At 48.4% G+C, this 125,333-nt stretch overlaps 3 protein-coding genes and 3 long non-coding RNA genes across 18 annotated transcripts; 3 read left to right on the forward strand and 3 right to left on the reverse strand.

Moving 5' to 3' along the window:
• Window positions 1–391: 391 nt before the first annotated feature.
• Window positions 392–20,424, reverse strand: LOC140420378 (uncharacterized). Its single transcript, XR_011946331.1, has 2 exons — window positions 20,311–20,424; window positions 392–1,422 (listed from the first exon to the last, which is right to left on the reverse strand). It is a non-coding gene; the product is annotated as an uncharacterized lncRNA (long non-coding RNA).
• A 132-nt stretch (window positions 20,425–20,556) lies between these two features.
• On the forward strand, window positions 20,557–38,353 carry LOC140420377 (uncharacterized). Of its 2 annotated transcripts, none has more exons than XM_072504386.1 (2): window positions 20,557–20,711; window positions 28,566–38,353. In XM_072504386.1, the coding sequence occupies exon 2, from the start codon at window positions 29,055–29,057 to the stop codon at window positions 29,859–29,861; it is 807 nt and encodes a 268-aa protein (XP_072360487.1). In that variant the 5' UTR covers window positions 20,557–20,711; window positions 28,566–29,054; the 3' UTR covers window positions 29,862–38,353. The 2 variants fall into 2 exon arrangements, with proteins under 2 accessions (XP_072360487.1, XP_072360485.1); XM_072504384.1 differs by having other exon boundaries at window positions 20,632–20,739.
• A 13,439-nt stretch (window positions 38,354–51,792) lies between these two features.
• On the reverse strand, window positions 51,793–83,881 carry LOC140420395 (uncharacterized). 8 transcript variants are annotated; one of them, XM_072504409.1, is made up of 4 exons: window positions 83,687–83,881; window positions 82,769–82,936; window positions 78,350–81,275; window positions 51,793–56,440 (listed from the first exon to the last, which is right to left on the reverse strand). In XM_072504409.1, exon 4 carries the CDS (start codon window positions 56,091–56,093, stop codon window positions 55,167–55,169), a length of 927 nt encoding a protein of 308 aa, XP_072360510.1. In that variant the 5' UTR covers window positions 56,094–56,440; window positions 78,350–81,275; window positions 82,769–82,936; window positions 83,687–83,881; the 3' UTR covers window positions 51,793–55,166. The 8 variants fall into 8 exon arrangements, with proteins under 8 accessions (XP_072360510.1, XP_072360507.1, XP_072360509.1 ...); XM_072504406.1 differs by lacking the exon at window positions 82,769–82,936; XM_072504408.1 differs by lacking the exons at window positions 78,350–81,275; window positions 82,769–82,936; window positions 83,687–83,881 and adding an exon at window positions 67,605–68,045.
• On the reverse strand, window positions 68,038–72,513 carry LOC140420401 (uncharacterized). 2 transcript variants are annotated; one of them, XM_072504413.1, is made up of 2 exons: window positions 72,360–72,513; window positions 68,038–70,688 (listed from the first exon to the last, which is right to left on the reverse strand). In XM_072504413.1, exon 2 carries the CDS (start codon window positions 70,327–70,329, stop codon window positions 69,484–69,486), a length of 846 nt encoding a protein of 281 aa, XP_072360514.1. In that variant the 5' UTR covers window positions 70,330–70,688; window positions 72,360–72,513; the 3' UTR covers window positions 68,038–69,483. The 2 variants fall into 2 exon arrangements, with proteins under 2 accessions (XP_072360514.1, XP_072360515.1); XM_072504414.1 differs by lacking the exon at window positions 72,360–72,513 and adding an exon at window positions 72,158–72,348.
• On the forward strand, window positions 83,811–89,945 carry LOC140420414 (uncharacterized). Of its 2 annotated transcripts, none has more exons than XR_011946354.1 (2): window positions 83,811–84,095; window positions 88,929–89,945. It is a non-coding gene; the product is annotated as an uncharacterized lncRNA (long non-coding RNA). The 2 variants fall into 2 exon arrangements; XR_011946353.1 differs by lacking the exon at window positions 83,811–84,095 and adding an exon at window positions 84,150–84,885.
• Window positions 89,946–102,403: 12,458 nt separating this feature from the next.
• On the forward strand, window positions 102,404–113,684 carry LOC140420379 (uncharacterized). Of its 3 annotated transcripts, none has more exons than XR_011946332.1 (2): window positions 102,404–103,679; window positions 103,958–113,684. It is a non-coding gene; the product is annotated as an uncharacterized lncRNA (long non-coding RNA). The 3 variants fall into 3 exon arrangements; XR_011946333.1 differs by having other exon boundaries at window positions 102,404–102,490; XR_011946334.1 differs by lacking the exon at window positions 102,404–103,679 and adding an exon at window positions 103,698–103,868.
• Window positions 113,685–125,333: the final 11,649 nt, after the last annotated feature.

A 125,333-nucleotide genomic window follows, 5' to 3' on the forward strand; every position in this document is an offset into this window, starting at 1 on the left:
CCACTTTCAGTGATATGTTTACTGTAATTTCCCAATCTACCACAGACAACTTGCCCCTCATACCGTGACAGTTTCCTTCTGCGAGAAACACCCAGATAAATTAGACAAAAGAACCCTGTAACCACCATAGCCCATCTTCATGGCAACGTGGCTGCTTTGGGAACTAAATATCTTCCAACGTGCAAACACCTTTTCATTCTGTGCTCCTCGTCAAACTTGGAACCAGGTAATCGCAACGAGGCTCAAAAATGGTCAGCCCACCGGAGGCAGAGGTGTTAGACCGGCCAGTCCAGCAGAAAGAAACCCTCCAATCATCACCATTCACCAGATGTCAGAATGAACAAAATGCAGTCCTGGATGTCAGTGAGAGCAGAAACAATAACAACGGAGCCAACATCTGTAATTTATTGTGAACTTGTTGGAGTCACAACAGGTGTGATGAATCACAAAACCCCTCCCCACATTGAGAGCAGATGAATGGTCTCTCCCCAGAATTAACTCGCTAGTGTCTCCGTAGTTGGGACGGATCATTGAATGTCTCCCCTGCTCAAAGCAGGTGAATGGCCTCTTCCAGGTGTGAACTCGCTAGTGTTCCTGCAGGGTGTATGGATATCGGAATCCCTTCTTTCACTAATAGCAGGTTAACGCTTCTCCCCAGTGTGAACTCGCTGGTGTCTCTGCAGGTGGCATAACTGAGTGAATCCCTTCTCACACTGAGAGCAGGTGAATGGCCTCTCCTCAGTGTGAACTTGCTGATGTCTCCGCAGGTCGGATGATTGAGTGAATCCCTTCTCACACAGAGCAGGTGAACGGCCTCTCCCCAGTGTGAACTCGCTGATGTCTCCACAGGGTGGATGAATCACCGAATCCCTTCTGACATTGAGAGCAGGTGAATGGCCTCTCCCCAGTGTGAACTCGCTGGTGTTTCTGCAGGGCGGATAACCGAATGAATCCCTTCTCACACACAGAGCAGGTGAATGGCCTCTCCCCAGTGTGAATGCGCCGATGAGCTTCCAGCTGAGATGGGGCCCTAAATCCCTTCCCACAATCGGCACATTTCCACGGTTTCTCCACGTTTTGGGTCTCCTCGTGTCTCTCCAGGTTTGTCGATCAGTTGAAGCCTCGTCCACACACAGAACACGTGTAACGTCTCTCCCGCTGTGAATGGTGTGATGTTTTTTCAGGCTGCGTAACTGGTTAAAGCTCTTTCCACAGTCAGTGCTCTGGAACACTCTCACTCGGGTGTGTGTGTCTCGGGGCTTTTCCAGTCACACTGATGATTTGAAGCCGACAGAAAAGACAAACATTTCTCCTTCTCGATTCAAAGTCCGGTGATATTCAGTTCCAAGGAATTGAGAGACTCAGTCAGATTGAGACATGACGTTTGAGATTTCTGTCTGTAATTCCTCCTCTTCTAATATCCTGTAAAAACAATTTACAAAAGTTACTTTTCTTCCCCTCATTTTGGAGAAGGTTTCCTGAGGGTAACGACAGTCTGGCCGTGGGGTTAATCCTCCGGGTCCTCAGTCTTATTGAGGAATGTCCCCTTGGGTCTATTGTGGTCGTGATTCTTTGTATTTTTGTTCTTTTGGGAGGGTTTATGTGTTGTTGACTTTATCCAACTCTGGTACAGACAGGGCTTTTATCCGTGAAAGGAGCAGTTTGGGGAAACTTTGGTAAAGAGAGTTGGAGGAGGGGGTAATGGTGCATGCCCGATTGTGGTGTGAAAATCTGTTCCTGTCTCTCTGTCGCCTAACTAATGGCGGCAGTTAATCTGCAAATTTTCTCAGGGAATATACGGGGCATCCATCACCCTATCAGAAGGAAAAAGATCCTCTCCTTTCTTAAGGAGAAAGTCAATGTAGTTTTATTACTGGAAACCCATCTGGATTATGAGGAACACTTTAAATTGAGGCGGGATTGGATTGGGCAGTTTTTAAATCACCTCTTTTCCATTGAGTCGCAGGGTTGTGGCAATGCTTATTATACACTCTCCAAGCAGTCAGGGTAACTCTGCCGATTACAATGTGCATGTCAATTTCCTTTGTGCCGGTCACCCCATCACCCGTCCCCCCATCTCCCGTCCCTCCCCTCCGCCCCCTTCACTCGTCGTTTCTGGGTCCTTTCCTGGGCCCTTCACTGTACAATGGGAGCTATCTGTTATTTACAAGTGGACGGTGTCCTCCCTTACCCCCCATTGATGGGCCTCCCCCCTTCCACCCCGCGCACTCCCTGTCCTGTTTTAAACCTTCCCTTGGGGGTTCCTCTTCTTGTGTTTTTGTTCTCGGCTCTCTGGTCTCTGTGTCAGTTGGTTTCTGGCCTCTCCCTCCTTTTCCCAGTAGCCTCACCACCCCCCACATCCCTTTTCCTGCCTGCTCCCTGTGATCCCGTTGGCCCCCGTACGCCCACCTCCCTCCCCAGTGTTCCATTGGCCGCTGGCTTCAAACAGGTCCTGGAACGGACTTCCGGGTGCGGCGATGACCAGCTAAGTCGCACGTTTCGGCAGCTCCCGGTGGAACGGACTTTTGGGCTCTTAATAGGAGCCCCATCGGCAATTTTAACGGCAAATAACACTGCGGTAATCCAGAAGGGAATCCCCCCTCGACACGGATGGAAAAAAGAGAGGAAGGTGGCCGGATTGCGGTGGATCCTCTCGAGCAGCGGCCAGGAAGGCAGGCACAAAGCAAGATGGCGTCGGAAGGAGGCAGTTTAATATGGGGTCCTGACCAACAAGAGTTCCTGCGGCGTTGCGTAGATGAACTCAAAAAGGAGATGAAGAAGGAGCTGTTGGCCCCGATATTACAAGCGATTGAGGGGCTAAAGGAGGAGCAAAAGACCCAGGAACAGGAGCTTCGGGTCGTGAAGGCAAAGGCTGCGGAGAATGAGGACGACATACAGGGCCTGGTGGTGAAAACGGAGATCCACGAGGCACAACACAAAAGATGTGTGGAAAGGCTGGAGGTGCTGGAGAATAATGCGAGGAGGAAGAACTTAAGGATTCTTGGTCTTCCCGAAGGTGCAGAAGGGGCGGATGTTGGGCATATGTGAGCACGATGCTGCATTCGTTAATGGGATCGGAGGCCCCGACGGGTCCGCTGGAGGTGGAGGGAGCCTATCGGGTTATGGCGCGAAGACAGAGGGCTGGAGAAATTCCTCGAGCCATAGTTGTGAGATTTCTCCGATACAAGGAGAGAGAGATGGTCCTCAGATGGGCCAAGAAAACTCGGAGCAGTAGGTGGGAGAACGCGGTGATCCGCGTGTATCAAGATTGGAGTGCGGAGGTGGCGAGAAGGAGGGCAAGCTTTAATCGGGCCAAGGCGGTGTTGCGTAAAAGGAAGGTCAAATTCGGAATGTTGCAACCGGCAAGACTGTGGGTCACACATCTAGGGAAACACCACTATTTCGAAATGGCAGACGAGGCGTGGACATTTATTGTCGAGGAGAAGCTGGAGTGAGCGGGCCAGAAAAAGAACGTTTGAGACAAAAGTGGGGGGGTGAATTTGTGGGATGAAGGGGGGAAAAGGGGGAAGAGAGGACTTCCCAGATTATTAAACCTGCGACCCTGTAACTTCTCTCTCTTCACCATGTCATGGGGGAGGGGGTGAGGGAGGATGAGGAGCTGTGGGCGCCGGCCATTGGGGGTGGGGCCAAAAGGGGAAGCGCGGGCTTTGTTCCCGCGCTATGGTAATCATGGCGGGAACAGGGAAGCGGGAAGGAGGGGGCCTCGCACAGTGTGAGCCGAGGTCACGGGGGGAAGCCGAGGTCGGCCAGAGTTTGCTGACTTCTGGGAGCAACATTGGGGGTGCAATTACGCTAGCTTGGGATCTAGCAGGGGGGGGGGGGGGGTGTTAACTGGGTTGCTGCTGTTGGGGAGAAGGGGGAGCTGGTATGGGAGGGGGGGTCGGGGCGGCGGCGCCTGGGGGGGGGGATACAGCTACGTGGGAACCAGGTGAGAAGCTGGATTGAAAAGGGAAATGGCTAGTCATCAGGGGGGGGGGGGGGTAAAGAGCCCCCCAACTCGGTTGATCACGTGGAATGTGAGAGGGCTGAATGGGCCGATTAAGAGGGCACGGGTACTCGCACACCTAAAGAAATTTAAGGCAGATGTGGTTATGCTTCAGGAGACGCATCTGAAGCTGACAGACCAGGTTAGACTTCGCAAAGGATGTGTGGGGCAGGTGTTTCATTCGGGGCTAGATGCAAAAAGCAGGGGGGTGGCCATACTAGTGGGGAAGCGGGTAATGTTTGAGGCAAAGACTATAGTGGCGGATAGTGGGGGCAGATACGTGATGGTGAGTGGCAAACTGCAAGGGGAGGCGGTGGTATTAGTGAACGTGTATGCCCCGAACTGGGATGATGCCAATTTTATGAGGCGTATGTTAGGACGAATCCCGGACCTAAAAGTGGGGAAGTTGGTAATGGGTGGAGACTTTAATACGGTGCTGGACCCAGGGCTGGACAGATCGAGGTCCAGGACCGGAAGGAGGCCGGCTGCAGCTAGGGTACTTAAGGATTTTATGGTGCAGATGGGAGGAGTAGATCCCTGGAGATTTAGTAGACCTAGGAGTAAGGAGTTTTCGTTTTTCTCCTATGTACATAAAGTATTCTCACGAATAGATTTTTTTGTTTTGGGAAGGGCACTGATCCCAAAGGTGACGGGGACGGAGTACACGGCTATAGCCATCTCGGATCATGGTCCACAGTGGGTGGACCTGGAGATAGGGGAATAAAAACAACAGCTTCCACCCTGGAGAATGGACATGGGATTATTGGCAGATGAGGGGGTGTGTTTAAGGGTGAGGGTGTGTGTTGAAAGGTACTTGGAAATTAATGATAATGGGGAGGTACAGGTGGGAGTGATCTGGGAGGCACTGAAGGCAGTGGTTGGAGGGGAGCTGATATCTATTAGGGCACATAAAGGAAAGCAGGAGGGTAGGGAAAGGGAGCGGTTGTTGAATGAACTGCTGAGGGTGGACAGACAATACGCGGAGGCACCGGAGGAGGGACGAGACAGGGAAAGGCAAAGGCTACATGTAGAATTTGACTTGTTGACTACGGGTAAGGCAGAGGCACAATGGAGGAAGGCACAGGGTGTACAGTACGAATATGGGGAGAAGGCGAGTAGGTTGTTGGCCCACCAACTGAGGAAAAGGGGAGCAGCGAGGGAGATAGTGGGGGGGGTGAGAGATGAGGAGGGAGAGATGGAGCGGGGAGCGGAGAGAGTGAATGGAGTGTTCAAGGCATTTTATGAAAGATTATATGAAGCGCAGCCCCCGGACGGGAAGGAGAGAATGATGTGCTTTCTGGATCAGCTGGAATTTCCTAAGGTGGAGGAACAGGAGAGAGTGGGGCTGGGAGCACAGATTGAGACGGAGAAAGTAGTGAAAGGGGTTGGAAGCATGCAGGCGGGGAAGGCCCCGGGTCCAGACGGATTCCCAGTTGAATTCTATAAGAAATATTTGGACTTGCTGGCCACGCTACTGATGAGAACCTTTAATGAGGCGAGGGAAAGGGGGCAGCTGCCCCCGACTATGTCAGAGGCAACAATATCGCTCCTCCTAAAGAAGGAAAAAGACCCGCTGCAATGCGGGTCATACAGGCCCATTTCCCTCCTGAATGTGGATGCTAAGATACTGGCCAAGGTGATGGCAACGAGGATAGAGGATTGTGTCCCGGGGGTGGTCCATGAGGACCAAACTGGGTTTGTGAAGGGGAGACAGCTAAATACAAATATACGGAGGCTGCTCGGGGTAATGATGATGCCCCCACCAGAGGGGGAAGCGGAGATAGTAGTGGCGATGGATGCCGAGAAAGCATTTGATAGAGTGGAGTGGGATTATTTGTGGGAGGTGTTGAGGAGATTTGGCTTTGGGGACGGGTATATCAGGTGGGTACAGTTGCTGTATAGGGCCCCGATGGCGAGCGTGGTCACGAATGGACGGGGGTCTGATTATTTTCGGCTCCATAGACGGACGAGGCAGGGATGTCCTCTGTCCCCATTATTGTTTGCATTGGCGATTGAACACCTGGCCATGGCACTGAGGGGTTCCAGGAAGTGGAGGGGAGTACTTAGGGGGGGGAGAAGAACACCGGGTATCTCTGTATGTGGATGATTTGTTGCTATATGTGGCGGACCTGGCGGAGGGGATGCCAGAGATAATGCGGATACTTGGGGAGTTTGGGGATTTTTCAGGGTATAAACTGAACATGGGGAAAAGTGAGCTATTTGTGGTGCATCCGGGGGAACAGAGCAGAGAGAGAGAGGATTTACCTTTGAGGAAGGTAACAAGGGGCTTCCGGTACCTGGGGATCCAGATAGCCAAGAATTGGGGTACATGACATAGGCTTAATTTAACACGGTTGGTGGAACAGATGGAGGAGGATTTCAAGAGATGGGACATGGTGTCCCTGTCATTGGCAGGTAGGGTGCAGGCGGTTAAAATGGTGGTCCTCCCGAGATGCCTTTTTGTGTTCCAGTGCCTCCCAGTGGTGATCACGAAGGCTTTTTTCAAAAGAATTGAGAAGAGCTTTATGAGTTTTGTGTGGGCTGGGAAGACCCCGAGAGTGAGGCGGGGATTCTTGCAGCGTAGTAGGGACAGGGGGGGGGGGGGGGGCTGGCACTACTGAGCCTAAGTGAGTACTACTGGGCCGCCAATGTTTCAATGGTGTGTAAGTGGATGGGAGAAGGGGAGGGAGCGGCGTGGAAGAGATTGGAGAGGGCGTTCTGCAGGGGGACCAGCCTGCAAGCAATGGTGATGGCGCCGCTGCCGTTCTCACCAAAGAAATACACCACAAGCCCGTTGGTGGTGGCTACATTGAAAATTTGGGGGCAGTGGAGACAGCATAGGGGAGGGACGGGAGCTTCGGTGCGGTCCCCGATAAGAAACAATCATAGGTTCGTTCCGGGGAGAATGGATGGGGGATTTGGAGCATGGCAAAGAGCTGGGGTAGTACAATTAAGAGATCTATTTGTAGATGGGACGTTTGCGAGTCTGGGAGCGGATTCTCAGGGATGTTATTGTATATGTATAGGTATTTGGTATATGTAATTGTATATTGGATTGTCGGATTGTATTCTTGGAGAGTATTTATTTAGGACAAGGCAGTTGCCATTTAGTTTTGTTTTCTGTTTTTGTTTATATATTACTTATTTATTTGTTTAAAACTGGCCACGGTTATTTATATTGCTTTATTGTTGTGTGAAAGAAACACTACGTATTGTTATGTTTGGCCAAAAAACTTGAATAAAATATATTTTTTAAAAAAACAGGTCCTGGAACAAGTTGGTGAATGGCCTCCACACTTTGTGGGAACCATCCTCTGACCCTCGGACGGTGAACTTGATCTTCTCCAGGTGGAGAAATTCCAATAGGTCTGCCAGCCAGTCTGAGCTGTGGGTGGTGCAATATTGCCGGAGTGAATCATTCATTAGCATGGATGTTGTATCAAGTGAGATACCTTTGCTTCTGAGCAGACCGTCGATGAAGAAAGCACACATGAAACTGGATATGGAACAGGATAAGGCAACAGTTTTTGGAAAGACGGTGGACTTACAATTTACACAGTCGGGACACTATTGTATTCCATTACTGACAAATAATATTTCAAGTAGAGTGGTTAAGGATGTGTTAATGGCAGTTGAAAATGGGACTTTAGCTGATAAAAAGCTTGTGGTATTAAAACTGCATAGGCAATTTGCACATCCGTCTCCTCGGAGGCTGAAAAATGTATTAAAGGATGCAGGGGTAAGGGATGACGACTATACTAAACTGGTAGAACAGGTTAGTGACCGCTGTGAAGTTTGTAGGAAGTACAGAAGGACACCAGCACGACCGATAGTAACCCTACCTTTGGCCAGGGATTTTAACGCCATTGTGGCCATGGACCTTCAAATCTGGGATAAAGCAAATAATATATGTATTTTGCATTTTGTAGATTTAGCAACCAGATTTAGTCAATCAATGATTGTACGAAGTAAAGAAAAGAGAGTAATTCTGGATCAAATCGTGGAAAAATAGATAGGGACAGGAATGGGTCCATCGGCAAAATTCCTTATGGACAATGGGGGAGAATGATGAGTTTAGGGATGTGTGAGAAAACATGAACATCAGAGTTATGAATACAGCTGCAGAAAGTCCATTTAGTAATGGTGTCTGTGGAAGAAATCATGCTGTCATCGATGACATGCTTCGGAAAATTTTGGCAGATCGATCAAATTGCAGGCTAAATTCAGCTTCAGCATGGGCAGTACATGCAAAGAATTAATTGCAGATGGTTGGGGGCTATAGTCCTTATCAATTAGTGTTTGGTAGAAATCCTAAAATTCCGTCCAATTTGGATGACCAGCCTCCAGCTTGGGAGGGGACTACAATTAGCTCTGGTTTTGCTGAACATTTAAATGCATTACATAGCAGTAGAAAAGCTTTTTTGGAAGCAGAAGTCACTGAAAGAATTCACAGAGCTTTAAGACATAACGTACGACCATCAGATGCCGTTTTTCAGCAAGGAGGCAGAGTATACTATAAGAGAGACTATTCTAATGAATGGAAAAGCCCAGGGAAGATCATAGGCATAGATGGCAAAACAATTATTTTGCAACATGGTAATCAAACTGTTAGGGTACATTCATCAAGGATAATGGGTACAGATTACAAATTTTCAAATTTAGACAGAGCAGACAGACATGACAAGGAACCAGAGTCATCTGGTACGCATGTGTTACAGAACTATGAGGACCAATTAACTGATGTAGACAGGGTTTCTGTGGAGGAATCACAGAGCAGCAATTGGATGCACTTAGGAGCATGCAGGTGGCGGAAAGAGTCATAGATAGCAGTTATATGAATGTGGTCACACCCAAGGTGCAGGCAGAGAAATGGGTGACCACCAGAAAGGGCAGGCAGTCAGTGCAGGAATCCCCTGTGGTTGTTCCCCCCTCAAATAGGTATACCCCTTTGGATACTGTCGGGGGGGGATAGCCTATCAGGGGGAAAACAGCAGCAGCCAGAGCAATGGCACCACGGCTGGCTCTGATGTTCAGAAGGGAGGGTCAAAGCGCAGAAGAGCAATAGTAATAGGTGACTCTATAGTCAGGGGCACAGATAGGCGCTTCTGTGGATGTGAAAGAGACTCCAGGATGGTATGTTGCCTCCCTGGTGCCAGGGTCCAGGATGTCTCCGAACGGGTAGAGGGCACCCTGAAGGGGGAGGGCAAACAGGCAGAGGTCATTGTACATATTGGTACTAACGACATAGGCAGGAAGGGGCATGAGGTCCTGCAGCAGGAGTTCAGGGAGCTAGGCAGAAAGTTAAAAGACAGGACCTCTAGGGTTGTAATCTCAGGATTACACCCTGTGCCACGTGCCAGTGAGGCTAGAAATAGGAAGATAGAGCAGCTAAACATGTGGCTAAACAGCTGGTGTAGGAGGGAGGGTTTCCATTATCTGGACCACAGGGAGCTCTTCCGGGGAAGGTGTGACCTATATAAGAAGGACGGGTTGCATCTAAACTGGAGAGGCATAAATATCCTGGCCGTGAGGTTTGCTAGTGTCACATGGGAGGGTTTAAACTAGTATGGCAGGGGGGTGGGCACGGGAGCAATAGGTCAGAAGGTGAGAGCATTGAGGGAGAACTAGGGAATAGGGACAGTGTGGCTCTGAGGCAGAGCAGACAGGGAGAAGTTGCTGAACACAGCGGGTCTGGTGGCCTGAAGTGCATATGTTTTAATGCAAGGAGCATTACGGGTAAGGCAGATGAACTTAGAGCTTGGATTAGTACTTGGAACTATGATGTTATTGCCATTACAGAGACCTGGATGAGGGAAGAGCAGGATTGGCAGCTAAATGTTTCAGGCGGGATAGAGGGGGATGTAAAAGGGGTGGCGGAGTTGCGCTACTGGTTAGGGAGGATATCACAGCTGTACTACGGGAGGACACCTCAGAGGGCAGTGAGGCTGTATGGGTAGAGATCAGGAATAAGAAGGGTGCAGTCACAATGTTGGGGGTTTACTACAGGCCTCCCAACAGCCAGCGGGAGATAGAGGAGCAGATAGGTAGACAGATTTTGGAAAAGAGTAAAAACAACAGGGTTGTGGTGATGGGAGACTTCAACTTCCCCAATATTGACTGGGACTCACTTAGTGCCAAGGGCTTAGACGGGGCAGAGTTTGTAAGGAGCATCCAGGAGTGCTTCTTAAAACAATATGTAGACAGTCCAACTAGGGAAGGGGCGGTACTGGACCTGGTATTGAGGAATAAACCCGGCCAGGTGGTTGAAGTTTCAGTAGGGGAGCATTTCGGGAACAGTGACCACAATTCAGTAAGTTTTAAAGTGCTGGTGGACCAGGATAAGAGTGGTCCTAGGGTGAATGTGCTAAATTGGGGAAGGCTAATTATAACAATATTAGGCGGGAACTGAAGAACCTAGATTGGGGGCAGGTGTTTGACGGCAAATCAACAACTGACATGTGGGAGGCTTTCAAGTGTCAGTTGAAAGGAATTCAGGACCGGCATGTTCGTGTGAGGAAGAATGATAAATACAGCAATTTTCAGGAACCTTGGATAACGAGAGATATTGTAGGCCTTGCCAAAAAGAAAAAGGAGGCATTTGTCAGGGCTAAAAGGCTGGGAACAGACGAAGCCTGTGTGGAATAGAAGGAAAGTAGGAAGGAATTTAAACAAGGAGTCAGGAGGGCTAGAAGGGGTCATGAAATGTCATTGGCAAATAGGGTTAAGGAAAATCCCAAGGCTTTTTACACGTACATAAAAAGCAAGAGGGTAGCCAGGGAAAGGGTTGGCCCACTGAAGGATAGGCAAGGGAATCTATGTGTGGAGCCAGAGGAAATGGGCTAAGTACTAAATGAACACTTTGCATCAGTATTCACCAAAGAGAAGGAATTGGTAGATGTTGAGTCTGGAGAAGGGTGTGTAGATAGCCTGGGTCACATTGAGATCCAAAAAGACGAGGTGTTGGGCGTCTTAAAAAATATTAAGGCAGATAAGTCCCCAGGGCCTGATGGGATCTACCCCAGAATACTGAAGGAGGCTGGAGAGGAAATTGCTGAGGCCTTGACAGAAATCTTTGGATCCTCACTGTCTTCAGGTGATGTCCCAGAGGACTGGAGAATAGCCAATGTTGTTCCTCTGTTTAAGAAGGGTAGCAAGGATAATCCAGGGAATTACAGGCCGGTGAGCCTTACTTCAGTGGTAGGGAAATTACTGGAGAGAATTCTTTGAGACAGGATCTACTCCCATTTGGAAGCAAATGGACGTATTAGTGAGAGGCAGCATGGATTTGTGAAGGGGAAGTCGTGTCTCACTAACTTGATAGAGTTTTTCGAGGAGGTCACAAAGATGATTGATGCAGTAGGGCAGTGGATGTTGTCTATATGGACTTCAGTAAGGCCTTTGACAAGGTCCCTCATGGTAGACTAGTACAAAAGGTCACACAGGATCAGGGGTGAGCTGGCAAGGTGGATAAAGAACTGGCTAGGTCATAGAAGGCAGAGAGTAGCAATGGAAGGATGCTTTTCTAATTGGAGGGCTGAGACCAGTGGTGTTCCGCAGGGATCACTGCTGGGATCTTTGCTATTTGTAGTATATATAAATGATTTGGAGGAAAATATAACTGGTCTGATTAGTAAGTTTGCAGACGACACAAAGGTTAGTGGAATTGCGGATAGCGATGAGGACTGTCAGAGGATACAGCAGGATTTAGATTATTTGGAGACTTGGGCGGAGAGATGGCAGATTGAGTTTAATCCGGACAAATGTGAGGTAATGCATTTTGGAAGGTCTAATGCAGGTAGGGAATATACAGTGAATGGTAGAACCCTCAAGAGTATTGAAAGTCAGAGAGATCTAGGTGTACAGGTCCACAGGTCACTGAAAGGGGCAACACAGGTGGAGAAGGTAGTCAAGAAGGCATACGGCATGCTTGCCTTCATTGGCCGGGGCACTGAGTATAAGAATTGGCAAGTCATGTTGCAGCTGTATAGAACCTTAGTTAGGCCACACTTGAGAGTATAGTGTTCAATTCTGATTGCCACACTACCAGAAGGATGTGGAGGCTTTAGAGAGGGTGCAGAAGAGATTTACCTGAATGTTGCCTGGTATGGAGGGCATTAGCTATGAGGAACGGTTGAATAAACTCGGTTTGTTCTCACTGGAACGACGGAGGTTGAGGAGCGACCTGATAGAGGTCTACAAAATTATGAGGGGCATAGACAGAGTGGATAGTCAGAGGCTTTTCCCCGGGGTAGAGGGGTCAATTACTAGGGGGCCTAGGTTTAAGGTGAGAGGGGCAAGGTTTAGAGTAGATGCACGAGGCAAGTTTTTTTACACAGAGGGTGGTGGGTGCCTGGAACTCGCTACCGGAGGAGGTGGTGGAAGCAGGGACGATAGTGACATTTAAGGGGCATCTTGATAAATACATGAATAGGATGGGAATAGAGGGATACGGACCCAGGAAGTGTAGAAGATTGTAGTTTAGTCGGGCAGCATGGTCGGCACTGGCTTGGAGGGCCGAAGGGCCTGTTCCTGACCTGTACATTTCTTTGTTCTTTGTACGAATACTAATAGGAGTAGAAGCCCACGTGCATGTGAGATTTTGGTGGCTTCAAATAAATTAGATGAAAAAGTTATCAAAGAAGCTAAACAGCAAGAATTGCATAGTTGGAGTGAATTTGGGGTATACACGGAAGTACCGGATAGGGGACAAAGAGCTCTATCCCACAGATGGATTTGCACAAAAAAGGTTCTTCCGGATGGAACTTATAAGGCAAGGGCCAGGCTTGTGGCAAGGGGATTTGAAGAAAACTTAGAAGATCAGGATTTAAGGGTAGATTCACCTACAGCAGGCAGGTTATTTTAAAGATCTTTTTGGCTCTATTAGCCACAAAGGCATGGGAATGCAAATCTATAGATATAAAAGCTGCCTTTTTGCAGGAGCATCAGCTCCAGAGAGACATTTTTCTCTGTCCTCCTAAAGGAGCAGCTAACACAGAAGGGGTACTGGAAGTTGAACAAATATGTATATGGATTAAATAATGCATCTAAGAGTCTGGTATTTTTCAGTAAGGTGAGTTTTGTTAAAGTTAGGCTATTGCCACTTGAAAGCAGATCCTGCAATGTTTTACTGGCACTATAAAGGAAATCTTTCTGGCATTTTTGTAATGCATGTCGATGATTTTTTGTGGGGTGGGACTAGTGATTTTGAAGCTTTTGTAATCTCTGGTCTGAGGAAAGAATTCAGGGTTGGAAGTCAGGCTTCCGGTACATTTAAATATATTGGACTGGAAATTGGACAAACTAAGTTAGGGGCAACTTTACGTCAGCAATCCTATTTGGAAAGCATCAGCCCAATAGCAATTAGTCGTGGCCGAGTTTCACAAAAGAAGCAATGGTTTCAAAGATAAAAAAAAGAGCAACTGCAAAGTTTAATTGGGCAACTGAACTGGTTAGGTAGACAGACTAGACCGGATGTGAGTTTTGATGTCTTAGAATGGAGTACAAAAATGAATGATCCCAAAGTGGAAGACATAATAAGAGCAAATAAAGCGTTGGCCAAACTAAAAATGCAGGAGTGTGTTTTGAAGTTCCCGGTTTTAGGTGACCGTAGGCACTTGAAACTCAGTTTATAGTGATGCGTCCTACGCAAATTTATGTGATGGGGTTTCAAGCGCAGGAGGTTTTATAATTTTCCTTTTGGGGAACAATGGAAAATGTTGCCCGCTTGTGTAGGAAACAAAGAAAATAAGGAAAGTGGTAAAAAGCACTTTGGCTGCTGAGACGTTAAGCCTTGTAGAGGCGGTGGATATGGCCTTTTATACAAGTATGATATTGACAGAAATTTTGGGATTAGGGGATTTGGGTAATATACCTATTGACTGTCACATTGACAATAAATCCCTGTGGGAAAATGTGCACTCTAGAAAAAGTGTCAATGAAAAGAGGTTACGGATAGACATCGCAAGTTTGAAGCAGATGTTGGACAGAGGGGAAATAACAAATTAAATGGGTCGACAGAAGCTATCAACTGTCAGACTGTTTTACGAAAAGAGGGGTGAGTTCACAGAAACCTTTGGATATTGTTAATGAAGGGCGCTTGTTTCTGTGACTGTTTTGTTTTTCTTTCTCGTCCAAACAAAAAAAAATGGGGGAGAAATCATGTGAGTGTTTTTGAGTTTCTTAATTTTGTTTTCACCTAATTATTTTTTTTCTCCAAGGGGAGACTGTTAAGTAATGGGTTAAGAGACATTGCAATTAGTTGTCTCATTTATGTTAAGTATCCATTAATTTACACTGATATGTAAAGGGGCTTCAGGTGGCCTCTGTCAGGTGATGTATAGTTAGAGTTTTGTGCAAAGGATGATGGAATGAAATAAATGTGTGTTTGTGAAAAAGGGACAGAACTTTAGACTCTTCATATCACAGCAACTAAAACGTCTAACAGTCCGGACAGGTCCCCACAGTTTCCCTTCCCCAGACTGTCTGCGTCCAGTAACTCCTCTTGCATTGTGCTTCTCAGGGTTCCTGGGTGTGCTGGTGTCTCCTTGTGGAGAAAGTTTTTGACCTGGAGCTCATCCCTGTTTGGTAGGTCCAGTCTCTCCGTCAGCTCCTCTAAGGTCGCTAGTCTATTTCCCGTGTAAAAGTCCCTAACCATCAGTGTTCCCCCGTCCTGTCTCCACCTCTTGAAGGTGGTGTCGAGAATGGCTGGTGCAAACCTATGGTTGCCGCAGATGGGGGCCATGATGGACACATCGGTCAGACTGAAATGCTGCCACATCTGGTTCCAGGTTCTCAGGGTAGCTACCACCACTGGACTGGTGCTGGCGGGGATGGGAGTGTTGCCGTGGCGAGGGCAGGGAGGATCATTCCTGTACATGAGGACTCATCCATCATCAACCATTTCATGTCTGGGTCCTTTACCCATCTCCTCACTCTTTCGGCCGTGGCTGCCCAGTGATAGTATTGCAAGTTCGGGAGGGCCAGGCCTCCCATGTTTCTTCTCCATTGTAGTACTGTTTTAGGGATTTTTGAATTCTTGCTCCTCCGCACAAACGCCATAATCACCTTATCTATTGAATGGAAAAAGGCCTTGGGGATGTAGATCGGTAAGGATCTAAACAGGAACCTGGGCAGTACGTTCATCTTGATCGTCTGCATCCTCCCTGTCCAGGGAAAGCAGGAGTCCATCCCATCTCTGTGGGTCGTTTTTGACTTCCTCCGCCAGAGTGGTCAGCTTCCACTTGTGGATCCGTGTCCACTCGTGGGAAACCTGGATCTCCAGGTAGCGGAATTTGTATTGGGCTATTTTAACTGGGAGGCCCTCCAGCTCTGCCTCCCCCCCCCCCCCCCCCTCTCTCTGCCTCACCGGAAAATCTTTGTAATTGCCCAGGTTGAGTTTGTAGCCCAAGAAGATTCCGAACTCTCTCCGGAGAGGGGAGGGAGAGGGGGGGGGGGGTCTCGGAGGTGTAGTCCCCGGTAGACGGCCTCGAATGCTTGGGTGACCATTTTTGGTTGGGCTACGGGACGTCTATGATTGGGCGGCAAGGCAGCACAGTGGTCAGCATTTTTGCTTCACAGCGCCAGGGTCCCAGGTTCGATTCACGGCTTGAGTCGCTGTTTGTTTTTGAGTCTACACGTTCGCCACATGTCTGCGCGGGTTTCCTCCGGGTGCTCCGGTTTCCTCCCACAAGTCCCGAAAGGCATACTGTTAGGTAATTTGGACATTCTGAATTTTCCCTCAGTGTATCCGAACAGGCGCCGGAGTGTGGCGACTGGGGGATTTTCACAATAACTTCATTGCAGTGTTAATGTAAGCCTACATGTGACAATAATAAAGATTATTATTATACCGTCTGCCTCTGTTATCCTTTACCTGGGCTATTTCCCTCGTGGCTGCCTTCTTTCTCAGCTGGTGAACCAGCAGGCGGCGAGCCCTCTCCGTGCTCATAAAAGGTCCCCCGTGCCTGGTGGAGTTGGTGCACTGCCTTCCTGGTGGACAGCAGGTGAAGTTCTTTTGCAGCTTCTTCCCCTACAGGAGAAGCTCTATGGTCAGGGCCTCTGAGTATCGTCTGTCAACCTCCAGAATGGAGTTGATCAGTTGCTGCCTAACCGCTCTCTCTTCCATGTCTCTACGAGCCTTTTGCCGATTATTTATCCCCCTAATCACAGCCTTCAGTGCCTCCCAGAATATGGAAGGTGAGACTTCCCCGTTCTGGTTGTTCGTGATGCACTTGCCGATGATGTTTTCTGGCAGAAGACCTTGTCGGCCAAGAGGGTCGTGTCCAACCTCCATGTGGGGCATTGGGTTTGTCCCGTCTCCAACCTCACATCCATGTAATGTGGAGCGTGGTCTGAGATTACTATCATGGATTATTCCGCTCTGACTATTTCTGGAAGCACCGATTTCCCCACAACAAAGAAGCCGATGCGAGTGTAGACCTTGTGCACTGGTGAGAAGAACGAGAATTCCTTCTCATCCGGGTGCAAGAACCGCCAGGAATCCACTGCCCCCATTGCTCCATGAACCGCCAGGAATCCACTGTCCCGTCTGCTCCATGAACCGCCAGGGATCCACTGCCCCGTCTGCTCCATGAACCACCAGGGATCCACTGCCCCATCTGCTCCATGAACCACCAGGGATCCACTGCCCCCGTCTGCTCCATGAACCGCCAGGGATCCAGTGCCCCCACCTGCTCCATGAACCGCCAGGAATCCACTGCCCCCATTGCTCCATGAACCGCCAGGAATCCACTGCCCCGTCTGCTCCATGAACCGCCAGGAATCCACTGCCCCGCTCTGCTCCATGAACGTTCCCAATTCCCTCGCCTTGCCTGTCATTTTCCCTGTTCTGGGATAGTTTTCATTCCAGCCCTGTAATCATTCACTTCCACAACTTGAAAGACCACCAGTAGGTCCCGGAGACGGGTAAGGTGAGGTGGGACCTGGCTCCATGAGGGAGTGAGGATTTCCTTCTTCCAAGACTTTTCAGCAGCAAAGAAAACAAAGCATCAAGGCTTTGATGAAGTTCGAAGGGAACTCAAGGCTGTGGGTCTGAATTATGTTGCTTTATCCTGTGACCCTGAAAATTGTATCCGACAACTCCGTAAGTTTTTTGATAATCCGACTATTGACCTTGCCGTTCGTTAGATTCAGAATGGCAAGGATTTGGAGCTCGGTTTGCAGCTCGGGCTAAGTCAGGCTCTAATCTGGACTCTTTCCTCATCATGGTGTTGGTGTCTGAATTTGTTATCTTTTATCCCGTTGAAGGGAGTTGTTATTCTGTGAGCGCCGATTGAATGTCTTCTTCTTCTCATAGAATTTACAGTGCAGAAGGAGGCCATTCGGCCCATCGAGTCTGCACCGGCTCTTGGAAAGAGCACCCTACCCAAGGTCAACACCTCCACATAACCCAGTATCCCCACCCAACACTAAGGGCAATTTATCATGGCCAATCCACCTAACCTGCACATCTTTGGACCGTAAGAGGAAACCGGAGCACCCGGAGGAAACCCACGCACACACAGGGAGGATGTGCAGACTCCGCACAGACAGTGACCCAAGCCGGAATCGAACCTGGGACCCTGGAACTGTGAAGCAATTGTGCTATCCACAATGCTACCGTGCTGCCCTTCGAGTGTTACAGGGACTCGTATTATCTTATCTCAGTTATGGTGGATGTGTCGTGTGCTTATTATCTGTCGTCTTTCTTCTATTATCCGAGCGTTAATCGTGGCAGAACCGAATGGTGCCATTGCCGAAGGGTGCGTGGTGGTGGATGCAGGTCTTCACGGGTGGGTCCAAAATGTGTGAGGGACATTCGATCCCGATTCCCTTGTTGGCCCTTCTTTTCATCTCCTTATTTCGGAGAAAGTATCCTGAGGGTAACGACAGTCTGGCCGTGGGGTTAATCCTCCGGGTCCTCAGTCTTATGGAGGAATGTCCCCTTGGATCTATTGTGGTCGTGATTCTTTTGTATTTTTGTTATTATGGGAGGGTTTACGTGTTGTTGACTTTATCCAACTCTGGTACAGACAGGGCTTTTATCCGTGAAAGGAGCAGTTTGGGGAGACTTTGGTGCCTCTGGTGTAAAGAGAGTTGGAGGAGGGGGTAATGGCGCACGCCCGATTGTGGTGTGAAAATCTGTTCCTGTTCTCTCTGTCGCATAACTAATGGCGGCAGTTAATCTGCAAATTTTCTCAGGGAATGTACGGGGCATCCATCACCCTATCAGAACGAAAATGATTGTCTCCTTTCTTAAGGAGAAAGTTGACATAGCTTTATTCCAGGAAATGCATCTAGATTAAACTCAACTGGGGTCGACACGGTGGTTAGCACTGCTGCCTCACAGCTCCAGGGACCCAGGTTCAATTCCAGCCTCAGGTGACTGGCTGTGTGGAGTTTGCACATTCTCCCAGTGTCTTTGTGGATTTCCTCCGGGGTCTCCGGTTTCCTCCCACAGTCCAAAGATGTGCAGATGTGGTGGATTGGCCATGCTAAATTGCCCCTTAGTGTTCAAAAAAGTTGGGTAGGGTTACTAGGTGACTCGGATAGGCTGGAGGCATGGGCTTAAGGAGAATACTCTTTCAAAGGCAGGTGCAGACTTGATGGGCCAAATGGCCTCCTTCTGCACTGTAGGGATTCTGTGATGAAGAATACTTTAAATTGAGGCGGGATTGGGTGAGGCAGGTTTTTTTCACCTCTTTTTCATCACGTAGCAAGGGTGTGGCAATCCCTATTAATAAAAATATCCCTTTTAAAGTTGAAACCTGCACCAAGGACAAAGCAGATAGATATGTGATCATTAGAGGTTCGGTGCATGGAGATGTTGTTTCAATAATGAAGGTTTATGGATCCCCAAATTACTCCCGGAGTTAATTACAAAGGCTTTTGTGGATTTCGCAGTTAGCTTCAACTAACATTTTTGTGGTTGGCGACTTCAACTGCCACTTAAATCCTCTGGTAAATGAGCTCCTGGTTACGAAGAACCCCCCACGCTTCAAGCTAGGGCGTAGCCTCGGCTTGTGAGGAGCTGGGTTGTGTGGATGTTTGGAGAACTTTGCACTCGAGGGGCGGAGATTTAACCTTCTTTCCAGCCCCACATTAATGTCATACTAGAATCGATGATTTTTTTTGTGCCAAGGACGATCCTCCACCTGGTATCCTGCACCATAGGAAACACCGCACCCCCACCCCCCATTTTTCTGGAGCTTCTGCTCGAGGGCTCACCCCCGGTCGAGAAAGTGGAGGTTTGATGACTTCCTGATAAGAGGTACTTCATTTACTCCACATTTTAAGGAAGAGTTTGAGTTCTTCCTTTTCTTTAACTTGGCCCCTGGTATTTCCCCCTCCAGACGTGTGAAGTTCATGACGGGGTGGGATGATCATTTCTTACACTGCTAATAAAAGGTGCAGGTGCTGGAGAACCAGCGGCTTCTGGAGGTTTGTTTGGCGAAGGCCGAGGAGAATTATAAGATTATCCCTAGTAAGCTCTGCTGAGGAGGTTAATGCAGCAGACTCCCTATTTACTCAGCAGGATGCGAAAAGGAGTTTGGGAATAAACTGAGCAAATACAAAGGCTGACTTTGGAGCGGATTTCTCTTTGTGGCTTGCTGGAGGGAAAAGGGTCACAAAGACATACATACATAGAATTTACAGTGCAGAAGGAGGCCATTCGGCCCATCGAGACTGCACCGGCTCTTGGAAAGATCACCCTTCCCAAGGTCAACACCTCCACCCGATCCCCATAACCCAGTAACCCCACCCAACACTAAGGGCAATTTTGGACACTAAGGGCAATTTGTCATGGGTGGCCAATTGACCTAACCTGTACATCTTTGGACTGTGGGAGGAAACCAGAACACCCGGAGGAAACCCACGCAGACACGGGGAGGATGTGCAGACTCCGCACAGTGACCCAAACCGGAATCGAACTTGGGACCCTGGAGCTATGACGCAATTGTGCTATCCGCAATGCTACCGTGCTGCCCCTAAGACGGAGGAAATAAACAGGAATTTCGGGAATTCTATGCAGGATTATACAAGTCTGAGCAGTCTGGTGATGTGTTGGCGGGTGTGGAGCATTATTTCTGTTTCTTGTGACCATCCTTTTAGCCAGACAAATAAATGTGTCAAGCTTAGGGAGCAAAGGAGTCAATGTCTTTCAGAGAGAGACCTGGGCCAAGCTTTGCAGAGTCTGCACACTCCCTGGATTCACTTCCTTTCCATTCAGTTGCTGCAAGTTACCAAATGAAGGTCAGAATGAGAAAATAAATGGAAAGGGGGAGAAAATCAAGTGTTTTACTCACAGATGTTGGAAACAGCAGGAACTTGTGAAGTTCAATCCATCAGTCACACAAAGCCCGCGCTGATTAGCTGGAGGACCAGAGTCCTTCCGGTCCTTCAATTCTTTCCATTGGTCAATAACTCAGGATGCGTGCTATTCTTTGCACATGCGCAGTTTCCCCTCTCCTTTGGACATGCGCAGCCGTGGACGCGTGGAGGGAGGGGGGGAGATCACCGATTGGCTCCCCGCTCTGGCCGGAGCTGGGTTTTTTTCTCCCTTGTTCAGTGGGGGGGCGAAACAACGGGTGGGGGCGGGAAGCGCCGGGCCTGCGCACAGGAACCCGGTGACGGCAGCGCGGAATAGGGTAATTCCTATTGGCTGATTCAGGCAGGGCGCCATTGTGATGTCACAGCGGATGTGAAGGTAAAACCTCCTCCTGTCTCCAACATCTGTGAGTAAAACACTTTCTCTTCTCCCCCTTTCCATTTCTCATTCTGACCTTCAATTGGTCACTTGCAGCAACTGAAGGGAAAGGAAGTGAATCCGGGGAGGGTGCAGATTCTGGGAGGCTTGGCCCAGGTCTCTCTCTCTCTCAAAGACATTGACATCCTTTGCTCCCTCAGCTTGACACATTTATTTGTCTGGCTAAAAGGATGGTCTCTTTCCCAATGTTCACAATTAAAGGGGTGGTTTCCCCAAGAGATGGCTGACATTTAAGGGACAGTAAATTAATATCTCGTATTTTTAAATGGTACAAATTAGATATATTATTTATGGTTCTGTAATAAAATACATTTATTATTTCCAGTTGTGTAATATTGTACTGTCACTATTTATATATTTCCAGTCATCTCTTCCCTCAGAGGGTTGTTCGTCTCTGGATTTCTCTTCCACGGGCAGCACGGTAGCATTGTGGATAGCACAATTGTTTTACAGCTCCAGGGTCCCAGGTTCGATTCCGGCTTGGGTCACTGTCTGTGCGGAGTCTGCACATCCTCCCCGTGTGGGCGTGGGTTTCCTCCGGGTGCTCCGGTTTCCTCCCACAGCCCAAAGATGTGCAGGTTAGGTGGATTGGCCATGCTAAATTGCCCTTAGTGTCCAAAATTGTCCTTAGTGTTGGGTGGGGTTGCTGGGTTGTGGGGATAGGGTGGAGGTGTTGACCTTGGGTGGGGTGGTCTTTCCAGGGGCCGGTGCAGACTCGATGGGCCGAATGGCCTCCTTCTGCACTGTAAATTCTATGAATAAAAGGGGCCAGTGGAGTCTGGGAGTCACTGAATATTGTCAAGGATGAGTTGGACAGATTTTTGATATTTCTTTTGTTATGTTTTTTTTACTATAAATACAGAATAACAGAAATATTGATGGAAAATGGGTATAGTGTAGAACAACTGATACTGCCACATAAATACAAGCAACACATTGAGAATTAGTTTGTAGCAGGATATTTTAGGGACCAGAGCCGCTATTTGAAACACCCGATCAATTGAACAACCAGCTAACAGGTTAACATAGTGAGTGGGGAAAGAGGGTAAGATTATATAAAAACAGAAGGATAACAATGCACACCCCAAAACCTTACAAAACAGACTAACAGCATAGTCAAATTAAAATAACATAAATGACACAGAATCTCTATAGTGCAGAAGGAGGCCATTCGCTTCTTCAAGTCTGCACTGACGCTCAGAAAAAGCACTCGCCGAGGCAGACTCCCCACCCTATCCCCATAATCCGGTACATTGATCATCGTCAACCCACCTAACCTAACACCTTTGGACACTAAGGGGCAATTTAGCATGACCAAGCCACTTAACCGGCACATCTTTGGCCTGTGGGGGGAAACCGGAGCACCCGGAGGAAACCCACACAGACACAGTCCACATAGATAGCCACTCAAGGAATCAAACCTGGGTCCCTGGCTGTTTTGCGGCAACAATGCTAACCACTGTGCCTCACTGTGCCCTACTCTGGGCTCAGTTGAATTGAAAGCCCTGGAGGAGCAAGTCAGTCAAATTGGAGCATATGTATTTGAGATAGGGGTCTCATAATTTAACAACTGCATCAGACTTAGAATGAAGCACAGACATTAAAAATTCCAATGGGATACATTCCGTAATCAGTCTGTGCCAGTTTTGGATAGAGGGAGAACTGACTGGCCTGCTTCCATATCGAGCCTGATGGATGTTGGGTCTGTCCTAACCAAATTCCGTATGAACCTAAGATGAGAGGCCAATTGATAAAGCCTGACATTCGGGAGACCCCCCCCCCCCCCTTAGCTCCTGGTAATTGGAGCTTAAGAAACTTGAGGTAAGGTTTAATTTTGTTCCAGATAAATGTACTTATCATTCCATTAATTTACTTAATGACCATGGTTGACAGCAGTATAGGCAGCATCTGCAGAGGGTACAACAGTCTGGGCAACACATTCATTTTAATGAAGGCAATCCTCCCTCACCATGAAATCAGAAGAGCCGACCACCGGGCAAGGTCCCACCTAATAGTCACCATCAGCTGTGGAAAGTTGGCCCCATGTAGCTGTCTGAAAGAGGTGTCATTGACATTCCCAGATATTTAAATCCTAAGGGGGGAGCATCTGATTGGGAACTTAGCAAGAGGAGGGGGCTTACCCTTCAACACCCCCCTCCTCCCACCAGCATGGCCTCTGACTCAGTAAAATTCATCTTATAACCAGAGAAGGCACTAAATCTGTCCACAATAGGGTGCAGCTGGTTAAGATGAACATTTTGCTGTGGTTTTTATTTTTATCTCGGTGCCTAATGGTCTTTTTGCCAAAATTGGTCTTTATGGGGGTGGATAGGTTGGTTTAATTGTTTGTGTGGGCAGATAAGGTGGCAAGGATTAGGAAGACGGTCATTCAGAGAGGGCGACAGTCAGGGGGCTTGGCCCTGCTGAACCTGTTTATACTATTATTGGGCGGTGAACGCAGAGTAGGCGTGGGGTTGGAGCAGCGCGACGGAGGCTTTGTCGGCTTCCATTAAAGGGTAGGTGGGGTTAATGGGTTACAGGGAGAGGGTGGAGACATGGGCTTATGTAGGGTGCTCTTTGAAAGAGGCGGTGCAGACTCGATGGGCTGAATGGCCTCCTTCTGCACTGTAGGATTCTATGTTCTATAATTTCAAGGAGCTTGTTACCGTCAACTGTTAGGGGCCGGGGAGGGAGGTAGAGAGGTTGGTTAGGGAGTTGGGGTGGGTTCAGGGGTTTTGTGTTGGTTTTACTTGTAATGTTATGTGTTGTAAATGTTAAAATCTGAATCAAAATACTTTAAAAAAATCTATCCACTACTCCAATAATGGCCAGGACTGAAACACTGGGGTTCAACACAAACTGCAGCCCGTCATCTACACACAGCGTGATCTTGTGCTGCCTCACCCCACCCCCCATTCCCGATATCAGAGGATCTGATCTAATAGCCTCTGGCAATGGCTCAGTGGCCAACAGCAAAAGGGACAGAGGGCTGCCCTGTCTAGTCCCTCTCTGAAGCTCAAACTTCGACACCCTTAAACCGCTGCCGGTCGGTGATATAACAATTGGATCCACTCGATATAATCCTCACCCAACCCGAAGACTCACAGCGGATACACCAGATAATTCCACTCAACTCGAGCAAAAGTTTTCTCTGCATCGAAGGAGATCACCAGCCCATCCAATGCTGGGGAATCCAACTCCCGTACCAGCCTCCCCAAACAGGCGCCGGAATGTGGCGACTAGGGACTTTTGACAGTAACTTCATTTGAAGCCTACTTGTGACAATAAGCGATTTTCATTTCATTTCAATGCATATTTCTGAAAAGTCGGAATCACATTCAGCAACCTTCCAACATTGTTACTGGAAAATCTTCCCCGTATAAACCCAGTCTGGTCCTCCCGCACGATTGTCGGAAGGATGTCCTCCAGCCTTATCGCCAAAACATAAGATCGCAGTTTCAAGTCAACATTCAAAAGAGAGGGAACTTGTGACGGGGATGTGCTGAGTAGTCACACATCAGGTGGCTCTCCTCCATACAACAGAAAAATAGGCAGTGTCGGCCGAATTTAGCCGCAAAATCAGAGTTAAACATCCCCTCATCCTCAACAATAGTGCGGACAACAAAATGCCAGGAAGCAACAGCTCGAAAGGGTGCAGAGTCACAGAAACTGCGGCAAGGGAGAGGAGTGGCGAGCAAGTGGGTTGGCGACCCCATGAGGCGAGCGGTCTCCAGTCTTCCCGAGAGAAAGAGACCGGCGACCCAGAAAACAAGCCCCCCCCCCCCAGGCAATGGATGGAGGATGTTCCTAACCAGGGAACTAAATGCAATGAAGGATGACATTAAGGCTGAGTTAAGCGTGACGGTCAAGCTGGCGGAGGTGCTAGCCGCCATGCAGAAGGTGCTCAATGGCATGTGGAGGAAACTGGAAGCCCAGGGGAGCACAGTTCGAGAGCTGGAAAAGATCGAGGACCAGTAGAATCGGTCAAGGAGGCAGAACATTCGGATAGTGAGCCTGCCAGAGGGGATCGAGGGCAGGGACCCAATCGACTACGTGGCCCAAATGCTGGACAACCTGGCTGGGAATGCCAGCTTCCCCAAACCGCCAGAGATCGACAGGGCTCACAGGTCGCTCCGACTGAGTCACCTCGCAATGAACAGGGGAGCCAGCTCATAGGAGGGAGGGGGCGAGGGCAGCAGACCACAGGAGAGGGTGAGGAGGGGGCAGCAGGGACACAAGCAGAGCGGGTGTAGGAGGGGGTCAGATCAATCCTGGGTGGGGGGCCACACACCAGCGGGAAAGCTAGTGCCAGGAAGTACGGGAGAGAGCGGGACCGCGGCACATCTCCCACTGGGAAGAGAGCATCTGGGAGGTGGGGCAGATAGAGGAGGGGGATACGGTGGGATTGGAGGTAAATAGAAGGGGGGATACAGTGGGGTGGGGAAGAGATAGAAGAGGGGAGATACGGTGGGTGGGGGGGGGAGATAGAAGAGGGGGGCTACAGGTGGGGGGGGAGATGGAAGAGGGGGGCTACAGGTGGGGTGGGGAGGAGATAGAAGAGGGGGGATTCAGTGGGGTGGGGGGGGGAGATAGAAGAGGAGGGATAAGGTCTGATCATGAGAGGGGGAACTTCACAACTGTTCACGGGATCCATTGACTGATAGATCAATCCCAAACCAGGGAAAATGACAGGGCTGGCAAGGGAACTGGGAACGTTCATGGAGCAGACAGGGCAGTGGATCCCTGGCGGTTCTTGCACCCAGATGAGAAGGAATTCTCGTTCTTCTCACCAGAACACAAGGTCTACACTCACATCGGCTTCTTTGTTGTGGGGAAATCGGTGCTTCCAGAAATAGTCAGAGTGGAATAATCCATGATTGTAATCTCAGACCACGCTCCACATTACATGGATGTGAGGTTGGAGACGGGACAAACCCAATGCCCCACATGGAGGTTGGACACGACCCTCTTGGCCGACGAGGTCTTCTGCCAGAAAACATCACCGGCCATCGGCAAGTCCATCACTAACAACCAGAACGGGGAAGTCTCACCTTCCACGTTCTGGGAGGCATTGAAGGCTGTGATTAGGTGATAAATAATCGCCAAAAGGCTCATAGAGACAGGGAAGAGAGAGCGGTGAGGCAGCAACTGATCAACTCCAGTCTGGAGGTTGACAGACGATACTCCGAGGCCCTGACCATAGAGCTTCTGCTGGAGAGGAAGAAGCTGCAAAAGAACTTTCACCTGCTCCCCACCAGGAAGGCAGTGACCAACTCCGCCAGGCACGAGGGACCTTTTATGAGCACGGAGAGGGCTCGCCGCCTGCTGGTTCACCAGTTGAGAAAGAAGGCAGCCACGAGGGAAATAGCCCAGGTAAAGGATAACAGAGGCAGACTGGTATAATAATAACCTTTATTATTGTCACATGTAGGCTTACATTAACACTTCAATGAAGTTATTGTGAAAATCCTCAAGTCGCCACACTCCGGCACCTGTTCAGGTACACGGAGGGAGAATTCAGAATGTCCAAATTACCTAACAGTATGCCTTTCGGGACTTGTGAGAGGAAACCGGAGCTCCCGGAGGGAACCCACGCAGACTTGGGGAGAACGTGTAGACTCCACATAGATAGTGACCCAAGCCGGGAATCGAACCTGGGACCCTGGCACTGTGAAGCAAAATTGCTGACCACTGTGTTACCCAACCATAGCCGTCCCGTAGCCCAACCAAAAAAGGTCAACCAAGCATCCGAGGCCTTCTACCGGCGACTGTACACCTCCGAGGAATCCCCGCCAGCACCAGTCCAGTGGTGGGAGCTACCCTGAGAACCTGGAACCAGATGTGGCAGCATTTCAGTCTGACCGATGTGTCCATCATGGCCCCCATCTGCGGCAACCATAGGTTTGCATCAGCCATTCTCGACGCCACCTTCAAGAGTAAGAGACGGGACAGGGGAACACTGATGGTCAGGGACTTTTACACGGGAAATAGACTTGCGATCTTAGAGGAGCTGACGGAGAGACTGGACCTGCCAAACAGGGATGAGCTCCAGGTCAAAAACTTTCTCTGCAAGGAGACACCAGCACACCCAGGAACCCTGAGAAGCACAATGCAAGAGGAATTACGGGACGCAGACAGTGTGGGGAAGGGAAACTGTGGGGACCTGTACGGACAACTCTTAATAAGGATGCGCTCCTTACTTGACGAAACCCAGGAAAAATGGGCGGAAGAGCGAGGGACGGAAATAGGGTGGGGACTCTGGATTGAAGCACTGAAAGGGACCAACTCCACCTTCTCCTACGCAAGGCTAAGATTCATGCAGCTGAATGTTGTGCACAGAGCACACCTGACAAGAACTCGAATGAGCAGGTTCTTCCTGGAGATGGAGGACAAATGTGAATGGTGCCAGCGGGGCCCGGCAAACCATGCCCACCTGTTCTGGGTATGTCCCAGACTTGTCGAATTCTGGACAGACTATTTATAGGCAATGTCCATGGTTATGAGGGTGGAGCCGTGCCCACAAATGGCAGTCTTCGGGGTATCGGACCAGCCAGAACTATTCATGGGGAAGAGGGTGGACGCCCTTGCCTTTGCTTCTCTAATCGGCCGCTGGAGAATCCTGCTCGGCTGGTGATCAGCAGCACCACCCACAGCTGCAGACTGGCTGGCAGACCTATCGGAATTTCTCCACCTGGAGAAGATCAAGTTCACCGTCCGAGGGTCAGAGGATGGTTCCCACAAAGTGTGGAGGCCATTCACCAACTTGTTCCAGGACCTGTTTGAAGCCAGCGGCCAATGGAACACTGGGGAGGGAGGTGGGCGTACGGGAGCCAACGGATCACAGGGAGCAGGCAGGAAAAGGGATGTGGGGAGGGTAGGGTGAGGCTACTGGGAAAAGGAGGGAGAGGCCAGAAACCAACTGACACAGAGACCAGAGAACGAAAACAGAAGAAGAGGAACCCCCCAAGGGAAGGTTTAAAACAGGACAGGGAGTGCGTGGGGCGGAAGGGGGGAGGCCCATCAATGGGGGGTAAGGGAGGACACCGTCCACTTGTAAATAACAGATAACTCCCATTGTACAGTGAAGGGCCCAGGAAAGTACCCAGAAACGACGAGTGAAGGGGCGGAGGGGAGGGACGGGAGATGGGGGGACCGGCACAAAGGAAATTGAACATGCACATTGTAATCGGCAGAGTTACCCTGACTGCTTGGATAGTGTATAATAAGCATTGCCACAACCCTGCGACTCAATGGAAAAGAGGTGAAAAAACTGCCCCAACCAATCCCGCCTCAATTTAAAGTGTTCCTCATAATCCAGATGGATTTCCTGTAATAAAGCTATGTCGACTTTCTCCTTAAGAAAGGGAGAGGATCTTTTTCCTTCTGATAGGGTGATGGATGCCCCGTACATTCCCTGAGAAAATTTGTAGATTAACTGCCGCCATTAGTTAGGCGACAGAGAGACAGGAACAGATTTTCACACCACAATCGGGCGTGCGCCATTACCCCCTCCTCCAACTCACTTTACACCAGAGGCACCAAAGTTTCCCCAAACTGCTCCTTTCACGGATAAAAGCCCCGTCTGTACCAGAGTAGGATAAAGTCAACAACACATAAACCCTCCCATAATAACAAAAATACAAAAGAATCACCACCACAATAGATCCAAGGAGACATTCCTCAATAGGACTGAGGACCCGGAGGATTAACCCCACGGCCAGACTGTCGTTACCCTCAGGATACCTTCTCCAAAATGAGGAGAAGAAAAATAACTTTTGTAAATTGTTTTTACAGGATATTAGAAGAGGAGGAATTACAGACCGAAATCTCAAACGTCACGTCTCAATCTGACTGAGTCCCTCAATTCCTTGTAACTGAATATCACCGGACTTTGAATCTAGAATGTTTGTCTTTTCTGTCTGCTTCAAAACATCAGTGTGACTGGAAAAGCCCCGAGACACACACACCCGAGTGAGAGTGTTCCAGAGCACTGACTGTGGAAAGAGCTTTAACCAGTTACACAGCCTGAAAAAACATCACACCATTCACAGCGGGGAAAGACCGTACACGTGTTGTGTGTGTGGACGAGGCTTCAACTGAGCGACAAACCTGGAGACACACAAGGACATCCCCACCCTGGAGAAACGGTGGAAATGTGGGGACTGTGGGAAGGGATTCAGGGCTCCATCTGTACTGGAAGCTCATCGGCACATTCACACCGGGGAGAGGCCGTTCATCTGCTCGGTGTGTGGGAAGGGATTCGGTCATTCATCCGGCCTGCGGATGCATCAGCAAATTCACACTGGGGAGAAGCCGTTCATCTGCTCGGTGTGTGGGAAGGGATTCAGTGATTCATCCAACCTGCGGATACATCAGCGAGTTCACACTGGGGAGAAGCCTTTCATCTGCTCTCAGTGTGAGAAGGGATTCACTCAGTTATCCAACCTGCGGAGACACCAGCGAGTTCACACTGGGGAGAGGCCGTTCACCTGCTCTGTGTGTGGGAAGGGATTCGGTCATTCAACTGACCTGCGGATACATGAGCGAATTCACACTGGGGAGAGGCCGTTCACCTGCACTCAGTGTGAGAAGGGATTCAGTCGGTTATCCGTCCTGCGGAGACACCAGCGAGTTCACACTGGGGAGAGGCCATTCATTTGCTCTGTGTGTGGGAAGGGATTCGGTGATCCATCCAACCTGTGGGTACACCAGCGAGTTCACACTGGGGAGAAGCCGTTCACCTGCTCTGTGTGTGGGAAGGGATTCGGTCATTCATCTGACCTGCGGATACATCAGCGGATTCACACTGGGGAGAGGCCGTTCACCTGCTCTCAGTGTGAGAAGGGATTCACTCAATCATCCAGCCTGCAGTCACACCAGCGAGTTCACACTGGGGAGAGGCCGTTCACCTGCTCTCAGTGTGAGAAGGGATTCACTACTTCATCGAACCTGCTGGCACACCAGCGAGTTCACACTGGGGAGAGACCGTTCACCTGCTCTCAGTGTGAGAAGGGATTCACTCAATCATCCCACCTGCAGACACACCAGCGAGTTCACACTGGGGAGAAGGCGTTAAGCTGCTCTGAGTGAGAGAAGGGATTCAGATATCCATACACCCTGCAGGAACACTAGCGCGTTCACACCTGGAAGAAGCCATTCACCTGCTCTGAGCAGGGGAGACATTCAATGATCCGTCGCAACGATGGAGACAGTAGCGAGTTAATTCTGGGGAGAGACCATTCATCTGCTCTCAATGTGGGGAGGGGGTTTTGTGATTCATCGCACCTGTTGTTACTCCAACAAGTTCACAAATTACAGATGTTTGCTCCGTTGTATTGTTTCTGCTCTCACTGACATCCAGGACTGCATTCTGTTCATTCTGACATCTGGTGAATGGTGATGATTGGAGGGTTTCTTTCTGCTGGACTGGCCGGTCTAACACCTCTGCCTCCGGTGGGCTGACCATATTTGAGGCTAGTTGCGATTACCTGGTTCCAAGTTTGACGAGGGGCACAGAATGAAAAGGTGTTTGCACGTTGGAAGATATTTAGTTCCCAAAGCAGCCATGTTGCCATGAAGATGGGCTATGGTGGTTACAGGGTTCTTTTGCCTAATTTATCTGGGTGTTTCTCGCAGAAGGAAACTGTCATGGTATGAGGGGCAAGTTGTCTGTGGTAGATTGGGAAATTACAATAAACATATCACTGAAAGTGGCAACGCAGGTGGATAAGGAGCTAAGAAGGCAGACGGCATGCTTGTCTTCATTGATCGGGGCATTGAGTATAAAAATTGGCAAGTTATGCTGCAGCTGTACAGAGCCTTAGTTAGGCCACACGTGGAATATTGCCTACAATTCTGGTCAGCACATTACCAAAAGGATGTGGAGGCTTTGGAGAGAGTACAGACGAGATTTACCAGGATGTTTCCTGGCCTGGAGGGTATTAGCTGTCAGGAGAGGTTGGATAAACTCGGATTGTATTCACGAGAGCGACGGAGTTGAGGGACGACCTGATAAAAGAGTGGATAGTCAGAAGCTTTTTCCCAGGTTGGAAAAGTCAATTACCAGGTGACATAGGTTTAAGGTGCGCGGGGCAAAGTTTAGAGGAGATGTGCGAGGGAAGTTTTTTTACACAGAGGGCGGTGAGTGCCTGGAACTCGCTGCCAGAGGAGGTGGTGGAAGCAGGTACGATAGTGACGTTTAAGAGGCATCTTGACGAATACATGATTCGGTTGGGAATAGACGGATACAGACCCTGGAAGCACAGAAGATTTTAGTTTATTTATTTTTAGATGTTTTTATTCTCCATTTTCACATTTTCCTTCAAAGTTTACACCCCACCCACAAACAGTAAACGGTAACAAATACGAAATCAATCCCTTTAACAATACCAACGATCCATTCCTCCCACCACCCCAAACAACAGCCCACCTGTCAATATATGCATCCAATGAAACAAATCCTCCCACGGTGGCAACAAAAAACAAAGGAGAAAAAGAAAAAGGAGTCCGGGACCGCCCAGGATCACCATTAACCTATAGAGTCGTCCCCCCTTACACTCAACGCCATCCAACCTCTGAAAGAGTACCGTACATGATACCCAAGAGTTGTAAACACCCCCCAGTCTCCAACTCCTCCCCAGTCTCCAACTCCTCCCGTCCACTGCCTCCTGTAAAACTCCTCCCCGCAACCTCGGTTCCTTCCCCCCAACTTTCCACCGCGGCGAGACCACTCGGACCCTGTTCTGCCAGGCTCCGATGGCCGCAGCCCCTCCCCCCACCTCACTCCCGTTCACTGGCCGGCTTAAACTGGCCAGCGTGGAGGCCCCCACCCGGGTCCCTTTCCCCCTTGCCCGGCCCTAGGAAAACCCAGAAATCCCCTTTTAGCACAGAAACCCCGCATATCCACCTACACCCCAAAGAACCCTCATTACGACTGAAAGTCCCATTTCTTCTCTTGTCCAAACATATACAACATTGGTTCCTTTAGCCCATACACCCGCACGCAGTGAAACAAAAAAGAAGAAAATACAGTCCTGAGGTTACATCGTCCCCTGGCCATTTCTCAATTTCTCAGTTCTGCCACAGTCCTTCTGCCTTCGCAAACTCCTCCGCTGCTTCCGCCGTTCCAAAATAAAAGTCCTTGAGCTTGTAAGTCACCCCAGCTTCGCTGGATTATACAATGCCACACTGCACCTTGCTAATGTACAGTGCCCTCTTCACCCGGTTGAAGGCAGCCCGCCTCCTCGCCAGCTCCACCGTAAAGTCCTGGTATACACGTATACCAGCCCACTGCACCACCCGCTTCTGCTTGGCCCAGTTCAGGACCTTCTCCTTCACACTGTACCTACGGAAGCACAGAGTCACTACCCTTGGCAGCTCACTCGCCTTTGGTACAGGCCTCCACGACCGATGAGCCCGATCCAGTTCATATCGGGAGGGATCCTCCCCCTCCCCCAATAGTTTCGCCAGCATCGCGGCAAAATACTCAGTTGGCCTCGGTCCTTCAACTCCTTCGGGCTGCCCCACAATCCTCAAATTCTGTCGCCTGGATCTGTTTTCCAGATCTTCCATTTTTCTTCGCAGATTCTTGTTCGTGTCCAACACCTTCCACATCTCCTTCCCCATCGAGGTAAGTTGATCACCGTGCTGCAATAATGTCTCCTCCACTTCCTTCAGCGCCTCCCCTTGCTCCCGCACCTCCGCCACTGTGCTCGCCATCGCCGTCGTCACCGGGGAAATCGCCTCCTCCACCAGCACACTCAAAACCTCTCTCATCTCCTTCCTCATTGTCTCCATGTATTTTGTAAACTGCCTTTCGAATTCCGCAGCCATCACCTTAGTTATTTCTTCAGCCGTAAGCAGTGCGGCCTCCCCTGGTGCTCCAGCCTCCATTTTCCTTGGTGACCCCGCGGTGACCTTTCCACTCCCTGACGGACCTTCAGCTGTTTTCTTTACGGCCGTTTCTTTGCTCCCCCTCGACATTGTTCTTCACTGTGCCTTCACTACCGCCTCTGTGCCTTCTCGCTGCTTTTGCCGCCTCCGTGGACCCTGGGACCGATCTTAAAGCCCCGAAAATGCTGTTCCCGAATGGGAGCCCTCCATTGTGCGGCTGCCTCCCGCCCGCCGTCACCGGAAGTCCAAGAAGGTTTTAGTTTAGACAGCTATCATGATCCGTGAAGGCTTGGTGGGTCGAAGGGCCTGTTCCTGTGCTGTACTGTCCTTTGTTCTTTGTATGACGACAGACAATAGACAGGCAACCACTCGCATTTTATTTACATAAAATATAGATTCCTTTAAGAAGCAAAAATTAAACAGCAAAAGTGAAGCTATCATAGCTAACAAGAAAAGTTAAAGATTCCATTAGATCAATGGAGGAGACTCAAAGTGGCCCAAATAGTAGTGAGTCTGAGGATTGGGAACTTGTTTTAGAATTCAGCAAAGGAGAACCAAGAAACTGATAAAGAGAAAATAGAATATGAGAGCAAACTGGGGAGAAACATAAAACACGACGTGAAAAGCTCCGAGAGGAATGTGAAAAGGAAAAGATTAGCAAAGACCAACGTGGGTCCATTCCAGGCAGAGACAGGAGAGTTTATAATGGGGAATAAGGAAATGGCAGAGAAACTAAACAATGTTTGTCTGTCTTCACGGAGGAAGACACAGAAATTGTCTCAAAAACACGAGAGAACCAAGGAACTATTGAGCACGAGGGACTGAAAGAGATAGTGGATGCATTGATTGTAATTTTCCAAAAATCCTTGGATTCTGGAGAACTACCAGAGCATTGGAAAACTGCCAATGTGACAACCCCCCGATTCAGAATGGGAGGGAGGCAAAAACGAGACACTATAGGATGATCAGCCTAACATTTATTGTTGCAAAAAGTGTGGGAATCAATTATTCGGAAGTAATAGCAGCACATTGAGAAAATCATAATCTAATCAAGCAGAGTCAGCATGGCTTTGTGAAAGGGAAACCGTGTCTGACTAATTTATCAGAGTGTTTCGAGGAGGTTTCAACCAGTGGATAGAGGGGGACCAGTAGATATAATTTCATAGAATTTACAGTGCAGAAGGAGGCCATTCGGCCCATCGAGTCTGCACCGGCTCTTGGAAAGAGCACCCTATCCAAGGTCCACACCTCCACCCTATCCCCACAACCCAACAACCCTACCGAACACTAAGGGCAATTTTGGACACTAAGGGCAATTTATCATGGCCAATCCACCCAACCTGCACATCTTTGGATTGTGGCCGAAACCAGAGCACCCGGAGGAAACCCACGCATACACGGGGAGGATGTGTAGACTCCGCACAGACAGTGACCCAAGCCGGAATCGAACCTGGGACCCTGAGCTGTGAAGCAATTGTGCTATCCACAATGCTACCATGCTGCCCCGGCTCTTGTGTTTTATTTAAACTTCCAGAAGGCCTTTGACAAGGTACCTCACAAAACGTTGTCATGAGATGAGAACCCATGGAGTTGGAGGTAGGATATTGACATGGATAGAGAATTGGCTAATGAGCAGGAAATAGCGAGTGGGGATAAGGGGTTCTTTTTCAGGTTGGTGACCTGTAACCAGTGGGGTTCCACAGGGGTCAGTCCTGGGACCGCAACTGTGTACAATTTATATTAATGACTTGGAGGAAGGAAGCGAACGTACTGTGCCCAAATTTGCAGGTGACACATAAATAGATGGAAAGGCTAGTTGCGAGGGGGATACAAACAGTTTGCAAATAGATATTGAGAGGTTAAGCAAGTGGACAAAAAGTTGCCACATGGAGCATAATGTGGGAAATTGTGAAGTTCATTTTGGAAGGGAGAACAAAAGAACAGTATTATTTAAATGGAGAAAAACTGCAGAAAGCTGCAACACAAAGGGACTTGGGGAACTTGTGCATGAAACACAGAAAGCTAGCAGACAGGTGCAGCAGGTAATCAGGAAGGCTAATGGAATGTTGGCCCTGATTCCAAGGGGGTTGGAGTATAAGAGTCGGGAAGTCTTGCTGCAGCTGTACAAGGTGCTGGTGAGACCACATCTGGAGAACTGAGAGCAGTTTTGGTCCCCTTATTTAAGGAAAGATATTTTATTGGAGGAGGTTCAGTGAAGGTTCACTAGGATGATCCCCATTATGGGGGGATTGTCTTTGGGGCAAAGGTTAAACAGGTTGGGACGCTACTCATTGGAATTTAGAAGAATGAGAGGTGATCTCATTGAAACATCCAGGATTCTTAAGGAGCTTCACAGGGTAAATGCGGAGAGGATGTTTCCCTCATGGGAGAGTTGACCAGAGGGCATAGTCTCAGAATAAAGAGATGTCAATTTAAGACTGAGATGAGGAGGAGTTTCTTCTGAGAGTCTTTGGAACTGAGAGAGTTGTGGGGACAGAGTCCTTGTGTATATTTAAGGCTGAGATAGATTCTTTTTTTTTTATTAATGTGAATTTAGAGTGCCCAATTCATTTTTTTCCAATTAAGGGGCAATTTAGCGTGGCCAATCCACCTACCCTGCACATCTTTGGGTTGTGGGGGCGAAACTCGTGCAAACAAGGGGAGAATGTGCAAACTCCACACGGACCGTGACCCAGAGCCGGGATTGAACCTGGAACCTTGGCGGCGTGAGGCAGCAGTGCTAACCACTGCACCACCGTGTTGCACAGCTGAGATAGATTCTTGATCAGTGAGGGAACCGAGGATTACGGGGAAAGGACAGGAAAGTGAACGTGAGGAATGTTGGTTTCAGCCATGATCCTATTGAAATGTGGAGCAGGCTGGAAGGGCCGAATGGCCTATTCCTATTCCTTATGGTCTTAGTGTGGTCTTATTCCCACCTACCCCGATAAACTTTCACCCCCTTGATTTTCAAGAATCTATACAGCTTTGCCTTAAAAATATTCAAAGACTCTGCTTCCACTGCCCTTTGAGGAAGAGAGTTCCAAAGACTCCCAACCCTCTGAGAGATAAAGTTCTCCTCTGCCTTAAATGGGCAAGTTATTACTTTTGAAGTGACTCCAATTTCTAGATTCTCCCACAAGAGGAAACATCCTTTCCACATCCGCCCTGTCAAGGTCCCTCAGCATCTTATACGGTTCAATCAAGTCACCTAAACTCCATCGGACACAAGCCCAACCTGTCCAATCATTCCTCATAAGACCAGCCTCCAATTCCAGGTATGAGTCCAGTAAACCTTCTCTGAACTGCTTCCAACACATTTACATCATTCCTTAAATGAGACTAATACTGTACACAGTGCTCCAGATGTGGTCTCGCCAATATAGTACATAGAATATATAGTGCAGAAGGAGGCCATTCAGCCCATCGAGTGCACCGACCCACTTGAGTGCTATCCCCGTAACCCAATAAGCCCTCCTAACCTTTTTGATCACTAAGGTCAATTTATCGTGGCCAATCCACCTGACCTGCACGCCTTTGGACTGAGAGGAAACCGGAGCACCTGGAGGAAACCCACGCAGAAACGGGGAAACGTGCAGACTCCACAGACAGTGATCCAGTGGGGAATCGATTCTCGGACCCTGGAGCTGTGAAGCCACAGTGGTATCCACTTGTGCTACTGTGTATAACTGAAGCATTACCTCCCTACTTTTGTATTCAATTCCCCTCACAATAAACAAGAACATTCTATTAGCTTTCCTAATAACTTGCTGTACCTGTATACTCGCCTTTTGTGATTCATGCTCTTGGACGCCCAGATCCCTCTGAATCTCAGATCTCTGCAACCTCTCACCATTTAGATAATAAGCTTTTTTATTCTTCTGGCCAATATTGACAATTACACATTTTCCCACATTATTCTCCATTTGGCAGATCTTATTTCACTCATTTAACATCTACCTTTTTAACCTCCTTATGTCCTCTTCACAATTTACTTTCCTGCTTATCTTTGTATCATTGGAACATAGGAGCAGGAGTTGGCCATTCAGCCCGTCGAGCCTGCTCCACCATTCAATACGATCATGGCTGATCATCCACTTCAATGCCTTTTCCCCCACACTATCCCCATATCCCTTTGTGTTATTGGTATTTAGAAATCTGGCAGTCTCTGTTTTAAACACAATCAATGACTGAGCTCCCACAGCCCTCATGGGTAGAGAATTCCAAAGATTCACAACTTGTAGATCTCTGTAGATCAAACCATTGCCCCGTCCTATTCCTGTATCCCTGTCAGTTTAATTCTCTTAAAAGCCCATCCAATTTCCTTTGGGAAACATTCCATCATCTCGGCTTCTACCTGCATCGTAGGAAGTGGCTTCCAGATATTTCCCACTTTCTTCAAATGCAAACGAGTCTCAGTGAGCACAGAAAGAGGCCATCCCGCCCATTGTTCCCATGCTAGCTCTTTGAATTAACTAATTAGTCCCATCACCCGGCAAGTTTCTTTTCCTACAGAATCTGTCCAGTTCCCTTGTGAAAGTTATTGTTGAATTTCCTTCCTGCACCTTTATTAGGCAGTGAATCCCAACAACTCGTTCTGTTTTAAATCTAATCATTTCACAATACGCTGTGTTTGGATTTTCACGGGATTTGAAATGGAGAGAAAGACATGGTTGTTGCACAAAATCAAGACTCAGTCTTTATGAATGATCTTAGTGAGTGGGCAGAGTGTGAAATACCCAGGTTTGCGGTGCCATGGCACCAGTCTGGCAGTGCCAAGATGCACACGTCCCAGGGGCTGTGCCGGGGGGCACCCTGCCCTATCCCTGACCATTCGGGGGCCTCCATGGCCCGGGAACCCCTTGGGTACCGTGATGCCTGGCCCATGTCTGTGTGGGCCAATACTCATCGGCGTCCATGTGACCGACTGGGGAGTCGCTTAAATCAAGCTTTGCCTTTAGATAGGGGGTCCTTCCCGTTAACGGGATGGAGATTGGCCTTAATCCGGCCAATGGGAATAGGCCAGTTAGATCGGAAACCGATTGGCGCTTGGTGCCCAATTTCGGACTCTCCTGCGATCTAACTGGCGCACTTGGATTCACGCCATGCGCATCATGGCCATTCGATCGTGCCCTGATTCTCATTTGCTGTAAAAATGGCAACGGTTAATTGCTGTGTATAAAGAAAGTGCAATGAGGATAAATGTACTGACAAGAGAGACCTTCAAACTCTGATTAGCCTCAACATTTGAAACTGTATGAATAAGGGATTGTATAGAATCAGATAAAGGGATAGTATGAAACAGTTCTATTGTATTCCTGTCTAAGATAATGAGAGAAGGTGGTGTCAGTAATTGGGGATCCAATTCAATTAATCTAGTGACCAAATATCATGTGACAACAGACCCAACTCTGACGTGAGATAATGGTCACTTTGGGGATAAAAGTAGAGGTTCTGAAGATCTTCCTTGCTGGCCAAGTACTGAAGACTCCCGAGGCCGGGTTCCAAAGAAATTACTGTGAAAGAAGGAGCCAGACTCCCAAGGCTGAATTCCACAAGAATTACTGTCAAAGAAGGAGCCAGAGAGGGTTACGCTTCTACAGACTGATCACCCACATGAAGTTGGAAAAGTCAATGTCTTAAAGTTGTTCAATAAACATTTTCATTTAATAAACTTATTTTCAAATTTACTATCCAGAGAATTCTGATTTTGTCTTAATTGGTTAAAGTCTTGTCTGAACCAAAGTGAATTTATTAAATCGCAAGTTGGGTGTGGCTCAAATCAATTAAGTTCCAGATAACAAGATCAGATAACATAAACCTTCAATTTAAAAACTTACATGTCTATAGCGCCTTTCACAATCACAGGATGTCCCAAAGTGCTTTACAGCCAATGACGTTCTTTTGAAGTATAGTCACTGTTGTAATGTAGGAAACGCGGCAGCCAATTTACACACAGCAAGATCCCACACACAGTAATGTGATAATGAGCAGATGATGTGTTTTTAGTGATGTTGACTGAGGGATAAATATTGTCCAGGACACCGGGATGACTCCCCTGCTCTTCTTCAAAATAGTGGCTGTGGGAACTTTTACATCCACCTGAGAGGGGCAGACAGGGCCTCTGTTTAACATCTTGTTTGAAAGACAGTGCAGCACTCCCTCCGTGCTGGGACCAGGAATGTTGGAACTGGTTTTTGTCCACAGGTCCCTAACTGGGTCTTAACCTTCTGATCCAGAGGTGATCGTGCTGCCCACTGACCTATGACTGACACTAGCTAGAAAGGAAAAGTTACGCATTAAAACCCTCCACCCTTTGCCTCCGATGCCTAAATCTAATAATTAAAACCCAGTATAAATAACATATATTTCTTTTATAATTCTTTTTTTTTTTAAATATGTTTTATTGAACATTTTTTCCCAAACAACAATTTTTCCCCTCTTACAAAGCAAACGCAACAATAACAATACAGAAATTTTTAACAATACACAAGTAACAAAACCCCATTATCTTTGACCTAAACTAAACTAAGCCCCCCCCCCCCCCTGGGTTGCTGCTGCTGGTCATCTGTCTTCCCTCGAACGTTCCCCTATGTAGTCGAGAAATGGCTGCCACCGCTTGGTGAACCCTTGAGCCGATCCTCTCAGGGCAATCTTTATCTGCTCCAGTTTAATGAACCCCGCCATATCATTTACCCAGGCCTCCAGTCCGGGGGGGTTTCGCCTCCTTCCACATGAGTAGGATCCTGCGCCGGGCTACTAGAGACGCAAAGGCCACAACATCGGGCTCTTTCGCCTCCTGCACTCCCGGCTCTTCCGCAACTCCAAATAGAGCTAACCCCCAGCCTGGTTTGACCCGGGCCTTCACCACCCGCGAAATCACTCCCGTCACTCCCTTCCAATACCCTTCCAGTGCCGGGCACGCCCAAAACATATGTGCGTGGTTTGCCGGGCTCCCGCCACACCTCCCACATTTGTCCTCCACTCCAAAGAACCTGCTCAATCTTGCTCCCGTTATGTGTGCTCTATGTAGCACCTTAAATTGAATCAGGCTAAGCCTGGCGCATGAGGAAGAGGAATTTACCCTGCTTAGGGCATCAGCCCACATACCCTCCTCTATCTCCTCCCCTAGTTCTTCTTCCCACTTTCCTTTTAGTTTGCCCACTGACTCCTCCCCCTCTTCCCTCATCTCTCGGTAAATCTCTGACACCTTGCCCTCTCCGACCCACACCCCTGAAAGCACCCTGTCCTGTATCCCCTGTGTCGGGAGCAACGGAAATTCCCTCACCTGTTGTCTAGTAAACGCCCTCACCTGCATATATCTCAAGAACTTTCCCCGGGGCAACTTATACTTTTCCTCCAATGCTCCCAAGCTCGCAAAAGTCCCATCTATAAATAAATCTCCCACCCTCCTAATTCCCAACTGGTACCAGCTCTGAAATCCTCCATCCATTCTTCCTGGGGTGAACCTATGGTTGTTCCTGATTGGGGACCCCACCAGGGCTCCCCGCACCCCTCTCTGTCACCTCCACTGTCCCCAGATATTCAATGTTGCCGCCACCACTGGGTTCGTGGTAAACCTTTTAGGTGAGATCGGTAGCGGCGCCGTCACCCGCACCCTTTCCCCTCCCCCTCCCCATTCTCCAACTATGTCCCGTCTTTCCCCCCTCACCGGCGCCCACATTTCCCCAATGTCTCCCCCCTTCCCAATTTACTTCTCAATTAACTTCAACCATAACATTAACAATAACATTTCCTGCAGCATCAGTCCCTCAGTTCCGATCCAATTTCTCTTCTTTGATGAAGGTCTTTGCTTCCTCCGCCGTCTCGAAATAATGGTGTCTCTCCTGATACGTGACCCATAGTCTTGCCGGCTGCAGCATCCCAAACTTCACCTTCCTTTTATGCAACACCTCTTTGGCTCGGTTGAAGCTCGCCCTCCTTTTCGCCACCTCCGCACTCCAATCATGGTATACCGTACCACTGCATTCTCCCATCTGCTACTCCGCACCTTTTTAGCCCATCTCAGGACCTCTTCTCTATCCTTAAGGCGGTAAAATCGCACGATTATCGCCCTGGGTGGTTCTCCCGCTTTTGGTCTTCTCGCCGGAATCCGATTTGCCCACTCCACCTCCAAGGGGCCCGTAGGGGCCTCAGCACCCATCAGTGAGCTCAGCATCGTACTTGCATACGCTCCACAGTCCACTCCTTCCACACCCTCAGGGAGACCCAGTATCCGAAGGTTCTTCCTTCACGCTCCGTTTTCTAGGGCCTCGATCCTTTCAGTACACTTTTTATGAAGTGCCTCGTGCGTCTGTGTCTTAACTGCCAGGCCCAGGATCTCGTCCTCGATATCTGTCACCTTCTGCTCCACCACGCGGAGCTCTGTCTCCTGGGTCTTTAGTGTCTCCTTGAGCCCCTAAATTGCCTGCAGCATCGGGGTCAGCACCTCCCTCTTCAGCAGCTCCACGCACCGTCTCACAATTTCATCCTGCTCAGGCCCCCATGTCGCCTGCGCTTTCTCCGCCGCCATCTTGTACTTCTCTCTTTCTGACCCTTTGGTCGACGATTCCTCGCGCTGCAGCCGCCGGTTTTTTCCTCCTTCATTTGGGGGGGGACTCCCTTCTCACACACCCCACACCGGGTTGCGTCGTCGAAAAATTCCCCGTTGGGGCTCTTAAAAGAGCCCGAAGGTCCGTCGGAGCTGGAGCCGCCGAAGCGTGCGGCTAGCTAGGCATCACCGCAGCCGGAAGTCCCTTCAGTGGCCTTGATGAGATCTTTTCACAGTTGTTCCCTCTGCTGCTAGAATTCACCTTTGATACAGGTCCTCAGATCAGCTTGCAGCTTTAAGCTTGCCCTTCCCCCGCCTGCATGCTGGAAGAGGCCCCGTTTATCCTGCAGTTGCAGCCAAATCTTTCACTGTTTCTGCCGTGTCTGGCAACCAAGAGACATACCCTTCCTGGGGGACACTGTCGGGGGAATGTTGCAGCCTTCTTCCCACACCGGGAAATGGCAAACAAATGCCGTGGGGGTCTTGTAACGAGCCCAAAAGTCCGTTCCAAGCAGGAGCTACCGAATATGCGACCTAGCTCTGCATAGCCGCACCCGGAAGTCCAATAACATATATTTCACTGACAAATGTTGAAGTGTTGATTTCGAGCCACAAGTTTTAACTTCTCACTTCCTCCTCTGCACCTTTCTGTCTCTGTCGCTTGTATCAATGACAGCCAGGAGACAGAGCTGAGGGCTGAGAATAACGGGGCCTGTGCCCCATTTGGGTAACTGCCATGGACGTCGCACTAATAGAGAGACAGGAAGGTGCTGGAGGACTGACTGGAAAATGGACCTCCAATCAATTGTTACATTGGTCACTATTCCGATCCCAGACCAGATCCCAACAGTGTCTAGGATACTGGACCAAATCCCCAATATTTCAGTTTATTTGTCAGACTGTGCGGAAAGAATGATTCGCTCCAGGAGTGATCACATGAAGAAATAAAACTTTATTATGATTACAATTTAAACTTTTTAACTTCACACCCAAAAACAACAGCTTACAATTACCCATTTAAACGTCACTACTCAATCTCCCATTAAACAACAGGAAAAGAAAGATACAGCTCTCGATCTGTCTTACTGTGGGAGAATTGTGGACCAAAGATTCAACTCCTCGCTCCAAATCTTTCTCCAAAAACTGCTTTCCAAAGATTTCTAAAATGCCTTTCTGCCTTCCTCGGTTCCACCCAGAAATGACCTCATCTCCCCAAGCTGGAAAACAAATGATATCTGCCGGCTGCAAAGTACAGTAATTCCACAAGTACTTTCCAGTCAAACCACAGTCCATTAGCCCAGACTGAAAAACACATTCCTTTGACAGTTTCACCTTCTGGCTACTAAAAACACCCAGGTCCTGCAATACAGGATCCTTCTTTAAAATAAAAACAGGACCACTGCAGTGAATCACACTTTAACCCCACGCTTTTAACCCTTAAATTGCCCAATACATTTATAATCAAATTTTCTTAAAATCTTCCAATCGTCACACCTCCCCCTTTAAAAAGATGAACCAGCGATGTACGCTGATAGCTTTATTTTCTAAAAACGTTTTGAATTTTAAACATTTCTTATGATTACATGAAATGAAAATTGCTTGTCACAATTAGGCTTCAAATGAAGTTACTGTGAAAAGCCGCTAGTCGCCACATTCCGGCGCCAGTTCGGGGAGGCTGGTACGGGAATTGAACAGTGCTGCTGGCCTGCTTTCAAAGCCATCGATTTAGCTCTGTGCTAAACCATGCTAAGCTCTGTGCTAAACTAAACATGCAACTTATACTCTGTAATATCGTTTTACATTTTTCAACAGGCAAACATACATGCGAGTGTAGTAAGTATAGTCCATTTTAGTCTCACATGTCACCATCGTGAGCATAAATGTATCCACTCCTAGATTTCCAAAGACCGGAGCGGCCTCCAAGATTACACAAGAAAAGCTTCAACAATTCACTGATATGTAGTTGCCTGGCTCTGACAGCAGAATTCTTCTCTTGATGGTAAGACAGGTTGCTATCGATGCTGCAGCATTCATCATCTATTCTTCACATTTATCAGCTGCTTTGTATTCTGTGTCTGTTGAGGATAGCCAAAAATAATTGGCAACAGATGCAGGTGAGATGTTTCCCCTGGTTGGGGATTCTAGAACCAGGGAACAGAATTTCAAAATAAGGGGGAAGTCACTTAGGATCGGTCTCGGAGGAGACATTTCTTTACTCAGAGGGTTGTGAATCTTTGGAATTCTCTACCCCAGAGGGCTGTGGGAGCTCAGTCATTGAGTGTGTTTAAAGCAGAGGCTGACAGATTTCTAAATACCAATAACATGAAATGAAAATCGCTTATTGTCACAAGTAGGCTTCAAATGAAGTTACTGTGAAAAGCCCCTAGTCACCACATTCCGGCGCCTGTTCGGGGAGGCTGGTATGGGAATTGAACCCTCATTGCTGGCCTTGTTCTGCTTTACGAGCCAGCTGTTTTAGCCCACTGTGCGAAACCAGCCCCTACACAAAGGAATATGGGGATAGTGTGGGGGAAAAGGCATTGAAGTGGATGATCAGCCATGATCGTACTGAATGGTGGAGCAGGCTCGACAGGCTTAATGGCCAATTCCTGCTCCTATGTTCCAATTATACAAAGATAGGAAGGAAAGTAAATTGTGAAGGGGACATAAGGAGACTAAAGTGATATAGGTAGGTTAAGTGAGTGGGAAAAAATCTGCCAAATGGAGAATCATGTGGGAAAAGGTGAAATTGTCCATCTGGGTAGAAGGAATAACAAAAGCTTAATATCTAAATGGTGAGAGATTGCAGAGCTCAGATTCAGAGGGATCTGGGTGTCCAAGAGCATGAATCACAGAAGGCGAGTATACAGGTACAGCAAGTAATTAGGAAAGCTAATAGAATGTTATTGTTTATTGTGAGGAGAGTTGAATACAATAATGTATCCACTATCTCTACAGCCGCCTCTTTCAACACTCTGGTATGTAGAGCTCAACCTTTGTGGGATTTATTAACTTTCAACCCACATTAATTTCTCCAGTACTACTTTGTTACTAATACGAATCTCTTTCAGTCCCTATTGCTCACTAGTTCCTTGGTTCCCTTGAGTTTTTGAAAGATTTTCTGTATCTTCCTCCATGAAGACAGACACACATTGTTTAATTTCTCTGCCATTTCCTTATTCCCCATTATAAACTCTCCTGTCTCTGCCTGGAATGGACCCACATTGGTCTTTGCTAATTGTTCCTTTTCACATTCCTATTGGAGCGTTTTTTATGTTTCTCGCCAGTTTGCTCTCATATTCTATTTTTTCTTTATTAGTTTCTTGGTCCTCCTTTGCTGAATTCCAAACAAGTTCCCAATCCTCAGGCTTACTACTGTTTTGGCCACTTCAAGAGCCTCTTCCTTCTAATGGGATCTTTAACTTTGATTTCTGTTCCTTAAAGGAATCTATATTTGTTGTATTCTGTAAAATGAAAGTCACCAAAGTCCCAAAGGACCATACGCTGCTCTCCCCTTTGAGAGAGAGAGAGCTTACTGATGATGGCTTAACTTGAGGGTCACCACACTTCAGGTGAGGGGCAATGTTGAGAAGGCTGGGCCTTCATGAATAACCTCTGTATTGGGAATTGAACCCATGCTGTTGGCGTCGCTCCGCATCATGAACCAGCCAACTGAGCTAACCGACCACCTGGTAAATATGTAATATTTTCTTTAATATTCCCTGTTTCCCATCAGTTTCCCAATCCACTTCAAACAACTGTGGGCAGCACGGTATCACAAGTGGATAGCACCGTGGCTTCACAGCTCCAGGGGCCCAGGTTCGATTCCCCACTGGGTCACTGTCTGTGCGGAGTCTGCATGTTCTCCCCGTGTCTGCGTGGGTTTCCTCCGGGTGCTCCGCTTTCCTCCTACGGTCCAAAGACATGCAGATTAGGTGGATTGGCTACGCTAAATTGCCCTTAGTGACCAAAAAGATTAGGAGGGGTTATTGGGTTGCAGGGATAGGGTGGAAATGAGGGCTTAAGTGGGTCGGTGCAGACTCGATGGGCTGAATGGCCTCCTTCTGCACTGCATGTTCTATATCTATATCTAACTTGCCCCTCATACCCTCAGTTTTCTTCTGAGAGGACCACCCAAACAAATTAAACATAAAAAAACATATAACCACTACAGCAAGGTGGCATGCTTTGGGAGTTCCAAACAGAAATGGGAACTAAATATCTTCAAACTTCAGCTATGCAACGTGAGGGTCCCCCAGCGCTGTATGGAGTGGACCAGGAGTGGGACAATCAAAAAAGCGGCTTTGGAGAAGAGAACGAGCGTGAAAAAGCAAGACGGCGGCTGGCGGGGATCAAGCAGCGTGGACCCTGTGGTCACGGGAGCAGCAGGAGTTTTTGAGAAGCTGTTTTGCGGAGTTAAAGGCGGAGATGCTGGCCCCTATGAAGGCGTTGATTGAGAGGTTGGTGGAGACCCAGAAGATGCAGGGGACGGCGATAAAGGAGGTGCAGCAGAAGGCCTCTGATAACGAGGATGAGATTTTGGGCCTGGCGGTTAGAGTGGAAGCGCACGAGGTGCTGCACAAAAGAAGGCAGGAGAAGCTGGAGGACCTGGAGAATAGGTCGAGGAGGCAGAACCTGCAGATTCTGGGTCTCCCTGAAGGCGTGGAGGGGTCGGATGCTGGGGCGTATGTGACCATGATGCTGGGAACGCTGATGGGCGCGGGGGATTTCCCGAGGCCCCTGCAGCTGGATGGGGCGCACAGAGTCCTGGCAAGGAGGCCTAGGGCGAACGAGCCGCCGAGAGCCAGGGTGGTAAAATTCCACCTCTTCACCGATAAGGAGTGTGTCCTGCGATGGGCGAAGATGGAGCGGAGCAGCAAGTGGGAGAACACCGAGATCCGTATCTATCAGGACTGGGGTGCAGAACTGGCCAAGAAGCGTGCGGGATTCAATGGGCCAAGGCGGTCCTCCACAGCAAAGGGGTGAAGTTCGGGCTGTTACAACAGGCGCCACTATTTCGACACGCCGGACGAGGCGTGGACTTTTATTAAGAATGAGAAGCTGGACTCGAGCAATGGACTGCAGTATGTTGTGGGGGTTGCTGGTGGGTTGCTGGGGGCTGGGGGGGGGGGGGGGGGTGGCAGTCTTATGTTGGGGTTTTCCCCGTGTTCTCTTGTGTTTTTGTTGCCCCCTTTGCCCTGGGCCCTTGAGGCTTTGGGCGAGGTCGCAGTTGGGAAGAGCTGCATCACAGGTGGTGGGGTCAGCCCAGACAGGGAGAGCGGTTTATCCGTGAAATGGTGGGGTCAGTATCCGAAGCTGGGGGTTTGAGAGTATTGTGCCTTGGTTTTTTTCTTCTTTCTCTGTACACACGGGGTGTAGGGGGGGGGGGGGGACGACTCTCTTAACCTCACTTAGGTGGGGGGGTGGAGACTTGTAAGAGGAGCCAACAGTGGGATTGGAGGTGGAGGTGGGAGCGGCCGGGGTCAGCATGAGTCAGCTGACTTGCGGGAGTGCTATTGGGGGTGGGGGGGGTAGGGGGGTTAAGCGGGTAAGAGGCCGGAAGCGGCCAAGGTCCTGAGGGGGTTCATGGACCAGATGAGGGGAGTGGACCCGTGGAGATTTGCCAGGCCAAGGGCGAGGGAGTTTTCTTTCTTCTCCCATGTGCACAAGGCGTACTCACGGATTGATTTTTTCGTGGTGAGTAGGGCGCCAATCCCGAGAATGGAGGGGGTGGAGTATTCGGCCATTGCGATCTTGGACCATGCCGTGCACTGGGTGGAGTTGGGGCTGGGGGAGGAGAGAGGCCAATGCCCTTTGTGGAGACTGGACGTAGGACTACTGGCGGATGAGGAGGTCTGTGGGCGGATTCAGCGGTCTATCCAAAGCTATGTGGAGACCAATGATATGGGGGAAGTTTCAGTGAGTGTGGTCTGGGAGGCGCTGAAGGCAGTTGTCAGAGGGGAGCTAATTTCAGTCAGGGCCCACAGGGAGAAGAGGGACAGGATGGAGAGGGAGATACTTCGGGTGGACAGGAGGTACGCGGAATCCCCCGAGGAGGGGTTGTTCAAGGAGCGCCGGAGTCTGGCCTGCTTACTACGGGGAAGGCTGAGGCTCAGTTGAGGAAGGTACAAGGAGCGGTGTATGACTATGGGGAGAAGGCAAACAGGATGGTGGCGCATCAACTGCGGAAGAGAGAGGCGGCCAGGGAGATTGGGGGAATTAGGGATGGGGGGGGTAACACGGTGCTGAGCACGGCAAGGATCAACGAGGTCTTCAAGGACTTTTATGGCAAATTGTATGAGTCAGAACCCCCGGAGGGTGGGGGGGGGGGGGGGGGGGGGGGGGGGGGTTGGGGGGTTGGGGGGATGAAGCAATTCTTCGACGAACTGAGGTTCCCCAAGGTGGAGGAGGGGCGGGTAGAGGGATTGGGGAACCCGATAGAGATGGAGGAATTGGTTAAGGAGTTGGAGGGTATGCAGTCGGGCAAGGCCCCGGGACCGGTTGGGTATCCCGTAGAATTTTACAGGAAATTCTCAGAGCTGTTGGGTCCGCTATTGTTGAGAACTTTTAACATGGCTAAGGAAAAGGGAACCCTTCCCCCGACGATGTCGCAGGCTCTAATCTCGCTCATCCTTAAGCGAGATAAGGACCCGTTGCAATGTGGCTCCTATAGGCCGATTTCACTCCTTAATGTAGATGCCAATCTGTTGGCCAAGATCTTGGCCACTAGGATTGAGGACTGTGTCCCGGGAGTGATCAATGAGGATCTGACGGGGTTTGTGAAGGGCAGGCAGATGAATACGAATGTGCGGAGGCTCCTGAATGTGATCATGATGCCCTCGGAAGGAGGGGATGCAGAAGTGGTGACGGCAATGGACGTGGAGAAAGCCTTCGATCGGGTGGAGTGGGAGTACCTGTGGGAAGTGTTAGGCAGATTTGGGTTTGGAGAGGAATTTATAGGGTGGGTTAAATTGTTGTATCAGACCCCGGTAGCGAGTGTGTCGACGAACCGGCTGCGGTTGGAGTACTTTAGGTTACATCGAGAGACGAGGCAGGGGTGCCCCCTGTCCCCCCTGCTGTTTGCCCGGGCAATCGAGCCGCTGGCCATGGCGTTGAGGGAGTCCAGAAACTGGATGGGGCTGGTTCGGGGGGGGTGGCATCGTGTTTCACTGTATGCGGATGACCTGCTCCTGTACATTGCGGATCCGGTGGAGGGGATGGGGGAGGTCATGCAGATCCTAGAGATTTCGGGGACCTTTCGGAGTATAAGCTGAATGTTGGGAAAAGCGAGCTTTTCCCGATACATGCAAGGGGCCAGGAAAAGAGACTGGGAGAGCTACCGCTTAAGATGGTGGAGAGGAGCTTTCGCTTCTTGGGCATTCAGGTGGCTAAGAGTTGGGATGCCCTGCACAAGCTCAATTTAGCGCGGCTGGTGGATCAGATGGAGGAGGACTTTAAGAGGTGGGACATACTGCCGCTTTCCCTGGCGGGAAGATGACGGTCCTCCCCAGGTTCTTGTTCGGCTTCCAGTGCCTTCCCATCCTCATCCCCAAGTCCTTTTTCAAGCGGGTAAACAGATTACGGGATTTGTATGGGCAAACAAGTGTTCAGAGATGGTTCTTAGAACGCAGTCAGGGTGGGGGTGGGCTGGCGCTGCTGAACATTTGCAGCTATTATTGGGTAGCGAATATATCCATGATTCGGAATTGGGTAGTAGAGGAAGGGGGGGCGGCATAGAACCAGTTGGAGGTGGCGTCTTGCAGGGATACTAGCCTTGGGGCATTGATAACGGCTCCGCTGTCACTCCCGCCGACACGGTACACCACGAGCCCGGTGGTGGCGACATTGGGGATCTGGGGTCAGTGGAGACGGCACAGGGGGGAGGCAAAGGCTTCAGTCTGGACCCCTATATGAAACAATCACAGGTTCGTTCCAGGTAGAATAGACGGAGGGTTCCAAAGCTGGCATAGAGTGGGTATCAAAAGGATGGGGGACTTGATTATTGATGGGACTGTTGCTAGTCTGAGGGCGCTGGAGGAGAAATTTGGGTTGTCCCCAGGAAATATCTTTAGATACTTGCAGGTTTGGGCGTTCGTGAAAAAGCAGCTGGAGGAATTCCCGCTGCTACCGGCCCGGGGGATACAGGACAGGCTGGTCTCGGCCGTGTGGGTAGGGGACGGCAAGGTATCGGACATATACCAGGAGTTGCAGGAGGCAGAGGAGGCCTCAGTGGAAGAGCTGAAGGGCAAGTGGGAGGAGGAGCTGGATGACGGCCTGTGGGCGGACGCCCTGGGCAGGGTCAATTCCTCCTCATCTTGTGCCCGGCTTAGCCTGATTCAGTTTAAGGTGGTGCACCGGGCACATATGACAGTTGCAATAATGAGCAAGTTCTTTGGGGTGGAGGACAGGTGTGTGAGGTGTCCAGGGAGCCCAGCAAACCATGTCCAGATGTTTTGGGCACGCGCGGCACTAAAAGAATTCTGGTGAGGCTTTGCAAAGGCTATGTCCAAGGTCTTGGACACTCGGGTAAAACCGGGCTGGGGGATAGCGATATTTGGGGTGTCAGACGATCCGGGAGTGCAGGAGTCGAAAGAGGCCGGAGTTCTGGCCTTTGCCTCCTTGGTAGCCCGGAGACGGCTCTTGTTAATGTGGAGGGACGCGAAATCCCCAAGTGTGGAGGCTTGGGACAGCGACATGGCGGGATTTCTCAAGCTGGAGAGGATAAAGTTTGCCTTGCGAGGGTCCTTGCAGGGGTACTCCAGGCGGTGGCAACCGTTCCTTGACTTTCTCGTGGAACGTTAAGTGGAGGTCAGCAGCAGCAGCAAACCAGAGGGGGGGGTGGGGATTGGGTGGTGGATAGATTTCACTTGCAAAGGATAGATATCCCACTTTGTTTTGTTAAATTGTTATCTTTATTATTACTATGCCTTTTGTTTTCTTTTTATAGTGGTTTGTAAAAATTATTGAAAAATTTTGAATAAAAACAAATTTTTTTAAAAAACCAATACAATGAAAGAATAACCCTTAACTGCTATCTTTATCTGCACTCAAAGAAACCCAACTCTGGTCAAAATCCATGTTTAAATAGTTAGCAAACCCAAGCATACTTGCTTAATGTTGGATAGAGATCTTTTGAAGAAAACAGAATAGTCAGAATAATGCTTCAGAAAATGTTTCTCAGCTCACTTTCCAGCCAAAAAACTAAAACTCTGACGGCCTGCTAGATACCCGATACCCTCACAGCTCCATTAGTTACATCACCCTTATGTCACTCGGATTTCAAGACCTGATTATTCAAGTTTAAACACAATTTATCCAATTATTTATTCACCAGAGAACCTTCTTTATATAAAAAAGTACATTTCCAAAGATTTTAATATGCCTTAATTGCACCTCTGTCTCAAACATACCGAGCTGCTTAACAAACCAGGATTTTTATAAACATAGACATAGGCATAGAACATAGTGTAGGAGGCCATTGGGCCCATCGAGTCTGCACTGACCCACTTAAGCCCTCACTTCCACCCTATCCCCGTAAACCAATAATCTCTCCTAACCTTTTATTAGTCACTAAGACCAATTTAACATGACCAATCCACCTAACCTGCACGTCTTTGGACTGTGGGAGGAAACCGGAGCACCCGGAGAAAACCCACGCAGACACGGGGAGGACGTGCAGACTCCGCACAGACAGTGACCCAGCAGGGAAGCGAACCTGGGACCCTGGCGCTGTGAAGCCACAGTACTATCCACTTGTGCTACCGTGCTGCCCCTAAACATAACTACAGCATTCACACACTAACCCAGGCTTTTAACCCTTTGTGCACCAAATATATACAACACAATATATCTGAAATTCCTACATTGATCACACAATTTGGAGCTTTTCTGTGCAGATCCATCGAGGCAATAATGCTAAATGATCCCTTATTTGGGAGCTCTGAACACGCCAAACTCTCTCCAACTGCCTAACTCTTTCTGGTTAGCCTCCCATATAGCTTTAAGCCTTAATTTGTCAGCAGCACCAAAACCCTCTCGGTCACGGGGATTTCAACATCGCCCCCAAACACATCCTTGGTGTAAAACCAACAACTCTCTGTCTGGAATGTTACAGTCATTGAAATTACATCGAATGGACGCCAAAGAAACAAACCAGAAACAGATCCCTGAGGTTCTGAGGAGTCCCCAGTAGTCAGTCAGACTGAACTAATCACGGGTGGTATAAAACAAACAATACTCACCCCGGTGTCTGCTGTCCACGGGGACTTTCCTTTAATCAGAGCCGTCAGTGGATCCTGTTCCTGACACCAGGTTGTTGTGGGACAAATGTCACTCGGAGTCCAGAGTTGGTTAAAGTTTGGGAATCATGGGCAGCACGGTGGCGCAGTGATTAGCACTGCTGCCTCACGGCGTCGAGGTCCCAGGTTCGATCTGGCTCTGGGTCACTGTCCGTGTGAAGTTTGCACATTCTCCCCGTGTTTGCGTGGGTTTCACCCCCACAACCCAAAGATGTGCAGGCTAGGTGGATTAGCCACGCTAAATTGCCCCTTAATTGGAAAACATGAATTGGGTACTCAATTTATTTTAAAGAAGTTTGGAAATCTTTATTACAAGCACGCAGCGGAATGCTTCAGCGAACCAAAATATCTGAAGGAGCAGTTACAATAACCCACATTTATACACAGTACAGTTGCAGCGGGCCAGGCTGTTTTGTCTGCAAGTTAGTGGGAAAGTACAGGACTTCCGGAAAACAAAATATAACTTGATAACAACTCATGCTTATCGGCTATAATGACTTCATCTCTCACAAGACACATCTAGGAAAACAATAGCCAGACTAGTAATCCAGAGACCCAGGGTAATGCAATAGGAATTCAGGTTCAGCAGATGGTGAAATTTGAAGTCACAACAAATCTGGAATTTAAGTCGATGACCATGAAAGCCTTGCCGATTGTTGTAAAAACCCATCTGGTTCACTGATGACCTTTAGAGAAGGAAATCTGCCATGCTGACCTGGTCTGGCCTACTTGAGACTTCAGACCCACAGCAATGTGGTTGACTCTGAGCTGCAGCCCCTCAGTTCAAGGGCAATTAGGGATGGGCAACAAAAGCGGCCCAGCCAGCGATGCCCACATCCCATGAATGGAATAAACAAATAGAAGGCGTGCAGGTCAATGATTCTGGTGGAAAATACAGTGAGATAGAGTCTATGAATATAACTCACTTTCCTTATCTGGATGGAGCGAGGAAGTATGTGGGGTTGATCACACACTTCATGGTCAGTGATGTGGCCAAATACTGCCAACGATGAATATAGTGCACCCTGGTGGAACCAGGCCGTCCCTGCACGATCAAAATGGAAAGTCAGCCCCGGCCCAAACGACCCTGGGAAAACCTGCAACTAGATTTTCCTGGACCCTTGCCTGGAATACAGGGTAAAACATATTGTCTGCTGGTTCTACGTCAATTCACCGGTGGGTGGAAGCATTCCTGTATAAGGACGCCACCGCTAGCATCATGGCTTTGATATTGGCTAACAAAATAATACCAAGGTGGGAGGGTGCCCCTCCAACTGGATTCTGACCAAGGGACCCACTTCACGGGAAAAGCCATGGAGGAGGCCTGTAAAGTTTTGGAAATCCAGCAGAGATTCTACATCCCAGACCATCCTCAGAGTTCGGGAATGGGAGAGCGGATGAACAGAAGCTTAAAAAACAGCCCAGCAAAAGCCATGCTGAAGGAAGGGAATAATTGGGTACCGGCCTTGCCCGCAATATCGTTGTGACAAAGAGCCACCCCAGCCCGGGGAACAGGATTAACCCCTTTTGAGTTAATGACAGGGAGAGCTCCCGGAGAAGGTGATAACCGGAGGGGTGGAACTTGAGATAAACACAGGAACTGTGCTCCAATGTATGAAAGATCTGGTAGACCGCCTGCTGGTCCTGAAAGGTCAGGTAATCACACAGCAACAGCATAGTGACTGGACCAAACTGACTGGAGAGGACACCCCTAAACTACCCATGCCAGGGGACAGGGTAATGGTCAAAAACATGATAGGTAAAAAGGGACTGGGGGTTCGATGGGAGGAAATCTATGAAGTAATAGTCACTGGACAAATGTGGCCTAATAGACGGAAAATCCACTGGACGCAGTTAAAATCATACCCCAATGAGTAGTCCCATAATCACAAACATTGAGAGACCCTCCGGAACTCAGGCTAACTGAGATGTTTGATAAAGCCCCATCTGCAACAACCACAGGGTCATGCTGGCGACCATGGACTCCTCCTTCAAAAGGTGGAGACAGGACGGGGAGACACTGACAGTTAAGGACTTTTACACCAACAACGGGCTAACAACGCTCGAAGAACTGACTGAAAGATTCCAGCTGACAGGTGGTAATGAACTTAGGTACCTCCAACTGAAAAACTTCCTATGAAGGGAAACATGGACGTATCCACGACCACCACGACAGTCACTGCTAGAGGACCTGCTGGACGCAGACAGCCTAGGGAAAGGGAACTGTGGTGACATATACATGCGACTGCTAAGGCGGGCCAACATCCAACTGGAAGAGACAGGGCACAAGTGGAAGGAGGACTTGGGGTTTGAAATAGGGTGGGGGACTCTGGAGCGAAGCACTGCACAGGGTCAACTCTACCTCCACATGCGCAAGACTAAGCCAAATGCAGCTAAAGGTTTTACACAGAGACCACTGAACCAGAACCCAAATGAGCAGCTTCTTCCCGGAGGTGGAGTATAGATGTGAACTGTGCCAAGGAGGTCCGGCCAACCACGGCCACATGTTCTGGTCTTGCCCCAGACTTGCTGGGTATTGGACAGCCTTCTTCGAGGCAATGTCCAAAGTGGTGGGGATGAGGGTGGAGCCATGTCCGAGAGTGGCAGTCTTCGGGGTATCAGACCAGCCAGGTCTATTCCTGGGGAGGAGGGCGGTCGCCCTTTCCTTTGCCTCTCCAATCGCTCGCCGGAGAATCCTGCTCGGCTAGCGGTCAGCAGCACCACCCAAAGCTGCAGACTGGCTGTCCGACCTATCGGAATCTCTCCAAATGTAAAAAATTAAGTTTGCCATCCGAGGTCGGAAGAGGGCTTCCACAAAACGTGGGAGCCATTCACCCGACTGTTCGGAGACCTGTTAGTAGCCAACTGCTCAGAAGACAAAGAACAGGAGAAGGCAGCCATGACACAGTAAGGAAGGGGGGGTTGGGATAGGGAATGAGAGGGGGGCAGGAGACATGGAACCCAACCACGCTCAACAAAAGAAGCATGAGAACAAGGTGGGGGGGGGGGGGGGCAGGAAAAGAGAAAAAGGGAGGGTGGGCCGGGGCAACAGCCGGAACAAAAATAAACAGTGGGGAACGAAAACCAGGAAACCACAACCACCACTGTGAATAATGCGAGAGAAAGAACAACCGTGTCTGTACGTACACACTGATCCTTCTTCTGTATACCACTAAAAACTCAATAGAGAGAGAGTCCCTGGTAAATATGTAATCATTCCTTAAATATTGGCTATTCTATGTCTCCCATCAGTTTCCCAGTCCACCTCAGACAACTTGCCCCTCATACCCTGATGGTGTTCTTCTGTGAGCAACACCCAGATAAATTAACCGAAAAAAAAAACTATGTAACCATCACGGCCCATCTTCATGGCAATGTGGCATTGTTTTGGGGGATCCAAACAGAAATGCAAATTGAATATCTTCTCTCTTCGAAACACCGCTTCACTCCGTGATCCTTGTGAAATTTGAACCAAGGTAGTCGCAACAAGGCTCAAAGAGCGTCAGCCGACGAGAGGAAATGTTGTGATACCGGCCAGTCCAGCAGAATGAAATCCTCCGACCCTCCCCATTGATGAACTGTCAGAATGAACAAAATGCAGTCCTGGGTGTAACTGAGAACAGAAACAATAACAGCAGAATCCAATCCCTGTAATCACTTGTGAACTTGTTGCTGTCTCAGCAGGCACAATGAATCACAAAATCCTTTCCCACACTGAGAACAGGTGAATGGTTTCTCCTCAGTGTGAACTCGCTGGTGGTTCCACAGGGTGGATGAATCACCGAATCCCTTCTCGCACTGAGAGCAGGTGAACGGCTTCTCCCCAGCGTGAAACCGCTGGTGTGTCTTCAGGTCAGACAACTGACTGAATCCTTTCTCACACTGAGAGCAAGTGAATGGCTTCTCCCCAGTGTGAACTCGCTGGTGTCCCCGCAGGTTCGATGGATCTCTGAATCCCCTCCCACACTGAGAGCAGGTGAACGGCCTCTCCCCAGTGTGAACTCGCTGGTGTGACTTCAGGCTGGATAAATGTCTGAATCCCTTCCCACACTGAGAGCAGGTGAATGGCTTCTCCCCAGTGTGAACTCGCTGGTGTCTCCGCAGGTTCGATGGATCTCTGAATCCCTTTCCACACTGAGAGCAGGTGAACGGCCTCTCCCCAGTGTGAACTCGCTGGTGGAACTTCAGACTGGATAAATGTCTAAATCTCTTCCCACACTGTAAGCAGATGAGCAGCTTCTCCCCAGTGTGAAGTTGCTGGTGTGACATCAGGCTGGAGATTTGAGGGAATCCCTTCCCACACTGAGTGCAGGTGAATGGCTTCTCCCCAGTGTGAACTTGGCGGTGTATCCGCAGGCTGGATAACTGACTGAATCCCTTCCCACACTGAGAGCAGGTGAAGGGCCTTTCCCCAGTGTGAACTCTCTGATGTGACTGCAGGTGGGATAACATACTGAATCCCTTCCCACACACAGAGCAGGTGAAGGGCCTCTCCCCAGTGTGACTGCGTCGATGAGTTTCCAGTGCAGATGGGACTCTGAATCCCTTCCCACAGTCTCCACATTTCCACGGTTTCTCCATGTTTTGGGTCTCTCCAGGTTGGATAATCAGTTGAAGCCTCGTCCACACACAGAACACGTGTACGGTTTGTCCCTGATGTGAATGTGTGATGTTTCTTCAGGCTGTGTAACTGGTTAAAGCTCTTTCCACAGCCAGTGCTCTGGAACACTCTCACTCGGGTGTGTGTGTCTCGGTGCTTTTCCAGTCACACTGATGTTTAAATGTTTTGATGGCGGGAAATTGGGTAAACATTAATTATTCTGGAATCAAAGTCCGATGATATTCAGATCGCAACGAATCAAGTGGCTCTTTCAGATCGAGACGTGACGTTTGAGATTTCTATCTGTAATTCCTCCTCTTGTAATATCCTGTAAAAGGGGTTTACAAAGTCAACTCAGTATAGGATAGAAATTCAGAACAAACAATTCTAGTTTCTGTATCACATTCTTTCCTCCCTCATTCCCCAATACCTCGTCTCCAATACCTCTTCCCCATACCTAGTCTCTAGGGAGGGATGGAGTATTGGAGCAGTAATTATGACAACCTTACCTCGGGATTCGCGGCCTAGTCTCCAGGGAACGGACTCGGAGGTGCGGAGTATCTGAACTAAGAGTATGAAACCTTATCTTGGGGATTCACGTCCGAGTCTTCAGGGAGCGGACTCGGAAGGACAGAGTACCGGAACTGTGAGTATAAAAACCTTACCCCGGGGATTTAGTATTGGAGCTGTGAGTATAAGAACCTCATCCCAGGGATTCGCAGCCGAGTCTCCAGGGAGCGGACTCGGAGGGGCAGGGTATAGGAGCAGTGACTGTAGGAAGGATGAGCTAGCTGACCACTGCACCCTGGTACAGGAGGCCATTCAAGCGGGGGGGAGGAAGTGGTAGTTGTCGGGGATTCTATAATTAGGGGAACTAATGACAACCTTTGGAAGCAGGACCGAGAGTCCCACATGGTGTGTTGCCTGCCCGGTGCCAGGGTGAGGGGCATCTCTAACCGGCTTGAAAGGATATTGGAGAGGGAGGGGGAGGATCCAGTTGTTGGGATCCACATTGGGACAAACAACATCAGCAAGACTCGGAAAGAGGACCTGTTTGGGAATATCAGGAACTAGGAACAAAATTAAAGAACAGGTCCTCAAGGGTTATAATCTCTGGATTATTCCCTGAGCCATGTGCAAATTAGCATAGGGATGAGAAAATTAGGGAAGTAAACACGTGGCTAAAGGAGTGGTGCCGGAAAAAGGGGTTCCATTTCATGGGGCACTGGCATCAGTTTTGGGACAGGGGGGATCTGTACCATTGGGACGGTCTCCACCTGAACCGATCTGGAACCAGTGTCCACGTGGAAAGGATAAACAGGGAGGTAGTCAGGAACCTAACGTCAGGAACTGCAGCTAATGACAAAATTACAAGTAGTATACTGGTTAAAGCAAAAGTGAAAAGTAACAAACAAGCAAATAACAAACAAGCAAATAACAAACAAGCAAATAACAAACAAGCAAATAACAAACAAGCAAATAACAAACAAGCAAATAACAAACAAGCAAATAACAAAGAAGCAGTGCTGAGGGAGCGGTCAGGGGGAACAGCCCGATTAAGAGTTCTATAGACAAATGCACAGAATGTAAGGAATAAGCTAGATGAGCTGCAGGCGCAAATGCAAGTTGAAGATTATGATGTTGTCGCTATTACAGAGACTTGGCTGGGACAGGACTGGGAACTAAATATACCGGTTATAAAGTTTACAGGGGGACAGAGAATATGGCAGAGGGGGTGGATCAGCCTTACTGATCAGAAATACTATCACCTCAATGGTGAGGGAGGAAACAGTGAGGGGAAAGCCAGTGGAGACCATAGGAGTGAAACTGAGGAAGAAAACAATCTAAAACTGTAATGGGTGTTGTGTATCGACTCCCCTGGTTGCAGTTCTGAGGCGCTAGATTGTATAAAGGCAGAAATTAAGCAAGTGTGTCGCAAAGGCAGAGTAGTATTAATGAGGGATTACAACTGGCACTAGATTGGGAGAGGCAGACAAGCACCTGTCAGAAAGGGAGTGAATTTCTGGAATTTGTCTGGGATAGTTTCCACCACTGCACCACCCTGCTGCCCCCTCTTCTGCCCATCTATATTGTCCTGTAATCTAAGGCCTTGTTCCTCACCATTTACCACACCACCAATTTTTGTGTCAGCTATGAACTTCCTAATCATACCTCCTACATTCACATCCAAATCATTAACGTGTACTACAAACAAACAACAAGTGACCCAGCACTGTTCCCTGCAGAACACCACTGGATACAGGCTTCTAGGAACAAAAACAACCTTCAAACATCACCCTCTGCCTCCTACCACTAAGATAGTTTTGGATCCAGTTTGCCAAAGTGCCCTGAATCCCCTGGGCTTTAACCTTCTGCATCAGTCTCCCATGAGGGAGTTTGTCAAAAGCCTTACTAAAGTCCATGTAGACTACATCAACCGCACTACCTACATCTACAACCTAGTCACTCCCTCAAAAAATTCTCCCTCATTTAATCCCTGCCTCTCCAAGTGGAGATTAATTCTGTCCCTCAGAATGTTTTCCAGTAGTTTCCCTGGCAGTGAAGTTAGACTCACTGGCTTGTAATTTCCTGGTTTGTCCCTACTTGCCTTCTTGAATAATGGCACCACATTAGCTGTCTTCCAGTCCTCAGGCACCTCTCCGGTGGCCAGAGAAGATTTGAAAATTGTCAGAGCCTCTGCAATCTCCTTCCTTGCCTTCCACAGCAGCCTGGGATACATCTCATCTGGCTCTGGGTAGTTATCCACTTTCAGACCTGGTGAAACTGTTCATACCTTCTCCCTCTCAATGTTAAGTTGTTCAAGCAAATCACAATGTGCCTTCCTGATTTCTATACCTATATCATCCTTCTCCATAGTGAACACAGATGCAAAGTACTCATTTAAAACTCACCTATATTTTCCAGTTCCATGCACACATTGCCACATTGGTCCGTACTCTTACCCTGGTCAACCTCCTGCCCCAAATATACCAATAAAACATTGTTGGATTTTCCTTTATTTTATCCGACAGTGCTTTTCCATGCTCCCTCTTTGCTCTCCTAATTCCTTTCTTAAGTAATCCATTGCACTTTCTATGTTCCTCTAGAACATCCGCTTTGAGCCCTCGGTATCTGTGATAAGACTCACCTTTAATTCTTTATCCAACCCTAGATATCCCTTACATCCAGGGTTCCCTGGACATATTGCTCCCACTCTTTACTATCATGCGAACATAATCATAGAATTTACAGTGTAGGAGGCGGCCATTTGGCCCATCAAATCTGCTCCAGCCTTTGGAAAGAGCACCCCACTGAGGCCCACAACTCCACCCTATCCCCGTAACCCCACCTAACCTTTTTGGATACTAAGGGCAATTTTGCATGGCCAATCCACCTAACCTGCACATCTTTGGACTGTGGGAGGAAACATGAGCACCCAGAGGAAACCCACGATGACACGGAGAGAACATGCAGACTCCGCACAGACAGTGATCCAAGCCGGGAATCAAACCTGGGACCCTGGAACTGTGAAGCAATAGTGCGAACCACTGTGCTACCGTGCCGCCACGTCCCTTTTGAATGAATCCCACTGCCCTGATGTAGATTTTTCTACAAGTGGCTGCTCCCAGTTAACTTTGTACAGATCCTGCCTTATTTTTAAAAATGTCCCCTCCCCATGCAGTAACGTATGAGATCCCAACCTCAAATTCAGATGTTTCAATTTTATTGGCTTGCTTCTCCTGGGCTTCCCATGAGCGAATTCAATTTATCCATTTCAATGTGACTATGTTGTCAGTCAGTTTCCCAACTGGTGGTGTTTCACAGGGATCAGTGCTGGGACCTTTGCTGTTTGAAGTACATATAAATGATTTGGAAGAAAATGTAACTGGTCTGATTAGTACGTTTGCGGACAACACAAAGGTTGGTGGAATTGCGGATAGCGATGAGGACTGTCAGAAGATATAGCAGTATTTAGATCATTTGGAGACTTGGGCGGAGAGATGGCAGATGGAGTTGAATCCGGACAAATGTGAGGTAATGCATTTTGGAAGGTCTAATGCAAGTAGAGAATATACAATTAATAGTAGAACCCTCAAGAATATTGACAGTCAGAGAGATCTAGGTGTACAGGTCCACAGATCACTGAAAGGGGTAACACAGGTGGAGAAGGTAGTCAAGAAGCATACGGAATGCTTGCCTTCATTGGCCGGGGCATTGAGTATAAAAATTGGCAAGTCATGTTGCAGCTGTATAGAACCTTAGTTAGGCCACACTTCGAGTACAGTGTTCAATTCTGGTCGCCACACTACCAGAGGATGTGGAGGCTTCAGAGAAGGTGCAGAAGAGATTTACCAGGATATTGCCTGGTATGGAGGGCATTAGCTATGAGGAGAGGTTGAATAAACTTGGTTTGTTCTCACTGGAACGACGGAGGTTGAAGGGCGAACTGAAAGAGGTCTACAAAATTGCGGGGCATAGACAGAGTGGATAGTCAGAGACTTTTTCCCAGGGTAAAGGCGTCAATTACGAAGAGGCATAGGTTTAAGGTGCGAGGGGCAAGGTTTAAAGGCGATGTACGAGGCAAGTTTTTTTTACACAGAGGGTAGTGGGTGCCTGGAACTCGCTGCCGGAGGAGGTGGTGGAAGCAGGTACGATAGTGACGTTTAAGGGGCATCTTGACAAATACATGAATAGGATGGGAATAGAGGGATATGGACCCCGGAAGTGTAGAAGATTTTAGTTTAGACGGGCAGCATGGGCTTGGAGGGCCTGTTCCTGTGCTGTCCTTCTCTTTGTTCTTTGATTCTAATACTTTGGGGTGTGTGACCTGCATTGTTATCCTCCTGTTTTTATAGAATCTAACCCTCTTTCCCCACTCACTGTGTGAACATGTTGACTGGGTGTTGAATTGCTGACATTTCACCTGGAGGCTGTGCTCCCTCAGATATCCTGTTCTGAATGAATTCCCAATGTCTGGTTGTATTTCTGCGGCAATATCTCTTGTTCTCGGGGCCCATTTCCCGCCAGTTTTTCTGCTGCTTTCATTGTTTGAAAAATGGTGAAAAGAAAAGTAATAAAAATATTGACATTTGCGGGTGTCTGGCGGGAGGTGCGCGGCTTCCCTTCCGACAGGGAGTCAGGGAGCCGCTTCAGCTCTTTCCGTGCAGCCTGGTCAAGCTTCCGAGAGCCTCGGGACTCACTGCTCGGTGTTGGTGTCGCCGGTCGGTGCTGCGGGTCTGACGGGAGGACAACCCAGTCAGTGACCTTCCCCTCCCCCCGGCCCGGGGCTGCGCATGTGCGGGGAAGCTGCGCATGTGCGGCGGAGCGCCCACCCCTGACCTTACTGGTGACGAATGGACCAATGGGAAGAATTGGAGGACCGGAAGGACGCTGGTCCCCCGGCCAATCAGAGCTCCGGCTTTGTGTGAACGAAGTTTGAGCTTCACACAGACTGAAACATCCTCCTGTCTCCAACATCTGTGAGTAAAACACTTTCTTTTCTCATTCTGACCTTCAATTGGTCACTTGCAGCAACTGAAGGGAAAGGAAGTGAATCCAGGGAGGGTGCAGACTCTGGAAAGCTTGGCCCAGGACTTTCTCTCTCTCTCTGAAAGACATTGACATCTTTTGCTCCCTCAGCTTGACACGGGGAGAACGTGCAGCTCCCTCAGCTTGACAAGGGGAGAACGTGCAGACACCGCACAGACAGTGGGACCAGGCTTTTGGACCGAACCCCTGGGTGGTTCCGATGTGCTTGGCCCAGTGGTCACCTGAAGGGTCTCCTGTCCCAACCCACACTTGGGCCGAAGTGTTTTTGTCACAAAGGCCCCTGGGTTAAGGGTGTAGCTGTGCCCGCCTCATCCAGGTAGATTGTACTCGGGTGAGGCCTGAGGGAATCTGAGGTTGCAGATTCCTTGGTCTCCTGTAGAGTTACAACACGGGGAAAATGGTGCTGAGGTAGAGGGGCCAACTATCTCATCGAATGGTTGAGCAGGCTTGATGGGCCGAATGTAGCTCCTATTTATTCTGTGTTGAAACGCATGATAGCACAGTGATTAGCACTGTTGCTTCACAGCACCAGGGTCCCAGGTTTGATCCGGCTTGGGTCACTGTCTGTGCAGAGTCTGCACATTCTCCCAGTGTCTGCGTTGGTTTCCTCTGGGTGCTCCGGTTTCCTCCCACAAGTCTCCAAAGACTTGCTGTTCGGTGAAATGAAAAATGAAATGAAAATCACTTATTGTCACAAGTCGGCTTCAAATGAAGTTACTGTGAAAAGCCCCTAGTCGCCACATTCCAACACCTGTTCGGAGAGGCTGGTACGGGAATTGAACCCGCACTGCTGGCCTTGTTGTTTTACAAGCCAGCTTTTTAGCCCAGTGCTAAACCAGTCCCTCAGTGATTTGGACATTCTGAATTTTCCCTCTGTGTACATGAACAGGCGACGGAATTTGGCGACGCGGGGTTTTTCACAGTAACTTCACTGCAATGTTAATGTAAGCCTACTTGTGACAATAAAGATTATTATTATAAAGCAGTGAGCATGGATCTGTCAAACAGCCTGAATCAGCACCTTCAGGAAAATTGGGAGGTTGATATTAAAAACAGCAGAGTGAGAATGGAGGGAGAGTGTGTGGGATGGAGATTTACAACTTTTCGGAACATAGGAACTGGAGCAGGCCATTCAGCCCCTGGAGCCTGTCCCGCTATTCAATGAAATCATGGCTTATCTGTGACCTAACTCCATATACCTGCATTTGGCCCATATCCCTTAACCTCTTTGATTTACAAAAATCTATCTATCTCATTTAAAATAAACAACTGATCTAACTTCAACTGCAGTTTGTGGGAGAGAGTTCCAAACTTCTACAACTCTTTGAGTGAAGAAGTTCTTCCTAACATCTCTCTTGAACGGTCCAGCCCTAATTTTATTTTTTAATAAACATTTTATTGAGGTATTTTGGATTGGATTGGATTTGTTTATTGTCACGTGTACCGAGGTACAGTGAAAAGTATTTTTCTGCGAGCAGCTCAACAGATCATTAAATACATGGGAAGAAAAGGGAAGAAAAGAAAATACATAATAGGGCAACACAACATATACAATGTAACTACATAAGCACTGGCATCGGATGAAGCATACAGGGTGTAGTGTTAATGAGGTCAGTCCATAAGAGGGTCATTTAGGAGTCTGGTGACAGTGGGGAAGAAGCTGTTTTTGAGTCTGTTCGTGCGCATGTAGAAACAACAACAAAATAGAAAAGATACATGAAACCATAAACATCGTGCAAAAACCGTTTACCTTTGGTACAGGTCTCACCCTTATTGACCCCCGACTCTAACCTAACCTACTCTCGCCCCCACCCCCGTCTGCTGACAATTAATTTTCCGCAAGGAAGTCGACGAACGGTTGCCACCTCCGGGTGAACCCGAACAGTGAACCTCTCAAGGCAAACTAAATTTTCTCCATACAGAGAAAGCTAGCCACGTCCGATAACCAGGTCTCCAACTTTGGGGGCTCTGGGTCCCCCCATGCCAAAAGTATCCGTCTCCGGGCTACCAGGGAAGCAAAAGTCAGAACATCCGCCTCTCTCTCCTCCTGGATTCCCGGAACTTCCGCCACCCCGAGAATCACCACCTCTGGACCTAGCGCCACCCTTGTTTTTAACACCATGGACATGATGTACACAAACCCCTGCCAGAATCCCCGAAGCTTTGGACATGTCTAAAACATGTGGACATGGTGCACCTGTCCTCCACCTAAAAGAATCTGATCATCCAGGCCACTGTCATGTGAGCCCGGTGCACAACCTTAAATTGTATCAGGCTGAGCCTGGCACATGTTGCAGATGTGTTGACTCTAAACGCGTCTGCCCATAAACCATCCTCGATCTCACCTCCCAGCTCCTCCTCCCACTTACGCTTCAGCTCGTCGGTCTGCGTCTCCTCCGACCCCATAAGCTCCTTATAGATGTCTGAGACGCTCCCCTCCCCTACCCACCCTGGAAATTACCCTGTCCTGAATCCCCCTCAGTGGTCGGAGCGGGTAGGTTGACACCTGTTTACGAAGGAAGTCCCACACCTGCAGATACCTGAATTTGTTTCCCCTCGCCAGCCCAAACTTTTCCTCCAGCACCCTCATACTCGGGAAACTTCCCTCTATGAACACATCCCCCATCCTCTCAATCCCCGCTCTCCGCCATACCCGGAACACCCCATCCATACTCCCCGGGGCAAACCGGTGGTTAGCACAAATTGGGGCCCAGACCGATGCTCCCATTGCTCCCACATGCCACGTCCACTGGCCCCAAACTCTCAGGGCCGCCACCACCACTGGACTGGAAGAGTACCGTGCCAGCTGGAATGGCAGAGACGCAGTTACCAACGCCCCCAGACTGGTGCCCTTACAAGAAGTCGCCTCCTTACGCACCCACGCCGACCCCTCCCCCACCACCCACTTCCTGATCATGGCTATGTTAGCTGCCCAGTAATAATTGCTCAAATTTGGCAGCGCCAGCCCGCCCTCTCCCCGGGTCCGCTTGAGCGTTACCTTCCTTAGCCATGGGGTCTTGCCCGCCCAGACGAAGCCCGTGATCACCGTGTTGACCCACTTAAAAAAGGAACGCGGAATAAAAATGGGGAGACATTGAAATACAAATAGGAACCTCGGGAGGACCATCATTTTCACTTATTGCACCCTCCCAGCCAGAGACAACGGGAGCGCGTCCCATCTCCGAAAATCGTCCTTCATTTAGCCGGGCCAGATTCAAGTTATGCAGCCGGTCCCATTCCCGTGCCACTTGGATGCCAGGTACCTAAAACGACTCCCTACCGACCTGATCGGCAGCTCCCCAGTCACCCCTCCTTTCCCCTCGCCTGAACCACAAACATCTCACTCTGATCCATGTTTAGCTTATACCCCGAAAACCGGCCGAATTCCCCAAAAATCTTCATGATTTCCTTCATCCCCTCTACTGGGTCCGAAACGTTCAGAAGCAGATCATCCGCATAGAGCGAAACCCTGTGCTCCACCCCACCCCCAACCAGTCCAGCTCCTTGAAGCTCTCAGAGCAATTGCCAGCGGCTCTATAGCCAGCAAAAACAGCAGTGGGGAGAGGGGGCACCCCTGTCTCGTCCCCCGGTGCAGTCCAAAATAGTCCGAAATTGTCTGTTCGTCCACACACTTGCCACAGGAGCCTGATACAGTAACCTGACCCAGTCAATAAAGCCCCGCCCAAATCCAAACTGTCCCAGTACCTCCCACAGATAATCCCATTCTCCCCCATCAAAAGCCTTTTCTGCATCCATTGCGATCACTACCTCAATCTCCCTACCTTCCGGGGACATCATGATCACATTTAACAGCCTTCTTACATTGGCCATCAACTGCCTATCCTTAACAAACCCTTTCTGGTCCTCCCCAATAACGCCCGGAACACAATCCTCAATCCTGGAGAACAAGATTTTGGCCAGCAACTTGGCATCCACATGCAGCAGGGAGATCAGCCTGTAGGACCCACACAACTCCGGGTTCTTGTCCCGCTTGAGAATCAGCTAAATCATTGCCTGTGACATCGTCGGGCGGAGCACCCCTCTCTCCCTTGCCTCATTGAACATCCGCAACAACACTGGCCCCAATATCCCCGAGAACTTTTTATAGAACTTTACTGGGTACCCGTCCGGACCCGGGGCCTTACCCGCCTGCATGGCCTTCAAGCCGTCCACTATCTCTTCCAGCCCAATTGGGGCCCCCAGCCCTTCTACCCGCTCCACGTCCACCATTGGGAAATTCAGCCCCTCCAAGAAGTGCCTCATCCCCTCCGGCCCCGCACGGGTTTCCGACCTGTACAGCCTGCTGTAAAAATCTCTGAACACCTTATTCACCCCGACCGAATCACCAACCAGGTTCCTATCTCAGTCCTTTACTTTCCCTATCTCCCTAGCTGCCTCCCTCTTCCTAAGCCGCTGTGCGAGCATTCTACTGGCCTTCTCCCCATGTTCATAAATCGCCCCCCTCACCTTTCTCAGCTGCTCCACCTGTGGTCAGCAAACTAAACCCCGCCTGCAACCTCCGTCGTTCCCTTAATAGCCCTGCCTCTGGGGGTCTCCGCATACCTCCTATCGATCTGTAGTATCTCCTTTACCAGTCTGTCCGTCTCTGCCCTGTCAACCTTCTCCCCATGAGCCCGGATCGAGATCGGCTCCCCCCTTACCACCGCCTTCAGTGCTTCCCAAACCACTGCTGCCGAAGTTTCCCCCGTGTCATTGACCTGCAGGTAGTTCTGAATGCATTTCCTCAGCCGCTCGCTCACCCCTTCATCCGCCAAAAGTCCCACATCTAACCTCCAGTGCAGGCGCTGGTTACTGTCTTTGCTAACCTGCAGGTCATCCCAGTACGGTGCATGGTCTGAGATTGTAATCGCCGAATACCCCGTGTCCACTACCCCAGTCAGAAAGACCCTGCTCAAAATAAAGAAATCAATCCGGGAATACACTTTATGCACGTATGAGTAGAAGGAAAACTCCTTCACCCTCGGCTGTCTAAATCTCCATGGATCCACCCCGCCCATCAGCTCCATGAACCCTCTTAGTTCCTTTGCCATTGCTGGAATCCTGCCCGTTTTCGACCTTTAACCTGTCTAAGCAAGGGTCCATAAGTGTATTGAAGTCCCCTCCCATGACCAACCTGTGCGAGTCCAGGTCCGGTATCTTTCCCAGCATCCTCCTAATAAACTCCACATTGTCCCAATTTGGCGCATATACATTAATACCACCTACACCCCCCCTAGCTTCCCACTGACCATCATGTACCGACCTCCCACGTCCGAGACTATTCTACCCGCCTCAAACACCACCCGCTTATTGACCAGGATCGCGACCCCTCTACTCTTTCAATCTAGTCCCGAGTGAAACACCTGGCTGACCCAGCCTTTCCTCAATCTAACCTAGTCCGTTACCTTAAGGTGCGTCTCCTGCAACATTACCACGTCCGCCTTCAATCCCCTCGGATGTGTGAACACACGTGCCCTTTTGACCGGCCCATTTAACCCTCGAACATTCCAGGTGATCAGCCTAGTTGGGGAGCTCAGCCATCCCCTTTTTTAGGCCCGCCTCCAGCCCGTGTTCCGCATCACCACCGGTCCGCCCCAGGCAGCCGCCGACCTCCTCTCTGTCCCTCAGCTCAAGTCCCTCCCTCGTCAGCAGAACATTCACCCCCCACCCAGCAACAACACCCTGTAACCCAACCCCTTTCCTAAACCAAACATATGCACACCCCCCACTGCACTTCCGAGAGCTAGCTCACCCAGCTAGCTTGGCGGCCCCCATCCCCGGCGGCAGATAGTCTTCCACCTATTGTCCCCTGTCCCCCCCCGCTCATACAAACAAACTCCAACATCAAACAATCCCCACACAATTGCCCAACAGAAAAAACACCAAGATCAAAACAAGCACACCTCCATCCCCCAACAGTGCAAATGAAAACCTTAACTCACTCAGCTCTACTCCTGGTTCCAAATCAGTGCAAACGGCACCTCAAACCCATCTTCCGTAAAACGCAAAACGAGAAACTTTTACAAAAACAGAGAAACAAAAACATGAACGTTGCAGCCAAGTTCAAAAGTTCTCAGTCCTTCGCCAGCCCTTTCTTTCGTGGAAAGTCCAACGCGTCCTCAGGCGACTCGAAGTAAAAGTGTTGATCCTCATGCGTGGCCCAGAGACGGGCTGGGTATAACAGTCCAAACTTCACCTTTTTCTTGAAAAGGATCGCCCTGATCTGATTGAAGCCTGCCCTCCTCCACGCTCAGGTCTTGGTAAACCCGCAGGATGCTATTGTCCCATTTACAGCTCCGTATCTGCTTGGCCCACTGCAGAATACGCTCCTTATCTGAGAACCTGTGGAATCTCACCACCATAGCCTTGGGGTGGGGGGGGGGGGGGGGGGGGGGGGGCCTCCCATCCGCGGCTTCCTCGCGAGTGCTCTGTGAGCCCTATCCACCTCCAAGGGCCGGGAGAACGCCCCATCCCCCAGCAGCTTCTCAAACATGCCTGCGACGTATGCCCCTCCGGGACCCCGACAGTTCTTAGGTTCTGCCGGCGGGACCTATTCTCTAGGTCCTCCACCTTCTCCAGAAGCTTCTTTTGCTGGTCCCTCAGCATCCCCACCTCCAGCTCCACCGCAGTCTGATGCTCCTCTTGCTCAGCCAGCGCCTTCTCCACCTTCTGGATCGCCCGATCCTGGGCGTCCAATCTGAGCTCCAACCGCTCAATCAACACTTTTATTGGGTCCAAGCAGTCCCGTTTCTGCGCAGCAAAGCCCTCCTGAATGACTTGCATCAGCTGCTCCACAGACTGCTGGGTCGACAAGCCAGAGGTCCGCCCCTCCGCCATGTTGTCTCCTGTTGTAACTACAGCCCAAGTCTTCTCTGTCTTTTTGTTTCTGCCCTTACGAACACTTCTCGTCCTTTTCTCCATGCACCAAAGTGGGAGTTCAGAAGAGAATTGCCACTAACATCCGTTCGAGAATTCAAGTCCGTTAAAAAATAGGGGGAAAAGATCCAAAAGTCCGACCAGAGCGGGAGCCACCAAATGTGCGACTTACTCCTTCATAGCCGCCACCGGAAGTCCTCCGGGGCTAGAACTGGCCACACACCAGGCCGAGGGTTGCAATATAACTTGGGGGCTCAGGTCCCTGATCTTTGGAATGGCAGACGGCGATGATTGGGTTACAGTATAAATTAAAAAGACACACCAGGTTTGTAGTGGTATAAGGACGGCTCTGGAGGCTGCTGAGAGTTTTTTCAGGCGGATGACCTGTCTTTGGTTTCTTGAAAAGGGTTTCAAAACTGCAAGCTGGCGAATTGGCAGGTGAATGAAAATAGAGATGCCAGCTAAAGCTAGGAAGGCAGAGATATGTGATGTATTGGTTGAATATGTGGGTCTGTTAGAAACACAGGAGAGCCCACATGGTTCTGAGACTCAGAGAGATCTGGGTGTCCAAGAGCATGAATCACAAAAGGCGAGTAGCAGGTACAGCAAGTAATTAGGAAAGCTAATAGAATGTTATTGTTTATTGTGAGGAGAATTGAATACAAAGGTAGGGAGGTTATGCTTCAGTTACACAGGACATTGGCGAGACCACATCTGGAGCACTGTGTACAGTATTGCTCATTTACCGCCAGTCCAGCAGAACAAAACCCTCCGACCCTCCCCATTGATGAACTGTCAGAATGAACGAAATGCCGTCCTGGATGTAATTGAAGCAGAAACAATAACAGCAAAATCCAACCCCTGTAATCACTTGTGAACTTGGTGTCTCAGCAGGCGCCAAGAATCATGGATTCACTTCCCAGACTGAGAGCAGGTGAACGGTTTCTACTTAGTGTGAATCCACTGGTGACTCTGCAGGTTGGATAACCGAGTGAATCCCTTCCCACACTGAGAGCAAGTGAACGGCTTTGCCCCACTGTGACCTCGCTGATGTTTCCGCATGTTGGATAATTGACTGAAACCCTTCCCACACTGAGAGCAGGTGAACGGTCTCTCCCCAGTGTGAACTCGACGGTGTGATTTCAGGTTGGATAACTGAGTGAATCCCTTCCCACATTGAGAGCAGGTGAACGGCCTCTCCCCAGTGTGAACGCGTTGATGTGACTGCAGGTGGATTAACTGAGTGAATTCCTTCCCACACTGAGAACAAATGAACAGCCTCTCCCTGGTGTGTACCCGCTGGTGTCGCCGCAGGCCGGATAACTGAGTAAATCTCTTCCCACACTGAGAGCAGGTGAACAGCCTCTCCCGAGTGTGAACTTGGTGGTGTGTCTGCAGGTTGGATAATTGAGGGAATCCCTTCCCACACTGAGAGCAGGTGAATGGCCTCTCCCCAGTGTGAACTCGCTGGTGTGCCTGCAGGTTGGATAACTGAATGAATCCCTTCCCACAGTCAGAGCAGGTGAATGGCTTTGCCCCAGTGTGAACTTGTTGGTGTGTCTGCAGGTTGGATAACTGAGTGAATTCCTTCTCACACTGAGAGCAGGTGAATGGCCTCTCCCCAGTGTGAACTCGCTGGTGTGTCTGCAGGTTGGATAACTGAGTGAATCCCTTCTCACACTGAGAGCAGGTGAATGGCCTCTCCCCAGTGTGAATGCGCCGATGAGCTTCCAACTGTGATGGGACTCTGAATCCCTTCCCACAGTCCCCACATTTCCACGGTTTCTCCATGTTTTGGGTTTCCTCGTGTCTTTCCAGGTTGGACAATCAGTTGAGGTCTCATCCACACACAGAACACGTGCACGGTCTCTCCCTGCTGTGAATGGTGTGATGTTTTTTCAGGCTGTGTAACTGGTTAAAGCCCTTTCCACAGTCAGTGCTCAGGAACACTCTCACTCGGGTGTGTGTGTCTCGGTGCTTTTCCAGCCACACTGATGGTTTAAATGTTTTGATGCCGACAGATCGGGTAAACATTAATTCTTCTGGATTCAAAGGTCGATGATATTCAGATCGTAACAAATCAAGTGGCTCTTTCAGATCGAGACGTGACGTTTGAGATTTCTGTCTGTAATTCCTCCTCTTGTAATATCCTGCAGAAGGAGTTTACAAAATCAACTCAGTATCGGAAAAAAATTCAGAACAAACAATTCTTGTTTCTGTATAACATTCTTTCCTCTCTCATTCCCCAATACCTCATCTCCAATACCTATTCCCGATACCTAGTCTCCAGGGAGGGATGGAGTATTGGAGCAGTAAGTATAACAACCGTACCACGGGATTCACGGCCTAGTCTCCAGGGACGGGACTCGGAGAGGCGGAGTATCTGAGCTAAGAGTATAAAAACTTTACCACGGGGATTTGCAGCCTTGTCTCCAGGGAGAGGACTCGGAGGGGCAGAGTATCTGAGCTAAGAGTATAAAAACCTTAATTTGGGGATTCTAAAGTCCATGTAGACTAAATCAACCGCACTACCCTCATCTACACACCTAGTCACCTCTTCAAAAAATTCTATCAAATTTGTAAGACATGTTCTCCCTCGTTTAATCCTTGCCTCTCCAGGTGGAGATTAATTCTGTCCCTAAGAATGTTTTCCAGTTGTTTCCCTGGCAGTGAAGTTAGACTCACTGGCTTGTAGTTTCCTAGTTTGTCCCTACTTGCCTTCTTGAATAATGGCACCACATTAGCCGTCTTCCAGTCCTCAGGCACCTCTCCTGTGGCCAGAGAAGATTTGAAAACGTTTGTCAGAGCCTCTGCAATCTCCTTCCTTGCCTCCCACAGCAGCCTGGGATACATTTCATCTGGCTCTGGTTATTTATCCACTTTCAAACCTGGAGAAACTGTTCATACCTTCTCCGTCTCAATGTTAAGTTGTTCAAGCAAATCACAATGTGCCTTCCTGATTTCCATACCTACGTCATCCTTCTCCATAGTGAACACAGATGCAAAGTACTCATTTAAAGCTTCACCTGTATCTTCCAGTTCCATGCACACATTGCCACATTGTTCCGTACTCTTACCCTGGTCAACCACCTGCTCCAAATATACTTATAAAACATTATTGGATTTTCCCTTATTTTACCCGACAGTGCTTTTCCAAGCTCCCTCTTTGCTCTCCTAATTCCTTTCTTAAGTAATCCTTTGCACTTTCTATGTTTCTCTGGGACTTCCGCTTTGAGCCCTCGGTATCTGTGATAAGACTCACCTTTAATTCCTTACCCAACCCTGGATATCTCTCGACATCCAGGGTTCCCTGGACTTATTGCTCCCACTCTTTACTATCATGGGAACATAGAATCATAGAATTTACAGTGCAGGAGGAGACCATTTGGCCCATCGAGTCTGCATCGGCCCTTGGAAAGAGCACCCCACTGAGACCCCAACCTCAAAGTCAGATGCTTCAATTTTATTGGCTTGCTCCTCCTGGGCTTTCCATGAGCGAATTCAATTTATCCATTTCAAGTTGACTATGTTGTTAGTCAGTTTGCCAATACTTTGGGGTGTGTGAGCTGCATTGTTATCCTCCTGTTTTTATAGAATCTAACCCTCTTTCCCCACTCACTATGTGAACATGTTGACTGGTTGTTGAATTGCTGACATTTCATCTGGAGGCTGTGCTCCCTCAGATATCCTGTTCTGAATGAATTCCCAATGTCTGGTTGTATTTCTGCGGCAATATCTCTTGTTCTCTGGGCCCATTTCCCGCCAGTTTTTCTGCTGCTTTCATTGTTTGAAAAATGGTGAAAAGTAATAAAAATATTTACATTTGCGGGTGTCTGGCGGGAGGTGCGCGGCTTCCCTTCCGACAGGGAGTCAGGGAGCCGCTTCAGCTCTTTCCGTGCAGCCTGGTCAAGCTGCTGAGAGCTTCGGGACTCCCTGCTCGGTGTCGCCGGTCGGTGCTGCGGGTCTGACGGGGGAACAACCCAGTCAATGACCTTCCCCTCCCCCCGGCCCGTGACTGCGCATGTGCAGCGGAGCGCCCACCCCTGACCTTCTTGGGGACATATGAACCAATGGGAAGGATTGGAGGACCGGAAGGACTCTGGTCTCCCGGCCAATCAGAGCTCCGGCTTTGTGTGAACGAAGTATGAGCTTCACACAGACTGAAACATCCTCCTGTATCCAACATCTGTGAGTAAAACACCTTATTTTCTCCCCCTTTCCATTTCTTTTCTCATTCTGACCTTCAATTGGTCATTTGCAGCAACTGAAGGGAAAGGAAGTGAATCCAGGGAGGGTGCAGACTCTGGAAAGCTTGGCCCAGATCTTTCTCTCTGCCTGAAAGACATTGACATCCTTTGCTCCCTCAGCTTGACACGGGGAGAACGTGCAGACGCCGCACATACAGTGGGACCAGGTTTTTGGACCGAACCCCTGGGTGGTTCCGATGTGCTTGTCCTGGCAGGGCATCTGAGGTTGCAGATTCCTTGGCCTCCTGTAGGGTTACAACACTGGGAAAATGGTGCTAAGGTAGAGGGGCCAATTATCTCATCGAATGGTTGAGCAGGCTTGATGGGCCTAATGCAGCTCCTATTTATTCTGTGTTGAAACGCATGATAGCACAGTGATTAGCACTGTTGCTTCACAGCTCCAGGGTCCCAGGTTTGATTCCCGGCTTGGATCACCGTCTGTGCAGAGTCTGCACGTTCTCCCCGTGTCTGCGTGGCTTTCCTCCCACAAGTCCCGAAAGACGTGCTGTTCGGTGAAATGAAAAATGAAATGAAAATCGCTTATTGTCACAAGTATGCTTCAAATGAAGTTACTGTGAAAAGCCCCTAGTCGTCACATTCCAGCACCTGTTTGGAGAGGCTGGCACGGGAATTGAACCCGCACTGCTCGCCTTGTTCTGTTTTACAAGCCAGCTCTTTAGCCCTGTGCTAAACCAGCCCCTCAGTGATTTGGACATTCTGAATTTTCCCTGTGTGTACACGAACAGGCGACGGAATGTGGCGACGCGGGGTTTTTCAGTAACTTCATTGCAATGTTAATCTAAGCCTACTTGTGACAAGAAAGATTATTATTATAAAGCAGTGAGCGTGGATCTGTCAAACAGCCTGAATCAGCACCTTCAGGAAAATTGGGATGTTGATATTAAATACAGCAGGGAGCGAATGGAGAGTGTGTGGGATGGAGATTTACAACTTTTCGGAACATAGGAACTGGAGCAGACCATTCAGCCGCTGGAGCCTGTCCCACTATTCAATGAGATCATGGCTTATCTGTGACCTAACTCCATATACCTGCATTTGGCCCATATCCCTTAACCTCTTTGATTTACAAAAATCTATCTATCTCATTTAAAATGAACAACTGATCTAACTTCAACTGCAGTTTGTGGGAGAGAGTTCCAAACTTCGACAACACTTTGAGTAAAGAAGTTCTTCCTAACATCTCTCTTGAATGGTCCAGCAATAATTTTATTTTTTAATAAACATTTTATTGAGGTATTCTTGGTGTAGAAACAACAACAAAATAGAAAAGATACATGAAACCATAAACATCGTGCAAAAACCGTTTACCTTTGGTACAGGTCTCACCCTCATTGACCCCCGACTCTAACCTAACCTACTCTCCCCCCCCTCCCCCCGTCTGCTGACAATTAATTTTCCGCAAGGAAGTCGACGAACTGTTGCCACCTCCGAGTGAACCCGAAAAGTGAACCTCTCAAGGCAAACTTAATTTTCTCCATACAGAGAAAGCGAGCCATGTCCGATAACCAGGTCTCCGACTTCGGGGGCTCTGGGTCCCCCCATGCCAAAAGTATCCGTCTCCAGGCTACCAGGGACGCAAAGGCCAGAACATCCGCCTCTCTCTCCTCCTGGATTCCCGGAACGTCCGACATCCTGAAAATCACCACCTCTGGACCTAGCGCCACCCTTGTTTTTAACACCGTGGACATGATGTACACAAACCCCTGCCAGAATCCCCGAAGCTTTGGACATGTCTCAAACATGTGGACATGGTGCACCTATCCTCCACCTAAAAGAATCTGATCATCCGGGCCACTGTCATGTGAGCCCGGTGCACAACCTTAAATTGTATCCGGCTGAGCCTGGCACATGTTGCAGACGTGTTGACTCTAAACGCGTCTGCCCATAAACCATCCTCTATCTCACATCCCAGCTCCTCCTCCCACTTATGCTTCAGCTCGTCGGTCTGCGTCTCCTCCAACCCCATAAGCTCCTTATAGATGTCCGAGATGCTCCCCTCCCCTACCCACCCTCTGGAAATTACCCTGTCCTGAATCGCCCTCAGCGGGAGGAGCGGGAAGGTTGACACCTGTTTACGAAGGAAGTCCCGCACCTACAGATACCTGAATTTGTTTCCCCTCGCCAGCCCAAATTTTTCCTCCAGCACCCTCATACTCGGGAAACTCCCCTCTATGAACACATCCCCCATCCTCTCAATCCCCACTCTCCGCCATAGCTGGAACCCCCCATCCATAGTCCCCGGGTCAAACCGGTGGTCAGCACAAATTGGAGCCCAGACCGATGCTCCCACTGCTCCCACATGCCACATCCACTGGCCCCAAAACTCTCAGGGCCGCCACTACCACTGTACTGGTGGATTACCGTGCCAGCGGGAATGGCAGAGACGCAGACTGGTGCCCTTACAAGAAGCCGCCTCCTTACGCACCCATGCCGACTCCTCCCCCACCACCCACGTCCTGATCATGGCTATGTTAGCTGCCTAGTAATAATTGCTAAAATATGGCAGCACCAGCCTGCCCTCTCCCTGGCTCCGCTCGAGCATTACCTTCCTTACCCGCGGGGTCTTGCCCGCCCAGACGAAGCCCGTGATCACCGTGTTGACCCGCTTAAAAAAGGAACGCAGAATAAAAATGGGGAGACACTGAAATACAAATAGGAACCTCGGGAGGACCGTCATTTTCACCTATTGCACCCTCCCGGCCAGAGACAACGGGAGCGCGCCCCTTCTCCGAAAACCGTCCTTCATTTGGTCCACTACCCGGGCCAGATTCAAGTTATGCAGCCGGTCCCATTCCCGTGCCACTTGGATGCCCAGGTACCTAAAACTACTCCCAACCGACCTGAACGGCAGCTCCCCCAGTCACCCCTCCTGTCCCCTCGCCTGAACCACAAACATCTCACTCTTATCCATGTTTAGCTTATACCCCGGAAACCGGCCGAATTCCCCGAAAATCTTCATGATTTCCTTCATCCCCTCTACTGGGTCCGAAACGTACAGAAGATCATCCGCATAGAACGAAACCCTGTGCTCCACCCCCCCTCCCCCCACCCCCGACCAGTCCAGCTCCTTGAAGCTCTCAGAGAAATGCCAGCGGCTCTATAGCAGCACAAGCAGCAGTGGGGAGAGGGGGCATCCCTGTCTCGTCCCCGGGTGCAGTCCAAAATAGTCCGAAGTTGTCTGTTCGTCCACACACTTGCCACAGGAGCCTGATACAGTAACCTGACCCAGTCAATAAAGCCCCGCCCAAATCCAAACCGTCCCAGTACCTCCCACAGATAATCCCATTCTACCCGATCAAAAGCCTTTTCTGCATCCATTGCAACCACTACCTCAACCTCCCTACCTTCTATGGACATCATGATCACATTTAACAGCCTTCTTACATTGGCCACCAACTGCCTATCCTTAACAAACCCCTTCTGGTCCTCCCCAATAACGTCTGGAACACAATCCTCAATCCTGGAGGACAAGATTTTGGTCAGCAACTTGGCATCCACATTCAACGGGGAGATCAGCCTGTAGGACCCACACAACTCCGGGTTCTTGTCCCGCTTAATAATCAGCTAAATCATTGCCTGTGACATCGTCGGGCGCAGCTCCCCTCTCTCACTTGCCTCATTGAACATCCTCAACAACACCGGCCCCAATATCCCCGAGAACATTTTATAGAACTCTACTGGGTACCCGTCCGGACCCGGGGCCTTACCCGCCTGCATGGCCTTCAAGCCCTCCACTATCTCTTCCAGCCGAATTAGGGCCCCCAGCCCTTCTACCCGCTCCACGTCCACCATTGGGAAATTCAGCCCCTCCAAAAAGCGCCTCATCCCCTCTGGCTCCGCAGGGGGTTCCGACCTGTGCAGCCTGCTGTAAAAATCTCTGAACGCCTTATTCACCCCTACCGAATCACCAACCAGGTTCCCATCTACGTCCTTTACGTTCCCTGTCTCCCTAGCTGCCTCCCTCTTCCTAAGCCGCTGTGCGAGCATTCTACTGGCCTTCTCCCCATGTTCATAAATCGCCCCCCTCACCTTTCTCAGCTGCTCCACCTGTGGTCAGCAAACTAAACCCCGCCTGCAACCTCCGCCGTTCCCTTAATAGCCCTGCCTCTGGGGGTCTCCGCATACCTCCTATCAATCTGTAGTATCTCCTTTACCAGTCTGTCCGTTTCTGCCCTGTCAACCTTCTCCCCATGAGCCCGGATCGAGATCAGCTCCCCACTTACCACCGCCTTCAGTGCTTCCCAAACCACTGCTGCCGAAGTTTCCCCGTGTCATTGACCTGCAGGTAGTTCTGAATGCATTTCCTCAGCCGCTCGCTCACCCCTTCATCCGCCAAAAGTTCCACATCTAACCTCCAGTGCGGGCGCTGGTTACTGTCTTTGCTAACCTGCAGGTCATCCCAGTACGGTGCATGGTCTGAGATTGTAATCACCGAATACCCCGTGTCCACTACCCCAGCCAGAAAGACCCTGCTCAAAATAAAGAAATCAATCCGGGAATACACTTTATGCACGTATGAGTAGAAGGAAAACTCCTTCACCCTCGGCTGTCTAAATCTCCATGGATCCACCCCGCCCATCAGCTCCATGAACCCTCTTAGTTCCTTTGCCATTGCTGGAACCCTGCCCGTTTTTGACCTTTAACCTGTCTAAGCGAGGGTCCATAAATTCATTGAAGTCCCCTCCCATGACCAACCTGTGAGAGTCCTGATCCGGTATCTTTCCCAGCATCCTCTGAATAAACTCCACATTGTCCCAATTTGGCGCATACACATTAACTAATACCACCTACACCCCCCCTAGCTTCCCACTGACCATACTGTACCGACCTCCCACGTCCGAGACTGTTCTACCCGCCTCAAACACCACCCGCTTATTGATCAGGATCGCGACCCCTCTAGTCTTTGAATCCTGTCCCGAGTGAAACACCTGGCTGACCCAGCCTTTCCTCAGTCTAACCTGGTCCGTTACCTTAAGGTGTGTCTCCTGCAACATTACCACGTCCGCCTTCAATCCCCTCGGATGTGCGAACACACGTGCCCTTTTGACCAGCCCATTTAACCCTCGAACATTCCAGGTGATCAGCCTAGTTGGGGGGCTCATTGCCCACTGCCCCCCCCCAGCCATCCCCTTCTTTAGGCCGCCTCCAGCCCGTGATCCACGCCTCCACCGGTCCATCCCCAGGCAGCCCCCGCCCCTGCCCTCTCTGTCCCTCAGCCCAAGTCCCTCCCTCGTCAGCAGAACATTCACCCCCCCTCCACCCCCCCAGCAACAACACCCTGTAACCCAACCCCTTTCCTAAACCAAACATATGCACACCCCTCATTGCGCTTCCGAGAGCTAGCTCACCCAGCTAGCTTGGTGGCCCCCATCACCAGGGCCAGATAGTCTCCCACCTATTGTTCTCTCCCTCCCCTCCCCCCGCTCATAAAAGCAAACTCCAACATCTAACAATCCACACACAATTTCCCTACAGAAAAAACACCAAGATCAAAACAAGCACACCTCCATCCCCCAACAGTGCAAATGAAAACCTTAACTCACTCAGCTCTACTCCTGGTTCCAAATCAATGCAAACGGCACCTCAAACCCATCTTCCGTAAAACGGAAAACGAGAAACTTTTTACAAAAACAGAGAAACAAAAACATGAACATTGCAGCCAAGTTCAAAAGTTCTCAGTCCTTCGCCAGCCCTTTCTTTCTTGCAAAGTCCAACGTGTCCTCAGGTGACTCGAAGTAAAAGTGTTGATCCTCATGCCTGACCCAGAGACGGGCTGGGTATAACAGTCCAAACTTCACCTTTTTCTTGAAAAGGATCGCCCTGATCTGATTGAAGCCTGCCCTCCTCCTGGCCACCTCCACGCTCAGGTCTTGGTAAACCCGCAGGATGCTATTGTCCCATTTACAGCTCCGTGTCTGCTTGGCTCACTGCAGAATATACTCCTTATCTGAGAACCTGTGGAATCTCACCACCATAGCCCTCAGAAGGCCTCCCATCTGCGGCTTCCTCGCGAGTGCTCTGTGAGCCCTACCCACCTCCAAGGGCCGGGAGAACGCCCCATCCCCCAGCAGCTTCTCAAACATGCCTGCGACGTATGTCCCAGCGCCGTTCCTTCGGACCCCTCCGGGAGCCCGACAGTTCTTAGGGTCTGCCAGCGGGGCCTATTCTCTAGGTCCTCCACCTTCTCCAGAAGCTTCTTTTGCTGGTCCCTCAGCATCCCCACCTCCAGTTCCACCGCAGTCTGATGCTCCTCCTGCTCAGCCAGCGCCTTCTCCACCTTCTGGATCGCCCGATCCTGGGTGTCCAATCTGAGCTCCAACCACTCAATCGATGCTTTTATTGGGTCCAAGCAATCTCGTTTCTGCGCAGCAAGGCCCTCCTGAATGACTTGCATCAGCTGCTCCACAGACTGCTGGGTCGACAAGCCAGAGGTTCGCCCCTCAGCCATGTTGTCTCCTGTTGCAACTTCAGCCCAAGTCTTCTCTGTCTTTTTGTTTCTGCCCTTACGAACACTTCTCGTCCTTTTCTCCATGCACTGAAATGGGAGTTCAGAAGAGAATTGCCACAAACATCCGTTCTACAATTCAACTCAGTTAAAAAATAGGGGGAAAAGGTCCAAAAGTCCGACCAGAGCGGGAGCCACCAAATGTGCGACTTACTCCTTCATAGCCACCACCGGAAGTCCTCCGGGGCGAGAACTGGCCACACACCAGGCCGGGGGTTGCAATATAACTTGGGGGCTCAGGTCCCTGATCTTTGGAATGGCAGACGGCGATGATTGGGTTACAGTATAAATTAAAAAGACACACCAGGTTTGTAGTGGTATAAGGATGGCGCTGGAGGCTGCTGAGAGTTTTTTTCAGGTGGACGGCCTGTCTTTGGTTTCTTGAAAAGGGTTTCAAAACGGCAAGCTGGTGAATTGGCAGGTGAATGAAATTAGAGATGCCAGCTAAAGCTAGGAAAGCAGAGATATGTGATGTATTGGTTGAATATGTGGGTCTGTTAGAAACACAGGAGAGCTCACATGGTTCTGAGACTCAGAGGGATCTGGGTGTCCAAGAGCATGAATCACAAATGGCGAGTATACAGGTACAGCAGGTAATTAGGAAAGCTAATAGAATGTTATTGTTTATTGTGGGGGAATTGAATACAAAGGTAGGGAGGTTATGCTTCAGTTATACAGGACATTGGTGAGACCACATCTGGAGCACTGTGTACAGTATTGCTCATTTACCGCCAGTCCAGCAGAACAAAACCCTCCGACCCTCCCCATTGATGAACTGTCAGAATGAACAAAATGCCGTCCTGGATGTAATTGAAGCAGAAACAATAACAGCAAAATCCAACCCCTGTAATCACTTGTGAACTTGGTGTCTCAGCAGGCGCCATGAATCATGGATTCCCTTCCCAGACTGGGAGCAGGTGAACGGTCTCTACTCAGTGTGAACTCGCTGGTGTGACTGCAGGCTGGATAACTGAGTGAATTCCGTCTCACACTGAGAGCAGCTGAACGGCCTCTCCCCAGTGTGAACTCGCTGATGTTTCCGCAGGTTGGATAACTGAGTGAATCCTTTCCCACACTGAGAGCAGGTGAACGGCCTTGCCCCAGTGTGAACCCGCTGATGTTTCCGCAGGTTAGATAACTGAGCAAATTCCTTCTCACACTGAGAGCAGCTGAACGGCCTCTCCCCAGTGTGAACTCGCTGATGTTTCCGCAGGTTGGATAACTGAGTGAATCCTTTCCCACACTGAGAGCAGGTGAACGGCCTTGCCCCAGTGTGAACCCGCTGATGTTTCCGCAGGTTAGATAACTGAGCAAATTCCTTCTCACACTGAGAGCAGCTGAACGGCCTCTCCCCAGTGTGAACTCGCTGGTGACTTCGCAGGATGGATAAATTAGTGAATCCCTTCCCACACACAGAGCAGGTGAACGGCCTCTCCCCAGTGTGAACTCGCTGGTGTGTCTGCAGGGTGTATAATTGAGTGAATCCCTTCCCACACACAGAGCAGGTGAATGGCCTCTCTCCAGTGTGACTGCGTCGATGAACGTCCAGCTGAGATGGGACTCTGAATCCCTTTCCACAGTCCCCACATTTCCACGGTTTCTCCATATTTTGGGTCTCCTCGTGTCTCTCCAGGTTTGACGATCAGTTGAAGCCTCGTCCACACACAGAACACGTGTATGGTCTCTGTCCGCTGTGAATGGAGTGATGTTTTTTCAGGCTGTGTAACTGGTTAAAGCTCTTTCCACAGTCAGTGCTCTGGAACACTCTCACTCAGGTGTGTGTGTCTCGGTGCTTTTCCAGTCACACTGATGTTTAAAATGTTTTAAAGCTGACAGAACAGACAAAAATTTCTCCTTCTAGATTCAAAGTCCGGTGATATCCAGTTCCAAGGAATTGAAAGACTCAGTCAGATTGAGACGTGACGTTTGAGATTTCTGTCTGTAATTCCTCCTCCTCTAATATCCTGTAAAAACAATTAACAAATTACATCACTGTCAGTACAGGATAGAAATTCAGAACAGACAATTCTAGTTCCTAGAGAACATTCTTTCCACTCATTCCCCAAACGCTGTAAATCTCCATCCCACTCTCCCTCCATTCTCACTCTGCTGTATCTAATATTCACCCTCCCAATTCTCCTGAAGATGCTGATTCAGACTGATTGGCAGATCCCTGCTAACTGCTTCCTGTCCTGGAAACAGAGACCATTACAAATAGGAGCTGCAGTTGGCCATTCGGCCTATCGAGCCTGCTCGTCTATTCTGTGGGATCATTGGTCGGTCTATGTCAGCGACATTATCCGTGTTATTGACCAGAGGCAGAGTGAGCTGACTCAATATCTGTGAGCTCATGAGGCCGAGCTGTAAAACACCATGAAGAGACTTGATGATCCGGAGGAGAGAATCCTGAACGTTGAGCCTCGGCGGAGGCAAGAATTCAATCCTTGGAAAACTGGCTGAGTGGTGTGGTGGACTCCTGGAGAACTTGGAGAACCGAGGGTCAGAGAAAGAACATCCGAGTCGTCGGCCTGCCAGAAGGTGTGGAGGGTAAGGCCCCCGTTAGGTTCTTCGAGGACCGGCTGCCACGTTTTCTCAAGCAGGATGTGAAGCCTTAGCGTTTCAAATTAGAAAGGGCATCGGATCCTGTCTTTGAGGCCGAGGGATAGTTTTCATCCCAGGCCTGTAATCATTCCCTTCCACAACTTGAAGATCACCAGAGGGTCCTGGAGACGGGTACGGTGAGGTGAGACCTGGCTCCGATCTCACCTTACAGTGAATTATGTCACTTTATCCTGTGACCCTGAAAATTGTATCCGACAACTCCGTCAAGTCTTTCAATAATCCTAATACTGCCTTGGTCTTCGCTAAATCCTTGAAGGGCAAGGATTGGAGCGCTGATTTGCAGCTCAGACTAACTCAGGCTCTAATCTGAACTCTTTCCCTATCATGGATTTGTTGTCTGAATTTGTTATCTTTTATCCTGTTGAAGGGAGTTGTTATTCTTCTCCTCGAGTGTTCCAGGGACTCGTGTTATCTTATCTCAGTTATGGTAGATGTGCCGTGTGCTTATTATCCATTGTCTTTCTTCTATTATCCAAGTGTTAATCATGGCAGAACTGAGTGCTGCCATTGCTGAAGGGGGTTCCACTGTGCTAAAGTGGATTGGTCACACTAAATTGCCCCTTAGTGTCCAAGATGTTCAGGTTAGGTGGCTTGACCATGATCAATGCACCGGGTTAAGAGAATAGGATGCGGAGTGGGCTTCAGTGAACTGTTCTTTCCAAGACTCACGGCAGACTTGAGGGGTGAATGGCCATCTGCATTCTTGGAGTTCTCTGTCATTCATTTTGTGTTATTCACTTTCATTTGTATATCTGGTTAGTCTGTTTTGTCATATTTTACAAACTGAATTGTTATCCTCTGTTTTTAGAAACTCTTACCCTCTTTCCCCACTCACCATTTTAACCTGTTAACTGGTTGTTCAATTGATCTGGCATTTCATCTCGAGGCTCTGGTCGCTCAAATATCCTGCTCCAAATTAATTCTGCAATGTGTTGCTTGGATTTATGTTGGCAATATCTCTTGTTCCGCTTTGTGCCCATTTTCCACCATTTTTTCTGTTACACTGTTGCACTCATTGTTTAAAAAATGATTTTAAAAAACAACAATTTATTAAAAATTTGTCCACCTCATCCGTGAATATATTCAATGACCCCCACACCCCACTGGTCCCTGTGGAAGGGGCTGGTTTAGCACACTGGGCTAAATCGCTGGCTTTTAAAGCAGACCAAGGCAGGCCAGCAGCATGGTTCGATTCCCGTACCAGCCTCCTCGAACAGGAGCTGGAATGTGGCGACTAGGGGCTTTTCACAGAAACTTCATTTGAAGCCTACTTGTGACAATAAGCGATTTTCATTTCATTCATTTTCATTTTATTTTCAAGAGAAATCCAGAGACTAATAACCCTCTTGAGGGAAGAGATGACTGGAAATATATAACAAAGCTACAGCACAATATTACACAACTGGAAATAATAATAAATGTACTTTATAACAGAACCATAAATAATATATCTAATCTGTACCATATAACAACACAAGACATATCTCTGTCCGATATTAATTTACTGTCCCCTTAAATGTCAGCCATCTCCTGGGGAAAGCAGCCCTTTAATTGTGAACATTGGGAAAGAGACCATCCTTTTAGCCAAACAAATAAATGTGTCAAGCTGAGGGAGCAAAGGATGTCAATGTGTTTAAGAGAGAGAGACCTGGGCCAAGCTTTCCAGCGTCTGCACCCTCCCTCGATTCACATCCTTTCCCTCCAGAATGAGAAAATAAATGGAAAGGGGGAGAAAATAAGGTGTTTTACTCACAGATGTTTGAGAAAGGAGGGAGGTTTCAGTCTGTGTGAGGCCCCAGTTTTGCTCATTGTCCAGCTTCCGCATTCAGACAACGGGGGAGCTGATTGGATGGTGGAAAAGAGTCCTTCCGGTTCACCAACTCTTCCCATTGGTCAACAACCTGCCGGTGCATGCATAGGAATGCACGGTGACGTCTCAGGGTTCCAGTGCGCATGATCGGCGCACAGACACAGCAGCTCCGCCCCACTCATTGTTCCCCCTCCTCGAGACAAGGTGTCCAGGCAACTGTCTGACAGCTCCTGCCAGAGCGAGAAGCCTCTCGGTGATTTTCCCTCCCCCGGCCCGGGACTGCGCATGTGCAAGAGAGAGGAGAGGCTGCGCATGTGCGAGGGAAAACCCACTCCCTGACCGTCATGCTGAGGTATCGACCAATGGGAATCGTTAGGACCGGAAGGACTCCATTCCTCCATCCATTCAGCGCGGGCTTTCTGCGAATTGAGATTGAGCTTCACACCGACTGAAACTTCCTCCTGTCTCCAACATCTGGGAGTAAAACACTTTCTTTTCTCCCCCTTTCCATTTCTTTTCTCATTCTGACCTTCAATTGGTCACTTACAGCAACTGAAGGGAAAGGAAGTGAATCCAGGGAGGGTGGAGACTCTGGAAAGTTTGGCCCAGATCTCTCTCTGTAACATCAGAATTAGGACCAGGAGTAGGCCATCTGGCCCCTCGAGCCTGCTCCGCCATTCAATGAGATCATGGCTGATCCTTGGACTCAGCTCCACTCTCCGGCCCATACACCATACCCCCAAATCCCTTTATTCTTTAGAAAGGCATCTTATCTTTTTCTTAAAAACGTTTAAAGAAGGAGCCTCAACTGCTTCACTGGGCAAGGAATTCCAGAGATTCACAACCCTTTGGGTGAAGAAGTTCCTCCTACACTCCATCCTAAATCTACCTCCCCTTATTTTGAGGCTATGCCCCCTAGTTCTGCTTTCCCCGACCAGTGGAAACAACCTGCCCGCATCTATCCTATCTATTCCCTTCATAATTTTATATGTCTCAATAAGATCCCCCCGCATCCTTCTAAACTCCAATGAGTACAGTCCCAGTCTACTCAACCTCTCGTCATAATCTAATCCCCTCAACTCTGGGATCAACCTAGTGAATCTCCTCTGCACTCCCTCCAGTGCCAATATGTCCTTTCTCAGGTAAGGAGACCAAAACTGAACACAATACTCCAGATGCGGCCTCACCAACACCCTTTACAATTGCAGCATAACCTCACTAGTCTTCAACTCCATCCCTCTAGCAATGAAAGACAAAACTCAATTAGCCTTCTTAATCACCTGTTGCACCTGCACACCAACTTTTTGCGACTCATGCACCAGCACACCCAGGTCCCTCTGCACAGCAGCATGTTTTAACATCTTACCGTTTAAATAATAATCCATTCTGCTGTTATTCCTTCCAAAATGGATAGCCTCACACTTGGCAACATTGAATTCCATCTGCCAGACCCTAGCCCATTGACCTAACCTATCCAAATCCTTCTGCAGACTTCCGGTATCCTCTGCACTTTTTGCTTTACCACTCATCTTAGTGTCATCTGCAAACTTTGACACATTGCACTTGATCCCCAACTCCAAATTGTCTATGTAAATTGTGAACAACTGCGGGCCCAACACTGATCCTTGAGGGACCCCACTAGTTACAGGTTGCCAACCAGAGAAACACCCATTTATCCCCACTCTCTGCTTTCTGTTAGTTAACCAATCCTCTACCCATGCTACCACTTTACCCTCAATGCCATGCATCTTTAGTTTATGCAGCAACCTTTTGTGTGGCACCTTGTCAAAAGCTTTCTGGAAATCCAGATATACCACATCCATTGGCTCCCCGTTATGTACTGCACTGGTAACGGCTTCAAAAAATTCTACCAAATTAGTCAGACACGACCTACCCTTTGTGAACCCATGCTGCGTCTGCCCAATGGGACAATTTCCCTCCAGGTGCCCCGCTATTTCCTCCTTAATGATAGATTCCAGCATTTTCCCTACAACCAAAGTTAAGCTTACCGGCCTATAATTACCCGCTTTCTGCCGACCTCCTTTTTTAAACAGTGGTGTCACGTTTGCTACTTTCCAATCCTCTGGGACCACCCCAGAGTCTAGTGAATTTTGATAAATTATCACAAGTGCGTTTACAATTTCCCTAGCCATCTCTTTTAACACTCTGGGATGCATCCCATCAGGGCCAGGAGACTTGTCTACCTTTAGCCCCATTAGCTTGCCCAATACTGCCTCCTTAGTGATTACAATCATCTCAAGGTCCTCACCTATCATATCCTTATTTCCATCAGTCACTGGCATGTTATTTGTGTCCTCCACTGTGAAGACTGACCCAAAAAACCTGTTCAGCTCCTCAGCCATTTCCCCGTCTCCTATTATTAAATCTCCCTTCTCATCTTCCAAAGGACCAATATTTACCTTAGCCACTCTTTTTTGTCTTATATATTTGTAGAAGCTTTTACTATCTGCTTTTATGTTCTGAGCCAGTTTACTTTCATAGTCTACCTTACTCTTCTTTATGGCTTTTTTAGTAGCTTTCTGTTGTTCCCTAAAGACTTCCCAGTCCTCTAGTCTCCCACTAATTTTTGCCACTTTGTATGTTTTTTCCTTCAATTTGATACTCTCCCTCACCTCCTTAGACAGCCACGGTCGATTTTTCCCCTTTCTACCGTCTTTCTTTTTTGTCGGTATGAACCTTTTCTGAACACTGTGAAAGATCGCTCGGAAGGTTCTCCACTGTTCCTCAACTGCTTCACCATGAAGTCTTTGCTCCCAGTCTACCTTAGCTAGTTCTTCTCTCATCCCATTGTAATCGCCTTTGTTTAAGCACAAAACACTAGTGTTTGATTTTACATTGTCATTCTCCAACTGTATTTTAAATTCCACCATATTGTGGTCACTCCTTCCAAGAGGATCCCGAACTATGAGATCATTAATCAATCCTGCCTCATTACACAGGACCAGATCTAGGACCGCTTGTTCCCTTGTAGGTTCCATTACATACTGTTCCAGGAAATTATCCCGGGCACATTCTATAAACTCCTCCTCAAGGCTGCCTTTACCAACCTGGTTAAACCATTCGATATGCAGATTAAAATGTCCCATGATAACCGCTGTACCATTTCTACATGCATCCGTTATTTCTTTGCTTATTGCCTGCCCTACCATCCTGTTACTATTTGGTGGCCTATAGACTACTCCTATCAGTTACCTTTTCGCCTTACTATTCCTAACACATTGACACCCTTTGCTCCATCAGCTTGTCACATTTATTTGTCTGGCTAAAAGAATGGTCTCTTTTATAATGTCCACTATCCCCTGACGCTCTCAGTCCATCGCCAATGGTTCTTTTGCCAGGACAAACAGCAGCAGGAGAGTGGGCACCCCCGCCTACTCCCCCAGTGCAGCCTGAAATAATCTGAACTCACCGGTTCGTCCGTAAAATGCCACCGCTGCCTAGTATAACAACCAGACCGAGTCCACAAAACCTGCCCAAATCCAAACCGCCCCAGGACCTCCGACAAATAGTCCCACTCCACTCGATCAAAGGTTTTCTCTGCATCCATTGCGACCACCACCTCTACCTCTCGTCCCTCTGGAGGTATCATGATCACTAGCCTCCTGATGTGGACCGCCAGATGTCTTCCCTTCACAAACCTGTCTCGTCCTCCCCTATCACCCCGGGACACAATCCTCTATTCTCGAGGCCAAGATTTTAGCCAACATTTAGCAGGGAGATCGGTCTATGTTCCAGGGACAGGATCTCTAAAGGGACAGGATCTCTGTTCTGTTCCAGGGACAGGGTCTCTCTGATTAAAGGGACAGGATCTCTGTTCTATTCCAGGGACTGGGTCTCTCTCTGATTAAAGGGACAGGATCTCTGTTCTGTTCCAGCAACAGGGTCTCGCTCTGATTAAAGGGACAGGATCTCTGTTCTGGTGATGGTATGGCCAGGGGGGGCCACAGACCCGGCTATGTATTTCGTGGAGGCCGGGAGCTTTTTGTGGCGTGGCTGCCAACCCCTCACCGGTCGCAGCATCGGTGAGGGGGTTGCACCGATTGTTTCCATGTAAAATGCCACAGATCCTCCGCACTTAGCCTCGGAATTGGAGAATTTGGTCCAGGATCTCTCACTGATTAAAGGGACAGGGGCCGGGATTCTCTGCTTGCCGACGGCGATTTTGTAATCAGCGATTAGGCAGAGAATTCCTTTTTCCGACTGAATCGGGGGTGGCGGCGGTTTTTGGATGCTCCGCCCCCTCCAAAACGGCAACATCTAGGAGTAGCCGCATGCCATTGGGACGGCCTCAGGATGTTAGCTGAAGGCCCTCCCCTGATGCTCCGCCCCCGATGGGCCGAGTGCCCGACCACGCAGTTGACGTGTGGGCCCAGCCGTGCGACAACCTGCGTGATGGCTGCGCACTGTGTCCAGCAGCTCCACAGTCAGCAGGAGGTGTGGGGGGCAGGGGGGTGGGGAGCCTTGCTGCTGGCCGGGGCGGGGGGGGGGGGGGGGGGGGGCTTCAGCGGGGGGAGGTCCAGGGAGGCACTATCTGGCAGATCAGGTCCACGCGTAGCCGACATGTTGTACAGCGCGACTGCTGCAGGTCGTCGCCATGCGCATGTGCGGCCACGAACCCGGCAATTCATTTTGTGGAGGCCGTGCGTTTTACGTGGCGCGGCTGCGAGCCCCGCACCGGTCAGAGGATCGGTGCTGGGACCTCGCCCATTTTCCCACGTAAAACGCCAGATTCTCCAGACAGGCCCAAAATCGGAGTATGTTTCAATTCTCTGAATAACTTGCACAGAAAAAGGTAAGATGAAATAAAGAGGTTGGTTTATTTTTACACACACGGGGGCGAGAGGGGTTTCCCAACACCCACCCACTTTTGCATTCGTACAATAAACGGGGGATATGGAAAAAGGAAGAGGGTTCCGGGAATGACCACAATAAAATCCAAGACATGGTTTTCCATGTGTCCAGAATCCGAAGTCTAATGGAATGTTCCTTCAGAGGGAGGTTCACTGTTACGGGAAATCCGTCTTTCCAGCAGTGAGACTTCCACGATGGGGGAAGACACGGAGAGTGAGTCGGTCTGGGAGGAACAAGAGCCAATGTTTCTGCCATTTGCAGGTTTTTTAATTTATATTTTTATTGATGTTTTTCCCTTTTAACAAATATCCAGCAAAAGCTCAGGATTGGTGCAGCACAGCAGAAATGTCTCAGCAATACAGAAATACAGGAGAGGACAGGAGGACGACAATACAGATGGATCAGTATAATCATTAAGCTTGGTGCATCCGTGTGTACCAATGGATATCCTGGAGAACAAGGGCGAAGAAGAAAAAGCCATGAAAACATGGTGAAACGGTGCACACCTTCTCACGTAGCGAGTGCTCGCATCGCCCACCAGAATCCAGGATAAGATCACCGTGCCAGGTTCAGGCGGGTGTCAGAACACATCTCCCCCAGCTCCAGTCACACCAGAGGCATCAATAACACATCCTTATGTCCCCTTCTCGGGTACAAGACCTGTCTATACCTTTGCAGGAACCAGTCAACGATTTTTTTTTTTACCCCAAAATAACAGACATAAATTTCAGGAAAAAATCAACAAGGACACTCGACCCACAGAACAATCATCATTCAACACAATTACACAGAGAAGACCAGCAAATATTCATACAATCGGTTCAAATTCTAATTGATGCAGCTTCCAAGAGACTAACAATAACAGGATTTAAAAAAGTACTACCAAAAGCAGAGGATCTCAGGATAACAGGGACCAAGATACAGCCCTGAGCACACGGTCCCCTGATGTACGCCCCTCACAACAAGCTCATTTGAAACCTCACTCAGCCTCTCAGGACACCCCGGCCAAGAAGGAACCTCCCAAGCAAAAGGGGGCAACAGGAAAGTGACCACAGTACAAGACCTGGCCCGGCCCTGTACACCCTCGTACACAGGAGTCAGGCAAGCAAGGATAGTCACACTGTGCAGGACTCACCCAACCTCACTCCTCTCTCACCACATCCGAGGGCAGCGCACACAAGAAGATTCACACCGTCCTCCACCAAGGAGATTCCACCCACAAGGAGAGGAAAATTCGTCAAGACCATTATTTTCAACTGTATTAATCTTAGACATTTTAGTAATTCATTAGTGTAGTGTTAGTAATAAATAACTATGTTTATGAAACAAAGTCAAATGTTCTTTATTCACACTACAATATCAAGATTCAACATCAGCCCAATGAAAGAACATTGCACCGTGCACCGTCACAAAAAGGATACTCGGGGCAGAGCTGCGTAGCCTCATTGGCGTCAAAACACTGCCTCCCCACGGGAGACCCTGCTTCAACAAGGAGGGCATTCAGGAAGTCACTATATAATCCCACTTGGAGCAGGGTGCCTATCTCTCCCCTCAGCCTCACCCTCAGACCCAATGAGGGCTCCAACATCATTGATCCACAACACTCAGAACTCTCACTCAAACCCTCCAACCCACAGGTTACTACCTGCCCAGACCCTATCCAGAGAGGATTGATTGATGATTTGATTGATTGGTTTTATTGTTACGTGCACCGAGGTACAGTGACAAGTATTGTTCTGCGTACAGTCCATACAAATCGTTCCATACATGAAAAACAAAACATAGGACATAGATAAATACACAATGTAAATACATAGACACAGGCATCGGGTGAAGCATACGGAGCGCAGTACTACTCAGTGGAGAAGGTGTGTGAAGAGATCAGTTCAGTCCATAAGAGAGTTATTCAGGAGTCTGGTGATAGCGGGCAAGAAGCTGTTTTTGATCTGTTAGTGCGTGTTCTCAGACTTTTGTATCTCACTGACCAATAGAAGAGGTTGGAAGAGAGAATAACCCGGGTGGGAGAGGTCTTTGATTATGCTGCCTGCTTTCCCAAGGCAGTGGGAGGTGTAGACAGAGTCAATGGATGGGAGGCGGGTTCGCGTGATGAACTGGGCTGTGTTCATGACTCTCTGTAGTTTCTAATGGTCTTGCCACGAGCAGTTGCCATACCAGGCTGTGGAGGAGGAGCAGACCAGGGGCCTCCAAAGGGGACAACTCAGGAAGGGAAACTCACTCCACCACCCAATAGACCCTCCGCCCGAGCCAATAAACAGAGTTACTTCTGCCCTGCCCGATCAAGTGACCACTGCCACTCCCAGGCAGCCAAGAGAATATTGAAGAAGACAAGTGGAACAAGGATTAACTGACCACACGCAGTTCCTCGTGCTCACTAGTCCCCTTGGTTCTCTCGTGTTTTTGGGACGATTTCTGTATCTTCCTCCGTGAAGACAGATACACATTGTTTAGTTTCTCTGACATTTCCTTATTCCCCATTATAAACTCTCCTGTCTCTGTCTGGAATGGACCCACATTGGTCTTTGCTAATCTTTTTCTTTTCACATTCTCAAAGGAGCTTTTCAAGTCGGTATTTTGTTTCTCGTCAGTTTGATCCCATATTCTATTTTCTCTTTATCAATTTATTGGTCCTCCTTTGCTGAATTCTAAATCAATTACCAATCCACAGGCGTACGGTTATTTTGGCCTCTTTATGAGCCTCTTCCTTTGATCTAATGGAATCTTTAAATTTTCTCGTTAGCCACAGTTGCATCACTTTTCCTGTGGCTTTTTGTTCCTTAAAGGGGTCTACATTTGATGTCAACATGTAATAATACTTTAAAAATTAGTGATTGCCTGTCTATTGTCATACCTATTGTTGTAATGTCCCAATCTACCACAGACAACTTGCCTTTCAAATCTCGACAGTTTTCTTTGTGAAAAACACATGGATAAATTAAACAAAGGAACCATGTAGCCACCATAGCCCATCTTCATGGCAACGTGGCATGCTTTCAGAGGTTCCAAACAGAAATGGGAACTAAATATCTTCCAACCACTGTTGCTATATTTACTTGCTATAAATATGGCAGCTAATAAGGTTGCCCTTCTTAATCTCGATATGAATAGGATATGCTTTCAGAGTCGCCAGGTATCAAATGATACCGCCACAAGGTTCAACCAGATATCGATCAAAGACCCAAACAACCAGTTAGTTAGTTCAAGATCAATAATACTTTATTTACACACAAGATTAACTTACACATGCAACATAAACACAAGCTAAATTACACCTATCACTATGACAACCTGTACTTAACTTCAGGCACCCGGCTTAGGTCAGAGGAACAGTGGCCTTTGTTCGAATCTGGATCTGCTGGGTCTGGAGAAGTAACTGAGGTTCAGCTAGGCTCATCCGTCTGGTAGCGAGCGTTGAACTTGAACTTGCTAAAGTTATACATTGAGTATAAGAATTGGCAAGTCATGTTGCAGCTGTATAGAACCTTAGTTAGGCCACACTTGGAGTATAGTGTTCAATTCTGGTCGCCACACTACCAGAAGGATGTGGAGGCTTTAGAGAGGGTGCAGAAGAGATTTACCAGAATGTTGCCTGGTATGGAGGGCATTAGCTATGAGGAGCGGTTGAATAAACTCGGTTTGTTCTCATTGGAACGAAGGAGGTTGAGGGGAGACCTGATAGAGGTATACAAAATTATGAGGGGCATAGACAGAGTGGATAGTCAGAGGCTTTTCCCCAGGGTAGAGGGATCAATTACTAGGGGGCATAGGTTTAAGGTGAGAGGGGCAAGGTTTAGAGTAGATGTACGAGGCAAGTTTTTTACGCAGAGGGTAGTGGGTGCCTGGAACTCGCTATCGGAGGAGGTGGTGGAAGCAGGGACAATAGTGACATTTAAGGGGCATCTTGACAAATACATGAATAGGATGGGAATAGAGGGATACGGACCCAGGAAGTGTAGAAGATTGTAGTTTAGTCGGGCAGCATGGTTGGCACGGGCTTGGAGGGCCGAAGGGCCTGTTCCTGTGCTGTACATTTCTTTGTTCTTTGTTTGCTTCTGGTCGTGGTGCTGCAGATGGAGTCAGACGTTGCCGGAGCGCCAGGTCCAAAAAGAGACCAAACACATGGCAGTGTCTCTCTTTATCCTTGGGGGGGGGTTTCGCACTCTTTTGGGCGGTCCTTAGGTTTGGACCCAATAATTCGGCAGACTTCGATCACTGCTTTCGATCTGAGCCAATAAAGGGGAGGGTGCCTTGATTGCTGGGCGTGTCCTGAGCGGTCATTGACCGTGGCTGTTTATGCTTCCTGAGTAAAGGGAGTGGCGCCGATGTGTCTGGAATTGTATCGGATACCCGAGTACCAGTTCCTTTGTCTTAGGGAAATGGGTCATTAGCATGCAAATCGGCTGGGGGTTTCGATCCTGTCTGGTTCTGCTTACAAATATACATTTAGGCTCTGAGCCTGCCTGAATCTTACATTGGCTATATTTCCCTTGAGGCTTTGCAAATGTCCATGTTTCTTTGTAAATGGCCATCCCAGATGGCTACACCACCAAACACCCTTTCGCTCTGTGATCCTCGTGAAAGTTGAAGCCAGGAATTCACAACATGGCTCAATGATCATCAGCCCTCTGGAGGCAAATTTGTGAGACCAACCAGTCCAGCAGGAAGAAACCCTCCGCCCAACCCTATTGATCAACTGACACAATTAACAAAATGCAGTCCTGGATGCAATTGAGAACAGAACAGCGGAATCCAACCACCGTAATCAGTTGTGAACTTGGTGTGTGAGCATGTGCGATGAAACACAAAATCCTCCCACGCTGAGGGCAGGTGAACGGCCTCGCCCCAGTGAGAACTCAGCGGTGTCTCCATAGTTGGGTTGGATCACTGAATATCTCACCTACTCAGAGCAGGTGAACGGCCTCTCCCCAGTGTGAACTCGCTGGTGTGTCCGCAGGCTGGATAACCAAGCAAATCCCTTCCCACACTGAGAGCAGGTGAACGGCTTCTCCCCATTGTGAACTCGCTCATGTCTCTGCAGGCTGGATAACTGAGTGAATCCCTTCCCACACTGAGAGCAGGTGAACGGCCTCTCCCCAGTGTCAACTAGCAGATGTTTCTGCAGGGCAGATGAACGTTTGAATCCCTTCCCACACTGAGGGCAAGTGAACGGTCTCTCCCCAGTATGAACTCTCTGGTGTGTCCGCAGTTGGGACAACTGAGTGAATCCCTTCCCACACTGAGAGCAGGTGAATGGCTTCTCCCCAGTATGAACTCTCTGGTGTGCCTGCAGGGTAGATGAATGACTGAATCCCTTCCCACACTGAGAGCAGTATAATGGCCACTCCCCAGTGTGAACGCGGTGTGTCTGCAGAATGGATAACCGAGTGAATCTCTTCCCACACTGAGAGCAGGTGAACGGCCTCTCCCCAATGTGAACTCGCTGGTGTCTCTGCAGGTCAGAGAATTGAGTGAATCCTTTTCCACACTGAGAGCAGGTGAATGGCCTTTCCCCAGTGTGAATGCGCCGATGAATTTCCATCACAGATGGTGCTGTGAATCCCTTCCCACAGTCCTCACATGTCCATGGTTTTGCCATGTTTTGGGTCTCCTCGTGTCTGTCCAGTTCGGACAATCAGTTGAGGCGTCGTCCACACACAGAACACGTGTAGGGTCTCTTCCCGCTGTGAATAGTGCAATGTTTTTTCAGGCTGTGTAACTGGTTAAAGCTCTTTCCACAGTCAGTGCTCTGGAACACTCTCACTCGGGTGTTTTTCCAGTCTCTTGGAAAAATGTTTGCCTCATCTGTCAACTTCAAAATGTTTTGAAGTTGACAGATGAGGCAAACATTTCTCCTTTAGATTCGAAGGCCAATGATATTCAGGTCCCAAGGAATTGAGGGACTGTCAGATCCAGACGACAGGTTTTAGATTTCTGTCTGTAATTTGTCCTCTTCGAATCTCCTGTTAAAACAATTTACAAAAGACAGCACTGTCAGTACAGGATAGAAATTCAGAACAAACAATTCTAGTTTCTCTGGAACTTTCTTTTCTCTTGCATTCCGCAACATCTGTAAATATCCATCCCACATATTCTCCCTCTATTCACTGTATCTAATATTCACCCTCCCAATTCTCCTGAAGGTGCTGATTCAGGCTGATTGACAGATCCATGCTCACTGCTTCCTGTCCTGGACACAGGGACCATAACAAATCGGAGCTGCAGTCAGCCATTCGAACCTGCTCAACCATTCAATGAGAGCATTAGCTGATCTACCTCAGCATCATTTTCCAACACTATCCCCCATATCCCTCGATACCTTCACTCCCTTGAAACGTTAGCAATCTCAGTCTTGAAAATACTTGATGACCGAGGTTCCACAGTTCTCTGGGGTGGAGAATTCCAAATGCTGACAGGGGGAGTGAGGGGAAGATGTGTGTGGTGGTGGAATCACGCTGGAGTTGGCAGAACTGGTGTAGGATGATTTCTTCAATGCAGAGGCTGGTAGGGTGAAAAGTGAGGACAGTGGGGATTCTATCCTGGTTCTGGGAGAGAGGAGCGAGGGGGAGGGCAGAGGTGTGGGAGATGGGTCGGACACGGTTGAGAGCCCCGTCGACCACAGTGGGTGGGAAGCCACGGTTAAGGAAGAATGAAGACACGTCAGCAGCACCGTTTTGGAAAGTGGCATCATCGGAACAAATGCGACGGAGGTGAAGGAACTGAGAGAATGGGATGGAGCCCTTACAGGATGTGGGGTGTGAAGTGCTGGAGTCGACGTAGCCGTGGGAGTCGGTAGGTTTGTAATGGATATTAGTGCACAGTCTATCTCAGAAATTGAAATAGAAAGGTCAAGGAAGGAAAGGGAAGTGTCGGAGACAGACCATGTGGAGGTGATAGAGGGGTGCAAACCGAAGCAAAATGAATATATTTTTCCAGCCTTTGCAGAACACCTCCAGTCCATCCGCAAGCAGTTCCCAGACCTTCCTGTCACTTGCCATTTCAACTCACCGCTCTGCTCTCAGTCCACATGTCTGTCCTTGGCCTGCTGCAATGTTCAGGTGAAGCCCAGCGCAAACTGGAGGAACCGCACCTCATCTTCTGATTACGCATGTTACACCCTTCCGGACTTAACATCGAGTTCAATAACTTCAGACTCTCCACCACCTTTACCCCATTTTTATCTATCAATTTACTTTTGTTTTTATTTCTTCCATTGATCGTTTTTTCCCTCCCCATTATTCTCCTCCCCTCCCCCCATTCAAATTATTTCAAGTTGCCCTTTACACACTGCTCACCTTTATTCTGCTATTCACACATTCTAACCTTTTTACGTACCACTATCAGCCCTACTTAGCCTTAATTACCACCATTTGCATTCCTTTTATCTTCTGTTCTCGACATCTTTGTCTATATCTCCACCTATTGCTGGCCCTTATCCAGCCCCAGCGCTCCATTCCACCCCTCCCCCACTACAGTACAAATCTGACCCCATTTCCAGTTCTCTCTAACTGTCACAAAGAGTCATCCAGACTCGAAACATTAGTTCCCTTTTCTCTCCACAGATGCTGTCAAACCTTCTGAGATTGTCCAGTATTTTCTGTTTTTGTTTAAGATTCCAGCATCCACAGTAATTTGTTTTCATAATAATATATCTAATCTGTACCATGTAAAACCACTAGACATATCTCTGTCCGACATTTATTTACTGTTCCTTTAAATTTTAGCCAACTCTAATAATAATAATCTTTATTGTCACAAGTAGGCTTACATTAACACCGCAATGAAATTATTGTGAAAAGCCCTGAGTCGCCACATTCCGGCGTCGGTTATAGAATTTACAGTTCAGAAGGAGGCCATTCGGCCCATCGAGTCTGCACCGGCTCTTGGAAAGAGCACCCTACCCAAGGCCACACCTCCACCCTATCCCCATAACCCAGTAACCCCACCCAACTCTAAGGGCAATTTTGGACACGAAGGACAATTTAGCATTACCAATCCACCTAACTTGCACATCGTCGGATTGTGGGAGGAAACCGGAGCACCCGGAGGAAACCAATGCATACATGGGAGAACGTGCAGACTCTGCACAGACAGTGACCCAAGCCGGGAATCGAACCTGGGACCCTGGAGCTGTGAAGCAATTGTGCCAACCACTATGCTACGGTGCTGTTCGGGTACACAGAGGGAAAATTCAGAATGTCCAAATTACCAGACAGTACGTCTTTCGGGACTTGTGGGAGGAAACCGGAGCACCTGCAGGAAACCCGCATAGACACAGGGAGAACTCTGGGGAAACCAACCCCTTTAATTGTGAACATGAGGAAAGAAACCACCCTTTTAGCCAAACAAATAAATGTGTCAAGCTGAGGGAGCAAAAGATGTCAATGTCTTTGAGAGAGAGAGACCTGGACCAAGCTTTGCAGAATCTGCACCCTCCCTGGATTCACTTCCTTTCCGTTCCGTTCAGCTGCTGCAAGTGACCAATTGAAGGTCAGAATGAGAAAAGAAATGGAAAGGGGGAGAAAAGAAAGCGTTTTACGCACAGATGTTGGAGACAGGAAGAGGTTTCAGTCCGTGTCATGGTCAATCATCATTAACACAACATTTGCCTTCTGATTGGCTGGAAGACCATAGTCCTTCCGGTCCTCCCACTTTCCCATTGGACAACACCTGAGCAGGAAGGTCAGAGGGCGGGCTTTCCTCCACACATGCGCAGCTTCCCCTCACCTTTGGACATGCGCAGTATCTGATCACCCGCCCGTGCGGCGGATAGAGCGGTTTCCCCAGCGCGAGGGATTGTGGGAGCTGCGGCCGACACTGTCCAAACTCCTGGGACTGGGATGAAAAGTGGAGGAGGGGCAGTGACCTCACCCTGACACAAAGTACATGTTGGTAGTCACGGGAATTGATTGTGACGTTCGCCCTCAGCACCTGGGGAAGGCAATAGGTGAGAGTGAAACTGAACCCGAGAGTCAGCATCTTCACGGGAGGAGACTTGGGGAAAAGCAGGAGGACAGAAGGATAAATTAGTGTTAAAATCAATAGTGAGGAGAGCATCGGTGGGGGTCAAACATTTATAGTTTGAGAGGAAGAAGGATTTTCTGTGACAACTAGAATTGTCAGTTGTGAATTTCTATTCTGTAATCACAGCGATGATTAAAAAAAACATTTTTTTATATAGATTTAGAGTACCCAATTATTCTTTTCCAATTAAGGGGCAATTTAGCATGGCCAATCCACCTAACCTACACATCTTTTTGGGCTGTGGGGGTGAGACCCACGCAGACACGGCGAGAATGTGCAAACTCCACATGGACAGTGACCCAGGGCCGGGAGTGAACCCGGGTCCTCAGCACCGTGTGGCAGCAGTGCTAACCACTATGGCATCCTGATGATGTCAATCCTATCACACCCATTATAGTCTCTATCAGGTCAGTCTTCAACCTTCTCTTCCCCAGGGGAAATATCCCCAACCTGTTCAATATCTCCTGAAACTTAAACACTCTCAGTTCTGATATCATCCTTGTTAATCTTTCTTGCACATCCTGGAGACCCTGTCTCTGTTTTAAAGGGTATATAATTAATATTTAGATTTGGATTAATTTGGTTGAAGGTGCCTTATTTACTCAGTTCCAAACTGACCCTCTAAAATGCTTCAATTCGAAAGAGGCTTAACAATCAGGCAAGAGAGGACTCTGAAATGTCAATGTTTATTTTTTTAAAGCAGTATACTGATGAAGTACACAAGTGATGTTCGCCTCCTCAATTGAGTGACCTGTCCTGGTAGAAGTGTGAACCTTCTTCAGGTTCCTGAAACAACAGTGATTTCCTAAAATCCTGCCCAGGAGCACTCAGTGTCTCCACGACTCGAGTCCAACGTACAAAACCCAGGATCACTCACAAATCCCACTTTTACCTCTTGAATTAACATTACCTCATCTTGAATCAGACCTGTTGTAATCAGACAATTGGTCATGATTGTCACTGGGTTAATTTTATTGGATTTAACCATTGATGTAAATTGTTCCGTGGAGCAGAATAATGGGACTGTTCAGGATCTTTCTATTATCTGAGTTCAGACAAAATCATGAATGGTTTGCATTGAATAAATAAAGAGAAACTGTTTCCACTGACAAAAAGATTGTCAACCAGAGGACAAGATTTAAGGTTATTCACATAAAAGCCAGAGGAGAAATGAGGACGATGAATCTTTACACAGTGAGGTGCTGTGATCCGGAATGCACTATCTGACAGGCTGGTGGAAGCAGATTCAACACAAGGAGTTGGATAAATATTAGAAAGGGACTAGTTTTCAGGGTTCATGGGGAAAGGGAGGATAGTGGGACTAATTGAGTACTTCTTTCAAAGAGCCAGCACAGGCACAATGGGCCGAATGGCCTGTGTGGCTGTGTGGTGAGATTCTGTGATCAAAGATGAATAAATGTGTGTCTGTAATAAGTACAGTGATGTCAAGAGTGTCTGGAATTCCCTTTCCTCGTTTCAGTTGTCTCCCTTTCCTTCCAATTTGATTTTAGACAGAGAATAGAAGCAAATGGTTTTCAGTACATTGAGCAGCCCCGATGTCTATTCTCAGCCAGCGTTACACAGAGGGATAAGGGGTGGATTCTCAGACCAGTGAGTCAAGGCAGCCTCTTTAAATGGGCAGTTCCCACAATGTATTCAGTGACCACACTGGGCGCTCCTGTCCTCCCCAGTCAGCTGGCTCATGACAGGGACCCGGATTTGATTCCCGGCTTGAGTCACTGTCTGTGCAGAGTCTGCACGTTCTCCCCATGTCTGCGTGGGTTTCCTCCGGGTGCTCCAGTTTCCTCTCATAAGTGCCGAAAGACGTGCTTGTTAGGTGAATTCGACATTCTGAATTGTCCCTCACTATACCCGAACAGGTAAATCGGGGATTTTCACAGTAATTTAATTGCACTGATAACTTAAGCCTATTTGTGACACTAATAAAGATTTTTATGATTAGGTGGGATGACGTATTGAATCTCTTCCCACAGTCAGAGCAAACAAACGGCCTCTCGTCAGTATGAACTCACTGGTGTGTCCACAGGCTGGATGGAACACTGAATCCTTTCCCACACAGAGCAGCAGAATGGTCACACCCTAGTGTGAATGTGTCAATGAGTTTCCACTGTAGATGGACAACTAAATCTCGCTGGTGTCTCTGCAGTGTGGATGACCTTCTAAACTTCTTTGTGCAGTGAGAGCAGCTGAACGGTCTCTCCCCAGTGTGAATGCACTGTGCATTTCCATTGTTTCTCCATGGTGCGGGTGTTTCCTGCTGTCTTTCCAGGTTAGACAATCAGTTGAAGGCACACACAGAATACGTGTACGGTCTCTGCCCGCTGTGAATGGTGCAATGCTTTTTCAGGTTCTTTCCACAGTCAGTGAACTGGAACACTCTCACTCGGGTGTGTGTCTCGGCGCTTTACCAGTCATACTGTTTGTGTTATATTTTGGGGATCTGGTGGCCGTCAAAGAGTAGGGGGGCAGTTTGTGGTTGGGAAGAGAGGCGTTGGGGCCTCCACCTCAACAGATCCTGCCTGCGGGCAATCAGCAAGGCGAAGGCTAAAACATCTGCCCACTCACCCATCTGCAGCTCCGGCAGGTCTGACACCCCAAATATGATCACGAAGGGACCCGGTTCCAAATCCACATGCAGAACCTGAGTCATGGTGCTGAAAATTGACCCCCAAAATTTCTCCAACTTTGGGCAGGACTAGAACATATGGACTTGATTGGCTGAATCCCTCCCACACCGCTCACAGCTATCTTCCCACCTCCTTGAACAATCAGCTCATCCTCACCTTCATTAAGTGCACCCTGTGCACAACTTTCAACTGAATCAACCCCAGCCTCGCACACGAGGTTGAGATGTTAACACTCTGCAGCACCTCACACCATAGTCCTCCCTCCAACACCATCCCAAACCCTTCCTCCCACTTGGTCTTAATCCTTTTCATGGACTCCTTGTTCTCCGCCATAATCCTACCATAGATCGGCAAAACAACCTCACTCTCCAGCTCCCCCAACCCCCCACCCCCTCAACCCCCCTCCCCCCACGCCCCCCCCCCACTGCAATTGGCAGGTAGTGACATCCTGACAGATGTAAACAGATGTCCTTCTGGGTTTAAATGACTGTCAGCTGTGCTCCGACAGACAAACTGTCAGTCTCTGCCTGACTCTCCTACAGCTTCCTCTCATGGGTGAGTTGGACAAGGAACACTCATCACTTGAGCTGGGAAAAGCCATTGATTGCTGAGCAATGGGTGAACATGGATTCAGATCCGCTTCCAAGTTTTGTGTCATCTGCAAACTTTGAAATTGTCCCCTGCAACCACGATCTAGATTATTAATATACACCAGGAAAAGCAAGGGTCCAAATACTGACCCCTGGCGGACACCACGACAAACCTCCCTCCAGCCTGAAAAATATCCATTGACTGTTATTCTCTGCTTCCTATTATTCTGCCACTTTTTGTGTCCACCTTACCACAGTCTCGTTTATTCCACGAGCTATAATTCTTCCCACAAATCTGTTGTGTTGCATTGCATTGAATGCTCACTGAAAGTCAATGTACACTACATCAACGGCATTACCCTCATCAACCCTTTCTGTTACCTCCTTTAAAAATCCAGCAAGTCAGTTAAACACAATTTCCCCTTTAGAAATCCATACTGGTTCTTGCAAATCAGTCCATATTTTTCCATGTGGCTTTTAATTCAATCTGGAATAATTGATTCTCGAAGCTTGCCCACCAATGATGTTCAACTAACTGATCTGTAATTGCTGGGGCTATCCTTTTTGAACAAATGCATAAGGTTTGTAATTCTCCAGTCCTCTGGCACCTCCAGCAAAGACTGGGAAATTATTGCCAGCTCCCCTGTAATTTACATTCTCACTTTAACACTTCCTCCTTATCAATTTTGAACCCATCTAGGGACAAAGTTTGCTAGTCTGTCTCCATGGCCTGGGTAGCATCTATCTCCTTGGTAAAGACAAACAGTGAGTATAGTTTTATTTTGAATAGGGTGTCAGTTACTGTTTCTCATTCTTGAAAAGCTCCTTCTTCACATTTAAACAGGTAATGGTAAGTGGGGGAAAATGATGCACATTGACCCCAAAACAAGATACTGTAAACATTCAGATAAAAGCAAGTTACTGCAGATGCTGGAATCTGAAACGAAATCAGTAAAAACTCAACAATCTCAGCAGGTCTGACAGCATCTGTGGAGAAAAAGTGAGCTAATGTTTCGAGTATGGATGGCTTTGACAAAGAGTCATCCAGACAAAATATTTGTTCCCTTTACTCTCCACAGATGCTGTCAGACCTGCTGAGATTGTCCAGCATATTCTGTTACTGTAGACATTCCCTGTCTGCCCAGTTCTATTTTGAAGTCAGCCCCTGAATAGTCTCAGATTTCCACATTTGAGCAACAAACATTGAAATATTTGCTCCAGATCCACAGGGTTTCATCTGTTTAAAGCCACAAACAGAAAGGTCCAGTTTTCTCCTGAAGTTTGAGACAAATCAGCTTAAAATGATACAGAGTTTCAGCCAATGTGGGAGATTCCAGCTGATCCCCGCCCCTCACGCACTCCGACTGGCTGGAGGACCAGCTGCTCCCGTTCAGTCATCCAGGTCCGCCCCCTCTTTCTATTGGTCTGGGGCTGCCGTCAGTCAACCTGGCATTGTGATGCAGAGCATGCGCAATGCGGCTGCTAGAGTTCGACATCAGTGCGCAGGCGCGGGAACGGAGTTTGGAGCATGCGCAATTCCAGTGTTGGCCTCGGGAAGGGACTCCTTTGTCCCGGAGAAGCGGAGTCAGCGTCAGGCGGTGGGTGGGAGGATCCGCAAACCCTTCAGAATCATTGTCAGCTCCCTGGTTTGCAGCTGCCGGGAACAGGCCCAGGTTAACCCTCCTACTTCAGCGACTGGAGGATGGTTCACACCAGAGGAGGGGGGACAGTAAATAAGAGCTGACACTTTGGACTCAAATCAATGAGGATTCTGGGGCGAGAGAATCGCCGGGGGCTGGCGTGAATCCCACCCCCGCCGGTAGCCGAATTCTCCGGCACCGGATATTCGGCAGGGGTGGGAATCGCGCCGCGCCGGTTGGCGCCCCCCCCCCCCCCCCCCCGATGATCGGGGGCGTAGATTAAACCACCTATCTTACCGGCGGGACAAGGCGGCGCGGGCGGGCTCCAGGGTCCTGGGGGGGGCGCGGGGCGATCTGGCCCTGAGGGGTGTCCCCACGGTGGCCTGGCCCGCAATCGGGGCCCACCGATCCGCGGGCGGGCCTGTGCCGTGGGGGCACTCTTTCCCTGCCGCCTCCGCTACGGTCTCCACCATGGCAGAGGCAGAAGAGACTCCCTCCAATGCGCATGCGCGGGAATGCCGTCAGCGGCCGCTAACGCTCCCGCGCATGCGCCGCTCGGCGATGTCATTTCCGCGCCAGTTGGCGGGGCACCAAAGGCATTTTCCGCCAGCTGGTGGGGCGGGAATCAGTCCGGCGCGGGCCTAGCCCCTTAAGGTTGGGGCTCGGCCCCCAAAGATGTGGAGCATTCCGCACCTTTGGGGCGGCACGATGCCCGACTGATTTGCGCCGTTTTGGGAGCCAGTCGGCGGACATCGCGCCGTTTCCGGAGAATTTCGCCCCTGATCTCTGGAAAGGAAGGAAACCCTGGGAGGTGGGCGGCGAGGATTCACAAACGCTGGAGGCCCCAAATCCCCAGTAGGAACCTGCAGGTCCCGAGTTTGCAGCTCCCGGGGCTTGTTTACTTCTTGTGTGCCCAAGTGGGTGGGCATCAAGGTCCCAGTGACCAGGACAGAAAATGAGTGATTAATTGATTTTATTCTCACTTTGCAAAGAGAGGCTTGAGAATTCAACCCAGCCAGAGTGGAGGCAGGAGGTAAATTGTAAGGAAAATAATTGTGAAGTCGCTGTGCTGGGTTTGACAGGCTGACCAACTCTCACGGTGAAAATTAACGGTGGTGTTTGCCAGAGCTGTTGGAACATAGAAGCGGTAAGGAACATGGTTCTGTGCATTGACAAAGATCCAATTTGTAGGACAGCCAGCATCCAGGCAGCATGAAGACTGGGGCAGTGGACTCCGATACATTTCTGTAAAATATGGGACTATTAGTCACCCTGGGATTTGCATTCAGCGCGGGGAGCAAGAGAGTGTATGGGAGTAGGATTTACTGTTTTGCAGGTACAAATGAGGAAAATATGTTGTATAGAAAATAGAATTGTATGTTCAGGATTTCTCTCTGTATAACGTTTTGTAAACTTCTTTTCCAGGGCACTAGATTGGGTGGATTTACAGACAGGAAGCTCAAACGGAACATCACAGCATGATCTGACAGAGTCACTGAGTCGCCACAGCCAGAATATCATTAGTCATTGAATTTGTAAGGAGAATGTTTGTGTGTTCTGCCTGTGTGACACCATTTCAAACATCATTGTGACTGGAAAAGCATCAGGACACACACTGGAATGAGAGTGTTCCAGTACATTGACTGTACAAAGAGCTTCAACCAGTGAAACATCCTGTAAAAAAATCACACGATTCGCAGCAGGGAGAAACCATACAGGTGTTCTGTGTATGTGGACAAAGCTTCAACGGACTGTCCAAACTGGAGAGATATGAGGAAACTGGCACCATGGAGAAACCGTGGAAATGTGAGGACTGTGGTGAAGGATTCAATTCTTCACCCCGGCTGGAAATCCATCGACGCATTCACACTGGGGAAAGGCCGTTCAGCTGTTCTGTGTGTGAGAGGAGATTCACTCAGTCATCTGCCCTTCGCTTACACCAGCGAGTTCACGCTGAGAAGAAACCATTCAGCTGCACAACCTGTGAAGAGAAATTCAAGTCTTTATCCATCCTCACTGAACACCAGCGAATTCACACGAGTCAGAAACCATTCATTTGCTTTGTGTGTGGGAAGGGATTCACTCAGGTATTCACTCTCCAGACACACCACCAAATGCACACAAACAAGGAACCATTCAGGTGCATCACCTGTGGAGAGAATTTCAGTCAGTCAACTGACCTCAGTGAGCACCAACACACTCACACTGGGGAGAAGCCGTTCACCTGCTCCGTGTGTGGGATGGGATTCCCTTGGGCATCCCAATTGCTGACACATCAGTGGGATCACACCGGGGGGAGACGGTTCTCCTGCTCCTTGTGTGGAGCGGGATTCACTCAGTCACAACACCTGCTGAGACACCAGCGAGTTCACAAATGACTGCAGGGATTGGAATCTGCTCTTTTGCTGCTGCTAATCACATCCAGGATTGATAGCCTGACAATATCTGGTTTGATTCTGCTGATGTTAACAATCCCTATAACTGGCTGCAGTTTAATATTCTGAAAATGTCACTGATTTTTGGGGCTGAAATGTCCCTTTTTAAAATCCCCCCTGTGATATTTCTCCTTAATTCAAGAACTCTCAACAGAAACACATTTAGGGTAAAATTATGAACTTGTACTTCAATCGTGATCTTTGATGCAAATCAGGCCTAAAAGGTTCCACTGATTAACATCTCCAATTAGAAACTGCAGATTAATCCTTGCTGACAATTCTTACTGACTTCTTCAGTGTTCTGTCCATTATGATATTAAATTGTGAAGGAAGCGAAACAAACAGTGAAATATTATACAGGTACTGTAAAAACGTACATAAAAACCTTAACATCAACATTAATACTGATGAAGTTTGGAAGTCGCTGAGTTGAATCATTTCTGACACAGCAGCAACAACATTTGGTAAAGGTGGAACCCACAACAAAGACTGGTTCAGACTCACTCAGCCGAGATGACGTCTGTCAATGAAGCAAAAAGCAAAGTCGACCTAATGTCCAACATAAACCCAACAGCTAGAACACTGCATTACTTGAAAGTAGCCAAGACAGTTGTGTAAATATCATGGAGATCCTATGCAAATAAACATTGGATCAGCCTCTGTCAATAATTCCAAGCTGCCTGTGACAATGGAAATCTACGACTGATGGGGTCTGACCATCACTAAAGTTGTGCGACTGAAATTGGCAGCTGGTGAAATTCTTACCAACAGAAGTAAACAGATGTCCTGCTGGGTTGATCACGACTGTGAGCTGGACATCTCCCAGATTGTCTCTATTGCAGCTTCCATGGTTGAGTTGGACAAGGAACCCTCACCAGTTGAGCTGGAAAAGGCCATTGATTGCTGAGCAAGCAGAAAGGCACCCGGCAAGGATGGAATTCCAGCTGATCTGCTTACACACGGAAAGTCCCATCGGCTGTAACACCTTCATGACCTCCGACGTCTCTGATGGGTGACAGGAACCATTCCATACGTGTGATGCAAAATCATCACAATATATAAAATCAGCAGTGACAGAGGAGATTCCAACAACGACAGGGACACCTCACTCCTTAACATCACTGGGAGGACCTTCACTCGGGTCATGTCTAAAAGATCCATCTACTTGCAGATTGAATGTATCCAGAAGCACAGTGCGGTTTCTCTGCTGACAGGTCTGCAGTGAACATGATCTTCTCTGCACACCAGCTACAAGAGAAGTGAACAATTGGTATTTAATCTAAAATGTCTATGCTGAGAAAAGTGAAACGTTATCATTACTGAGTGAAAGTGAACCTTTCAGTGTGAATCACAATTTAATTGTACAATTGGAAAAGGCACCAAAATGTTTGATTCCCTCAAGACAAACTTCAGCCTCACATAGAAACATAGAAAATAGAAGCAGGAGGAGGCCATTCGGCCCTTCGAGCTTGCTCCATCATTCATTGTGATCATGGCTGATCATCCAACTGAGTAACCTGTTCCCCGCTTTCCCTCCACATCCTTTGATCCCTTTTGTCCGAAGAGCTGTGTCTAACTGCTTCTTGAAAGCAGACAATGTTTTGTCCTCAACTCTTTCTGTGGTAGTGAATTCCCCAGGCTTACCACTCTCTGGGTGAAGAAATTTCTCCTAATTTCTGTCCTAAGTGGTCGACCCCATATCCTTCGACTATGACGCATGGTGCTGGACTCCCTCACCATCGGGAATCCTTCCCGCATTTACCCTGTCTAGTCCTGTTAGAAGTTTATAGGTTTCCATAAGATCCCTTTCATTCTTCTGAACTCCAGCGAACATAATCCTAACTGGCTGAATCTCTCCTCATACATCGGTCTCGCCATCCCAGGAATCAGTCTGGTAAACCTTCACTGCACTCCCTCTATAGCAAGAACACCCTTCCTCAGATAAGGAGACCAAATCTGCAGACAATGTCCCAGATGTGGCCTCACCAAGGCCCTGTATAATTGCAACAAGACATCCCTGCTCCTGTACTCAAATCCTCCTGTTAATAAGGCCAGCATACCATTTTTCTTCTTCAGCACCTGTTGTACCTGCATGCTTACCTTCGGTGACTGGTGTGCGAAGACACCCAGGTCTCATTGCACATTCCCCTCTCTTAATTTATAGTTATTCAGATAATAATCTGCCGTCCTGTTTTTGCTGCCAAACTGGATAACCTCGTATTATCCACATTGTACTACATCTGCCATGCATTTTTCCACTCAACTTGCCCAAATAGCACTGAAGCATCCCTGCATCCTCTTCACAGCTCATCCTACCACATAGTTTTGTGCCATCTGCAAATTTTGGGATATTACATTTATTCCCTCATCTAAATCATGGATATAATGAATAGCTGAGGTGCTGGTACCGATCCTAGCGGTACCCCACTGGTCTCTGCTATTCGGAAAAATACTTGTTTATTCCTACTCTTTATTTCCTGCCTGCCAACCAGTTTTCTATCCATCTCAATATAAAATCCCTAAACCCATGCGGTTTAACTTTCTGATGTGGAACTTTGTTGAAAGCCTTCTGAAAGTCCAAATAAACCACATCCACTGGCTTCCCCTCATCAACTATTCATCAGTTACATCCTTGAAGAATTGCAATAGGTTTGTCAAGCATGATTTCCCTTTCCCAGGATGGTGTATTGCCTCCCTGGTGCCAGGGTCAAAGATGTCTCTGAACGAACACAGGACATCCTGAAGGGGGAGGGTGAACAGCCAGACGTCGTAGTATACATAGGTACGAATGACATAGGCAGGAAAAGGGATGAGGTCCTTCAGAAGGAGTTCAGGGAGTTAGGCAGTAAGCTAAGAAGCAGGACCTCTAGGGTTGTAATCTCGGGATTACTCACTGTGCCATGTGCCAGTGAGGCTAGAAATAGGAGGATAGTGCAGCTAAACACGTGGCTAAACCAGTGGTGTAGGAGGGAGGGTTTCAGATTTCTGGGCCAGAGGGATCTCTTCGGAGGCAGGTGCGACCTGTACAAGAAGGACGGGTTGCATCTAAACTCGAGGGGTACCAATATTGGGGCAGCACGGTAGCATTGTGGATAGCACAAATGCTTCACAGCTCCAGGGTCCCAGGTTCGATTCCGGCTTGGGTCACTGTCTGTGCGGAGTCTGCACATCCTCCCCGTGTGTGCGTGGGTTTCCTCCGGGTGCTCCGGTTTCCTCCCACAGTCCAAAGATGTGCGGGTTAGGTGGATTGGCCATGCTAAATTGCCCATAGTGTCCAAAATTGCCCTCAGTGTAGGGTGGGGTTATGGGGATAGTGTGGAGGTGTAGACCTTGGGTAGGGTGCTCTTTCCAAGAGCCGGTGCAGACTCGATGGGCCGAATGGCCTCCTTCTGCACTGTAAATTCTATGAAATATCCTGGCTGGGAGGTTTGCTTGTGTCACCCGGGAGGATTTAAACTAATATGGCAGGGGGTGGGGACCAGAACGTTAGCTTAGAAGCTGTCATAACTGAAGAGGAAATAGAGAACAAAAATAATAGAACATCACCCTCAGGCAGAACAAAAAAGGTGACAAGTGTGAGAAGGGAGGTGGTCAATGCAGGACTGAGGGTATTGTACCTTAATGATCGCAAGATACGGAATAAGATCAATGAGCTTGTTGCGCACATTGAAATTGGCTGGTACGATGTTGTGGGCATCACAGAGACGTGGCTGCAAGGGGATCAGGGTGGGATCTAAATATACAAAGTGCTGTGGACAAGGATAAGAGCGGACCTCGGTTGAATGTGGTAAATTGGGGGAAGGCTAATTCTAACAATATTAGGCGGGAACTGAAGAACTTAGATTGGGGGCGGATGTTGAGGGTAAATCAACATCTGACATGTGGGAGGCTTTCAAATGTCAGTTGAAAGGAATTCAGGACCGGCATGATCCTGTGCGGAAGAAGGATAAATATGGAAAATTTTGGGAACCTTGGATAACGAAAGATATCGTAGGTCCCGTCCAAAAGAAAAAGGAGGCATTTGTCAGGACTAGAAGGCTGGGAACAGATGAAGCCTGTGTAGAATATTAGGAAAGTACGAAGGTACTTAAGCAAGGTGTCAGAAGGGCTAAAAGGGGTCACGAAAAGTCATTGGCAAATAGGGTTAAGGAAAATCCCAAGGCTTTTTACACGTACATAAAAAGCAAGAGGGTAGCCAGGGAAAGGGTTGGCCCACTGAAAGACAGGCAAGGGAATCTATGCGTGGAGCCAGAGGAAATGGGCAAGGTACTAAATGAATACTTTGCATCAGTATTCACCAAAGAGAAGGAATTGGTGGATGTTGAGTCTGAAGAAGGGTGTATATATAACCTGGGTCACATTGAGATCCAAAAAGACGAGTTGTTGGGCGTCTTGAAAAATATTAAGCTGGATAAGTCCCCAGGACCTGATGGGATCTATCCCAGAATACTGAAGGAGGCAAGGGAGGAAATTGTTGAGGCCTTAACAGAAATCTTTGGATCCTCACTGTCTTCAGGTGATGTCCCGGAGGACTGGAGAATAGCCAATGTTGTTCCTTTGTTTAAGAAGGGTAGCAAGGATAATCCAGGAGACTACAGGCCGGTGGGCCTTACGTCAGTGATAGGGAAATTACTGGAGAGAATTCTTCGAGGCAGGATCTACTCCCATTTGGAAGCAAGTGGACATATTAGCGAGAGGCAGCACGATTTTGTGAAGGAGAGGTCGTGTCTCACTAACTTGATAGAGTTTTTCGAGGTCACAAAGGTGGTTGATGCCGGTAGGGCAGTGGATGTTGTCTATATGGACTTCAGTAAGGCCTTTGACAAGGTCCCTCATGGTAGACTGGTACAAAAGATGAAGTCACACGGGATCGGGTGAGCTGGCAAGATGGATACAGAACTGGCTAGGTCATAGAAGGCAGAGAGTAGCAATGGAAGGGTACCTTTCTGATTGGAGGGCTGTGGACTCGTGGTGTTCTGCAGGGACCAGTGCTGGGACCTTTGCTGTTTGTAGTCTATATAAATGATTTGGAGGAAAATGTAACTGGTCTGATTAGTAAGTTTGCGGACGACACAAAGGTTGGTGGAATTGCGGATAGCGATGAGGGTTGTCAGAGGATACAGCAGGATTTAGATCGTTTGGAGACTTGGGCGGAGAGATGGCAGATAGCGTTTAATCCGGACAAATGTGAGGTAATGCATTTTGGAAGGTCTAATACAGGTGGGGAATATACAGTGAATGGTAGAACCCTCAAGAGTATTGACAGTCAGCAAGATCTAGGTGTACAGGTCCACAGGTCACTGCAAGGGGCAACACAGGTGGAGAAGCTAGTCAAGAAGGCAGATGGCATGCTTGCCTTCATTGGCCGGGGCATTGAGTGTAAAAATTGGCAAGTCATGTTGCAGCTGTACAGAACCTTAGTTAGGCCACACTTGGAGTATAGTGTTCAATTCTGGTCGCCACACTACCAGAAGGATGTGGAGGCTTTAGAGAGGGTGCAGACGGGATTTACCAGGATGTTGCCTGGTATGGAGGGCATAAGCTATGAGGAGAGGTTGAATAAACTTGGTTTGTTCTCATTGGAACGACGGAGGTTGAGGGGCAACCTGATAGAGATCTTCAAAATTATGAGGGGCATAGAGAGTGGATGGTCAGAATGAAGGGGTGGATAGTCAGAGGCTTTTCCCCGGGGGAAAAGGGGTCAATTACTAGGGGGCATAGGTTTAAGGCGCGAGGGGCAAGGTTTAGAGGAGATGTACGAGGCAAGCTTTTTACATAGAGAGTAGTGGGTGCCTGGAACTCGCTACCGGAGGAGGTGATGGAAGCAGGGACGATAGTGACGTTTGAGGGGCATCTTGACAAATACATGGATAGGATGGGAATAGAGGGATACGGACCCTGGAAGTGTAGAAGATTTTAGTTTAGTCGAGCAGCATGGTCGACGCAGGCTTGGAGGGCCGAAGGGCCTGTTCCTGTGCTGTCCTTCTCTTTGTTCTTTCATAAATCCATGTTGACTCTGACCAATTCTGCCACTGTTTTCTAAGTACTCCACTATAAAATCTTTGATTATGGACTTTAGAATTTTCCCCACTGCCGTAATCACGTTGATTAATCTATAATTGCATTTTCTTTCTACCTCCCTTTTTAAATAGTGACATTACATTAGCCTCCCTCTGATCTGTAGGAACTGTTCCAGAGTCTATACAATCTTGGAAGATGACCACCAATACATCCACTATTCCTTGAGTCACTTCCTTAAGTAGTTTGGTATGTAGATTATCAGGCCCCGGAGATTTAACAACCTTCAATCTCATCAATTTCCCCAACACCATTTCTCTACTCTGATTTCCTTCAGTTCCTCCCCTCTCTGAACCCTGCATTCCCCAACATTTCTGGTATGTCATTTGTGTCGTCCTTTGAGAAAACAGAACCAAAGTATGTATTGAGTTGCTCAGCCATTTGTCTTCACCAATCTCTTTCTCTTCATGTATCGATAGAAACTTTTGCAGACAGTTTTTTATGTTCCACGCAAGCTTCCCTCGTACGCTATTTCCCCTTTCTTAATCAATCTCTTGGTCCTCCTTTGCTGAATTCTAACCTGCTCCCAATCCTCAGGTTTGTTGTTTCTCCTGGCCAATTTGTATGCTTAGTCCTTGGATCTTGAAGTAATGTTTCAGAACTCACAAACTGTGGGAGGCTCCACCCTCTTTAAGAAGGTTGAAGCTTACCTGTGAAAGCTAATGTTCTTGCTTTATTTTTCTTCAGGTTTATTCCTGTGATTTGGAAAGTTGCCTCAAGGAGAATGGGGGAAAAAAGTTACAATTGGGCAAAGCTGAAACCCCCTTCCCAAAAGAATTGGAAAACAAAGTTTCAAATGGTGTTTGGTTCATCTTTGGTCTGAAAAGGAAAGTCACCTAAAGTCAGCACAATTGGGCAGAGTTGGGAATGTTTGCAAACAAACCGAGAAGTTAACCCTTTCCACTGACAGCACGGTGATAATTTGCCTTTTAAAGATTTGGCTTTATCCCATTTCTTATCTTTCAAAACAGGGTGTTTGAGAACAGGAGATATGGGAGTTATCTCCAAACTGATTTCAAATATTTGTGTCTCTGATATACAAAGACAATATTGTGTGAATGCAATACTATTGGACAGTAAAGTTTCTCCAGGACTCCTGAATGAGACTGATAATAATTAATAGGATGGCCCACTCAGAATAAGATGGAGAAAATCACGTTACCCAATGGAAATTGGAATAACTCACCCCGGGGAGAGCTCAAGTGAACAGATCAATGTTATATCGATGTACATTCTAGTGAAAATCAGTGTAGATCAGACAAATAAATTGATAACTTTCTCTTGGAGATAAATGTGTCCCTGCCTCTGAACTTTAAAAGATAAACTGAATTGATTGGCCATTGACTGAGGCATTGGAGCCATGCAGGGAGAGAGAAGTACAGATCCTCCGACAGAGATCCCCCCCCCCCCCCCCCCCTCCACCGCCCGGCCCACGCGCCAGATGTTTTGGTAAGATCACCTGAAAGTCCAAGAGTGACATGTATGGCACATGGAGCCTGATACTGGGATACCAGTGTGGGTGTGCTGATGTGGAAATGCATGGTGAAGCTGGAAGCTGCACTGAAGAACGGGTCCCAGACATACTCAGCTATTCGATAACAGAACAACATTGATTGATTAATGTGGTCAGTAGAATGAGACAACATTTTAAATCATTATGATATTGACACATATTCCACTGGAAAACTGACTTTAAAACAATCAGAATATAATTATACACACTTATATCTGTCAGAGGGAGTGAAATTAAAGTGAAGAGGGACCTAGAATCTGGATTTAGAAAATATCCACAAGGTGGAGGTAGGTGAACAGAGAGCTGGAGAATCTTTAAAGTCCGTGCATGAACTTCTGTTTGAAGCTGATGTATTTTCAACATGCCAATAATTTGGAATGGTGTGAGATGCTCTGCAGCTGGGAAAGATGAATCTAAGTGAACAGTTATCACATTTTATTGGAAAGGTTTTTACTTTTATTCTTGGCGGCAGCTCAAGCACTTGTGTTGCTGATTCTGATAACTTTAGCAGTTTTAGTATGTTATCGAAATGTGTTATCTATGTAATCAAGAAATTATGAAAATAAGCTTGTAGTGTAGAAATAGGTGGGTTGATCAGAAATCAGTTGAGAGAAGTCAATAAGGATATTCACTTCTCAAGACGGGAAGATTTGTAAGAAATAAATGATAAAATATGAAGGCATTTATTGAATATTATAGGAATAGCTCACTTCCTTTCTCGCCTGTGAAGAAATCTTCCACAGCAGCTTGCTGGGTGACAAACACAGGACAGGCCTGTTCTTTCTGCCCAGGACTGGTCTCTAACACAGGCTCTTAAATTGACATTTCTAACCCTGATATAATTGGATCTCAGGATCCATCCGCAAACCATTTGTCTGTGTAAAGGTTAAAACAGGAAGAGATTTCTAAAAAGATCCATACTGGCTTCACCCAACACCCACACTGGCTCACAGCAGTGAACCATCCAGAGGAGACTGCAGCCACTAGTAATGGAGACCAGTACTCATTCTGCATCATCCATCTGTCCTCTGGGACTGGGAAATCATTCTCAGGCTGTATGATGTTTTGTGTGTCCATTATGCATCATTTATAAACTGTTGTTTCTTAATAAACCAGCGTAAAATCACATATTGGCTTGGTCCCATTTTTGGGGTTATCTGTGACTCCTGGATCAAGTATCTCACCGATCACTGCATGCTGTTCTGGTCACCATATTATAAAATGATACCGAGGCACTGAAGAGGGTGCAAAGAAGATTTATAATGGTGAAACCAGAAATGTGTAGGTACATAAAAAATATCAGGAAAGGATTGACAGGCTGGGTCTCCTCTCTCCTTAGAAATGAAGGCGGTGGGGATAACCTAATAGAAATCTTTAAAATAATGGAAGGTTTTGTGAGAGAGGATATGGAGAGAATGTGGGGAAGAGCATAACTAGAGAACATCAATACTTTATACACATGATATGGAGACACCAATCCATATCTACACGTGTTCCAGATTTTAATGTAATTGTCCAATACAGAAAACACAGTATTTTGTGTCTGTGTGGGTCTCACCCTCAAACCCAAGGAAGTAATAAGGTATGAGAATTGAAATAATATAGAGTTGGAAAGGAGAAAAGTCCAAAAAATGGAGCAGTCTGTGACAGGACACAAATTAGTTGCCTCTTATCCTGGAGAAATTAAGGTCCCAACAAAGTGTGTGTCTGAAACATTAATTTATTTGACAAATATCAAAATATTAAACTCCAACTGGTTACAGGGATTATTATCAGCAGCAACAAGCTCCAGCTGTCAGAATGAACATGGTTCAGTCCTGGATGTGATTAACAGCAGCAATAACAGCAGAATCCAACCCCTGCAGTCACTCGTGAAGTCTCTGGTGTCTCAGCATGTGGGATGACCAAGTGAATCTCTTCCACACACACAGCAGATGAACGGCCTCTTCCCAGTGTGAGTGTGTTGGTGTTTCAGCAGATCAGATGTAGTTTTATAGCTCTTCTCACAGTCAGAACATTTAAAAGGTTTCTGATCACTGTGAACAAGTTGATGTGTAGCAAGGTTCCATAAGTGAAGGAATCTCTTCCCACACTCAGACCAGGTGAACGACCTCTCTCCAGTGTGAACTGTCTGGTGTCTCTGCAGGTTAGATAAATGATTAAATCTTTCCCCACACACAGAGCAAGGGAACAGCCTCTCCCCAGTGTGAACCTGCTGGTGTGTGAGCAGGTTGGCTGACTGAGTGAATCCCTTCCCACACTCGGAGTAGGTGAATGGCCTCTTTCCGGTGTGAACTCGCTGGTGTCTCAGCAGATCCATTTCACTTTTGAAGCTCCTCTCACAGTCAGAACATTTAAAAGATCTCGTATTACTGTGCACAAGTTGATGTTTCATAAGGTGTGCTGACTGAGTAAATCCCTTTCCACACAGGGAGCAGGTGAATGGTCTCTCCCCAGTGTGACTGCGTTGATCGTTGATGAGCTTCCGGCAGGGATGGAGATTTGAACCCCTTCCCACAATCTCCACATTTCCACCATTTCTCCATGGTGCCGATGACCTTGTGTCTCTCCAGATTGGAGCCTCATTCACAAACAGAACATCGTGTACAGTTTCTCTCTGCTGTGAATGATGTGATGTTTTTTCAGGCTGTGTAACTGGTTAAGGCTCTTTTCACAGTCAGCTCACTGGAACACATTCACTTGCATATGTATGTGTCTCGGTGCTTTTTCCAGTTACACTGACCTTCCCACAGATAGAAGACAAACATTTCTCCTTCCACATTCAGGGGCCGATGATATTCATATCCTGACAAATCAAAAGGCTCTTAAACCTTGAGTTTTCTGTCTGTAAGTCTTTCCATTCCAATACCCTGTAAAAAGAATCAAAGTAGAATGAAACTCAATAGACAGCACAAAAACAGGTCATTGTATCCAGTGTCAGTCTATATATTCCCCATGAGCCTATCGCTTCTCTCTGTCAGCAGGTCTTTCTATTCCTTTCTCTCTTGTGTCTGCAACTGCTAAGTGCATTCATGCTGTTTTCCTCAACCAGTCCCTGTGGCGGCAAGTTCCACACCCTCTGGATAAAGACATTGAATCTAACCAGTACTATCCTGTGTGGCCGAAGAGCGATGCTGCCTCTTTTCTCAATTTCCTGCAGAGGCTGAATCATTGTTGATGAAAAAGCGTTGAGCCCAGCAGCATTACTCTTGTCTGATCATCTCTGGAAAGCAGGCGTACCAGAAAAGTCAGCTCAGCCTTCACAACACTCAGAATAAAGCCGATACCTTGTCAAGGAACTGCAATGAACCACAAACAACTATTTGTAGGAATCCCTGTCTGCCTATCCTCCGGTAAAACATCTTGAGATGTTAGTGGCAATATGTGAATAAGATGCGGCGTTTCTTCATTCAAGTTTGTAAATTGGAATTCTATACCCTTGAAGGCTGTGGATGCTCAGTCGCTGAGTATATTCAAGACTGAATTCAAGAGATTATTGGATACAGAGGGAAAGAAGGAAAATGGCGACAAGGAGAAAAAGTGGAGCAGGCTCTATGTCCTCCAACTGCTCCTGTTTATTCTGCTCTTAAGTGGCTCTTGATGGACAGTGTCCTCTTTACATTTCGTAAAATGACCAATAACGATTTCGGATTTTATTTTGGTTCCATTCAAGTTCCGAGAATCGTAGAGGTGCATTGCACAAGAGGGGGCGATGGGGGTTGTTCAGCCCATCTTTCCTGTGCTGACTTTTAGAAAGAACGGACTTGTTCAGTCCCTCATTCCCGTTTCATGTCCCTCGCCTTGCACCTTCTCATACTCAGGTAACTATCCACCTCTCTTTTAAAATTAATTAGTGAATCGTATCGCTGCCTTTTCAGGCAGATCCTGGAACTCACTGAGTTTTGCTCAACTGCCATTGTGATACAGGTAGTTCAGTGAAGGTTTTACAGTGGGCAGTACGAGAGTATTTCAAAAATATCAACAGAAAAATATGTTTGAATATTAAAATTATTGGATGGGAGGGTAGAGCTGGTCCAGGGTTCAGAATGATTTTTCTCCTGGTCACTGGGACCCTGAAGCCTCCACTTCCTGTTCCCTCACCAAAATGGCCGCACATGCGCCGCTTCTACCAAGTTTCTACTTTGTTTCTACCAAGATGGCGGCCGGTCACCCTGGGTCAGTGGGCCTACACTAGACTCTGGACACTTTGGGAGTAGAAGAGGAAAAATAGAAGTGGAGAGGCAGGAGGTAAAGGAGACAAATTTTATCCAACTACAACTTGAATAATAACTTTGACAGATTCTCAAACCCCCAACTTCCCCAAAGTAAGAGGTGTATATGAAAACCACCACCTCCAATTCACACATCGTCCTGACTTGTCTGACATCCAGAATTGGGTGAGCAGACATTTCCTCCAATTAAACATTGGAAATAGTGAAGTCATTGAGTTTGCACATTCTCCCAGTGTCTGCGTGGGTTTCATCCCCACAACCCAAAGATGTGCAGCGTAGGTGGATTGGCCACGCTAAATTGGAAAATAATAATTGGGTACTCTAAATTTATTTTTAAAAATAAATAGTGAAGCCATTGTCTTATGGCCCTGCTACAAACTCCATTCTCTAGTCACCATCCACCTCCCTGGCAACTGTTTATTTTATCCTTTCACAGGGAGTGGATATTGCTGGGAGAAATCATTGCCCACTCCTAATTGCCCTCGAGAAGATGGTGGTGAGTTGTCTTCTCAAACTGATGTAATGCATGATGTGTAGGTTGGGCCACAGTGTGGCCAGGGTGGGAATTCCAGGATTTTCACCCAACAACAGTGAAGGAACAGGGACATAGTTCCAAGTCAGGATGTTGTGTGGCTTGGAGGGGAACCTGCAGGTGATGGTGTTCTCATGTGTCTGCTGTGCTTGTCGTATGAGGCGGTCACAAGTTGAAAAGTACTGTCCAAAGAGCCTTGTTGAGTTGCTGCAGTGCATCTTGTAGGTGGTACGCGCACAGTGTGTGACTAATGCAGATTTCAATGTCATATTTGACCAGAAGATGAGCTTTTGACTACATATTTGCACCATCACTAAGACTGTTTATATCCAGCTCAATAATATTGCCCGACCTAGCCCACACCTCAGTGTATCTGCTCTGAAACCAACATCTATGCAACTGTTATCTTTAAACTTGATGATTCCAACACACTCCTGAACAGCATCCCAACCTTTATCATCTGTAAACTTGAGATCATTTGCTGCCCATTTTCTCATTCTTACCAATCCCCTTTTCACTTGGCGCAGTCTTATCAACTGGTTGAACTGTTGATTACCAGAGGCAGCAGCAACACATCCAGCTCTACCTGGCTCTGCTCTCCTCTGCCTAAACTGGTCACTATTTCTGGATTGTTCCTGGAAGCAAGGACAACTCAGATTCTGTTCTTCATGATCATCTTCTTAAATCTCTCTCCTGACTTCAAACAAGTGCAAGGAGCTCATTGATTTCTTTGTCACTGACACTGAGATCATCCGTTCAGCTGAATCTACTTCCAAAAGTTATTTGTGAACTCGCCTGTGTCTCATTAGGTTTTGTGACAGCGTGAATCTCTTCCCACACATGGAGCAGTTGAAAGGCCTCTCCCCGGTGTGAACTCGCTGGTGTGTTAGAAGGTCAGATGAATCAGTAAATCTCTTCCCACACTTGAAGCAGATGAACGGACTTTCCCCAGTGTGACCACGTTTGTGTTTCAGCAGGTGTGATGAACTGCTGAATCCCTTCATACACACAGAGCAGATGAATGGTCACTCTCCAGTGTGAATTCGCTGGTGTGTGCAAAGGTTGAACAATCGATGAAATTGTTTCCCACACATGGAGCAGGTGAAAGGTCTCTCCCCTGAGTGACTACGCAGATGAGTTTCCAGTTGGGATGGAGATATGAATGCCTTCCCACAGGCCCCACATTTCCATGGTTTGTCTATGGTGTGGATGTCCTTGTGTCTCTCCAGGTTCGACGATTTCACACCTGTAAATTTCAAATTTCCCATAAAAAGAGTTTATAAACATCATCATTGTCAATACCGAATAAAAATGAAGGAGAGACAATTCTAGTTTGTTTGGAACAGGTTTTCTGCACTTCTTTCTGTGAAACAGTAAATCCTCATCACATCCATTCTCCCTCCTCCCTATGCTGGAATCCAAACCTCAGGGTGACAAACCAGCCCACATTTTATGGGCCATATTTGAATCCACTGAGATTTGCTGCTTGGGTGTCTGACTCGTCAACTGGACCTATGTAGAACTCTGTTCCAACCGTTCTGGCAGCCAACCACCCCCTCCCTGGCCTCGCATTTCTGTCAGCAGCCCACCCAACACCGCCCACCTCTTCACACAGACCCGTGCAGGCTTACCTTTAATTTTCACCATGAGAGTTTGTCAGTCTTCCAAATCTTTCAAACCATCTTCAAAATTCCTTTCCTTACAGTTTACCCGCTCCCTCCACTCTGGCTGGGTTCAGTTCTCAAGTCCCTCTGTGCAGTGAGAATAAATCGGTAATTTTCTCTCCTGGTCACTGGAATCCTGATACCCCGCCCACTCTGTTGTTTCACCAAGACGGCCACAGCTGAAGCAAACAAGCCCCGGGAGCTGCAAAATCAGGATCTGTGTGTTCTTTTTGGCGGTTTGGGGCCTCCAGCGGGTGTTTGCAAATTCTCCCCGCCCATCTCCCAGGGTTTCCTTCCTTTCCAGAGATCAGAGTCCTCATTGATTTGAGTGCAAAGTGTGAGCTCTTATTTATTGTCTCCCTCCCCCATCCTCTGATGTGAACTATCCTCCAGTCGCTGAAGCAGGATGGTGACCGTTAACCTGGGCCTGTTCCTAGGAGGGAGAAGCCCCGCAGCTGCAAACCAGGGAGCTGACAATGATTGTGAAGGGTTTGCGGATCCTCCCTCCCACCGCCTGATACTAACTTTGCTTCCACGGGACAAAGGACTCTCCTCCAGACGAACAATAGCATTGCACCTGCGCGCTACTGTCTCACCTCATCAACCGCACTGCGCATGCTCCAGATCACAATGCCCAGGGGAATGATTGACGGCAGCTCAGGACCACTAATAATAGGGGGCAGGACTGGAGGACCGAATGGGAGCGGCTGGTCCTCCAACCAATCTGAGCGAATGAGGGGTAGTGAATGAAGCATACGCAGTGCGGGAAATGGCGAGGGGTGGATGCTTTTTTTCTCGGATCCGTAATTTGTAAGCGTAAAATTACAGATCGGAGCGTATGATGGAACCGGCGTGTGGACGGGAAGATTTCTATACAGGTTGTGTGATCTACAAACTCCCTCAAAAACTCATCAATCGCATTTGTACTGAGCGGGGCCAAAGATCCCTTAAATCATCCCGGTTAATGATCACCATCTTTATTGGGGGCAATGTGCAGCACTGAGCATGTGCGGCCGCCATCACGTTGGGGGCATTATTTTCATAGCTGGGTGGAGCTTGTCCCCCATTGTTTCGAATAGAGACAACCTGTCCATCAAACTGGGTCACCCTTTGAGTCCCAATGACTTAACGATGAGGCAGGGTGGAAGCAGGGAAGGAAAGAAAAGGATGTAAATCCTGCTCTCTGGATCCTACTACCTCAAGGGACGTCCTGCCTTTTGTGCCCAAATATCTGTGGCAAAAGTACCCTAAAACATATGGAATTATGCTCACTACTCCCAAAATGTTCCCCTACTGAAACCTCAACCACCTGTCCAGGCTCATTCCCCAATACCAGATCCAGTACTGCCCCTGCCCTCGTTGGATTATCTACATATTGCACCAAGAAGGGACTGCTGACAATGACAAGGGGTAAAGTTAAGTTCAGTAGGGCACACGAGTGGTCATCATAAGTTACAATTATATTCACAACCTAAGATGTGCTGGTTGGGTGGGTTGGCCGCGCTAAATTGCCCCTTAATTGGAAAAGAAATATAATTGGCTTCTCTAAAATATTCTTTAAAAGTTAGAATTATAGAATCCCTGTTTCTGGGAGGGCAGTTTACGAGCTTTGAGGGGCTGACTGAGATGTTTGGGTTGGCGTGGGGAGAATGTTTTAGGTATATGCGGGTGCTGGACTTTGCAAGGAAGGTCTTCCCGACCTTCCCAATAGTGCCTGTCTCCTCGCTGTTGGAGGTGGTGCTGTCAACGGACAGGGGGAGGGGGGGTGGGGTCGTCTCGGTGATTTACAGGAGGGTTTTGGAGGAGGATGGGGTGTCCATGGAGGGGTTAAGGTGAAGTGGGAGGAAAAGCTGGGTGTGGCACTGGAGGAGGGTGTGTGCTGTGGAGGCTAAACGCCTCAACTTTGTGTGCGAGGCTGGGGCTGATACCGCTGAAGGTGGTGTACAAGGTGCACCTTACAAAGTCTTGTGGTCTTGGCACCTTCAGGTGATGCCACCTAAGACAGAGTAAATAAAATCAGGAATACTCAGGAAGTATCAATTTGAGGAGCAAAGATCTCTCAGCGGTTACAAAGGAATAGATCAGAGTTTTAGCAACAGATGCTCTGAGCCTTGGCTGGAGTCAGGCAATGTTACTGAGGTGGAATCCAGTCTTCAAGATGATGTAAATATGTGGTTGGGAGCAAGTCACAGGGTCAAATATCACACCAACCATTTGGACAATCTCTTTTAATCTCAATCTCAAAACAATGACCAGGGTGAGGGATGGAGTCAGTGGCTAATAAATGGAGTTTGTTACAGGGGCTGAACGCAATGTCTTCCCAATATTGAAGTGGAGAAAGTTTCTGCTCACCCATTACTTACTGTCAGAACTGTGTGTGCCTTGGAGGGGAACTTGGATGTGATGGTGTTCACAGACCCAATATCCTGGTCCTTCAAGGAGGCGGAGGTTGAGGGTTTGGGAGATTCTGTCAATGTTCTGGTTAGATTTTGGAAATATAAATTCCCTCTCCTCCGCCTCTGCTCTCAATCTTTTCTCACTCTCCTCCCCCCACAGAGGCCTGAAACTTTTCTGGCCCAGACCTGTGGATGGTTCCCTTCCCTGAACGACATCAGTGAATCAGTTGTTCTTTTGTGAACATCTGGCAGTTTTCAAGGTCACCTTTTCCTAGTGCCGGCCTCACAAATGACCAGATTTCAGCTCAATTTCACAATCCACCTTTGTGTTTTTCTGGATTTTCTCTCACTCCTTTTTTTCTGTCTAAACTGATTTCACGGGATATTGGAAGGGGAAGGTTTGCATTTGGGAAACATCACATCAGGATCTGACGGAGTCGCTTAAGTTATCGTTACTGAATATCAACAGGTTTTGAACATAATATAAGAACTGGAAGCAGGAGTCGGCCACCTGGACCTTTGAGCCTGCTCCGCCATTCAATGAGATCATGGCTGATGTATTGTCGACTCAGCTCCACTTTCCCGCCAGAACACCATAACCCTTTATTCCTTTATTCTTCAAAAAACTATCTATCTTTATCTTGAAAACATTTAATGAAGGAGCCTCAACTGCTTCACTGGGCAGGGAATTCCATCGATTCACATGGAAGGAAAAAACACCGTTCACAGTGAAGAGAAACCATACATGTGTTGTGTGTGTGTGTGTGGACGAGGTTTCAGCCAATCTTCTGGCCTGTCAAGACACAAGCGCATTCACACTGGCTCGAAACCGTGGAAATGTGGGGATTTTGAGGCGGCATTTGGTTTCCCATCTGAGCTGGAAACTCATCGACACACTCACGCTGGGGAGAGACCATTCATCTGCTCCGTGTGTGGGAAGAGATCTACTTGGTCATCAAACTTGCTGACACAACAGCAGGTTCACACTGGAGAGAAGTTGTTCACCTGCTGTGTGTGTGGAAAAGGATTGATTGATTCATCCAAGCGACTGAAACAGTAGCGAGTTCACACTGGGGAGAGACCATTTGCCTGTACTGAGTGTGGGAAGGGATTCACTCATATATTCACCCTGCTGAGACACCAGCGAGTTCACACTGACAAAATACCTTTCAAATGTCTGCACTGTGGGAAGTGCTTTAAAAGCTCTGGAAAACAGATGTACCATCAACATGTTCACACTGATGAGAGACCTTTTAAATGCCCAGACTATGTGAAATGTTATGAAGGCTCCTGGGAGCTGATGTCCCACCAATATATTCACACTGATGAGAGACCGTTCAGGTGCTCTCACTGCGGGGCTGGGTTCAGGCGATCATCTAAACCCACTGTCCACCAGCGAATTCACACTAGGGAGAGGCCATTCATCTGATTGTGGGAAGGGATTCATCCACCTTTCTGAAACACTAGTGGGATCATATTGGGGTGATACAGTAGCACAATGGTTAGCACTGTTACTTTATAGCGCCAGGGTCCCAGGTTCGATTCGCGGCTTGGGTCACTGGCTGTGCGGAGCCAGCATGTTCTCCCCGTGTCTGCGTGGGTTTCCTCCGGGTGCTCCAGTTTCCTCCCACGAGTCCTGGAAGAGGTGAACATAGAACAATATGCAAGAGCAGCACGGTGGCGCAGTGGTAGCACTGCAGTCTCACGGCACCGAGGTCCCAGGTTCAATCCCAGCTCTGGGTCCCTGTCCGTGTGGAGTTTGCACATTCTCTCCGTGTTTGCGTGGGTGTCACCCCCACAACCCAAAAAATGTGCAGGGTAGGTGGATTGAACATGCTAAATTGTCCCTTAATTGGAAAAGATGAATTGGGAACCCCAAAATTTAAAAAAAAAACAGAACAATACAGCACAGGAACAGGCCCTTCGGCCCTCCAAGCCTGCGTCGATAATGGTACCTGCCTAAACTAAAACCGTCTGCACTTATGGAGTCCATATCCTTCCATTCCCACCCTAGTCATATATTTATCTAGTTGTCCCTTAACTGCCTTGACCGTACCTGCTCCCACCACCTCCCCAGGCAGCACGTTCCATATATTTCCCACCCTGTATAAAAAACCTGCTTCGTACATCTGTTCTGAACTTTTCCCCGCGCACTTTAAACCTATGTCCCCTAGTACTTGACTCTCCTACCCTAGGAAAGAGCATCTGACTATCCACTCTGTCCATGCCACTCATAATCTTGTAGACCTCTATCAGCTCGCCTCTCAACCTCCGTCGTTCCAGTGAGAACTGACCGAGTTTATCTATCGTGCTGTTCGGTAATTTGGACATTCTGAATTCTCCCACCGTGTACCCGAACAGACGGCAGAATGTGGCGACTCGGGGCTTTTCACTTCATTGCAATGTTAATGTTAGCTTACTTGTGACAATAGAGATGATTATTATTAAAGACAGACCTTTCAAATGTTTAAACTGTGGGAAATTCTATAAAATGTCCAGGGAACTGATGTCCCATCAGCTTGTTCACACTGATGAGAGACCGTTCAGGTGCTCTCACTGTGGGACTAGATTCAGCAACTCACTGTATACCGGCGAATTCACACTGGGGAGATGCAAACTTTCCTCATAGTTAAAATTCTCCATCCCTGGTAACATCATCATAAATCTTCTCTGCAACGGGCAGCATGAGGTCCCAGGTTCGAATCCTGGCCCTGGTCACTGTCCGTGTGGAGTTTGCACATTCCCCCTGTGTTTGCGTGGGTTTCACCCCCACAACACAAAGTTGTGCAGGGTAGGTCGATTGGCCACAATAAATTGCCCCTTAATTGGAAAAAATTAATTGGGCACACTAAATTTAAATAAATAAATAATCTCCTCTGCAGTCTCTCTCGGATGATCACATCCTTCCTGTAATATGGCTGTGGTCTAACTGGTGTTTGATGCAGTTCCAGCACAATCTCCCTGTTCTCATAATCTCAACCCTCGGCTACCAAAGGAAACTATCCCACCTGCCTTCCTAAGCACTGAAATGAAATGAAATGAAAATGAAAATGAAATGAAATGAAAATCGCTTATTGTCACGAGTAGGCTTCAATGAAGTTACTGTGAAAAGCCCCTAGTCACCACATTCCGGCGCCTGTTCGGGGAGGTTGGTACAGGAATCGAACCGTGCTGCTGGCCTGCCTTGGTCTGCTTTAAAAGCCAGCAATTTAGCCCAGTGTGCTAAACCATCCTCTCACTGAAGAGAGAGAGTGAGAGGCAGCTGAGAGAGACAGAGGGAGAGAGAGGAAGCAGAGGGGGTGAGAGGCACCAGAGAGAGAGAGGAACACCAGAGACTGGGAGAGGCAGGAGAGAGAGAGGAGAGAAGAGAGAGACAGTCTAGTCAGTAACAAAAATAAGTAATGGAATTGCTTTCAGACACGGATCAGCATGAACCGACACCACTTTATTGACAGATTGACAAGGTAGTCACTGTACTTGAATCAATGTTATTCACTTTTGGAATTGAATGAACAAAGGGTCAGATTAACTATATCACAATCACCCAGATTCAAATAGGTCTGTTTAATACAGAACAGGATTAAACCCAGTGTCCAATATTACAGGTGTCTGTGGCTGTTTGATGCCTGGTTTCATTGTACAGCTGACAAGCCCACAGCTTCAGTGAACTCGTCTACCCAGGGTCTGTTTCTAAACCCTCATCACAACATAATACCTGGTTAGCTATTTATATATGGTCAGCCTGGTTGGACAGCTAACACAAAGCTCAACCAGAAACTATGGTTCTTCTTTCAACTGATTCCAGCTCCGACATGCGGTCACAGCATCTCCAGCCTTCAGCTCTGTTACTGGGCTGTTATTGACATGAGCAAGAGAGAGACAGCAAGTTGCCTGAGGCTTAAATGGGAAGTTGAAACTTGTGACTCAAAACCAACTGTGTAAGATCTCTGA

This window comes from Scyliorhinus torazame, chromosome 5, assembly GCF_047496885.1.
Source record: "Scyliorhinus torazame isolate Kashiwa2021f chromosome 5, sScyTor2.1, whole genome shotgun sequence".
NCBI lineage: Eukaryota > Metazoa > Chordata > Chondrichthyes > Carcharhiniformes > Scyliorhinidae > Scyliorhinus > Scyliorhinus torazame.

Bases quoted from the DNA above. Each gene is read 5' to 3' on its own strand.
- LOC140420377 (XM_072504386.1), top strand. From the start codon at position 29,055: ATGCATCAGCAAATTCACACTGGGGAGAAGCCGTTCATCTGCTCGGTG.
- LOC140420395 (XM_072504406.1), bottom strand. From the start codon at position 56,093: ATGGAGAAACCGTGGAAATGTGGAGACTGTGGGAAGGGATTCAGAGTC.
- LOC140420401 (XM_072504413.1), bottom strand. From the start codon at position 70,329: ATGGAGAAACCGTGGAAATGTGGGGACTGTGGGAAGGGATTCAGAGTC.